Here is a 144,179-nt window from a genome sequence, read left to right as displayed (position 1 = left end):
CTTCACCAAGATGGCCGCTCGGACACTAGTGCGCATGTCAGGCCTATCTAGTGTGGCCGTAATGTTTGGTGCGGTTCCTGTCTCTGCTGCCATGGCCGTTCGGCGCGATTTGCACGGGTATGGACGCCGATGTCGGCATGGTGTTTGGAGGTACTTTGTCTGCTCCTGTTCTCATGACGCTGTCTCTGTGGAGACACATGGGGCCCCATGTGTTCTCTGATGAGCGGCGTACAGGTGTATCCGGAGCTGACTATTAAGGTCCTGTGCAGCCATTGGTTAACTTCACAAGTGTAGCCCCACCAGTTAGTTCCTTTTCCCTGTATATATTGTGCCCAGTATTACACTATAGTACCCCTTGAGAAAGGCATTAAGCCGAAACGCGCGTCGGGGGGGGACAGGAGTGAGGTGCTAAGTATACGCTGTGTTATCTTGCCACATTAACCGGTATGTATGTTAAGTTATCTGTACTGTGCGTGCATTGTTAGATTTTTTCTGGGTCAGTGTACCCAATATATTTAGGCATATTATATGCACTTTATATAAATTGTATAATGACTATGCAGGTTATCTTGTGGATTCTTGTATCTCATAAGCACCTATGTCCTGTCCATTTAGGTGCATGCTAAGGGTAGCATGGGGATTGTCTCCCCCTGTCGTTTTTAATCTGGCTTTACCACTAATAAAGTATTTTTTCTATTTTGTACTTGGACTGTATGCTGCTTCTTTTCTTCTGTTGGTTTTTGGTTTATACTTTGCAGTTTGTCCATTATGGTCCTCTTCTTGGTCCCATTTCCATCATATAAAAATGTACCCTACCCGGGTCAAACTATAATGTTGGTGACTTGGTATGTGTCCACTATAGTGTTTTGTTTTCCATTCATAAAGAGGCTGTCTCAGTGTACTCTTTGAAACATCTGTCGATACCTGGTCCTGCATTGCTGTCAACGTCCTGACAGTAACCCAGAAAACAGGAATTTCCTCATCCTCAAGTTCTTCCTCCCGATTGGGGCCAGGCTTTTCCTTTGTGACTCTGGACAAGGCATCTGCATGGGTGTTTTCGGCCCCTTGACAGTAAGCGATTCTATATCGATATTTTGCCATCCTTGCTACCCAGCATTGTTCTAAGGCCCCTAATTTTGCATTTTCCAATGAGCCAACAGGTTATTGTCAGTACATATCAGCGCTTCGGACCCTGCCAAGTATTCCACAAATTTCTCTGTCATAGCCCACATCAGTGCCAGTAGCTCTAACTTGAATGAGCTGTAATTGTCGGAGTTTCGTTTGGAGTCATGGAGGGAGCGACTCGCATAGGCAATCACCCGTTCTTTTCCATCTTGGACTTGTGACAATGCTGCTCCTAGCCTTGCAGGCTGCCATCCGTATGAAGAATGAAGGGCTGTGAAAAGTCGGCATAGGCCAACACAGGTGCTTCCTGTTCCTGCTGTTCTCCCCATTGTATCTCCTGATTCTTTGCTCCGGATGGGATGCCTCTCAACAGTTACAGCAGTGGATTCACAATATGTGTAAAATTCTTTACGAACCGTCGGTAGTAGCCAGTTAATCCCAAGAAGGTCCTTACGTCCTTTACTGTCTTCGGGGTAGGCCATTCTTGTACAGCTGCGATCTTCTCTGTGGATGGTTTTACCCCTTCAGCCGACACCATGTGCCCTAGGCACTCAATCTGGGTACGCAACAGGTGGCATTTGGAAGGCTTCACCTTTAGGCCGTGTCCTTGTATCCAGCTCAATATTTGCTCTAATCGTTGCAGATGCTCATCAAACGTGCCAGCATAGATGATAATGTAATCCAGATAGAACAGTGAGGTTTCAAAATTCAGGTTCCCCACACACTTCTCCATAAGCCATTGAAAAGTTCCCAGAGCATGTGCAAGCCCGAGCGGCATTCTATTCAATTTAAGCAGCCCCATTGGTAATATAAAGGTCGTCTTTGCTCGGTCGTGCCCCGACATTGGCACCTGCCAGTAGCCACTCATGAAATCCAGTGTAGAGAAATACTTTGCGCATCCTAGGGCGGAGAGAGACTTCTACTTTGGGGCAGTGGATATGAGTCTCGAACGGTACAGGCATTTAACTTGCAGTAGTCTACGCAGAATCGAAGGGTTCTGCCTTTTTTTGGACAAGGACAATCGGAGAGGTCCATGAGCTTTAGCTTTTCCAGATCACCTCATTCTATAACATCTGGGAGAGCATCCCCTTCACTTCTTGAGGAATCTGTCAATAGCGCTCTCTTATGGGTGCTGCTTGCCCTGTTGTGATCTCGGGAGTGATGGCGGTGGTACAGCCAAAGTCGTCTTCGACCAGCAGGACTTCTACTTGTTGTATCTGACTGGGTGTAAGCCCGGTAAGTTCAGCCCGCATTTGGTCAAGTATTTTCCGCCCCTCTTTTTGCTGTAATGACTCTGAAACAGAGAGAGTTTATATGGCTACAATCCAAGGATCTTCCTTTTTTGCGGTCAATTGGACGGTCTGGGGTAGCATCAATTTTTCTGGCATGCAGATAACTTGGGCTATCTCACTCCTGGAAGACAGGGTGAGTGGTTCTTCTCTGAGATTAATACAGCGTATAGGTCCCTTTCCTTTGTACACAGTAGCCACCGTTCATGCAACCAATAACCCTGGTGGTAAATTCTCCATATGACAGCTGGCTCCAGTTTAATCTCTACCCCTTCCAGGGGCATGCAGGTCTGGACAGGCAAGGATAGCACAGTCTGTCCAGGAGGTATTTCCAGTCTGCCTTTAGCTGGGGTGATTACTTTTCCCAGCATTTTCCCTTCGCCGGAGGCTTCTTGGGCCTCTGCCAACCATATCAATTGCTGGAACAATTTCTCTGGGATGTCTGCGGGCTCCACTGTCTCACGAATACATCTGGGGACAGCACACTTCTGAACTCCTTCAACACATTCATCCCCAGGGTGACCGTGTACCCCTGTTCTGTGTCCTCCGAGGTCAGCACTATCCCTTTGCTGCCCAGATCTTTTCCGCATACTTTAATATGCATCCATGCCACCCCTGTGACTGGGATGGGTAGTTGATTGGCGGCCATTAATTTTATCACCTGTCCCTATTCAGGCCTCATTGCTTCAGGAAAATGTCTTCGATAGTACGCCTTGGGCATCGTGGTCACTTGAGAGCCGGTATCCACCAGGCAGTACACAGCCCATCCATCAATTTCGTCCCAAACTAACGGACACACTGATTAGTGGGACTTCTAGTTCTTCTCATGGACTGTTCTGGCTCTGGGCGGCGGCCCCCAGCCTCAGAGCCTCCTAGTTTAATGGGCGTTGCTGTGGAGGCCGTCCCCATTGCGGACAAGCCCGAGCCATATGCCCAAGCTTACCATTTAGAAAGCAGGTAGGGAGTTCTTCCCGTCGAGCTGCTCTTCCTCCCCGTCTCGACTTCAAGTAAGTTCGGGTCCCTGAAGCACTCAAAGTAGACACTCTCCTCTTAGTTTCCATCAGATGCTCTCATGGCTAAGATTTCTCTACGTAGGTCTTCGGCCCAACCTGGTTCAGCCACAGCCAACTTTCCACTCCGAACCTTCGCCACCGACACGGTCACCCCCTGCTCCTGCTCTCGTGCCCTCCCACCTCTGCAAACGTCATGTTTGGGTTCACTCTTAAGCGCTCTCATAGAGCTTGTTTTAGCAGGGCGTCTCTCAGTCCGGTCACCAACTGATTCCAGAGTACCACGTCAATGCAGCCTATTCCCACCCCGCCTTTTCTGGTCACGGCTGTGTGAATCTTTTGTAACACATTCATGTACTGGTTCACTGTCTCCCCCTCCCTTTGCATCCGACTAAACAGGCATGATCTCAACTCTCCTACATCTGTGGGGACACCATGTGCCTCCTCTAGTGTATGTAGGACCTTGTCAAATGTGTCACGCTGTCTCATCATCACTGAATCTTTGGCACCATAGGGTGCATTTTCATCATCCCCCTAATGCAATCAGTCCAGCTACAAAACATGGTATTGTTCCCATTAAACTTTGGCAAGTTAGTTAGCATAGCCCCTAGAGAGATATTGGACCTGATGAGTTCTCCAGATGCTTGGTCTGCCCCCTCCGAACCTTAAGATTGCATCCTGCCGACTATGCCAAGTGAAAGCAGGTATCAGGATGCAGTAATGGTCGGAGGCAGAGCAAGGGTTAGCAGAGGGATTTAATATAACAACAATACTCCACACAGGGAGAAAATAAATGGAGGGAAGGATGGTAAAGCTAGGTTTGACAAACTTAGGGGCAACAGTTGTATGAAAGGGTAGTAGAGAGTTCAAAGGTAGCAAACTTATCAGTCTGGCATTGATGAGGAGCAGTCTCTGCGATGATGGCGGCGGCGTTCCAGTTTGAACGCATGAAGAATCTGGTGACGTCGTGGACTGGAAGGGGTCCTAGTTCCTGATGTCGATGGTGTTCCTGGGATGTCCAGTCGTGGGTCCTGGATCCAAGAGGAGACACGCTGGAGAGGGGACAGTCTTTTCTCTTAAGTGCTGACACAGCACTGGAGTATGCAGGAGCAAATGTGTCAGGCAGCTGTTCTCGGTCTGCGGCCTGGTTGTCCCGTCTTGGAGTGCCCCCCTCCGGTCTGGTTGTAAGGATGAATTACGCGGGCTCAGTGGTGTTACAGGCGTTGGAACTGTCAGGGGTGTCAGGAAGCGTCTCTGCTTATAGTCTCCTGTAAGCCTCCGTGGGCCCCTATGGCTTGGGCCTACTTTGTGTTGACTGTACGGCACGGGAGACCTCATGCTCAGCCTCCACGCACTACAGCTTCCCGCCACTACTCTCCTTGTTCCCGTGCCCTCTTATGCTCTCCACGCCCCTTGGTTTAAAGTTCAAAGGTCTGTCTGCAGAACAAAACTCTCCCCCCTGCAACTTAGGTGACAGTACCGATGGTTCAAGACTCGTCCCGGACAAGGCACGCCGAGACCGGCTCTCCTCCTTACACATGCAACAAGAGAGGAAGCAGCGAAGCAAGATCAGCGATGCTCATAGGACCAGATCACAAATTATGCGAGGGGAGTAAATACAATTTATTTTTGTACTATGCAGAGGGGTTTAGGGACTTAAAGGGACTCTGTCACCTGAATTTGGCGGGACTGGTTTTGGGTCATATGGGTGGAGTTTTTGGGTGTTTGATTCACCCTTTCCTTACCCGCTGGCTGCATGCTGGCTGCAATATTGGATTGAAGTTCATTCTCTGTCCTCCATAGTACACGCCTGCGCAAAGCAATCTTGCATTGCGCAGGTGTGTACTACGGAGGACAGAAAATCAACTTCAATCCAATATTGCAGCCAGCATGCAGCCAGCGGGTAAGGAAAGGGTGAATCAAACACCCGAAAACTCCGCCCATATGACCCAAAACCAGTCCCGCCAAATTCAGGTGACAGGTTCCCTTTAAATACAGCTTGCTAGAATGCTAAAAAAGAGGCCTTAAAGTGGTGGCCGTACTTTATATTGGAAGAACTTGGTGACAGGTTCTCTTCAATATAAATCCTATTCAGAGGAACATACAGCAGAGAAAATGCACTAGGAGATTCCTGGCTTTGGTCTTGTCTGTTCTATGTAGCTGTACCCACATCCAAATTGTGCAGTCAAAGGACTTCCCATCAATCTCACAAATCCATAACAGTGTTCTCCTGCTGAATGAAAACAGTAAATGGTGCAGATCATTCAGTTTATACAATATACAACTTTAATTCCATATGATCACAAAGAAATTAAAAGAAAAAGCACTTCAAACAAGTACAAAAAAGTAGCAACTTGTTCATCATCTAGTATACGATTACACCTGTACAATAGGGGTGAGCAAAATCAGCAAAAAAATAGTGATATTCTATGACTAAGGGCAGTTATGCCAGAAACGCGTAAGAATCACTCTGTATTTTTTTTAATTGTGGATATCCCTGTTTTAACAGATTAAATAACATTTTTTGTTTTTGCTTGTTGCACACTGCTAGTCGGGAGCATGGATAGATGTACGTAGGGTTGAGCGAAATGGGTCGGCCAGATTCAGAAGTCGCCGACTTTTGGCAAAGTCGGGTTTCATGAAACCCGACCCGACCCCTGTGTGGGGTCGGCCTTGAGGTCGGCGATCTTCTGATCTGGAATCGGAATTCCGATACCGAGTTCCGATATGTTTAAGATATCGGGAATCGGTATCGGAATTCATATTTAAGTGTAAAATAAAGAATAAAAAAAAAAATATATTGATATACTCACCCTCGGACGCGCCCTGGTTCTCAACGGCAGCCTTCCTTCCTAAGAATGAGCGCCTGAAGGGCCTTCGATGACGTCGCGGCTTGTGATTGGTCGCGTGAGCGGTCACATGGGCGTCACGCGACCAATCACAAGCCGCGACATCACCTAAGGTCCTTCAGGCGCTAATTCTTAGGAAGGAAGCGTCCGAGGGCGCGTCCGAGGGTGAGTATATTCCTAATAGGTATATACTCACCCTCGGACGTGCCCTGGTTCTAACCCGCAGCCTTCCTTCCTAAGAATCAGCGCCTGAAGGACCTTAGATGACGTCGCGGCTTGTGATTGGTCGCGTGACGTGAAGGCTGCCGATGAGAACCAGGGCGCATCCGAGGGTAAGTATATCAATATTTTTTATTTTGATTCTTTATTTTACACTTAAATATGGATCCCAGGGCCTGAAGGAGAGTTTCCTCTCCTTCAGACCCTGGGAATCATTAGAAACCCAATGCACTGCATTGGGTTTCGTGTTTCGGCCGACCCCGACTTTTCTATAGGATCGGCCGATTTCACTCGACCCGACTTTTGAAAAAGTCGATCCTATAAAAAGAAAAGTCGCTCAATCCTAGATGTACTTACTACTGAAGCAGCGACAAGGCACGGTGAGGCATTTCATGCTCGTGAACAGTTTTCCTATGGGCTTTACCATGTTGTATGGCCATTGAAAGTCGATCTATATTAGCTACATATTATAGCCATGTCAGATACTTTTATTTGTTTTTTTGTGCAATTCTCGCTTGTAGAGTACTCTTTTTGGATACAATGTTCCTCCATGAACAATCCAATTGAGCATTACACGTAAGTAACACCTAATAGTGCTAGTTTTCTGGAAGTTTCAGGGATGTTTTTGCAATATTTTTCACACATTTTCTGCGAGGTCTCAGTGAGCCTCCAAATGTTCCAGTAGAGTTGGCAAGTATGTTGGCAAGCCTACAACCTGCAGTGATCCCTAGTCTGCTGAACTGCCGCATGACCAGCTCTACCCTCTCCTAGTGTATCCTCACCCATCCCATGTAGACTGTGAGCCCTCGCATGCAGGATCCTCTCTCCTTCTGTACTTGTGTGTGCCTTGTAATGCTCCTGTTTATTGTGCTTGTCTATATTTGCCCCTTTCACATGTAAAGCGCCATGGAATAAATGGTGCTATATAAATGTATTATAATAATAATAATAATAATAATAATAATAATACTCTTGTTAGATTGCTCAATTTGTAACAATGAGGACATATAGGTTTGTATTAGAGCTGTAAAATATTTAGAATTGAGAGTCCTCAGTGGTTGATACAACACGGTACCAAGATATTTATCTTTCCTGTATGAGAGCTGTAGACATTTGTATATTGGGACACAGTCATGCTGGAGCAAAAAAGGGTCATCTCCAAACATACAACTCTCTAGAAGCAGAAAGAAGGTGAATCTGTATTTTAAACCTATAGTAAACTCTGGGCATCGCCATAGAAGGCATTTGCAAGGAGAGAAAAACTCTATTGAATATTGCTTTAGTTCTTTAAAAAAAAACACTCATTTCACATTAAATATTCCATGGATATCTAAAATTGCATTACACAAGTAATTACAAACATGATCCTAAGCCATGCATTATTTCTGGCAAATAGCTTGCAAAACATTTGCATAAAAAAGGCAGGAGATTTTGAGAGCAAGTCTGATATCACCATTTTTAAAGGACAAAAAAATTAAATTATGCTGCTGCAATACTCAACTAAATGAATACACAAAATAAATGCAATCAGGGTATCTCAAGTCAAATAGACCTTAAACAAGTTGTTCACTACTTGGACAACTTGTTTTCATACACCTCGCTTGGCCCCCATAAAATAATAAAGCTTATACTCAACTCCTGTCCCCACCTCCTGTCGAATTGAGCAGGAAGTCAGAGAGCAGCTGCAGCCTGGACTTCCTCTTCATATTCGATTTGTCCAAAGGCGCAGACAGTGATACCAGCGCTGATTGGACACCGGCATCATCACATGTCACAGCAACCTAACAGGAGCCCCAGGAGATGGAGTGCCAGCACTGCCGGAATGGTGCCGTCACAGAAGATGAGCAAAGGCTTTAATATTTTATTGGCACCAAACATTTTGATCAAGAAGGGGTTGTCCTAGTAATGGACAATCCCTTTAATACCACATGCACAAATATGGGAATCCCAAGTACCCCCTCACCAGTGGGGGGTGAAGGAGGGCTGTACATGTGCACTTCTGCTCCATTCACAGTGTATGAATGAATTGATTCAATTAACCCCTTAGTGACAGAGCCAATTTGGTACTTAATGACCGAGCCAATTTTTGCAATTCTGACCACTGTCACTTTATGAGGTTATAACTCTGGAACGGTTCAACGGATCCCGCTGATTCTGAGATTGTTTTTTCGTGACATATTGTACTTCATGTTAGTGGTAACATTTCTTCGATATTACTTGCGATTATTTATGAAAAAAACGGAAATATGGCGAAAATTTTTAAAATTTTGCAATTTTCAAACTTTGTATTTTTATGCCCTTAAATCAGAGAGATATCTCACGAAAAATAGTTAATAAATAACATTTCCCACATGTCTACTTTACATCAGCACAATTTTGGAAACAAAATTTTTTTTTGTTAGGGAGTTATAAGGGTTAAAAGTTGACCAGCAATTTCTCATTTTTACAACACCATTTTTTTTAGGGACCACATCACATTTGAAGTCATTTTGAGGGGTCTATATGATAGAAAATAATGAAGTGTGACACCATTCTAAAAACTACACCCCTCAAGGTTCTCAAAACCACATTCAAGAAGTTTATTAACCCTTTACGTGCTTCACAGGAACTGAAACAATGTGGAAGGAAAAAATGAACATTTAACTTTTTTTTGCAAACATCTTAATTCAGAACCATTTTTTTTATTTTCACAAGTGTAAAAACAGAAATGTAACCATAAATTTTGTTATGCAATTTCTCCTGAATACGCCAATACCCCATATGTGGGGGTAAACCACTGTTAGGGCGCACCGCAGAACTTAGAAGTGAAGGAGCGCCGTTTGACTTTTTCAATGCAGAATTGGCTGGAATTGAGATTGGACGCCATGTCGCGTTTGGAGAGCCCCTGATGTGCCTAAACAGTGGAAACCCCCCACAAGTGACACCATTTTGGAAACTAGACCCCTTAAGGAACTTATCTAGATGTGTGGCGAGCACTTTGAACCCCCATGTGCTTCACAGAAGTTTATAACGTAGAGCCGTGAAAAAAAAAAATCGCATTTTTTCTACAAAAATGATCTTTTTGCCCACAAATTTTTATTTTCACAAGGGTAACAGGAGAAATTAGACCACAAAAGTTGTTGTGCAATTTCTCCTGAGTACGCTGATACCCAATATGTGGGGGTAAACCACTGTTAGGGCGCACCGCAGAGCTTGGAAGAGAAGGAGTGCCGTTTTACTTTTTCAATGTAGAATTGGCTGGAATTGAGATCGGACGCCATGTCGCGTTTGGAGAGCCCCTGATGTGCCTAAACAGTAGAAATCCCCCACAATTGACCCCATTTTGGAAACTAGACCCCCCATGGAACTTATCTAGATGTGTGGTGAGAACCTTGAATGCCCAAGTGCTTCACAGAAGTTTATAATGCAGAGCCGTGAAAATAAAAAATATTTTTTTTTTCCACAAAAAAGATATTGTAGCCCCCAAGTTTTTATTTTTACAAGGGTAAGAAGAGAAATTGGACCCCAAAAGTTGTTGTCCAATTTGTCTTGAGTATGCTGGTACCCCATATGTGGGGGTAAACCACTGTTTGGGCGCACGGCAGAGCTCGGAAGGAAGGAGCGCCGTTTTGGAATGCAGACTTTGATAGAATGGTCTGCGGGTATTATGTTGCATTTGCAGAGCCCCTGATGTACCTAACCAGTAGAAACCCTCCACAAGTGACCCCATTTTGGAAACTAGACCCCCCAAGTAACTTATCTAGATGTGTGGTGAGAACTTTGAATGCCCAAGTGCTTCACAGAAGTTTAGAATGCAGAGTCGTGAAAATAAAAAATATTTTTTTTTTCACAAAAAAGATTTTGTAGCCCCCAAGTTTTTATTTTCACAAGGGTAACAAGAGAAATTGGACCCCAGAAGTTGTTGTCCAATTTATCCCGAGTACGCTGATGCCCCATATGTGGGGGTAACCCACTGTTTGGGCGCACGGCAGAGCTCAGAAGGGAGGGAGCACCATTTGACTTTTTGAGCGCAAAATTGGCTGTCGTGTTTGGAGACCCCCTGATGTACCTAAACAGTGGAAACCCCCCAATTCTAGCTCCAACCCCTAACCCTAATCCCAACCTGATCCATAATCCTAATCACTAACCCTAACCATAATCACAACCCTTACCCCAAAACAACCCTAATGTCAACCCTAACCATAACCCTAATCAAAACCCTAAATCCAACACACCCCTAATCCTAATCTCAACCCTAACCTCAAACCTAACCCTAATCCCAATACACCCCTAATCACAACCCTAACCTTAACCCTAATCCCAAACCTAACCCTAATCCCAAGCGTAACCCTAATGCCAACCCTAACCCTAATACCAACCCTAATCCAAACCCTAAACCTAATCCCAGCTCTAACCCTAACTTTAGCCCCAACCCTAGCCCTAACTTTAGCCCCAGCCCTAACCCTAGCCCTAAGGCTACTTTCACACTTGCGTTGTTTGGCATTCCGTCGCAATCCGTCGTTTTGGACAAGAAACGGATCCTGCAAATGTGCCCGCAGGATGCGTTTTTTGCCCATAGTATTGCCGACGGATCGTGACGGATGGCCACACGTCGCGTCCGTCGTGCACTGGATCAGTTCATTAATGATCTGGTAGAAGGTTTACACAGTAAAATATCGATATTTGCAGATGATACAAAACTATGTAAAGCAGTTAATACAAGAGAAGATAGTATTCTGCTACAGATGGATCTGGATAAGTTGGAAACTTGGGCTGAAAGGTGGCAGATGAGGTTTAACAATGATAAATGTAAGGTTATACACATGGGAAGAGGGAATCAATATCACCATTACACACTGAACGGGAAACCACTGGGTAAATCTGACAGGGAGAAGGACTTGGGGATCCTAGTTAATGATAAACTTACCTGGAGCAGCCAGTGCCAGGCAGCAGCTGCCAAGGCAAACAGGATCATGGGGTGCATTAAAAGAGGTCTGGATACACATGATGAGAGCATTATACTGCCTCTGTACAAATCCCTAGTTAGACCGCACATGGAGTACTGTGTCCAGTTTTGGGCACCGGTGCTCAGGAAGGATATAATGGAACTAGAGAGAGTACAAAGGAGGGCAACAAAATTAATAAAGGGGATGGGAGAACTACAATACCCAGATAGATTAGCGAAATTAGGATTATTTAGTCTAGAAAAAAGACGACTGAGGGGCGATCTAATAACCATGTATAAGTATATAAGGGGACAATACAAATATCTCGCTGAGGATCTGTTTATACCAAGGAAGGTGACGGGCACAAGGGGGCATTCTTTGCGTCTGGAGGAGAGAAGGTTTTTCCACCAACATAGAAGAGGATTCTTTACTGTTAGGGCAGTGAGAATCTGGAATTGCTTGCCTGAGGAGGTGGTGATGGCGAACTCAGTCGAGGGGTTCAAGAGAGGCCTGGATGTCTTCCTGGAGCAGAACAATATTGTATCATACAATTATTAGGTTCTGTAGAAGGACGTAGATCTGGGGATTTATTATGATGGAATATAGGCTGAACTGGATGGACAAATGTCTTTTTTCGGCCTTACTAACTATGTTACTATGTTACTATGTTAGTTGTGTTTTGGCGGAGCGTCGGCACAAAAAAACGTTCAATGAAACGTTTTTTTGTACGTCGCATCCGCCATTTCTGACCGCGCATGCGTGGCTGTAACTCCGCCCCCTCCTCCCCAGGACATAGATTGGGCAGCGGATGCGTTGAAAAACTACAGCTGCTGCCCACGTTGTGCACAATTTTCACAACGTGCGTCGGTATGTCGGGCCGACGCATTGCGACGGCCCCGTACCGACGTAAGTGTGAAAGAAGCCTAACCCTAAATTTAGCCCCAACCCTAACCCTAAATTTAGCCCCAACCCTAACCCTAAATTTAGCCCCAACCCTACCCCTAATCTAACCCTACCCCTAACCCTAACCTAACCCTACCCCTAACCTAACCCTAGCCGTAACCCTACCCCTAACCTAACCCTAGCCCTAACCCTACCCCTACCCTAACCCTAACCCTACCCCTAACCCTACCCCTAACCCTACCCCTAACCCTAACCCTACCCCTAACCCTACCCCTAACCCTACCCCTAACCCTACCCCTAACCCTAACCCTAATTTTAGCCCTAACCGCTGTTCTCCTGCCGGCCGGCAGATGGAGACAGATGGCGGGCGCACTGGGCATGCGTCCGCCATGTTCTTCTGCCGGCGGCCAGGAGGAGCAGCAAGAGGATCCAGGGACCTAGGTGAGTATGCTAGGGTCCCCGAATCCCCCTATTTCTCTGTCCTCTGATGTGCGATCACATCAGAGGACAGAGAATTACACTTTACTTTTTTTTTTTTTTTTTGCGGTCGCCGGTAAACAGTTAATTACCGGCGATCGCAAAACAGGGGTCGCTAAAACCGACACCCGATCATGCTCTTTGGGGTCTCGGCTACCCCAGGCAGCCGAGACCCCAAAGATTCTCCCGTGCCGGCCGGCGGGCGCACTGCGCATGCGCCCGCCATTTTGAAGATGGCGGCGCCCACCGGGAGACACGAGGAGCATCGGGGGAGCTAGGTGAGTATTGGGGGGCCATCTGGGACCCCTTTTCTCTGTCCTCCGATGTGCGATCACATCGGAGGACAGAGAAATTAAAAAGAGATCGCTTTTTTTTTTTTTTTTTTGCGATCGCCGGTAAACGGTTAATTACCGGCGATCGCAAATGCGGGGAGGGTTAAAAAACCCCCGAATCATGTTCTCTGGGGTCTCGGCTACCCTCGGCAGCCGAGACCCCGGAGAAAATCGGCCTGTGGGGGGCGCTATACACTTTTTCCACAGCGCCGTTAATTAACGGCGCTGTGGTTTAAGTACCCTTAGCGGCCGCCGTTAAAAGGCGTATCGGCGGTCGCTAAGGGGTTAAATGAGAGACTCATTTGTATATTTATAGTGGTTGGAAATGTTTCTGTTCATCACATGACAAGGGCAGATTTTTAGCTGTTTGATGAAACAATGACAGTTTTAGTTAAATGACAAAAAGCACAGACCTAGAAAATCAGTAATAACTTTCATTGAATCTTGTCATGCCATGGTCGCACAGGCTCTCAACTCATTACAATAGAGATAAAGAAGAAAGACAGGGGAGTGGGGCTATTTAGCTAACCAGTCTGGCAGTTCACGTACTAAAGGGTCTAGAGCAGTGATCCCCAACTCTGGTCCTCAAGAGCCACCAACAGGTCATGTTTTCAGGATCTCCTTAGTATTACACAGGTGATGGAATTATTGTCTGTGCATGTAATGCAATTATCACCTGAGCAATACTAAGGAAATCCTGAAAACATGACCTGTTGGTGGCTCTTGAGGACTGGAGTTGGGGACCCCTGGTCTAGAGCAATGATCTTAAAATCAAGTGAAGCTCCTGGATCTTGGAGCAGTGCTAATTAGCGATGATCGAGTGTACTCGTTGCTCGGGTGATCTCCAAGTATTTGTAACTGTTCGGAGATGTAGTTTTCTTTGCCACAACTGAATGATTTAACTACTAGCCAGGCTGAGTACATGTGGGGGTTGCCTGGTTGCTAGGGAATCCTCACATGTAATCAAGCTGGCTAGTAGCTGTAAATCATTCAGCTGCAGCGATGAAAACTAAATCTCTGAGCAGTTACAAATACTCGGAGACCACCCGAGCGTGCTGGGGAAAACCCGAGCAAAGAGTACACTCGCTCATCACTAGTGCTAATGATTCAAAAAAAAAATTATAAAATTTTAATTCCTTTATTGAATCCTAGTTAAATATGCATGTCATCATGTGCTGCGGTCATGAATAAAGTTTACGTGTTTCGGGTGTGTCCATCTTTAATCATAGATATAATATAGTAATTAAGGGAGAAATATGGCACGGTTTGCAAGAGCTAACATGATTTTAAAGTCTATAAAAAGAGTGAGAAAATCCTGTGATCAAAACATATTGTTACCCCTTTATAAATCATTTTTTGGCCCCATCTAGAATATGCGATCCAGTTTTGGACTCTACATTTTAAAGGATATTTGGAAGTTTGAGTCAGTTCAAAGACAGTAGCTAGATTATTACAAGCAATGGAAGGCATATCCTATAATGAGAGGTTGGAACAGTTGGGCTTGCTTAGCTTAGAAAAGGAGATCTTATTTATTTGCATAAATACATGTGTGGTCAGTACAAAGGACTGGCACATGACTTTTTCCTTCCAAAGACCTTCCAAAGGTCCAGGGGGCATTCACTACAGGTGGAAAAAACGGTGATTCCAGCAGCTAAATAGGAAAGGGTTCTTTACAGTTGGAGCAGTCAATGTGGAATGTTCTACCCCAAATGATAGTAATGGCAAACAATATAAGAGCTTTAAAAAAATGACTGGATGATTTCCTGATAACAAATGGAATTGTGGGTTATAAATGATTTAGTGCTAAAGCATAGATGTCAAACCAAGCCCCACGTGCCAAATCTGGCCTGCAGTATAATTATATTGCGCCCGTGAGAAAATACTAAATGTCTACTAGAACTGGCCCACCAGCAGAAAGTGCACGCTCCACTAACATTACAAATCCTGTGTTTCTGGTCCAGCATGCTCCCTTGTTACTACAAGGCTGTTTACAGCACACGCCGTAGTAATGCACTTCACAGCTATAATGCACTTCCTGACCATTATAAACTGGAGCTGGAAGTCCTCTCCTCTTCTACTTACTTCAGTGTGCACTACCCTGTGCTCTCCATACATCTCATCCTCTATCTCCTTGACAAGCTAGTCATGTCATGTCATGATTTATTTTATTTCTCTATTTGGTCATGTGTTTTCCATTTAGTTTTTTTGAACATTGTTATTATTTCCTTATGTATTGAGATTTTTCCCTTTTTATTAACTCCCTATCATTTTGAATATTATTGTTTCAGTGCATTTTATGTACTTCTAATGTTTTCTAGTTCCTCATATTTCCTTCTATTTAAAAGCCATCACATTCTTTGCATTCCCCTTGTGAGAAGGTCACTGGTAAAATACTGGTGGAGTGATATGTGTCACTGAAGATGTTAGCCTCAGTGATATGAACCCTGGAAGTGGGCTGCAGCATGTTATGTGCTGAGAGGGGTTGAATAGTCATAATAAGGCTGAGTTTTTGTGAACAGATAAAGAGTTGAGTGGGAGGCTATTAATCATGTCTTCACCCCAGGGTGTGGTCCAGAAGGTAAATGTGAAGCCTTTGGACTCATTCAGTGTTTGTTGTGTCTGGAGATGAGAACTCCAGAGCTGTGCTAATATTAAAGAGAACCTTGTTTTTTTTCCCCTGAGCAGGAAAACCCCATAGTCACATAGACTGTATTGTATGCTATTTTGTTTTTATTATTATGCCAGACGGGCCGTATATGTTTACCTAATTTTGGACTGGTTTATGCAGTACATTTTTAATAAACCAGTTAAAAACGTAAACAGAAAGAGTTCCTGTGACTGCCTCTTGGAGCAGATGAGTGAGTTGATCTACCATATAGTGCTATAGCAGTGCTGTCTACCATCCCCACAGCCATAACTTCTCCGGCAGTATTAGGGTTCCGTACTCTAGGCAGATTCCTCCAACCCATATTTCGTCACCTCCCAAACCCATTTTTTCTGCCACAATTAATGTTATTCTTTTACATGTCTTGATCACATTTACTGGAATTTCTTCATTGTTTGGATTTTTATTGAAGGAAATTATTAATATTATTGTTAGCCTGAAGAAAAAAAGGTTACAATTGAAATTTAACTCAGAAAGCTACAAATAAAGATTTAAAAAAAAAATGTATTTAAGAAACGAATTCCACAGATGTGTCTTTTAATTGACATTCAATTTCGCATGTGTTTGTAGCATTAAGCTTGGTTTGTTCCAGATTCAATGTTTAAGCAAAACGTAAGTTTGTCTCCATATGAAAAGGTTCGTTGTATTTGATGAGAAGGAAATACTTCCTCAACTGTAGACATTTTGTCAATAAATGTCAAGGTCGGCTCTTGACTTTGTCCACATTTTTAGTCTTGGCCCACTGTGTATTTGACTTTGACATCTCTGTATAGAGAATATATAACTGATGGAGAAAGATTGAACTTGATGGACCCATCTTTTTCAAGCTATGTAACTATGTAATATCAGTATGGATATCAAGCTGTCTTCTCTCATGTGTCAAGCACCCTTGTGTCCAGCCGAGGTTTTCATCTTCTGGAAGCAAACAATGGAGATTTAATTTAAATTAAATTAAATTACAGCAAGCAGAAAATTTTGATACACAAAATAAATGAGAAAGTTTTATATTATTACTATTATTATTATTACTATTAGCATTATTTGATTACATTGCGATATTAAGTTTTGCATATTTATTTTCTATTGTTTATTATACCTTTTGGTATATTCTTTGAGTGTCAACATTGCGTAAGTGAATCAAGTGTCATTCAGTGTTGTCTAATTTTTAGGCAGGTTTTTGTACGCCTGAAGAAATGTATATCCCTAAAAATGTGAACATGGCTAAATGCTTTTGATTTCAAGTTTCAAAAGAGATCCAGAGCTAACTATGGATAGTGTTACGGAATCATAACACAGTGATGTCGCCTTAACAATTAAGATATAAAAGAATTTAAAAAAAATGTTTATTCACATTTGTGTAATAAAAAGTTGACTGATTTCAAATAATGTAAACAAAAAATATAATTCAGAAATGTATCAAACGAAAATTCAGCAAAACATAACATTAAAGCTGGTGGCTGTTTGCCAATTCCTTTATTTAGCGCATTATCACCAGAGGCCTCTCTACATTGCAAACAGTCTGCGGTGAAACTTGGGAAACAAGCAGGTCACTTAGTGCCTGGCAGGCAACATGGGAATTATGGACTAGGGGAAAAATGACAGAAAAAACACAGAGTTACTGCAAGAGAGAAGAAATTGGCCAAGAGCCAGATGAAAGAGAAATGAAATGGATGTAATAAAACCTAGCCAGCAAACATCAAAAGATCCATGGGCATCTACTTAGGGCATATTCTATCAGCTTTGAAATAGCTGTAATACTGCAGGACGAAAACTTGGATTTTTTCTTTTTTTTTATATTTGTTGCTGGACAGAAAAAATATTTTTCAAATAAACAAAAAAAAAATACAGTGAGAAAATACATTACTGACAAAGTGCAAATAGTATTACAGCCGGATGGTAAAGAGAAAAATGTCAATAATGGCCCAAAATACACCAAAAATCACAAAACCTGCAAAAAGTAACTCCAGTTATAATACTGTAGATAATCATGGTTACATAGGTTGAAAAAAGACCTATGTCCATCAAGTTCAACCTTTCTCCACCAATTGTACTTTTCATCACTGATTTAACTATAACCCACAATGTTATGTGTATCAAGGAAATCGTCCAGCCCTTTTTAAAAAGCTGTTATAGTGTCTGCCATTACTACCTCTCTGTGACACGGTGAATAAGCCTCCTTACCTTGACAAGCCAGAGGTATGTCACTCTCCACAAGGAGAAACTTTACCCCTTAGACCCCAGTCCAGAGCCTCTCATCTAGCCAAATCAGATCTCATACTTTGTACTGACGAGGGCCAACAGCCCGAAACACCATGTCTGCGAATTGACATGCTGATTTGGCTTTTATCCTAAGTCATATTGCAAGACTTGTTAAAGGGTTGATTGTGACTTGTAGGATCGCTACTTCCAACAGGTGGCGCTATAGAGTAGTTCAAGTCCTCTTTTTCTCTGAAGAGGAAATTTGTATATACCTCTGTGGTCGGCATTCCACAGTCTGATTGCTCTAACTGTCAAGAGCCCTTTCCTATTTAGTTGTCAGAAATGACTTTCATCCACTCGTAATGAGTGCCCCCTAGTCCTCAATACGGTCCTTGGAAGGAATAAGTCATGCGCCAGTCTTTGTACTGGCCAAAAATATAATTATACATGTAAATGAGATCTCCTCTTAGGCATCTTTTTTTCTAAGCTCAACAAGCCCAACTTTTCCAACCTTTCATAATATGAGAGGCCTTCCATCCCTTGTAATAATTTATTGAAACCTACAAGAGATAAAAGTAAACAAAAACCCTGATGCAACTAAGTAAAAAAGCAAAAGTACATTTAAATAACACAGAGTCTTCAGCAATACTGTTCTTTGATCAAAAAATAGCACAAAAGCCATCCCACCTCGTCACGGTAACTCTGATCGGGACAGTCCTACACTGTCTAATATTAAAACCTTACATTGTGTCAATGTTGACCTAGGTGTGAATAAGGGCAGACAAAAGGACTGGGCCCAACCAGTGAAACACTAGACTGGGGAAGCCTCATATATAGTCTCTAGCTCAGAAACAGGGAGGCCACACCCCGGCTTGCACAGAATGCAACAATACAGAGAAAAAAAACACAAAATTGAGCTTAAATTGAGTTGGTACACATGCAGAGGTTAAACGCATGTTCACATTGGCCACAAAACATTGAAACCTACAAGAGAAAAAAGTAAACGAAAACCCTGATGTAACTAAGTAAAAAAGCAAAAGTGCATTTAAATAACACAGAGTCTTCAGCAATACTGTTCTTTGATCAAAAAATAGCACAAAAGCCATCCCACCTTGTCACGGTAACTCTGATCTCTGTAATAATTTAGTTGCTGCCTTTGAACTGACTAATTTCTGAATGTCCTTTTTGAAATGTGGAGCCCAAAACTGGATTCCATATTTTAGATGTGGCCTCACAAGCAATTTATAAATGGGTAACAATATGTTGGAATCGTGGGATTTTATCTCTCTTTATTATACACCCTAAAATCTTGTTTGCGTTTTAGGCTGCTGCTTGACATTGAGCACTGCTGCTCAGCTTATTTTTAACCAGAATACCCAAGTCCTTCTCCTATTCTGTAGTCCCGAGTAAACTCCTATTTAATGGATATACAGCAATAGGATTACTCCATCCTAGGTGCACTACTTTACATTTATCTACATTAAATCTCATTTGCCAAGTGTTTACCATTCAGTCATCTTATTCAGATCGTTTTGCAATATTGTAATGTCAAGATCAGATTTTAATATCCTACATAGTTTGGTGTCATCAGCAAAGACTGACCCTTTACTCTCAATCCCATGAAAAAGGTCATTAAAAAAAAGGTTAAATAGAATCAGGCCTAGCACAGATCCCTGCGGTCTCCACTGCTGACTATATCCCATTTAGAGAACATAACATTTATGACAACTCTTTGTTCCCTGTCATTAATTCCTTACCCATCTGCATATAGTTTCAATGCTTCTGGAGCTTCAGTATAAGGCTGTTATGTGGTACAGTATCAAATGACTTTGCAAAGTCCAGATACATCACATCAGCTGCATTACCAACATCCAGACTTGCACTTGCACTTTCTCATTGAAACCTAACACAGTATGTTAATTAGACACATATCTTTCATGAATCTGTGCTGTTGTCATTTATTATATTATACTCTGCTATATACAGTGCCTACAAGTAGTATTCAACCCCCTGCAGATTTAGCAGGTTTACACATTTGGAATTAACTTGGCATTGTGACATTTGGACTGTAGATCAGCCTGGAAGTGTAAAATGCACTGCAGCAAAAAAGAATGTTATTTCTTTGTTTATTTTTTTTTTAAATTGTGAAAAGTCTTTTCATAGGGTCATATATTATTCAACCCCTCAACCCACCAGAATTCTGTTTGGTTCCCCTAAAGTATTATGAATTAGTTCAGGCACAAAGAACAATGAGCTTCACATGTTTGGATTAATTATCTCTTTTTCCAGCCTTTTCTGACTATTTAAGACCCTCCCCAAACTTGTGAACAGCACTCATACATGGTCAACATGGGAAAGACAAAGGAGCATTCCAAGGCCATCAGAGACAAGATCGTGGAGGGTCACAAGGCTGGCAAGGGGTACAAAACCCTTTCCAAGGAGTTGGGCCTACCTGTCTCCACTGTTGGGAGCATCATCCGGAAGTGGAAGGCTTATGGAACTACTGTTAGCCTTCTACGGCCTGGACAGCCTTTGAAAGTTTCCTCCCGTGCCGAGGCCAGGCTTGTCCGAAGAGTCAAGGCTAACCCAAGGACAACAAGGAAGGAGCTCCGGGAATATCTCATGGCAGCGGGGACATTGGTTTCAGTCAATACCATAAGTAACGTACTCCACCGCAATGGTCTCCGTTCCAGACGAGCCCGTAAGGTACCTTTACTTTCAAAGCGTCATGTCAAGGCTCGTCTACAGTTTGCTCATGATCACTTGGAGGACTCTGAGACTTACTGGTTCAAGGTTCTCTGGTCTGATGAGACCAAGATCGAGATCTTTGGTGCCAACCACACACGTGACGTTTGGAGACTGGATGGCACTGCATACGACCCCAAGAATACCATCCCTACAGTCAAGCATGGTGGTGGCAGCATCATGCTGTGGGGCTGTTTCTCAGCCAAGGGGCCTGGCCATCTGGTCCGCATCCATGGGAAGATGGATAGCACGGCCTACCTGGAGATTTTGGCCAAGAACCTCCGCTCCTCCATCAAGGATCTTAAGATGGGTCGTCATTTCATCTTCCAACAAGACAATGACCCAAAGCACACAGCCAAGAAAACCAAGGCCTGGTTCAAGAGGCAAAAAATCAAGGTGTTGCAGTGGCCTAGTCAGTCTCCTGACCTTAACCCAATTGAAAACTTGTGGAAGGAGCTCCAGATTAAAGTCCATATGAGACATCCAAAGAACCTAGATAACTTGGAGAAGATCTGCATGGAGGAGTGGGCCAAGATAACTCCAGAGACCTGTGCCGGCCTCATGTCTCATAAAAGACGATTATTAGCTGTAATTGCAAACAAAGGTTTTTCCACAAAATATTAAACCTAGGGGTTGAATAATAATTGACCCACACTTTTATGTTTAAAATTTATAAAAAAAACTTTTTGGTTTGTAAGATTTATGCATCTGTTAATAAATCCTGCTCTTGTTTGAAGTTTGAAGGCTCTTACTTATTTGCATCTTATTAAACCTGCTAAATCTGCAGGGGGTTGAATACTACTTGTAGGCATTGTATTTCTGAAGGTCATTGCTTATAATGCCCCCAAACATTTTGCACACTACTGATGTCAGGCTTACCGGACGGTAGTTGCCTGGATCCACCATCTTACCTTTCTTAAATATTGGTACCACATCAGCCTCCATCCAATCCTGTGGCACCACCCCTGTTACAAGAGAGTCTAAAGGTACCTTCACACTAAACGATATCGCTAGCGATCCGTGACGTTGCAGCGTCCTGGCTAGCGATATCGTTCAGTTTGACACGCAGCAGCGATCAGAATCCTGCTGTGATGTCGTTGGTCGGGGCTAGAGGGCCAGCACTTTCTTTGGTCGCTGGCTCTCCCGCTGACATCGCTGAATCAGTGTGTGTGACACCGATTCAGCGATGTCTTCGCTGGTAACCAGGGTAAACATCGGGTTACTAAGCGCAGGGCCGCTCTTAGAAACCCGATGTATACCCTTGATACCATCCTAAAAGTAAAAAAAAACAAACGCTTCATACTTACCTTCGGCTGTCTGTCCCCGGCGCTGTGCTTTCCTGCACTCACTGTGAGCACAGCGGCCGGAAAGCAGAGCGGTGACGTCACCGCTCTGCTTTCCGGCCGCTGTGCTCACAGCCAGTACAGAGAAGCACAGCGCCGGGGACAGACAGCCGAAGGTAAGTATGAAGCGTTACTTTTAGGATGGTAACCAGGGTAAACATTGGGTTACTAAGCGTGCGGCATCGTTGGTCGCTGGAGAGCGGTCTGTGTGACAGCTCTCCAGCGACCAAACAGCAACGCTGCAGCGATCCGGATCGTTGTCTGGATCGCTGCAGCGTCGTTTAGTGTGAAGGTACCTTAAGTATATGAGATTCAGTGGGTGGTCTGTCAATTACTGAGCTCAAATCCCTTGCATGATGGTAAAGGTACCGTCACATTAAGACATTAAGCGACGCTGCAGCGATATAGGCAACGATGCCGATCGCTGCAGCGTCGCTGTTTCGTCGTTGTGTGGTCGCTGGAGAGCTGTCACACAGACAGCTCTCCAGTGACCAACGATGCCGAAGTCCCCTGGTAACCAGGGTAAACATCGGGTTACTAAGCCCAGGGCCGCGCTTAGTAACCCGATGTTTATCCTGGTTACCATTGTAAATGTAAAAAAAAACAAACACTACATACTTACATTCCGGTGTCTGTCGCATCCCTCGCCGTCACTTTCCCTGCACTGTGTAAGCGCCGGCCGTGAAGCAGAGCGGTGACGTCACCGCTGTGCTCTGCTTTACGGCCAGCCGGCGCTGACAGTGCAGGGAAGCAGAACGCCGGGGGACGTGACAGACACCGGAATGTAAGTATGTAGTTTTTTTTTTTTACATTTACACTGGTAACCAGGGTAAACATCGGGTTACTAAGCGCAGCCCTGCGCTTAGTAACCCAATGTTTACCCTGGTTACCAATGAAGACATCGCTGGATCGGCATCACACACGCTGATTCAGCGATGTCAGCGGGTGATCCAGCGATGAAATAAAGTTCTGGCCATCTATCTCCAACCAACGATGTCACAGCAGGATCCTGATCGCTGCTGCGTGTCAAACACAACAATATCGCTATCCAGGATGCTGCAACGTCACGGATCGCTATCGATATCGTTCTAAAGTCGCTCAGTGTGAAGGTACCTTTAGAGCAAAAATTGAGATAAGTATCTTACAGGCACAATTGCACCCATAATACGATCATCTGTTGATAATGCATCAGTGTTCTTGTTCATTTATCTCCTAATTGCCCCCTGTAGCTTCCAGTTATCATTTGTGAGCTCACCAAACAGAATACAAATGAAAGGTATAGACTGGAGCGTACTATTCCATATTTAGCTGCTACAATACCATTTGGATAGCCATCGCTAAAAAATCCCTGATAGAGCAAAGATTCTGTCTTTTTTTACGTCCTACCAAGCAATTGTGTTTCAGGATTTGCCACCTACTGCAACCTAAGAACAGACGGCCAAGTCCAAGGGAGCACATGTTTCCATCCTGTCAAAGTCTTTTTAAAATGCTGATTTTGATCTTTCATGGCTCCAGTGGCTTGCTGTGCCTTCTTCAGGATATCCAGTCAGGGATCTCTCCTCTTCAGGTCACATGAGACTGGATGTTGTATTGTATTCTTTTGTACACAAAAAAGCTTTTAGTGTATTATATGGCAGCGAAGGCTAAAAATAAACAAGTCAATATACAGCTCAGGGATTAATTGTTGGGAATGCTTGAGAAATACATTCTTTGCGATGAGTTCCTTACGTTAGAACTTGTGCTTAGAGTGTACAGTATTGAGTTGACGGCATGTAAGAAATAGTCCTTGCTTTTCTTACACAGACCTTTAGCATTCTATGCTCTTTTAATAGTTTACTTTTGCTGTTGACTATTATTTTGTAGAATTATTACCTTTTGTTTGCACTTTTTGCTAAGTTTTAATCTTGATTTTTTTTTACTGACGCAACAAAGAATAGATCCTACTGTTCAAGGAAGTTTCCAACAAGATGCTGCTGGACATCAAGACTGACTAGATTCGAGTCACATATAATAAATTCAGTGGAGATTGAATCTGTCAAGAAGGTAAAAATTAATAAAAAATAAAATAAAAAAATAATAAAGTGTAATATTTACATCTCTTCGTTCCCCCAATATCTGTTCTGTCACTGCTTCCTGCCTCATCTTCCATTCACCTCCTGTTCCCACTTCATCTTTTGTCTTAAAGCAGCACATTCTCTCATGTGGGGTGTGACGTGCATTATTGATGTTTATAATGTGCACGACATTAATCTGCATTGCACCCAACATGAGCAGGCTGACTACCAGAAGAACGAAGGAGAAGACTGAAGAAGAGCTGATCAGAGGGCAGGGAGAGGTAAGTATAAGGGTGGGCTCACACAACAGTATTTTCTCTCATCCGGTAGAATTGGGCCAATGTCATCGAGGGCAGTCCGATGTTTTAGACAGGCTGCCTCACAACATGAGAACGAATGCTTTCTGTCAAAAGCGACTGATAACACTCACCTGCATGAGCCCTAAAATTGAATCGCTTTTTTAACCCCCTCCCAGTTCTCAGATTCGACTGAAATCGAATCCCCCAAAATATGGATTAATTAGAGCTGAATTTTTTGGGAAATTGTTAGTGAATTTGTTAAGTTTTAAAATGATTCCCTCATCTTTATTTATGACCAATTGTATTTGTAATGTTTTTAAAATATATCAAGAATTTTTATTGATCGTCATGACATCATGTTTATCCATTAATTATACAAGTTGTAACATTTTAGTTAACATTCTGAGTGTGAATAAAGTTTTTTACTTTTTTAATAATTATTCATTATATTGAAAAAAAAATGCTGTAAAATGTCCTGTTGTGAGATTGTGACATCTGTGCCCACCGTGTACTGAAAGAATGGAGGGATATGTCAAAACAGGTACAAAGAAAACGTTTAATAGTTGCCATAGCAACCAATAAGAATGAACCTCTCATTTGTTAGGTGTGCTTAATAAAAGGAAAGCAACCATGGACAACTTCAGTAAACCTCTTTTTCTTTGTAGCACTTTTGAAACGTGTCCCCAAAAATGTATAAATTAGCAAAAAGTACAAATCAGGATTACAAAATGCGTTATCTGCTTGCTCACTATTGGCAAATGCTCAACTATTTGTCACTACATTTATTTATTCATCTACAGTAGAAACCTGTCAGGTTCCCCAGGACCCCGAAACTGCCACCATGCATTTATTTCTATCTTTATACCCTTCCTAACAAGACATTTTATTGTCCTATTGATTGCTTCATATGGCAAAAATCAATTTTAGAGCTGTGGTGATGATATGCTAAATAGTGGGTGACTAAAATTGGGGATTTCCCTCATGAATCTTCTCACCCCGAAGGGCGTGATTACATCATCTGCAAAAGTGACATCAAGATCGCCTTTTTGCAAACCTCTGCCACCCTGGAGATGCACAATAACTTGGGTGTAAGGTCTCTCTCTTCATCAGTGCACTGCACATGCCCAGGGAGGCAGTGGTGATGTAGGACCCAAGCAGACACTAGATTTGCACTGGCGGCAGTAACAACTAGCTGAGTCCTGTATGACACTCCCCTTCTTGGGCACATGCAGTAATGACTGGCTGAGTCCTGTATCACAACTCCCTTCTTGGGCACATGCAGTAACGACTTGATGAGTCCTGTATCACAACACCCTTCTTGGGCATGTACTGTAACGACTGGCTGAGTCCTGTATCCCAGCTCCCATCTTGGGCATGTACAGTAACGACTGGCTGAGTCCTGTATCACAGCTCCCTTCTTGGGCATGTACTGTAACGACTGGCTGAGTCCTGTATCACAGCTCTCTTCTTGGGCATGTACAGTAACGACTGGCTGAGTCCTGTATCAGAGCTCCCTTCTTGGGCATGCACAGTAATGACTGGCTGAGTCCTGTATCACAGCTTTCTTCTTGGGCATGTACAGTAACAACTGGCTGAGTCCTGTATCAGAACTCCCTTCTTGGGCATGCACAGTAATGACTGGCTGAGTCCTGTATCGCAGCTCCCTTCTTGGGCATGTACAGTAATGACTGGCTGAGTCCTGTATCAGAGCTCCCTTCTTGGGCATGCACAGTAATGACTGGCTGAGTCCTGTATCACAGCTCCCTTCTTGGGCATGTACAGTAATGACTGGCTGAGTCCTGTATCACAGCTCTCTTCTTGGGAATGTACAGTAACGACTGGCTGAGTCCTGTATCACAGCTCCCTTCTTGGGCATGTACTGTAACGACTGGCTGAGTCCTGTATCACAGCTCCCTTCTTGGGCATGCACAGTAATAACTGGCTGAGTCCTGTATCACAACTCCATTCTTGGGCATGCACAGTAATGACTGGCTGAGTCCTGTATCACAGCTCTCTTCTTGGGCATGCACAGTAATGACTGGCTGAGTCCTGTATCCCAGCTCCCTTCTTGGGCATGTACTGTAACGAATGGCTGAGTCCTGTATCACAGCTCCCTTCTTGGGCATGTACTGTAACGACTGGCTGAGTCCTGTATCACAGCTCTCTTCTTGGGCATGCACAGTAATAACTGGCTGAGTCCTGTATCACAACTCACTTCTTGGGCATGTACTGTAACAACTGGCTGAGTCCTGTATCACAGCTCCCTTCTTGGGCATGTACTGTAACAACTGGCTGAGTCCTGTATCACAGCTCCCTTCTTGGGCATGCACAGTAATGACTGGCTGAGTCCTGTATCACAGCTCTCTTCTTGGGCATGCACAGTAATGACTGGCTGAGTCCTGTATCCCAGCTCCCTTCTTGGGCATGTACAGTAACGACTGGCTGAGTCCTGTATCCCAGCTCCCTTCTTGGACATGTACTGTAAGGACTGGCTGAGTCCTGTATCACAGCTCCCTTCTTGGGCATGTACTGTAACGACTGGCTGAGTCCTGTATCACAGCTCCCTTCTTGGGCATGTACTGTAATGACTGGCTGAGTCCTGTATCACAACTCCCTTCTTGGGCATGCACAGTAATGACTGGCTGAGTCCTGTATCACAGCTCTCTTCTTGGGCATGCACAGTAATGACTGGCTGAGTCCTGTATCCCAGCTCCCTTCTTGGGCATGTACAGTAACGACTGGCTGAGTCCTGTTTCACAGCTCCCTTCTTGGGCATGTACTGTAACGACTGGCTGAGTCCTGTATCACAGCTCCCTTCTTGGGCATGCACAGTAATAACTGGCTGAGTCCTGTATCACAACTCCATTCTTGGGCATGTACTGTAACGACTGGCTGAGTCCTGTATCACAACTACCTTCTTGGGCATGTACTGTAACGACTGGCTGAGTCCTGTATCACAGCTCCCTTCTTGGGCATGCACAGTAATAACTGGCTGAGTCCTGTATCACAACTCCATTCTTGGGCATGCACAGTAATGACTGGCTGAGTCCTGTATCACAGCTCTCTTCTTGGGCATGCACAGTAATGACTGGCTGAGTCCTGTATCCCAGCTCCCTTCTTGGGCATGTACTGTAACGACTGGCTGAGTCCTGTATCACTACTCCCTTCTTGGGCATGTACTGTAACAACTGGCTGAGTCCTGTATCACAGCTCTCTTCTTGGGCATGCACAGTAATAACTGGCTGAGTCCTGTATCACAACTCACTTCTTGGGCATGTACTGTAACAACTGGCTGAGTCCTGTATCACAGCTCCCTTCTTGGGCATGTACTGTAACAACTGGCTGAGTCCTGTATCACAGCTCCCTTCTTGGGCATGCACAGTAATGACTGGCTGAGTCCTGTATCACAGCTCTCTTCTTGGGCATGCACAGTAATGACTGGCTGAGTCCTGTATCCCAGCTCCCTTCTTGGGCATGTACAGTAACGACTGGCTGAGTCCTGTATCCCAGCTCCCTTCTTGGACATGTACTGTAAGGACTGGCTGAGTCCTGTATCACAGCTCCCTTCTTGGGCATGTACTGTAACGCCTGGCTGAGTCCTGTATCACAGCTCCCTTCTTGGGCATGTACTGTAATGACTGGCTGAGTCCTGTATCACAACTCCCTTCTTGGGCATGCACAGTAATGACTGGCTGAGTCCTGTATCACAGCTCTCTTCTTGGGCATGCACAGTAATGACTGGCTGAGTCCTGTATCCCAGCTCCCTTCTTGGGCATGTACAGTAACGACTGGCTGAGTCCTGTATCACAGCTCCCTTCTTGGGCATGTACTGTAACGACTGGCTGAGTCCTGTTTCACAGCTCCCTTCTTGGGCATGTACTGTAACGACTGGCTGAGTCCTGTATCACAGCTCCCTTCTTGGGCATGCACAGTAATAACTGGCTGAGTCCTGTATCACAACTCCCTTCTTGGGCATGCACAGTAATAACTGGCTGAGTCCTGTATCACAACTCCCTTCTTGGGCATGTACTGTAACGACTGGCTGAGTCCTGTATCACAGCTCCCTTCTTGGGCATGCACTGTAACGACTGGCTGAGTCCTGTATCACAGCTCCCTTCTTGGGCATGCACAGTAATAACTGGCTGAGTCCTGTATCACAACTCCCTTCTTGGGCATGTACTGTAACAACTAGCTGAGTCCTGTATCACAGCTCCTTCCTTGGGCATGTACAGTAATGACTGGCTGAGTCCTGTATCACAGCTCCCTTCTTGGGCATGCACAGTAATGACTGGCTGAGTCCTGTATCACAGCTCCCTTCTTGGGCATGTACTGTAACAACTGGCTGAGTCCTGTATCACAGCCCTCTTCTTGGGCATGTACAGTTACAATTGGCTGAGTCCTGTATCACAACTCCCTTCTTGGGCATGTACTGTAACGACTGGCTGAGTCCTGTATCACAGCTCCCTTCTTGTGCATGTACTGTAACGACTGGCTGAGTCCTGTATCACAGCTCCCTTCTTGGGCATGCACAGTAATAACTGGCTTAGTCCTGTATCACAACTCCCTTCTTGGGCATGTACTGTAACGACTGGCTGAGTCCTGTATCACAGCTCCATTCTTGGGCATGCACAGTAATGACTGGCTGAGTCCTGTATCACAGCTCCCTTCTTTGGCATGTACAGTTACAACTGGCTGACTCCTGTATCACAACTCCCTTCTTGGGCATGCACAGTAATGACTGGCTGAGTCCTGTATCACAGCTCCCTTCTTTGGCATGCACAGTAATGACTGGCTGAGTTCTGTATCACAGCTCCCTTCTTGGGCATGCACAGTGATGACTGGCTGAGTCCTGTATCACAGCTCCCTTCTTGGGCATGTACAGTAACGACTTGATGAGTCCTGTACACAACTCCCTTCTTGGGCATGTACTGTAATGACTGGCTGAGTCCTGTATCACAGCTCCCTTCTTTGGCATGCACAGTAATGACTGGCTGAGTCCTGTATCACAGCTCCCTTCTTGGGCATGCACAGTAATGACTGGCTGAGTCCTGTATCACAGCTCCCTTCTTGGGCATGTACAGTAACGACTGGCTGAGTCCTGTATCACAGCTGCCCTCTTGGGCATGCGCAATGTGCCAATGAAGCTAAGGTGCGGATACGTGGCTTTCTGCAGATTTGCAGAGAGTTAGAGGTTTGGAGCTGCTCTTACAAATAATGGTACTCATGCCCAGAGGGGAGTGATAACATGATCAGTGGAACAATTAGTCTGGGGGAGAACAATGCCCCCCATAACTAGTCACCCACTAATTAGCCTGTTGCTTCTGCAATTATAAAATTTATTTATGTCATAAGATGGTGTTACTAACAAATCCATAGTGGTGATGTGTGGTGCTAGGGAAGCTGAAAAATTCTCTTTTATATGATTAGATTGGATACAATTACAATGAGTTCTAAACTAATGAATTCAAGGAAGCAGCAACATAAATATAGGAGGGGTTCAAATACTAAAAAGCCGGATTGTGGGCCTCTATGGTATGTATGATTTTACAAATGCGCATTTCTGTTGAGCATTTCACAGATAAGTTTCAAGTTAAGGCTGAACAGACTTTAAGTAGCTGATAAAATCATGACTATAGAACATGTACTGTTAAATACAGTGGGTACGAAAAATATTCAGACCCCTTTAAATTTTCCACTCTTTGTTTCATTGCAGCCATTTGATAAATTCAAAAAAGTTCATTTTTTTCCCATTAATGTACATTCTCCACCCCATCTTGATTGAAAAAAACAGAAATGTAGAAATTTTTGCAAGTTCATTAAAAAAGAAAAACTGAAATATCACATGGTCATAAGTATTCAGACCCTTTGCCCAGCATTGAGTCCCCCTTTTGAGTTAGTACAGCCATGAGTCTTCTTTGGAATGATGCAACAAGTTTTTCACATGTGAATTTGGGGATCCTCTGCCATTCTTGACTGCAGATTCTCTCTAGTTCCATCAGGTTGGATGGTGAACATTGTTGGACAGCCATTTTCAGGTCTCTCCAGAGATGCTCAATTGGGTTTAGGTCAGGGATCTGGCTGGGCCAGTCAAGAATGATCACAGAGTTGTTCTGAAGGCACTCCTTTGTTATTTTTGCTATGTGCTTGGGGTCATTGTCATGTTGAAAGGTGAACCTTTGGCCAAGTCTGAGGTCCAGAGCACTCTGGAAGAGGTTTTCATCCAGAATATCTCTGTACTTGGCCACATTCATGTTTCCTTCAATGGCAACCTGTAGTTCTGTCCCTGCAGCTGAAAAACACCCCCATAGCATGTTGCTGCCACCACCATGTTTCACTGTTGGGATTGTATTGGGCAGGTGAAGAGCAGTGTCTGGTTTTCTCCACACATACTGCTTAGAATTATCACCAAAAAGGTCTATCTTTGTCTCATCAGACCAGAGAATCTTATTTCTCATAGTCTGGGAGTCCTTCATGTGTGTTTTTAGCAAACTCTATGCAGGCTTTCACATGTCTTGTACTGAGAGGCTTCCGTTAGGCCACTCTGCATAAATGCCCGACTGGTGGAGGGCTGCGGTGATAGTTAACTCTGTGGAACTTTCTCCCATCTTCCCACTGCATCTCTGGAGCTCAGCCACAGTGATCTTGGGGTTCTTCTTTACCTCTCTCACCAAGACTCTGCTCCCACGATTGCTCAGTTTTGCTGGACTGCCAGGTCTAGGAAGACTTCTGGTGGTCCCAAACTTCTTTCATTTAAGGATTATGGAGGCCACTGTGCTCTCAAGAACTTTGAGTACTGCAGAAATTATTTTGTAACCTTGGCCAGATCTGTGCCTTACCACAATTCTGTCTCTGAGCTCCTTGGCCAGTTCCTTTGACCTCATGATTCTCATTTGGTCTGACATGCATTGTGAGCTGTGAGGTCTTATATAGACAGGTTTTGCCTTTCCAAATCAAGTCCTATCAATTTAATTAAACATAGCTGGACTCCAATGAAGGAGTAGAACCATCTCAAGGAGGATCACAAGGAAATGGACAGCATGTGACTTAAATATGAGTGCCTGAGCAAAGGGTCTGAATACTTTTGACTATGTGATATTTCTGTTTTTTTTAATAAATATGCAAACATTTCTACATTTCTTTTTTTCAGTCAAGATGGGGTGCAGAGTGTACATTAATGAGAAAAAAATGAACTTTTTTGAATTTACCAAATGCTGCAATGAACCAAAGAGTTAAAAATATAAAGGGGTCTGAATACTTTCCATAACCACTGTAATCTGTACATAGGAACCATATAATTTACCGATTACAATTAGTGCTGCTGTGGTCTGTAAAATGCCGTACAGTATGCTGTAGTGTGATCTAGAAGGTTTAAATGTTATTTGTGTATTATCTGATAAAAGTCAATGAAAGAGTTAATAAAATAATACTAGGCTAGCTGTGATAAGTGGTTAGTGGAGAATGTTGGTTTCCGGTCGGTATTAACGGATAACTCATGACCTGCATTGATTGCACTGATCTCTTGTCACTCTTGAACAGACAATACAATCCTGGTAGATATCTCTCAGATTTCATACTATTTGGAGACAGGAATTGACATAAATATCATATAACACTTTTCCATTGATGACACAGACATGGCAGCAGTCTCATCGTGATCATGATGTACTTTCCATCCTGTACGGAACCCAGAAACAGACTATAACAGACATAGTGCAATGGAGATCTAGAAGACATCAGGATAATATACCATATGCTGAAGCACCACTTATAGAGTTTTCCCACAAAGCTAATTTTAATCAATAGATCTTGAAATAATAATAATTTTTACAATTGGATGTGTTAAAAAATGTTCCTGTGTTGATATAATGTTAGAAATGTGCCCCTGCTGTGTACTGTGTAGTGGCTGTGTCTGACCGTGCAGGATGATGGGTTACTTGTTAACGAACCACCCGGTACAAAGAGCCTGCTGTGAATGTAGGGAGTCGGCATCCCGGTGAGAACCACTAAAGTCTCTGAATGACTCTCACTGGGGGCAAAAAGAGCATTTTTCGGAAGATGAAACTCCACCCATTCTAACAAAACCCCACCCACTCCAGCGAAATGGTTTCCGCAGAATCAGGTTGATCTTAAATGTGAGCTTACCGGAGGTGAACACATATTTAAAATAGGGATCCATTTAGGATCCCAAAAGAGCTATCACTTTTTGGTAAGCGGAGGAAGGAGAGCCCGATCACCAAAAGAACCGGACTGCCCATCACTAGTGCAGGAACATAGTCAGATACACCACAGCTCCTGGTCATTGGAGGAAGCCAAACAGTATACAAACAAGACATTGTTCATGCCGATCTTGATGAAGATACGTGCTGGAGTCAAATGTTTCTGATTCATGAAGAGGTGTAAGCCTATTCATGAATGAGAAGCGCTGAATGAGTGGCGTGCATCCCTGGGTATGCCTCACCACAAATCCTACTCCAGTGCTTGCTGTAGTAAGATTTGTGGCACAGCATATGCCGGCGCTTGCTATGAATTTGACGAGCAGTGGTTGCCACATGCCGCCTTGCCTACTTTATTGGAGCTAGGCAAAAATAGGTGGGAACACCAAAAGTCATATAATTTTAGCACATCCTCCAGATACACCAATATTATGCGACTTCTCAAAGTTTTTTTTATGGCAGAATACTGGTGTAAAGGCTTTTATGAATCTGGCCCATAGTGTTTTCATTCATACAACTTTAGTTTCCCTTTGGAGTCAGTGGATTTATTTTTAAATGCAGCCTGCTGGTATGGAATTTGTTTTAGATATTTTTCTCCATGAGCTTTTCAATGAAACATATATGTATATTCAGAGAATATATATACTGTATATATATATAATTTTTTTTAAATACCTTTCTGAACTTGGTATAATGCTTTATATTAATTAGTACTTAAATTGGGTTGTCCACTATTGGAAAACCCCAGCTTCATCAATTCAGGAGCCCATATAAAATAAAAACCATACATACTTACGTCTCGCATCAGCACCATTCCAGCGACATTGATACTACTCTTTCCAGTGTTGACATGTTGTGTCATATCCTATTTTTTCAGAGTTGACATCTGCCGTGACGGAATAATGATGCGCCGTAGCTGAGACGCAGCCGCTCATGGGTTGCAGCTAACAGGTGATACCACAATGTCACATCACTCCTGGGAACAGTAGCTAAAATGGCACCACAGCAGGAGGTGAGTATACACTATTTTACTCCAATTTGAGTCTTAAGGTACCTTCACACTGACCAACTTAACAACGATATCGCTAGCGATCCGTGACGTTGCAGCGTCCTGGATAGCGATATCGTTGTGTTTGACACGCAGCAGCGATCTGGATCCTGCTGTGACATCGCTGGTCGGAGCTAGAAGGCCAGAACTTTGTTTTGTCGCTGGATCATCCGCAGACATCGCTGAATCGGCGTGTGTGACGCCGATGCAGCGATGTCTTCACTGGTAACCAGGGTAAACATCGGGTTACTAAGCGCAGGGCCGTGCTTAGTAACCCGATGTTTACCGTGGTTACCATTGTAAATGTAAAAAAAAAAAAAACAGTACATACTTACATTCCGGTGTCTGTCCCCTCGCCGTCAGCTTCCCGCACTGACTGTGAGCGCCGGCCGGCCGTAAAGCACAGCGGTGACATCACCGCTTTGCTTTACGGCCGGCCGGCGCTGACACAGTGTGGGAAGCTGACGGCGAGGGGACAGACACCGGAATGTAAGTATGTACTGTTTTTTTTTTTTTTTACATTTACAATGGTAACCAGGGTAAACATCGGGTTACTAAGCGCGGCCATGCGCTTAGTAACCCAATGTTTACCCTGGTTACCAGGCATCATTGGTCGCTGGAGAGCTGTCTGTGTGACAGCTCTCCAGCAACCACACAGCGACAAAACAGCGACGCTGCAGCGATCGGCATCGTTGCCTATATCGCTGCAGTGTCGCTTAATGTGACGGTACCTTTAAATTGATTAGTAAGACTCCGGCAGAACAGAATGGCTATTCAAACCAAATACAGAAGCTCGGTGCTTCACAGAGGGGCCAATCATTTATTTACATCTTGCCACCTGCTTGGTGGCCATCTATCTCTACTGTCCTCTGGCTCTATGAAGCCAGACCTGTCAGTCAAAGAAGAGGGGGGGGAAGCAGAGATAGAGGGAAAACAAGCAGGTGGGAAAGTGTAGTTAAAGGATTGTCTACATCACAATGGTGGCAGTACTTACTTTGAACAGTCATTGTGTGCTGACAGAGTCCCTTTAAACTGGGGTTGCCCAGTAATGAACAAAAATGTATTTCCAGCTAAGCATAATTATTGCAAAAACATCACTTGGTATACAAGTCATACATCCATGTGCACTAAAGGAGTTAAGACTAGTAACTGAAAGTAGACAGTGTGGATAATGATGACTTAATTGAAACTGAGTGTATCCCAAAACATTGACAAACTATATTCAAGGACACATAAACAATGGGAGATCATATGTTTATGGAGGAAAAGATCTTCCACTTGGGGTAGCAATGGCAAAGGAACTTGTCCTATATGAAATTAGGTGATAAATATTATGAAAAGGAACATTAACCTTGTGTCCATTTCTTCTATCCTCTACATAACCTGATCCAAGAAGATACCGAACACTATTACTTTTTTTATTTACATTACACTTCCAAGACACAAATTTACTTTTGGATGGAGGCCATTTTTTCCACCAGAGGGCAGTAAGAAATATCAGTCATAAATAAAATGTGTTGCAAATACTTTCTAATATGTGGTGTAATGTCAAGGACTTAAGGATTAGAGCTGGAGCCTTAGGAGGGTAAACAGTCCCAGCAATAGAATGTATCAAGATCAGCGTTCTTGCACTGTATTTTTTTTTTTTTTTTTCAATTTTCCTGCACAAGAAAACCAGCCGACTGTGACTTGGCATAAACAGGTTTAACAACCTGCATCACAAATAAGAAGAACCTGGAGCAAGGACACTCAATTATTTTCCAAGAGGCCAACTTTCTGCCAACCTCAATTTATAATGTCCAGACAAGAAGACATAAGCCTGATTTCCTCACTTTGCTGTGCACTGACCGGCGGACTGAACACATGAAGCTTCACCTGGAACCTCCTCTGTGAGTCTATGAAAAGGAATGGCAAGAAGTTCTACTTAATATCTGGATACATAATACGGTTCCGTAATCCAAGGCAAGTTTAAAGGCCATTAGTTATAGTAACACAATGTAAAATAATGGACCCTGGAAAATTGAAGCAAAGTGAAATGGTTATGCTACATAACTTTCTGTAAGTAGGGTCAAAAAGATGACTTGCTGGAAAAAAAAACCTCTAAAAAGATGTTGCCTGCATGCTGCCACTCGGGTTATGTTTTCTCACAATTATCAAACCATTTCAGATACATAAATTTACTTGGGTGCAAGAATAGAAACTGGACTTGTCAGCTCTACAAACATTTTTACTTTGAGACCGCTCTTGTTCCTCTGTTATTCCTCCTGGGAAATGCATGAAACTGATGTTACCTTTTATTAAGGGCTCGTACCCATATGTGTGAAAAAAAGTTTCGATATCAGGACCGAAAAAAAACAGACGAGTGTCATGCAAGTACAATGCGATTTTTCACACCTAACATCCGATCTACATCCGAGTGCAGTGTGATTGCTATCCGATTGCAATGCGATTTTAACATGAGCTTTTACATACAGTGATTCTCTGTCATTCACACATTGGTTTCAAAGGGAATATTCATTAAAGCACACACACACATATACTGTATATATATATATATATATATATATATATATATATATATGTAAATATATATATAAATGATAGATAGATAGATGAAAAGCCATGTTCTGTAAAATCACTGCAGGAGCCGACAGGATAGAAGAGATGGATTGCAGTGGGGCAGTTCGTTTCCTCCCATGGCCCGGGTTTTCCATATGGCCTACAGACACAGATTCTTTGGTAAAAAAAAAAAAACCTGCAGCAAAGCGGTTTGGTGTGTCAGTCTTGTTTTGCAAACCTGCAGAGCAGAAGGCTCAGCCATAGCTTCAGCCTGTGTGAAGCAACACAGAGCCAAGTGTAGCCAAAAGGCCTGACACCCCTCAGTGTACACGGTGGTGCAGTTGCCCACGGTAACTATCCCGATTACGTACTATCTTGTTTACTTATTTGCTGCAATCCAGAGGATCCTATTTACTTTTTGTTTTGAGAGTAAGCTGACTATTAAAAGAGGCTTTGCTTTGAACTCTCCTGGGTCACTGCCTGTCTATTAAACTGCACCAAACCCACTGCACTACAATAGATGTCTGTGACAAATACAATTAGTGCAGTGTCTGTGCATATTACTGGACATGCATTAAATTAACAAAAGGTTATTTTTCTGAAAAAAATGGTGTGGGCTTCTGCGCAAGTTTTGTAACCAGCAGAGGGAAAGCTGATGGCTGGGGGTAGATGTTTATAGCCTGGGAAGGGGGTAATACCCATGGAGCTTCCCAGGCTATTAATATCAGCTCACAGCTGTATAATTAGCCTTTACTGGCTATTAAAATGAGGGACCCTAAAATAAAATGATGTAGGGTCCCCCTATAATTAATAACCAGCAAAGGCTATGCAAACAGCTGAGGGCTGATATTAATAGCCTAGGAACGGGCCATGGATACTGACCCCCAGGCTAAAAACATCAGTTCTCAGCCACTCCAGAAAAGGCACATCTCTAAGATGGGCCAATTCTGTAACTTAGCCTCGCTCTTCCCACTTGCCCTGTAGCAGTGGCAAGTGGGGTGATTTGTAGTGTCAGGTGACATAAAGGCCAGAGGTTAGTAATAGAGATTCATCAATAAGACTCCCCCATTATTAACCCCATAGTCACATTGTAAGAAAACACACTGTACCTGACACGCAGAGCGCAGTGAACCCACTACAATGGGTATGGGTCAGATTCTTCTTGTCGTCACATGGCTGTGGATGTGCGGGGGTTAATATAGGTAGTGCTGTCTCCTCACATCTATGGTGATGAGTGGTGTGCCCCATGATGTTGGTGTGGTGGAGGGAGACGGGAGAGTCAGCAGGCACGATCTAGTGGTGCAGTGCTGAAACAGTTATAAAACTTTACTAAAACAGCAGGAGGTGATAACAGTAAATGATGGCATGTCTTCTAGTTTCTATGATTCAGGCTATTAGCAGCAGTAGATGGTGGCACATGCTCGGTGACTGGAGTATAAGGCCGGCGTCACACTGGCGCTTAAAATGGCCGAGTGCAATGCGATAAAAAATCGCATTGCACTCGGACCAATGTTAACATATGGGGCCACTCCCAGCAGCCGACTTTTTGTCGGCCGTTTTCCTCGGTCCGAGACAATCGCAGCATGCTGCGATTGTCTTGGACCGAGGAAAACTCTCGGCTCACTCGCACCCATATAAGCCTATGGGTGCGAGTGAGACAGCGCACACCACTCGGATAACATCCGAGTGATGTGCGCTATAAGCGGACCCCAGCAATGGAGGAGATGGAGGAATTCATTTCTCCGCCTCCTCCGCAGCTGTGCTCCGATCCTCCCTGTGTGAGAGAATCGGAGCACAGACGCATGACACTCGGCTCCTGCTCTGCTGCGAGCAGGAGCCGAGGGTCATTAGCATATCGCATCCGATGCTCTCGCATTGGATGCAATACGCTAGTGTGACGCCGGCCTAAGACATGATGTAGGTGCTGAATTGTGACTGAAGCTCTAGATGTAACTGGAGTATAAGACATGATGTAACAGCAGAATAGTGACTGCAGCTTTGGATGTGACTGGAGTATACAACATGATGTAACAGCAGAATAGTAACTGCAGCTCTAGATTTGACTGGAGTCAATACAAGTCATAATGTAACCGTGGAATAGTGACTGGAGTATAAAACTTGATATACCAGCAGAATAGTGACTGCAGCTCTGGATGTGACTGGAGCATAGGTTATGATGTAGCTGCAGAATAGTGATTGCAGCTCTGGGTGTGACTGAAGTATAGGTCATGATGTAACAGCAGAATAGTGACTGCAGCTCTGGTTGTAACTGGAGCATAAGTCATGATGTACCTACAGAATAGATTGCAGCTCTGGATGTGTTAAGGTACCGTCACACTCAGCGATGCTGCAGCGATATAGACAACGATCCGACCTAAACTAGATCGCTGGAGCGTCGCTGTTTAGGTCGCTGTAGAGACGTCAAACACAGCAGCTCCAGAACGATGCAGGAGCGATCCAGTGACGTAACGGCGACTCACTTCTCGTTCTCGCTGGTTGTTAGCTCCATGTCAAACAGCCGGAGTGTACCGATCCGACACACATCTAGGGGCATTGCAGCGTAGCCAGATAGGCGTGTTTCTCCACAGGGAGACACCCAGGATGTGACATCCCGGAATATAAACCGCGACTCTACAGCGATTCAGTCTTTCCATATTTTTTGAGAGCTGCGTCTTCACGTTCTGCCTTTCCAGCATCCTGTCCGGAACGACCCTCCGCCAGCTACGATCCTCTTCTCCCGGGAGCGTCCTGTCCGGAACGCCATACTCAGTATACTGCAGGCATCTTCATCGGTTCTTTTCTTGCTCATCAACGGTATGAAATATCTTTGAGTTGTTGTTTGTTTCTTCTGTTTATAGTTATGGCTATGCAGCAATGGTTATCTATGTACTTGGTAAAATGATGTATAAAACATCTCTGGCAGCCATCTTGTGCATCTGGCAAGTGGACGCACAAGATGGAGGCACTTTAGGATGCGGTTAGCAAACTCTTTTGCGCAGGATGCCATTTTGTGCGCACACTATATGGAAAGGTAAACCAACTCTTTTGTGTCTGCCTTGGCTTGGCTGGCCCTGGCCTGCTCCGCTAGTTAATTAAATCAGCACACAACATAACGGTAATATAACACATTTATTTTTAACAACTATAAAATAAAATGGACAAAAAATTCAAAACCTCCCACGGCAGTGGGCCAACAGATGTCTCAGCGTGCGTCCCTGTTGCTTTATCTGCTGTGACAGCTCTGTCGCGGCCTCCAGCAGGCACGCTGAAGTCTTCTCCAGGCGCTTCTGCCTGGACAGCAGCTCTTTCACGGTGGGCGTTTCTGTGGATAGAAGAGGTCGGAGAACGGACGGTGATTACGCTGCAAATACGGCATGTGTGAACATACCCTGAGATTTACTACACACTCAATTTGGTCATGTCACAGAGGGCAAGAACGTTTTTTTTTCTCGCTGTCAAATGTGACATCCCACCGATAACCCCTACCACTGTCTGTATACTTACGGAGAAGGGACGCCGGTTGCTCATCCCCAGAAGAGCTGCTGATCTCCCAAACCCTTGCTTGTGCCGCACCAACTAAGGAAGCAAATACATATCTGGTTAACAATTGAACACGCTGTGGGGAACCGCTCGCAGTTTTGGTCACTTACCAATTGATCCACTGTTCGCCTCTGGGGAGAACACCGCTGACCCGGGGGAAGAAGGCGAGTGGCGGAAGGGAGGTGTTGAGGATGGTGGAGGGGTGCTACGGCGCCTGGTCCTAACTGCATCTGTAATGTATACAATATTTCAGCTCCCCTCTAATGTCCCGTATGCAGTAATAAAATCGCAATGAATGATGGTTAACATACGTGATGGCCCGGGCTGTGGGCTGCCGCTGGTGGCAGATGAAGGGCCCTCTGTGCCAGTGCTGGCAGGTGACGACCCCTCTTGCCGGTGCCGTCTCTCTACACAAAAATTAAAGAACCGCAATGTTTAGACACCAAAAGTACAGGGCTCCAGACTAGGGTTGAGCGAAACGGGTCGGCCAGATTCAGAAGTCGCCGACTTTTGGCAAAGTCGGGTTTCATGAAACCCGACCCGACCCCTGTGTGGGATCGGCCATGAGGTGGGCAATCTTCTGATCTGGAATCGGAATTCCGATACCGAGTTCCGATATGTTTAAAATATCGGAAATCGGTATCGGAATTCATATTTAAGTGTAAAATAAAGAATAAAAATAAAAAAATATTGATATACTCACCCTCCGATGCGCCCTGGTTCTCACCGGCAGCCTTCCTTCCTAAGAATGAGTGCCTGAAGGGCCTTCGATGACGTCGTGGCTTGTGATTGGTCGCATGAGCGGTCACATGGGCGGTCACGCGACCAATCACAAGCCGCAACGTCATCTAAGGTCCTTCAGGCGCTAATTCTTAGGAAGGAAGCATCCGAGGGCGCGTCCGAGGGTGAGTATATTCCAAATAGGTATGTACTCACCCTCGGACGCACCCTGGTTCTAACCCGCAGCCTTCCTTCCTAAGAATCAGCGCCTGAAGGACCTTAGATGATGTCGCGGCTTGTGATTGGTCACGTGACACCCATGTGACCGCTCATGCGACCAATCACAAGCTGCGACGTCATCGAAGGTCCTTCAGGCGCTCATTCTTAGGAAGGAAGGCTGCCGGTGAGAACCAGGGCGCGTCCGAGGGTAAGTATATCAATATTTTTGTTTTGATTCTTTATTTTACACTTAAATATGGATCCCAGGGCCTGAAGGAGAGTTTCCTCTCCTTCAGACCCTGGGAACCATTAGAAACCCAATGCACTGCATTGGGTTTCGTGTTTCGGCCGACCCCGACCCCGACCCCGACTTTTCTATAGGATCGGCCGATTTCACTCGACCCGACTATTTCAAAAGTGAAACCTGACCCGATCCTATAAAAAGAAAAGTCGCTCAACCCTACTCCAGACTAAAAAAAATACCTAGGTGCCATTGGCAGCAAAAGTTAGGAGCCAAATGAAATTTTGAGTCGCCAAATGTACGTACATATATAGAAAATAGAGATCACTCTTCCCAGTGATGCTATACTCTGCATTGTCTGGGGGGGTCTGGTGTTCAATGCTCTGCGTGGCCTGGGACTCGTATTATTGCATCACTAGGAAGCGCCTCCCAGCAGCGCGCGTCTCCTGATTCCCCCCTCCCGGCAGCGCGCGCAGGGTTACCAACCTCCTCCTAAATGATTTCTGGACAATCTAGCTAAAAATTATGGACATTCCAAAATTTTATGTTTGTGGAGATTCTGGAACCCCTGACCTGACCATTTTTCACGGACACCACATTTTCCTCTCAGACAATACTGACATGAGGAAAAAGTGGCATGTTTTTCCGGGAATTCCAGGACAAGTTGGCAACCACGAGCGCGCGCGAGTCTCCCGATTCCTCCTTCCCAGCAGCGTACGTCTCCCGATTCCCCCATACTGGTACTTGCCACGCCTTGTCTCCACCCGCAACTCTGCCAGATGCTGTGGGGTCTTGTACCGCAAGTCAGCCCACTTTTTGCACAGCTGCAGCGCACTGCGGCGGATGCCGAATCGCCTCTCCATGATGCGAACAATGCGGCGCAGCACCTCCTGCTTGTGAAGGTTCCTGTGGGCTGGTGCAGTCTCCAGGCCCTCGTAATCCCAGGCATACATTTTGCTAACGAAAAATTTTAGCTCTGTCTGCCGCAGAGGAGCAGAACGCTGTCTCGCCGCCATTTTACATGGAAAGATGCTGAACGTCACAGCCTAACCACGCCCAGAGGAGGTCCTTGACTGAGGCGTGAAGCCGCGCGATCTGCATCACTATAGCGTCTTCGTTTATGCACAGCGTCATGGTTGTGGCGCCGGTATACACAGCGTCGTGGTTGTGGCGCCGGCTCCAGAAATCACTCTTTGGCGTTCCCGGTTTCAAGCCACAGCGCTCATCGTCCTGGTTTCAGCGTTTCAGCGGCTTGTACAGTGATTTTAGGGTACGTTCACACATTGCAACTCAGCTGCATACTGTACGTCTGTATCTGTGCAGCGTATGTGCTGCATAAATTGACATGCTGCTTATGAAAAATACACACCTGCGTAAAGATACACAGCGTATTTTCGTATGCAGTGTGTGAACTACTGTTATTAGCAAACAAAGGGTGTCTATGGGGAACGGCAGTTGCGTCAACGCTGCTTATTAGCCCTGCGTATTTAACGGATGTAAAATATGCGGCAAATATGCGATGTGTGAAAGCTACCTTACAGTATTGGATGTCTTGTGTCAGTTTAGCAAAGCATAAGTACTAATTCTTTTTTTTGCTTTTTCAGGTTGCCATGTCTATTACAGATGTACCTGTGATTGTAGCGGCTGCGTTGTTGGTTGAAGCTCACCGCCAGCAGGAGGCTCATGCGCGGAACACTCGTACTAAGTGACAGCGCCGCATGTGGACCAGACAGTGGCTGCAGAAGAGGAATCAATTGTCCCATATGGGCCTAATAAGGGAACTGCAGGAGAAGAACCCGCATGATTTCAGGAACTACCTGCGAATGTCGGAGGATTCCTTTAATGTGCTACTTACTGCTGTGAAACCTTTTATCTTTATCAGGCGGCAAAATACCAGGATGCGAGCTGCTGTCCCTGTGGATGAGAGACTGGCTGTCATGCTGCGGTTCCTGGCGACTGGCAGGTCTATGCAAGACTTGCATTACTGCGGAGCTATTTCCCGATCCCTGCTCAGCGTCATCATCCCAGAGACATGTAATGCAATCGTCTCAGCTTTACACCGCACTTACATGCCTTTCCCGGAGACCCAGGATGATTGGAAACAGATTTACCATGGATTTCAGCAGCAATGGCAGTTCCCTAATTGCGGTGGGGCCTTGGATGGGAAACATGTCCGCATCACCCAACCACCACACTCCGGCTCATTTTTCTACAATTACAAGGCTTATTTCAGTGTTATTCTGATGGCCCTCGTTAATGCAAACTATGAATTTATAAGTGTGGATGTAGGGATCAACGGGAGAGTATCTGATGGCAGAGTTTTGGAGCACACCGATTTTGGGGACTGCTTGAAAGAACACAAACTGGCCTTGCCGCCCAACAGCGACAGTACTGAAAACATGAACTTTGTGTTTGTCGGAGATGAGGCGTTCCCACTGCATCCCAACCTTCTGAAGCCCTTCTCCCAGAAAACTCTGACACCGGAGCGACGCATTTTTAATTACAGACTTTCCAGAGCTCGACGAGTTGTGGAGAATGCTTTTGGTATTATGGCAAACTGATTTCGGGTTTTCCACACTGCACTCAACATGAAACTCTCGTCTATTGACTCTGTGGTGCTTGCCTGTTGCGTTTTGCACAACTTTCTATGCCGCCGTGATGCCAGTGCATACAGCCCTCCACAATATGTTGACTCTGTTGACCCTGCAAACGGAGATGTAACCCAGGGCGAATGGCGTCTCGACGAGCACAGGGTTTCAGGCTTGGAAAGTCTTGGATCCGGAAGGAACTCTGATGATGCGACGATTTGCAGGGAGAGTACTGTGACTTTTTCAATGGGCCAGGGGCTGTCCCATGGCAGCATCTCCAGCAGTAGCGCAACTGTTGCCATTTCCTTGTACCATGTATTATGGAATACATTTTTTTTGGTTGATGTGCTCTCGTGTACCATTTTGTTAATCACCCATGCAATTCCTTTTCCTGTCTCAATGTCTACATAAATATATCTATCTATGCACATACTCTAGTTCTGTAGCAAACATATGAATCCTGAGAGTTCGCAGCATCCTCTGCCCTAGCACTTTCCTGGATTTTATATATATATATATATATATATATATATATATATATATATATATATATATATATATATACAGTGGGGCAAAAAAGTATTTAGTCAGTCAGCAATAGTGCAAGTTCCACCACTTAAAAAGATGAGAGGCGTCTGTAATTTACATCATAGGTAGACCTCAACTATGGGAGACAAACTGAGAAAAAAGAATCCAGAAAATCACATTGTCTGTTTTTTTAACATTTTATTTGCATATTATGGTGGAAAATAAGTATTGGGTCAGAAACAACATTTCATCTCAATACTTTGTAATATATCCTTTGTTGGCAATGACAGAGGTCAAACGTTTTCTGTAAGTCTTCACAAGGTTGCCACACACTGTTGTTGGTATGTTGGCCCATTCCTCCATGCAGATCTCCTCTAGAGCAGTGATGTTTTTGGCTTTTCGCTTGGCAACACGGACTTTCAACTCCCTCCAAAGGTTTTCTATAGGGTTGAGATCTGGAGACTGGCTAGGCCACTCCAGGACCTTGAAATGCTTCTTACGAAGCCACTCCTTCGTTGCCCTGGCGGTGTGCTTTGGATCATTGTCATGTTGAAAGACCCAGCCACGTTTCATCTTCAATGCCCTTGCTGATGGAAGGAGGTTTGCACTCAAAATCTCACGATACATGGCCCCATTCATTCTTTCATGTACACGGATCAGTCGTCCTGGCCACTTTGCAGAGAAACAGCCCCAAAGCATGATGTTTCCACTACCATGCTTTACAGTAGGTATGGTGTTTGATGGATGCAACTCAGTATTCTTTTTCCTCCAAACACGACAAGTTGTGTTTCTACCAAACAGTTCCAGTTTGGTTTCATCAGACCATAGGACATTCTCCCAAAACTCCTCTGGATCATCCAAATGCTCTCTAGCAAACTTCAGACGGGCCCGGACATGTACTGGCTTAAGCAGTGGGACATGTCTGGCACTGCAGTATCTGAGTCCATGGTGGCGTAGTGTGTTACTTATGGTAGGCCTTGTTACATTGGTCCCAGCTCTCTGCAGTTCATTCACTAGGTCCCCCCGCGTGGTTCTGGGATTTTTGCTCACCGTTCTTGTGATCATTCTGACCCCACGGGGTGGGATTTTGCGTGGAGCCCCAGATCGAGGGAGATTATCAGTGGTTTTGTATGTCTTCCATTTTCTAATTATTGCTCCCAGTGTTGATTTCTTCACTCCAAGCTGGTTGGCTATTGCAGATTCAGTCTTCCCAGCCTGGTGCAGGGCTACAATTTTGTTTCTGGTGTCCTTTGACAGCTCTTTGGTCTTCACCATAGTGGAGTTTGGAGTCAGACTGTTTGAGGGTGTGCACAGGTGTCTTTTTATACTAATAACAAGTTTAAACAGGTGCCATTACTACAGGTAATGAGTGGAGGAAAGAGGAGACTCTTAAAGAAGAAGTTACAGGTCTGTGAGAGCCAGAAATCTTGATTGTTTGTTTCTGACCAAATACTTATTTTCCACCATAATATGCAAAAAAAATGATAAAAAAACAGACAATGTGATTTTCTGGATTTTTTTTCTCAGTTTGTCTCCCATAGTTGAGGTCTACCTATGATGTAAATTACAGACGCCTCTCATCTTTTTAAGTGGTGGAACTTGCACTATTGCTGACTGACTAAATACTTTTTTGCCCCACTGTATATATATATTAACTTATACATTATGTGACTATGTAAACAATAAATCTAAAGAAAAGAGACCATGTGAAGCTTATAAAGTTTATTGACATATTACACCAGTAACAAGTGAAAATTGTGGCCCACAAAACTGCCGGTAAATGAAGGCCAAGCAAAAACGGCAGTGTGAACGCATGAAGTGCTTAGGAAACAGAAGTCTCTATCGTTTTCAGTCCAAGAACACTACAGATGTTGATAGTAGGTGTCCATCTCGCTGTACTGGTGTGTGGCCGTAGAAGGACCTTGCGAAAAGTCGAAAAGTCACCAAAAGAAGGGGGTGGAGGTGGTGTCCGGAACTGGAAATGATGTGGGGCCGGTCTGCGGACAGGAGTGCTGTGCATGGGCTCTTGCTGGTGTCCCCAATAAAACTGGTCACTGGGCTGACGGTCGCTGCTGGTCAACATTGTTGTCTCAGCCAGTTTGCCTGCGGCTGCCGCGTTCATAATCTCGAACATGACTCTCTCCGCGTGCGTTCGCTGGGTAATGTCCAATCTATTTAAGCGTTCCGCAACGAAGGATGGGAATCCAGTGAGCTGGGTTGTGGCATGCTGGGTTATTATGTTGCTGGCCAGTGCCAGGAGATCCACAGGTGTGCCCGCAGTCGCCTTTCTTTTGTGAGATGGGCGCTGTGGACGTGTCTGCTCCTCGACACATGGGCTTATGGAGGACTGAGGGGTCTCGTCATCGTTGCCTTCCGGTGTTTGGAGCTGTTCAGGAGGCACTTGCGAGTACAGGAAAAAAAAAAGTCAATAACATACAAACACATCAGCCCTAGAGAGCCCCCACCTCCCCAACACCTCTATGCCCGTCCGTGGGAAGCTATGAGGAACAGTTATCTAGGTAGCAAACCACAGGGGTTACAGAGCTGGGCTGAACTACTTTTGCCGGCTATACTGTACGAATGTGCGGAAGACACAAAATTTAAATTTATTTTTGACTTTTGAAATAAGACAGCATTTAAAGGTAGGGAAGGACTGTTTGGACATACTTATCTGAACAGGAAGTGGCAACTGTTATTATCTAGTGGATTAAACATGAAAAACGTGAATCATTATTATTGGAAACCGTGCAGTATCATAAACATACAATACACAGTGCATGCTACAAGCAGGGAAGCTAGGGGATACTTACATGCTCGTCAGGAGACTCGGGCAGGATCTCTTCAGCAGATGGCACACAAAGGCTTGTCACGGTCTGGGACGGGCGAGGGATTTCCTGGTCCCGAGTGAACGCCAGCAGGTCATAGTACCACAACTTGGGCACATACACGTCGTCGGTTCCGGCCCCAGACTTCACGGACTTTTCCACCTTGTTCACTTCTTTTTTGTAGACTGTGCGGAGAGCCTGCATCTTCTTCCGCACAATGTTTTCATCCACCATCTCAGTGGGATGATGCTGCTTGTAGAGGGCCACCAGTTTCTCGTACGCAGCTTTCTTCTTGTAGCGGTTGCTGTAATCCGCAGACTTGATCTTCCACAAGCAGGGCAGGGAGCGGTACATGTCGATGAGTGCCCGAACAAACTCCTGGTCACTGGCAGACATCTGAAAGAAAGAAATAGTTAAGTTACAGCAAGCAAGAAAGCGAACGCTCAAAATGGCTGCCAGCCAGCACAAAAGCGTATTTGTTTACCTTTCCATAAAGCGAACGCTCAAAATGGCTCGTGAAGGGAAGAGTCATGTTAAACAATGTAAAAGGCTTATGAAGTTGTGTGGAATGCTAGAAGGGGGGAGGTTACAGCCCCTGGAGTGGAAGATTGTCTTGGAAAAAAAATGGTATCCTAGAAGATAATGGATTGTTGTCTACTGCTAGGGCATGAGAAAAAGTCTCTGAAAGTCTATATAGAGAAAATTGGGTAGAAGAGAAAAGGAATAAAAAGAAGAGTTTTGAGTTGTGTATTACAAAAATATATCCTGTGAGGGGCCACCACCGTATAATGGTGGCCCAGAGCCATGTGCTTACTCTGATGGCAGCCATTTTGTGGATGGGCCGTGTGCTTATTCTGATGGTAGCAGCCACTTTGTGGATGGTAAATGTAATTCTTACGGTGGCCATTTTGTGGATGGAAAAAGTGTTAATTCTAATGGTGGCTATTTTGTGGATGGCAAATGTAATTTTGACATTGGCTATTTTTTTGGTGAACATCTTAAGGCTACACATCACATCACCAAATCCTTGTTACCCAGTAATGACCACTAACGGCCAATACTACAGCGCAAAAGTGTATTTGTTTACAAACTTGCAAGCTCAAACAGATCTCTGCAGAGATGTAGTATACATTTATCTACAATACACTTTCCATAAAGCGAAAGCTCAAAATGGCTGCCAGCCAGCACAAAAGCGTATTTGTTTACCTTTCCATAAAGCGAACGCTCAAAATGGCTGCCAGCCAGCGCAAAAGCGTATTTGTTTACCTTTCCATAAAGCGAAAGCTCAAAATGGCTGCCAACCAGCACAAAAGCATATTTGTGTACCTTTCTATAAAGCGAACGCTCAAAATGGCTGCCAGCCAGCGCAAAAGCGTATTTGTTTACAAATTTGCAAGCTCAAACAGATCTCTGCAGAGATGTAGTATACATCACTCTACAATACACATAAATTAGCATTGCTGCATGGCAGGTGAAACAAACAGCACAAAGATATTACTAGCTGTTGATAAGCTGAAAGAGATAGAGGACAAAGACGTCGGGAGTATGCAGAGTTCTGGAGTTCCAAACAGGACGCTCACGTGATGCTCGTAGGTGGCGGAGGACGCACAAGTGATTGCAAAGGAGTAGAGTCGCGGTTTATATTTCGGAACGCAGCTACAGATGATCCCGCTGTGGCCTATCAGCGTTTACAGGGAGACGGCGTCACAGCCACTCATTTCCGCCCAGCTAACAACCATTGTTCCTGCTGCAAGTTCCCTCCCCGGCCGTCGCGGCTGAGGGCGTCTCCTTTTGTAATGTAACACGCCTACCTGGCTAGAAGGAGACGCTGCGACTCCCCTTATGCTCGTTGCTGGCGTCGTTGCTTTTGATGTCAAACATGACGATACACGCCGACCTGGCGATGAAATAAAGTTCTGGACTTCTAGCTCCGACCAGCGATGGCACAGTGGGATCCAGATCGCTGCTGCGTGTCAAACACAACGAGATCGCTATCCAGGACGCTGCAACGTCACGGATTGTTGTCGTTGTCTTTGCAAAGTCGCTGAGTATGATGGTACCTTTACAGTATAAAACTGATGTAACAGCAGGAAAGTGACAGAAGCCCCACTACCTCCTGATTGTGGACTGCCTGGGTCCTGGCTCGTCAGCGGGTTTTTACTGCACGTTAGCACTTGCGCACCCCAAACTTTGGAAAAGAAAAAGATGGCAGTGCTTTTGTTCTGCCGTACACTATGGTGACCTGATTTTTGTGGGCCGAGTTTGAGTTTATGGAAAGTTGGCAACCCAGGTACAGAGCCAGAGGGAAATGCATTCTGGGATGTTTTTATTTTACCATTCTTTTTGTGTCTGAACAACTCCCGGTAAGCTGGTGATATACATAAGTTATTAGCTAACCTGAACATGACATGTCTATTCAAGGCACAGGATGCTGACAGACATTTGTGGTAGCAGCAATCCCCTTGTATGACAATGGATCAGGCATTTTGAAGTTCAAAATTTACAACCCTTCTTTCCCCTAACATATGATAAAGAGAACAGTCAGTGCACCAGTTTTGGCTTCTCTATATGTCTTATATATCTATACCCCTGAATTAGTCAAATGTATAGTATGTCAAAAGAGCCAATTAATGTCTGGGGGAGTCTTGAAGCTCTTCATGGGTGGGCACATAAGAACCTTTTCTTGTTGATTGGCTAGCTCTGTATTTTTACTAATAATCTGCATAAACCAATATTAGGTTTTCTTTATTCAGTTCTTAAAAGAAAATTCACAATTGTGGGCTGGAGGTCAGGTCTAATTGCCTGATAGTGGCAGTCCTGAGATCTCATAGCCAGCATTTACAGCTGGATACTAATTAATGTCTCTGTAATGGAGAGTAATTAACATCTATTGGCACTCATTTCAAGTTACTTTTTATAAATTAGCTGCATTTCCAGTGAATCCAAATGGTCTGTAGCACATTCTCACGATTTGACCCTGAGACTACGGATTTTTAGGCAATTAAGTTCTCTCAGCTCAGAATCCAGAATGTTATAGATGGAATGTTTTACTTATTCTACTCTTTACTAATTGTCAATTATTCAACATTTAATGTAATCTTCACTTTGATGTTATCATATGGAATAATATTTTATTAGATTGATATTAATTGTGCATTGTTTTCAGATCTCAGTCTCAGGAAATATTGAGCAATGTACATTAATTAGTATTTGTTTCAATGTGTTTTCATGTCTATGACCATTATCCAAAAAGTATCGTTTCTCCTTGCGGAGATCAACATGCTAAGCATGCCGAGATGAGGAGACTTAAAGCCGCAATGCTCCTTTGGGTAATATGCTAATTATGCAAATTGTCTCTTCAGAGAGGAAGAGAGCTAGAACTCTAGTGCCACCTATTGGAAGGTAGCAATCCTACAAGTCAATGTTGAACCTTTAACCCCTTCCTGACCTGTGACACCACGTAGGCGTCATGAAAGTCGGTGCCAATCGGGTTAACTCCAATTTCACCCGATCTGCAGGGACAGGGGGAGTGGTACTTTAGCCCGGGGGGTGGCTTTGCCCCCACGTGGCTACAATCGCTCTGATTGGCTGTTGAAAGTGCAACAGCCAATCAGAGCAATTTAATATTTCACCTATGAAAAGTGGTGAAATATTACAATCCAGCCATGGCCGATGCTGCAATATCATCGGCCATGTCTGGAAACCCTGATCTGCCCCCCTGCCACCGATCACCTCCCCAGTTCTCCATTCTGTGGTCCGCTCCCCTCCATCCTCCTGTCCGCTCCCCCCATGCTCCGATCCACCCCCCCATGCTCCGATCCACCCCCCGTGCTTCCCCCCACCCCCTCATACTTACCGAGACTCTCGGTGTCCATCCGTCTTCTCCTTGGGCGCTGCCATCTTCCAAAATGGCGGGCGCATGCGCAGTGCACCCGCCGAATCTGCCGGCCAGCAGATTCGTTCCATGTATATTTTGATCACTGTGATAAAACCTATCACAGTGATCAAAATAAAAAAAATAGTAAATGAACCCCCCCTTTATCACCCCCGTAGGTAGGGACAATAATAAAATAAAGAAAATATATTTACTTTTATTTTTCCACCAGGATTAGAGTTAGAACTAGGGTTAGGGTTAGGGCTAGGGTACGGCTATGTGCACACGTATTCTGGTCCTCTGTGGATTTTTCCGCAGCGGATTTCATAAATTCACTGTGCAATACTGCTGCGGAATTACCGCAGTTTTTCTGTGGTTTTTCTGCGGATTTCACTGCGGTTTTACAACTGCGGTTTTCTATTGGAGCAGTTGTAAAACCGCAGCGGAATCCGCAGAAAGAAGTGATATACTGCGGAATGTAAATCGCTGCGTTTCCGCGCAGTTTTTTCCGCAGCATGTGCACAGCGTTTTTTGTTTCCCATAGGTTTACATTGAACTGTAAACTCATGGAAACTGCTGCGGACCCGCAGCTGCGGAAACGCTGCGGATCCGCAGCATTTTCCGCAGGGTGTGCACATACCCTTAGAATCAGGCTATGTGCACACGGTGCGGATTTGGCTGCGGATCTGCAGTGGATTGGCCGCTGCGGATTCGTAGCAGTTTTCCATCAGGTTTACAGTACCATGTAAACCTATGTAAAACCAAATCCGCTGTGCCCATGGTGCGGAAAATACCACGCGGAAACGCTGCGTTGTATTTTCCGCAGCATGTCAATTCTTTGTGCGGATTCCGCAGCGTTTTACACCTGTTCCTCAATAGGAATCCGCAGGTGAAATCCGCACAAAAAACACTGGAAATACGCTGTAAATCCGCAGGTAAAAGGCAGTGCCTTTTACCTGCAGATTTTTCAAAAAAGGTGCGGACAAATCTCACACGAATCCGCAACGTGGGCACATAGCCTTAGGGTTAGGGTTGGAATTAGAGTTGGGTTGGAATTAGGGCTAGGGTTGGAAATAGGGTTAAAATTAGGCTTGTGGTTAGGGTTATGGTTAGGGTTAGGGATGTGTTGGGGTTAGGGTTGTGGTTAGGGTTGGGATTAGGGTTAGGATTAGGGTTAGGGTTGGGATTAGGGGTGTGTTGGGGTTAGGGTTGTGGTTAGGGGTGTGTTGGGGTTAGTGTTGTGATTAGGGTTATGGCTAGAGTTGGGATTAGGGTTAGGGGTGTGTTGGGGTTAGTGTTGGAGTTAGAATTGAAGGGTTTCCACTGTTTAGGCACATCAGGGGTCTCCAAACGCAACATGGCGCCACCATTGGTTCCAGCCAATCTTGTGTTCAAAAAGTCAAATGGTGCTCCCTCCCTTCTGAGCCCCGACGTGCGTTGTAAACTCCTGTGAAGCACTTGGGGGTTCAAAGTGCTCACCACATATCTAGATAAGTTCCTTGGGGGGGTCTAGTTTCCAAAATGGGGTCACTTGTGGGGGGTTTCTACTGTTTAGGCACATCAGGGGCTCTGCAAATGCAACGTGACACCCGCAGACCATCCCATCAAAGTCTGCATTTCAAAACATCACTACTTCCCTTCCGAGCCCCGACGTGTGCCCAAACAGTGGTTTACCCCCACATATGGGGCACTAGCATACTCAGGACAAACTGGGCAACAACTATCGGGGTCCAATTTCTCATGTTACCCTTGTGAAAATAAAAAAATTGCTTGCTAAAAATCATTTTTGAGGAAAGAAAAATGATTTTTTATTTTCACGGCTCTGCGTTGTAAACATATGTGAAGCACTTGGGGGGTCAAAGTGCTCACCACATATCTAGATAAGTTCCTTGGGGGGTCTTGTTTCCAAAATGGGGTCACTTGCCGGGGTTTTCTACTGTTTAGGCACATCAGGGGCTCTGCAAACGTGACATGATGCCCACAGACCATTCCATCAAAGTCTGCATTCCAAAATGTCACTACTTCCCTTCCGAGCCCCGACGTGTGCCCAAACAGTGGTTCCCCCCCACATATGGGGCATCAGCGTACTCAGGACAAACTGGACAACAACTTTTGGGGTCCAATTTCTCCTGTTACTCTTGTGAAAATAAAAAATTGCGGGCCAAAAAATAATTTTTGAGGAAAGAAAAATGATTTTTTTATTTTCATGGCTCTGCGTTATAAAATTCTGTGAAGCAATTGGGGGTTTAAAGTGGTCACCGCACACCTAGATCAAAGAGCTAAACGCCCACATATCACCAGCATCCGACAGAAATAGTAGTGTTAGTGCCACACCACCTATCGACCAGAGAAGGGGTTACAGAAGTATGTCCAAACACAGGTGTGACAGAATGGGCAATAGCACCACTCCAGTTATGCACACTACAGAGATATACTGTACATGTTCCAATAGACAATATATAACAAAAGAGGTTTTTATTAGCACACCACACACATTTAAAACATATTTAAAAACAGAGAACCAAAACAGAAACCTATATGGTAATATACACATTGACAACTCAATAATGGTATAATGCCTGAACAACAATTTGTATACCTACTGGCTCACGGGGCTAATGGTAACGTCTCTAATATCCAGCCAAAAAAGGAAACTTGAGTGAATGCCCAGGCTGTTATTTCCGAGGATCTATGGGTCATGGCAAGAAATCAATCATATGATAATGAAAGATAGCCCCTAGAGTCCCACGAGCCCTAAAGGTTAAATTACCCAAAGTTCATCATATGCAGGGAGTGAAGTCTCCAGGCAAATAGGTGAGTGGACAAGGAAACGCGGCCCCACGCGTATCGCCCTCACTGATAGGGCTTCATCAGGGGAAGTACTGGCATGCATGTCGACCTCTGTTTAAATACCAATGAAGTATAATCAAACTTGATAGCACACATGTGTGACGAAAGCAACCAAACAGGAAGCGGTGGAGCGCCCACTGCGCATGCGCAGCTTGAACCGCAAGATGCGCACCAAGTCGCAACCACGCATGCGCCAGCTTGAAACGCAAGAGACATGAGAACCCGTGATCGTGCATGCACTGGCTCAGAAAAGCCCACGGCGGGTGCATTGCAGGCTAAAGCAACTAATTAGGCTGAATATAGTGACAACCCAGAAAGTGCGGGCGTAATAAGATGAACAAACAAACCAAGGGATGGGCCGGATTGAGCAACTATATGACAGATGAACAGCACAAGAGGACACCATGATTAGGGACAGGGGGGAGAGGTCGGAAAACAACCCCAGTTGATACATAAATCCACATATATTTGTTGGCCAGGGAGAGAAATAGCCCCCTAATTAGGTGCATTTGAGACGCCGAGACCCATTATCGCTGTGTGAAGCCCCAGCTTGTCACAAGGATTCACAAGTCACAGTTAACACACTATGACCGATGTAAATAGCGATGGCAATAATGGAACATCCACACTCATGCACCTATCACTCAACCCCCGGAGGCAGACAACTCAACAGGGCAGACAAAGTACGCCTGCGCCAGAGCTGCGGCGTGAAGACAAGAAGAGGACGTGATCGTAAGATGATGGGAGGCCCCGGCCTGGACAATGATGCCTTTCGGACCGGACTGCAACGGGACCGCCCCTGGGTGAGTATAATATAACCTCTTTCTCTCATTTTTCAGGTTACATCGGGGGCTTATCTACAGCATTCCAGAATGCTGTAAATAAGCCCCTGATGCCGGTGGGCTTACCTCACCTTCCATTTTGGGGGTGACAGGTCCCCTTTAAAAGGTTAATTAGGGAGAGCTCCAGAATTTTGAGCTCATGTCAGTATGACAGGCATATGTACAACTAGAGAACAGTGAATCTCCTCAGCAAATGATTTTACAGAACCAGATGATGGCTTCATGAAAGGCTTAGATGATTTGTTAGAACATATTCCAGGAAAATGTTATGTAAATGCATAGAATTCTAGTTTGATTATTGCTGCAGTCCGATTGTTACTTGGGATGCGGTAGAAATTGTTTTCCTGTAGAGAAGATCAGGCCTCATTTTTGGGGGGTCTTCCTCTATATTAAAAATAAGAAAAAAAGTTATTTCCTTACTCCTTTATTTATCCACATCATCCAATTAAATTTAATGGTATTTTCTTTTTCAACAATACTAGCTCTGTGAAAAGGCCCTATCCAGAATATGCTTGTTAAAGTGAAGCTGTGGCCAGGTGTCTGCTACGCTATCTGAGAAGAGGGGCAGATACCCCGATTCCAGCAATGTATCACTTAGGCCCCTTTCACACATCAGTTTTTTTGCCGTCAGTCACAATCCGTTGGTTCGACGGATCGAGGGATCCATTGTAGATTGTGAAAAACTGATGCGACGGATGCGTTTTTTTGATGGATCCGACTAGCGGATCTGGCTAATTGGATCCTAAATAAATCGGAGCATGCTCAGTTAAAAAAACGGAATCCATTGCCTGATTCCATCATTTGACAGATCCGGCGCCCATAGGATTCCATTCGAGCAAATGACGAACGGCGACGGATTCGTCGCTGTCCGATTTTTCGACGGACACAAAATTCGCTACTTTGTCTGTCGTCTCCAGCCACCGGACAAACAATTTTCGACGGATCCGGTGAACGACGGATGAAACATGAGGCAATCCGTCGCTAATACAAGTCTATGAGAAAAAAACAGATCCGGCAGCATTAGTCGCCGTATTCATTTTTTTCAAAATTCGACGGATTGAGACTGATAGCAAAAAACTGATGTATGAAAGGGCCTTACTGGGCTGCATGCAGTCATTTTGATTAAATCACAGTTTTATCTGCTGCAGATCTAGCAGTTCTCTGAATGCTGAGCACTGTATAACCCTGCCTACACCACTGATTGACAGCTTTCTAAGGACACTGTACACTGTGGTTACACAATACAGGAGGACTACCTGATATGAGAACACTAGTCCCCTAGTGATCATCCTCTGCTGATAAATACTGATTTTATTGTCACAACACACAGACCAGTAAAGGTACCGTCACACTAAGCGACGCTGCAGCGTCGCTGTGTGGTCGCTGGAGAGCTGTCACACAGACAGCTCTCCAGCGACCAACGATCCCGAAGTCCCCTGGTAACCAGGGTAAACATCGGGTTACTAAGCGCAGGACCGCGCTCAGTAACCCGATGTTTACCCTGGTTACCAGCGTAAACGTGAAAAAAACAAACACTACGTACTTACCTTCCGTGTCTGTCCTCCGGTGCTCTGCTTCCTCTGCACTGTCAGCGCCGGTCAGCCGGAAAGCAGAGCGGTGACGTCAGCGCTGTGCTTTCCGGCTGGCCGGCGCTCACAGCCAGTGCAGAGAAGCACAGCGCCGGGGACAGGCAGTGGAAGGTAAGTATGTAGTGTTTGTTTTTTTTACGTTAACGCTGATAACCAGGGTAAACATTGGGTTACTAAGCGCGGCCCTGCGCTTAGTAACCCGATGTTTACCCTGGTTACCAGTGAAGACATCGCTGGATCGGCGTCACACACGCCGATTCAGCGATGTCTGCAGGGAGTCCAGCGACGAAATAAAGTTCTGGACTTTCTGCAGCGACCAACGATCTCCCAGCAGGGGCCTGATCGTTGGTCGCTGTCACACATAACGATTTCCTTAACGATATCGTTGCTACGTCACAAAAAGCAACGATATCGTTATGTGTGACGGTACCTTAAGTGATACATCACTGCAATTATGCACTCTGCCCATACATCATGCTACTGTCAAATGTAATAGCAAAAAAATATTCTTCTTCCAAATTCCCTTTAATGCATTTTTAATTTCAATTTTTTTTTAAATTTTACAGTTAGCCACACCCAAAATACTATTTTCACAGCTAACAACTAAACTGTTTTGTAAATGTTTGTAATTTATTGACCTCACAATAATAACTTTCTTGTCAACATTTTAGGACAGCTGCCAGACATCTAAAAGCATAAAATGACCTTGCAAACAGCACAAAGCAATTTCAAAATGCCTGAATTTAAAATGTCTTCATCCTTGTATAGGAGTGCCCCCTAATATACAAATCAACTGATCTAGAGAAATGTGACAATCAAGCACAGCATTCATTTTATCTATCACCTCCATCTAATAGATTTTCTATTTCAGGCAGTTCCAGATTCCAGTTTAAGTGGCTGAGCTTTTCATAGCTTAAAGAACACTGGGGTCAGAATGTAACAGGCATCAATGGATAAAAGTATACAAAAGTTTGGTTAAGATTATTCATTGAAATATAAAATAAAAAAATAAGGGTTGTAACCCCGACTGGAGTAATCGTCCTAAAAGCACTAAATACAAAACCAAGGAAAAAGAAATGTGCAAAGACTAAAGGAGGTATGGAGAAAAAATGATCAACAATCTTTAATCATTTTTAAAACAGAATAAATATCCAACATAACGAATATAGACAAGAAAGGTGAGTGAGGCAATAAGTGAAAATTACTCTACAAATGGAGGCAACGAAAGTTACATATGAGCAAAAAAATGCATACACCTAAATGCTTGTCACAGAATATGTAGGCAATGGATAATGAATTGTTCCAAAGGTATAAGTGTCATATATACAACAAGGTGCAAACAAACAAAAAAATAATAAAAATAATTGATTTTAAATATAAAAAAAGCATATAAGAAAGTTATAGGGGTATAGATTAAAGTGCCAACAATATTGAAGTCCCATACAAGGAATAACACAAGGTGCAAATAGTACATACGGTATGTTCAGGTTGACCTACCAAACACCCAACGCACGTTTCACCAATGCTTCATCAGGGATCCCCAGTACATGTTCTCTTTGCCATATGTACTATTTGCTATTCATTGTATGGGGCTTTAATATTATAGGCACCTTAATCTATACTCCTACACCTTTCTTATATTTAGATCAATGACATGTGGATCATTGATTGCACCCATACATATATGTCACTTATACCTTTGGAACAAATCATTCATTACTTGTTACCTCCTTATTCTGTATCCTCCTTATTCTTGTATCCATTTGCCTGAACTTTCTCAAGTACTCTAATGTGTACCCTATAGATACACCAAAGAAAATTACCAAAACATTATCAATGTCTATAAACTCTGGCTTGAACCTTAATGGGTTATTGTCATCATTGAATATTAAATTATCATCTATCCTATGCTATGGATAGGTGATAACTTGCTGATTATGGAGGTCTGACGCACTAGGACCCTCACTAAGCATGCCTGCAGTGATTTAACTCTTGCTTAGAGATTACCAGTCTTTGATCTTGATGGCAAATAAGGAAGGAAACTGGATTACAAAATATTTATCTCTGAGAACAACTAATGAAATGACTTGCATCATAAATTTGGAATATACTGTAGTAATCCAGCCAGCCTCTTCCCAATTCGCAAATCCCATTGCGCTGGAGCGTTCTCTCAAAAAGGGGTTCTTCCATAGTGTGGTAAACATACTTGATTTCAATACCAGTACATTTTTATATTTACATACAATTTTAAAGATTTGAATTGATTTATTTGTGCTGCCATAACTTACCTTAAGGAATTCTCAACCACATTCCCCAGTCTTCTTATTTCCCACAAATAAATTGCCCCATAAACATTAGGCTAATGATGACCGAACAAGCCGATATTGAAGGGTTAGTATATGGGGGCCATGGACAATTGATTGATGGGGTAGTTAAGGATCCAGTATGCCCTGTTATGATCCGGTGACCTAGGAGCTGCATGAGAACTTTCACTGGAGAAGTCCACTATACTGACCGCAATCCTGAACTTAACACCGCAACTAGAAGGAGCCGTGGAGTGTACCTAACACACCTAGACACCTCGTCACAGCCGGAGGACTAAATACCCCTAAAGATGGAAATTGGAATACTATCTTGCCTCAGAGAAAATCCCCAAAGGATAGACAGCCCCCCACAAATATTGGCGGTGAGTCGGAGAGGAAAAAACATACACAGGCAGAAAAACAGGATTTAGCACAGGAGGCCACTCTAGCTAGATAGGACCGGATAGGACAGAGTTCTGTGCGGTCAGTATTAAAACCCTTCAAAACATACACAGCAGAATATACAAAAAACTTTCTACATCTACTAAAAGAAGTAGGAGCGTAAATCTGCAACTCCAGTGAATCCTACAATCAGAGCAGGAATAAAACTGAAACAAGCACACAGCAGTGTGCCACAGATACAAAAACCAAACACTTATCTTTGCTGAATTTGGCAGCAACAGGAGAAGCCAGAAAGTGATCCAACACTTCACATGTAACATTGACAACTGGCAAGGGCTAAAGGATCCTGCACCTAAATATCCCAGTCAGAATTGTAATCATCCGATACACCTGGCCAGGACTGCGAGTCAGAGACAACTGCATTCCCACCAACAACCACTGGAGGGAACCCAAGAGCAGAATTCACAACAGTACCCCCCCTTGAGGAGGGGTCACCGAACCCTCACCAGGGCCCCCAGGACGATCAGGACGAGCCAGATGAAAGGTACGGACCAAATCACCAGCATGGACATCAGAGGCAAAAACCCAAGAATTATCCTCCTGGAGTCCTGGCCATAACCCTTCCATTTGACCAGGTACTGAAGCTTCCGCCTCGAAAAACGGGAATCCAAAATCGTCTCAACAACATATTCCAACTCCCCATCAACCAACACAGGGGCCGGAGGATCAACAGAGGGAACAACGGGCTCCACATATTTACGCAACAAAGATCTATGGAAGACATTATGGATAGCAAAAGAGGCCGGAAGCGCCAGTCGAAAAGACACCGGATTAATAATCTCAGAAATCCTATAAGGACCAATAAACCGAGGCTTAAACTTAGGAGAAGAAACCTTCATAGGAACATGACGGGAAGACAACCAGACCAGATCCCCAACCCGAAGCCGGGAACCAACACACCGACGACGATTAGCAAAACGTTGAACCTCCTCTTGAGACAACACCAACTTGTCCACCATATGAGCCCAAATCTGCTGCAACCTGTCCACCACAGAATCCACACCAGGACAGTCAGAAGGCTCAACCTGCCCAGAAGAAAAACGAGGATGAAAACCAAAATTACAAAAGAAAGGCGAAACCAAGGTAGCAGAACTAGCCTGATTATTTAGGCCAAACTCGGCCAATGGCAAGAAGGCCACCCAATCATCCTGATCAGCAGACACAAAGCATCTCAAATAAGTCTCCAAGGTCTGATTAGTTCGCTCGGTCTGGCCATTTGTCTGAGGATGAAATGCAGAAGACAAAGACAAATAAATGCCCAGCCTAGCACAAAAGGCCCGCCAAAACCTAGAAACAAACTGGGAACCTCTGTCGGACACAATATTCTCCGGAATACCATGCAAACAAACCACATGTTGAAAGAACAACAGAACCAAATCAGAAGAGGAAGGCAATTTAGGTAAGGGCACCAAATGAACCATCTTAGAGAACCGGTCACAAACAACCCAGATAACAGACATCTTCTGGGAGACCGGAAGATCAGAAATAAAATCCATCGAAATATGCGTCCAGGGCCTCTCAGGGACTGGCAATGGCAAAAGCAACCCACTAGCACGGGAACAACATGGCTTGGCCCGCGCACAAGTCCCACAGGACTGCACAAAAGAACACACATCACGTGACAATGAAGGCCACCAAAAGGACCTACCAACCAAGTCTCTGGGGATGACCGGCCAACACGGAACAGTGAACCTCAGAAATCACTCTACTAGTCCATCTGTCAGGAACAAACAATTTCCCCACAGGACAGCGGCCAGGTTTGTCTGCCTGAAATTCCTGAAGAACCCATCGTAAATCAGGGGAAATGGCAGAAAGGACCACCCCCTCTTTCAGAATACCGACCGGCTCTAAGACCTCAGGAGAATCAGGCAAAAAACTCCTAGAGAGGGCATCAGCCTTAATATTCTTAGAACCCGGAAGGTACGAGACCACGAAATCAAAACGGGAAACAAACAAGGACCATCGAGCCTGTCTAGGATTCAGCCGTTTAGCAGACTCGAGGTAAATCAAATTCTTATGATCGGTCAAGACCACAATACGGTGCTTAGCTCCCTCAAGCCAATGTCGCCACTCCTCAAACGCCCACTTCATAGCCAACAACTCCCGATTGCCGACATCATAATTGCGTTCAGCAAGCGAAAACTTACGGGAAAAGAAGGCACACTGTTATGATCAGGTGGCCTTGGAGCAGCATTAAAAGACCTTCGCTGGAGCAGTGGTAACTTTACTGACCGCAAACCCTGATCCTATCACCACAACTAGAAGTAGCCGTGACCTAGACACCTCGACACAGCCTAAGGACTAAATATCCCTAAAGATGGAAATAGGAAAACTCTCTTGCCTCAGAGTAGATCCCCAAAGGGAAACAGGAACACATGGGCTACTTGCACAGTGAACAAGTCTGTAGGAACATCTTCACACACCACCAAGAAACCTGAAGACACAAAAGAGAATAGTAAAACCAAAAACACTCAGTTTGAAAAAAATCGCAGTATTCCGCAAGTGCTAATAAAAGATGTAAATAACAGGGTATTTGGTTGATACATTTTTTGCAAAAAATGTATACTAAGCTGCTCTACCAAACTTCACGGTATACCCATATCAGAGCAGTCCTAACTAATGTATGCAATCCCTATCTGATGTATTTAAAAACCTGATCATCTGTATATTACCTGTGTGAACAGGGTTCAGAGAGGAAAAATCCATGTGTGCATACAGAGTAGAACAGCTTTTGTGCAGATAGCCCAAGAGGAGTGGTGGCTACCTCCCCAGTCTTGTAGACACAAGAGAACAATTATGGAAACAGGAACACATGGGCTACTTGCACAGTGAACAAGTCTTTAGGAACATGTTCACACACCACCAAGAAACCTGAAGACACAAAAGAGAATAGTAAAACCAAAAACACTCAGTTTGAAAAAAATCGCCGTAATCCGCAAGTGCTAATAAAAGATGTAAATCACAGGGTATTTGGTTGATACGTTTTTTGCAAAAAATGTATACTAAGCTGCTCTACCAAACTTCACGGTATACCCATATCAGAGGATTTAGCACAGGAGGCCACTCTAGCTAGATAGGACCGGATAGGACAGAGTTCTGTGCGGTCAGTATTAAAACCCTTCAAAACATACACAGCAGAATATACAAAAAACTTCCTATATCTACTAAAAGAAGTAGGAGCGTAAATCTGCAACTCCAGTGAATCCTACAATCAGAATAAAACTGAAACAAGCACACAGCAGTGTGCCACAGATACAAAAACCAAACACATATCTTTGCTGAATTTGGCAGCAACAGGAGAAGCCAGAAAGTGATCCAACACTTCACAAGTAACATTGACAACTGGCAAGGGTTAAATGATCCTGCACACCTAAATATCCCAGTAAGAATTGTAATCATCCGATACACCTGGCCAGGACTGCGAGTCAGAGACAACTGCATTCCCACCAACAACCACTGGAGGAAACCAAGAGCAGAATTCACAACAATGCCCGATTTCGCTTATTTAGATAAGCCACTAACCAGACTTGTCTGACAGAATAAGCACTCCTGTGTATAGGAGAGCCAAACAATGTGACTGCCAGCTTAACCTATGGCCAAATCATCATTCGGTTGACAGCCATATCATATGTTTGGTGGGTTTTAGTCTAAACAGGCCTTCCATAGACTTGAAACTCATTTATAATTCATAAGTGGAGAAATTAGTAAATAAATAAACCAAATGTGGTAGTCAAATCATAACGAATAAAGCCAAATGCCTAATGTAAATTTCTCCATAAATTTTCTAAGGGAACCAAATATAAAGACTTCAATCCTCAATTTTAAAAACCTGCATCTCCAAATACTTAAAACTTTCCTTGGGAGTTAAAACATTTGTGGAGGATGAAGGCAAATAATACTGATTATTCTTTTTTTGATCATGACTCCAGATAATATTCCAAATACACTCCAAATTACTGTTGGCTTTAAAAAAAAAAAATTAAAACTTTTAATAAAGCTTCCATGTTCCACACACCCGCCCTAAAAAAAATAAAGTAAAAGTCATTTAATCAATATTGATCAGAGCTTTTTCACAATGATCTCAATAACAGAAACCACTAATTTCATTTAAACCAATTCTAGCAGTGGCTCAAAACTTTGGAGGAAAGATAAACGCCCATCTCCTCCCCTTTTTCAAAAGAAATTACTAACCCTTGCACAAGCTGTGGGATTTTTATATAAGATATCAATTAAATTAGTACAGTTACTGCCAAAAGTAAAAACTGTTTGGACCTCTGTGAAAAGGAACCAGTCCCCCCACCAGTGACAAAAACTCAGGTTTCATGCCCGCTGTGTGAATGGAGCATTGTGTGCATGCACAACCACAGCTCCATTTACTGTTCGTGTAAGCAGTGGTCATACACACTCATTGTTGCTCCCATAGAAATGAATAGAGCTGTAATCAAGTATGCGAACTGCATAACTCCATTTTTGGGTTCAGTGGGGCGCTCAGAGGTTGAATCCCCATCAATAATAAATTTACCACCTTTCTGAGCCTAATCTTTTTACTCTTTTCGCTTTAAGTTTTGGAAAATGCTTGTAATTTATAGCTTGTCATTACCAAATATTTCATTCTACCATTACATAAGTGATTGCAATAGGCTCCAATATGATGGTTTTACCAATGTATGATTATTGAGACCCCCAAAGGCCATAAACAGCAATATCATAAACTCTCATTTAGTTTACATCACAATGTGGACATTATTAATTACTTGTTCGGCTGGCATGGATACAAGTTATTCCTCACACTATCCCTTATGCAGTCTCTGCCTATTCACCAGAGGGTTTATTTTTAGTAAAAAAAAAAGTAGATTTCTTTTTTTTCCTCCAATTTCCAGTTTTCATAGCAACTAAATTGGATACTGTAATGTAGAATCCTGCACGCAAAACCTCTTGAAAACAATCAATACTCATAAAAGTAAATGAATATGTGGGATGTGCCTGAAACTCTATGGGGGAGAAAAATAGTTTAATGTCACTGCTGAGTTGGAGGCCATTAAATGTCTGTGAAAACCCATTTATTGCATAAAATCCTATTTTTCACATAAAGAATCACAAGGATAAAAGGTACAATGATAATTTACTGAGTCATTGACTTTCGTGCTTAATTTTAACAGTATATAAAATAATGTAATTTGATGTTGCCTGTGTTTTTTGTTTGCATATGAACGGTTAAATCACTTAGAATATACAGTAGCTGCAAAGTCTGTCTAAGTCATGCCAGCGGTGTGTACACATTTAGTCACTGAATGAGTTTTCACACAAATTATTTATGTATCACTTTCACAGGATTGATAACATGGGATGAAAGTGTCTATACACCTTAGATAAACGTTGCCCGAATACTCACTTGTCCAGCAGCTGTCGCTCCTGACTCCAACATTTAAATACATACTAGTCTTGACGTAGGGGGGTACACGTAACTCATGACCGCCTTCACCAACCTAAATGCCCCTTATTGTTTAATTGATAATTCTCCCGACCTGAAAAGCCCTACCCTAATGAAAGATAAGACCTCAAATAAAGACATTAAACCAAATTTGGATTAAATGGCCACAGCAGCCTTTTATTAAACATAAAATACAACAATTTAACAATATCCCCCCAGTGAGTGGTGGTCCTCGAAGCCTCAAAGTAAACACTGCTGATATGCAAATTATTTGTACCTTGGCCTCCAGGCTTAGTCTTACCCCCAGCCACTACGCGCCAGCTCGGAGGCAAATAGTGACCAACCCGGCCAAACCAACCGATTACCACGCCCCTTAATCAACCCTTCCACGGGCTGATCTACCCCATCCACTCGCAATCCACTCAGGGGGGAGTCCAGGACTACTAGAGATCTCTCCCTACAATCCGCCATAACCCCTTTCACCAACTTTCAAGTACTTCCCTCCCCCGCCACCAACACAAATGTTCTGACCTCTCAAACATTTGTGTCCCTCCACACTTTTAATCCCGTTTCGATACCTTCCTGAATTGCCAAACACCACATGTCGACACTGATTGCATTCAAGTGAACACCATCCGATCTCCAGAATTCACCCTTTCCCGATTCCAAATTTATGTGGCGCACTACCAACGCTCCATTTCTTGTCATGAACCGCGATACCGCCCCATTGACTTTTATCCGAGCCTTATTTATTCCTTCAATGGAACGCGTCCCACGCCACACCTTCCTAGGGAAAATATCAGACCAAACAACTAACACTCTTGGGAATAGCACCCAAAGTCTTAACATGTCAAACTTAATGTCCTTTATTAACTCCCTACAGGGCCTCTTGCCCAAATCATTCCCTCCCAAGTGAACTATTACTATATCCGGTGCTTGATCTAAACGCACGAACTGGTGAAACTCCAGTAAAACATTGACTTCAGACCATGCCGCGCTTTCCGATCCAACGCAGAATCGCTGTCTCTCTTGAAAAAGCCAGCTGCCGCCCATCAGGCCGAACTTCAGCCCTCAGTGCTGCCCCAAAAATGAAAGAATGGCCCATAATCCACACCAGCCGTTGCCCGCAGCCTGAAATAAATAACAAATCATTAAGGTACAACCCTCCTAACTAATCAATCATCAGACTAGATTCGGGTGGATGTAAGATCTAAATCTCATCGACTCCCACCACCCAATTTTCTTGACCACATCTTCCCCCAAACCCCTCCTGGCTGCCTCTGTCACCGATCCTAAAGGAGTGCCCGCTGTAATCCACAGGCAAAATTCCCCCAGAAACCAAACAATGCTTAAATACCGCAATAAACTGAAAACGTGATAAAAAAGGAGCCATCTTCGTGGACCAAAGGAGGGTTGACAAAATTCCGCCCCGCACCATAAAATTATTGACGCATAAAACTGGACAAAAAGGTGAACCCTCGACCTTGAACAACACCACTTTACTACCCTTTCCTTGAACATCTGTTTTGGAAAAACGAAGACGAACTACCACCCTATCACTATATACATCCACATCCTCCCTCAACATTCCACCTTTTGTTGATTTAGAAGGACTGACCAATTCCACTAAACGAAAATCCCCAAAGAAGGCTAACGCAAAGTCCGCCTTAAAAAGATCAACCTCCCACTGTGACAAGCACACCAATGATAGCTGATTACCCAAAATTAGTAATATCTCATAGGAAACCGGGCGTCTCTTATGCTTTACCGCCCAACCCTTTCTCCACCCTTTTAACGTGTGGGTCACCAAAAAGGATTTTGTTACGTCGCTGAGTCCCCGAGCTTTAAAACCAAATGCAAGACCTGCTAATAACTTATTCAATTTAGACACGGACCAACCTGCTTCCTTGCAATGCCCAATCAACAGCAGTAATCTGCTCTCGTTGTGCAATTCCTCACCTAACGACACAATCCAATCCTCCCAAATACCCCACGCTTGTTGGTACTGCCTCCAGGACGTAACCGATTTTTAAACAAACGATCTACTGCCCGCCAGGAAGACTCCACAATTCCGCTGGGCATCCCAAGCCTGCTGACTCCGCTTGAGGTACCAACTCTCGAAAACGATCCCCCTGCAGATGAGAAAGAGCAATGACGACAGCGTTAGAAGCCATCGAGCTGACTTCCGCCACGATCCACAAATTGAATGATAACCCCAAAAATACCAGCCGCTGTAATATTTTTACCACTGCCGGGGAAGCCGCTGATAACGAGTTTAACGCAACTACCACAGCATCCGACGTACATGGAAAACGAGTCTTCTTATTTTGTACTCTTTCGCCCCACAAAGATAGCGCAACAACAATAGGAAACAAATGGAGCAAAACTCGGTTCGCTAACCATCCCTGCTCCTTCCAAAAACCTGGCCATTCTGCCAGCAGCCAACTGCCCTCGAAAAACAAGCCAAAGCCGCATTCGTCCACTACAGCAATGAGGAAACCCAAAGCATCCGCATTTACTACCAGATTAATCCAGATAGATTTACCGTTGTAATTCACCCAAAAATTTGCCCATACCGCCAAATCATCCCGCAATTCTTTTTTCAGTCTGATGAAATGAACCGACCGGGGGTCTCACGCCCGTGGTTACCAATGACAACCTTCGGCAAAATGTCCGTCCCATCGGCATGATCCTGCAAGTGAAATTCAACTTGCCAAGCAAAGATTGTACCTCGCGCAACCTCAATTTCTTTGCGCTATGCGCCCTTGACACCTCTTCGCGCAAAGCGATAACCTTTTCATCAGGCAATCTGCAAACCATCTCCAAGGTATCAATTTCGATCCCCAGAAAACTCAGAACAGACACTGGTCCCACTGTCTTGTCCGCTGCCAATGGAACCCAGAGACTCTTTGCCACTCTTTCCATTGTGTGTAATAACACCGAGCAATCAGAACCCTGGGCTGGGCCTATAAACAGGAAATCATACAGATAGTGGATACATGATGTCAGGCCTGACACATCCTTGACCACCCATTCCAGAAATGTACTAAAAGTTTCGAAATACGCACAGGAAAGGGAACAACCCTTGGGGAGACAACGATCGACAAAGAATCCTCTGTCCCAATAACAACCCAGTAGATGCAAGCTATCCGGGTGAACAGGCAGTAGCCAAAACGCCGCCTCTATTTCTGTTTTTGCCAACCTTGCACCTCTACCACAAAAACGGACCCAATCCATGGCTGCATCGAATGAGGTATAAATCACCGAACACAACAGAGGATCAATACCATCATTCACAGACGAGTCTCGACCCTTTCGGAAAAGACAGGTGATGTATCAATCTGAATTTATTGGGTTCCTTTTTTGGGACTACGCCTAATGGGGAAACCCTCAGGTTGTTTAAGGGAGCTACTGGGAACTGGCCAGCCATCCTACCAAGTTTGACTTCATTTTCCAACTTTTGAGCAACCACCTCAGCGAATTGCAATGCCAATTTCAAATTTTTTGTGGAAAACTTACATGCTGTATCAATGAATGGGATTCGAAAACCTTCTCCAAAACCCCCTTCCAGCAAAGCAGCCGCTGCCATATCAGGGTACCTACTTAGAAAAGGTGCCATCGCGGCCAGCCGAATTGATGTCATTCATTTTTTCAACCCCATCTCCCCCTTTTGTCTGCTACCCTTGAAACACTTGGATGATCCATGTGCACCCCCGCAAGACGCACACTCGTGTTTGAATTTGCATTTCCCTCCAAATTTGCATGCCCCCTCATTGAATGCAAAACACAGTCTTCTCTGCATCGCCGCTGAGTGTCCCGACTGCCCTGAACCCCCAGCGCTTCCTTGAAAAGACTGGTTACCAGACCCAAAACGTGATGGGACCATCACCCTCATCCAAAGGGCAGTATCTTTGTGGTCCCACCGAATGTTAGGCCTAATTGTCTTCCATTGACAAAATTGCTCATCATATCTGAGCCAACCTTGTCCCCCATAAACCCGATAAGCTTCTCCTATGGCATCCATATAACAAAAAAGGCCCGAACAATTCTAGGGAGACCTCTCACCGATCACGCTGGCCAAAATAGCAAATGCCGGCAGCCAATTAGAAAAAGTCCTGGGAATCAACCTATACCTCCTCTTTACCTCATCTTCCTTTTTTGAATCATCTTTCCGCAATCTATCTAAATGAAAACTCTCTAAAGGTAGTAAGGAAAATATTTCGATGTATTCCCCTTTCCATATTTTTTCCCTCGTCTCGCTTTTAAGGTGTGCCCCCAGCGGGCCCTCGAAACACACATAAACCTCGCCCTGAGCAGCATCATCCAGGCGCATTGAGTCCTCTTTTTCTCCCTCACCTGCTTGACTAGCGACCGATATGGTAGCTGAGGGTGTGAGAGCACCCGACACTGCGACATCATTTCTCGTGCTTTCTGGCAACCCGCCCCTGGAACTTACACCACTAATCCCTTTCAGTGGGCCCCCAAAGACGGGAATCTCCCCAGGGTTCCCAACCCATGCGGTGGATGGTGAAGCCTCTATGTGTCCCCCCCAGACCCCATAACGAAGCCAAATCTCTAAGCCCGTGCATGATTAGACTTAAACCCCCACCAACTCCCCCCGTAAACATATCCCGACTACTATTCACAGAGGAAGTTAACATAGGGGTATAAGAGAAAAACAGATCGTTTTCACCTAGCTGCCCGAGCGCTGTGGACCCGGCAGCAGAAGATCCTGAAGCCTAACGCGTTTGGTCCTCTCCCAGACTCCCTCCTTGCAGGTCTCCGGATAGCACCGACAGCCAGCTGCTGTCCTGTGTTGTTCGCTTTGTAGGTGCAGGGGCCCCTGCAGACGACTCCACCGATGTCCTGTTGCCAGGGCCAACATAACGTCGCCCGTGTTGAAAATCGCCGCTTGTATTAACGGTATTCATGCCAGGCAGACGTGCCAGACCCTGTCCTGGCCTGCGCAGCTGCGACGAGCTTGACCCTGCTGATCCCTGCTCTGCCCCAGGCAGAACGCTGCTGACTGGGCCGGCGCAACGCCGCCCGCTGTGTGCCCCACGCCAAGAGGCCTGGGGATAAGGCCTCTGTCTACTGGATCCACCTGATCCTCTGCACCGAAAAAGGCTCGCCTGTGCTGGTGCTGCCGGCCGCTCCCGCTTCGGACACCCTGTGTGAAACATCAGAAGGGGAGGCCGACACCTCCCCTTGTCGTAGGCCCCGCCATGTTCCTGCTGACCGCGCCGTCGGCTGGAGGGGGGTGATATGTGTTGTGAATTCTGTTTTCGAACTCCCTCCTGTGGTCATGAATGGTACTTCGGCGAGTTCTGTCCATGGACTCCCTCTGGTGGCTGTGAGTGGAGCTGCTGCTTCTGAGGTTCCTTCCACAGGTGACATAGTTTATTCTTTGGCTGGCTGTTCTATTTAACTCCACTCAGATCGTTACTCCATGCCAGCTGTCAATGTTCTTGTACTGGTTCAGTTCGCTCTTGGATCTTTCTGGTGACCTGTCTACTCCAGCAGAAGCTAAGTCCCTGCTAGTTATTATTTGTTCATTGTTTTCTTGTCCAGTTGGCTATCATGATTTTGCCTTGCTAGCTGGAAGCTCTGGGATGCAGAGTGGCACCTCCGCACCGTGAGTCGGTGCGGAGGTCTTTTTGCACACTCTGCGTGGTCTTTTGTAGTTTTTTGTGCTGACCGCAAAGATACCTTTCCTATCCTCAGTCTGTTTAGTAAGTCTGGCCTCCCTTTGCTGAATCCTGTTTCATTTCTGTGTTTGTGACTTTCATCTTAACTCACAGTCAATATATGTGGGGGGCTGCCTTTTCCTTTGGGGAATTTCTCTGAGGCAAGGTAGGCTTTATTTTCTATCTTTAGGGCTAGTTAGCTCTTAGGCTGTGAAGAGGCATCTAGGTTGTGTTAGGTACACTCCACGGCTATTTCTAGTTGTGTGATAGGATTAGGGGTTGCGGTCAGCAGAGCTCCCACTTCCCAGAGCTTGTCCTGTGTGAGTTTAACCATCAGGTCGTTCCGGGTGCTCCTAACCACCAGGTCCATAACAGATATGGCGCCGAGCCTGGGGGGTGACTTCGGGGCTCAGGCGCGCCAGAGGCCTGGACCTCCGTGGCCAGCGTCCCACAGCAGGATCCAGGGCCGATCCCGTCACTGCCCCGCTGAGAAGGCTGCTCACCGACTGCTGAAGCCATTCGGTGCCCTGTGTGTCCGCTGCATCCCGTAGACTCTGGAGCAAGGCCTCGACCTCCATAGCCAAAACTCTGCAGAGCTTCAGTCACTCTCAAGAAGGGGAGGTGAGTGCGGCAGTTAGTGCCATAAAATGGCGGTTTCGCTGATTCCCTTTTCTATGCTCAACCACGCGCTTCTCCCAGCCTCCTCCGGATCCTGCCTTCACCCCCACATTCAAAAACATCGCTGCATCAAATTTTTTAACCCCCAAAATGCCCCAAATCTCCCTTAGGCTTTTTCACTCCCCTGTGACCCCGTCATGTTGGCCTCCCTTGAGAGCCAGGGGCCCAGTATGGCCTTTCTTGACTGAGCGTGCATGTGTTTTTTATGGGAAGAGGAGAAAAAGCTGCTGCTGGACAGCTCTGGCAGAGGTTTATCTCCCTTAAGAACAAACAAATGAGATGGTTATCTTTAGGCTATTTACTTGATCCTTGTCTGCTGTGACATCTTTCCAGGGGGAGTCACTATAGGGCAAAAAATGGAGACACAAAGCGCAAAATAGGGTCTTATCCAATAAATAACCAAGAGAGCTTTCTTAGAATTGCTCACCTAATTTTCTTGAATGAAGAGCATGTAGCGATTTCGGCTGCTGCAGATCCACAAGCCGATCAACGGCCGTACGACAATATAAAGTGCGCAGGAGGTGTGGGTTAAATCCGCGCTGCCTTAATAATGAATTTCCAAGGATAATAAATTTAGATGGTGGTTTATTCAACGCATTTCAAGGTCAGTGCGACCTCTTCTTCAGGAAATTCCACATACAACATCAATGTTGGAACTTCATTATTAAGGCAGCGCAGATTTAACCCACACCTCCTGCACAGTTTATATTTCCAGGGGGAGTCAGACATGTTACATGGTCATCCATCCCACTGAAATTAGCAATTTTGGCCTCCTCTAATATACCGTATAGGAGAGCCTTAAATATTGAATGTCCAACCAACGAGGCCCATCATATTAATAACTGGAGTGAGTGCCCGATCTTCTGTTCCTCCACTTTTGCAGTTTAGTTGTATACTGCTTGCTTCATACAAGTCTCCTGGGCATATGGAAAGACTAACGAAAGCTCACTTGGCCATTTATACATTTTACATAGACTTGCACAGAATTGCATATTTTTTTTTATCCATTTCTCTATGGAAGTTTTTCCCGGTAGCGTCCGTGGATACAGAGAGAAAAAAAGGATACCTTTTTGGCCCCAGCAGCACCTCGTAGCTCCTGTGACGTCACATGTGGAGTGCTTTTGTCGGCCATTTTTTTTCTCTCTGTATCCAGGGATGCCACCGGCCAGGGCGTTCTCTGGCTCTACACCGATTCACCGTCTCGCCATCTTGCTGTGTCTGCGGTCAGCCCCTTCCCATCACCCTATTCCCGCCTGAGGGACCTCCACCAGGAAATCTGATAGCTGCCAACACATCCGGAACCCTGCGTATCTACTACACCCCGGGAACCTGGTGAGTCAGACCGGCACTGGTGCAGGATTGTTGTGAATTCTGTGGCTGAATTCGCTCCTGTGGTCATGAGTGGTACTGCAGCTTCTGAGCTTCCTCCCTCGGGTGTTCTGGTGAGCTCGTTGGCTGCTTTGTTATTTAACTCCGCCTGATTCTGTCTTCCTTGCTCCTTGTCAATGTTCCAGTGTTGGATCTGAGCTTCTGGATCTTTCCTGTGGCCTGCTGCTCTGCTTAGATAAGTGCTTTTTTGCTTTTGTTGCTACTTTTTCTGTCCAGCTTGTCAATTCGTTTTGCTGGAAGCTCTGAGACGCAAAGGGTGTACCGCCGTGCCGTTAGTTCGGCACGGTGGGTCTTTTTGCCCCCTTTGCGTGGTTTTTTGCTTTAGGGTTTTTTGTAGACTGCAAAGTTCTCTTTGCTATCCTCGCTCTATCTAGAATATCGGGCCTCACTTTGCTGAATCTATTTCATCCCTACGTTTGTCTTTTCTTCTTGCTAACAGTCATTATATGTGGGGGGCTGCCTTTTCCTTTGGGGTATTTCTCTGAGGCAAGTCAGGCTTGTTTTTCTATCTTCAGGCTAGTCAGCTCCTCAGGCTGTGCCGAGTTGCATAGGTAGTGTCAGGCGCAATCCACAGCTGCTTTTAGTTGTGCTTAGGATAGGTTCAGGTATTGCGGTCTACAGAGATTCCACGTCTCAGAGCTCGTTCTATTGTTTTTGGGTTATTGTCAGATCACTGTATGTGCTCTGATTGCTGGCACACTGTGTCACTGGATTGCCTACATAACAGTACAAGGAGCCAACCTAATGATTCTCAATAGAGGGAAAAAAGAAGTTCTGACATCATTTTTTTTTCTCAGCTCTGTGTTCAGTCTTTTTTTTCCCCTAGACATTTGGGTGTTTCAGGACACAGGTGTGGACATGGATATTCAGGGTCTGTGCTCTTCAATGGATAATCTCGTTACAAATGTACAAAGGATTCAAGATACTATTGATCAGAAATCTATGTTAGAACCAAGAATTCCTATTCCTGATTTGTTTTTTGGTGATAGAACTAAGTTTCTTAATTTCAAAAATAATTGTAAGCTATTTCTGGCCTTGAAACCTCATTCTTCTGGTAATCCTATTCAACAGGTTTTGATTATTATTTCTTTTTTGCGCGGCGACCCTCAGGACTGGGCATTTTCTCTTGCGCCAGGAGACCCTGCATTGAGTAATGTCAATGCGTTTTTCCTGGCGCTCGGATTACTTTACGATGAGCCTAATTCAGTGGATCAGGCTGAGAAAAATTTGCTGGCTTTGTGCCAGGGTCAGGATGATATAGAAGTATATTGTCAGAAATTTAGGAAGTGGTCAGTACTCACTCTGTGGAATGAATCTGCGCTGGCAGCTTTGTTCAGGAAGGGTCTCTCTGAGGCTCTTAAGGATGTCATGGTGGGTTTTCCTATGCCTGCTGGTTTGAATGAGTCTATGTCTTTGGCCATTCAGATCGGTCGACGCTTGCGCGAGCGTAAATCTGTGCACCATTTGGCGGTATTGTCTAAGATTAAACCTGAGCCTATGCAGTGCGATAGGACTATGACCAGAGTTGAATGGCAAGAACACAAACGTCTGAATGGTCTGTGTTTCTACTGTGGTGATTCCACTCAGGCTATTTCTGATTGTCCTAAGCGCACTAAGCGGTTCGATAGGTCTGCCGTCATTGGTACTGTACAATCCAAATTCCTTCTGTCCATTACCTTGATATGCTCTTTGTCATCGTATTCTGTCATGGCGTTTGTGGATTCAGGCGCTGCCCTGAATCTGATGGATTTGGATTATGCTAAACGTTGTGGGTTTTTCTTGGAGCCTTTGCGGTGTCCTATTCCGTTGAGAGGAATTGATGCTACACCTTTGGCCAAGAATAAACCTCAGTACTGGACCCAGCTGACCATGTGCATGGCTCCTGCACATCAGGAAGTTATTCGCTTTCTGGTGCTACATAATCTGCATGATGTGGTCGTGTTGGGGTTGCCATGGCTGCAAACCCATAATCCAGTATTGGATTGGAACTCTATGTCGGTATCCAGCTGGGGTTGTCAGGGGGTACATGGTGATGTTCCATTTTTGTCTATTTCGTCATCCACTCCTTCTGAGGTCCCAGAGTTCTTGTCTGATTATCAGGATGTATTTGAAGAGCCCAAGTCCGATGCCCTACCTCCGCATAGGGATTGTGATTGTGCTATCAATTTGATTCCTGATAGTAAATTCCCTAAAGGTCGATTATTTAATTTATCCGTGCCTGAACACGCCGCTATGCGCAGTTATGTGAAGGAATCCCTGGAGAAGGGACATATTCGCCCATCGTCATCACCACTGGGAGCAGGGTTCTTTTTTGTAGCCAAGAAGGATGGTTCGCTGAGACCGTGTATTGATTACCGCCTTCTTAATAAGATCACTGTTAAATTTCAGTATCCCTTGCCATTGTTATCTGACTTGTTTGCTCGGATTAAGGGGGCTAGTTGGTTCACTAAGATAGATCTTTGTGGTGCGTATAATCTGGTGAGAATCAGGCAAGGAGATGAATGGAAAACTGCATTTAATACGCCCGAGGGTCATTTTGAGTATCTAGTGATGCCGATCGGACTTGCCAATGCTCCATCTGTGTTTCAGTCTTTTATGCATGACATCTTCCGTGAGTATCTGGATAAATTCCTGATTGTTTACTTGGATGACATTTTGATCTTCTCAGATGATTGGGACTCTCATGTGAAGCAGGTCAGAATGGTTTTCCAGGTCCTGCGTGCTAATTCTTTGTTTGTGAAGGGATCAAAGTGTCTCTTCGGTGTGCAGAAAGTTTCATTTTTGGGGTTCATCTTTTCCCCTTCTACTATCGAGATGGATCCGGTTAAGGTCCAAGCCATCCAGGATTGGACTCAGCCGACATCTCTGAAAAGTCTGCAAAAATTCCTGGGCTTTGCTAATTTTTATCGTCGCTTCATCTGTAATTTTTCTAGCATTGCCAAACCATTGACCGATTTGACCAAGAAGGGTGCTGATTTGGTTAATTGGTCTTCTGCTGCTGTGGAAGCTTTTCAGGAGTTGAAGCATCGTTTTTGTTCTGCCCCTGTGTTGTGTCAACCAGATGTTTCTCTTCCGTTCCAGGTCGAGGTTGATGCTTCTGAGATTGGAGCAGGGGCGGTTTTGTCACAGAGAGGTTCTGGTTGCTCAGTGTTGAAACCATGTGCTTTCTTTTCCAGGAAGTTTTCGGCTGCTGAGCGTAATTATGATGTGGGCAACCGAGAGTTGCTGGCCATGAAGTGGGCATTCGAGGAATGGCGTCATTGGCTTGAAGGAGCTAAGCATCGCGTGGTGGTATTGACTGATCATAAGAACCTTACTTATCTCGAGTCTGCCAAGCGCTTGAATCCTAGACAGGCCCGTTGGTCGTTATTTTTTGCCCGCTTCGATTTTGTGATTTCGTACCTTCCGGGCTCTAAAAATGTGAAGGCGGATGCTCTGTCTAGGAGTTTTGTGCCCGACTCTCCGGGTTCATCTGAGCCGGCGAGTATCCTCAAGGAAGGAGTCATTGTGTCTGCCATCTCCCCTGATTTGCGGCGAGTGTTGCAAAAATTTCAGGCGAATAAACCTGATCGTTGTCCGGCGGAGAAACTGTTCGTCCCTGATAGGTGGACTAGTAAAGTTATCTCTGAACTTCATTGTTCGGTGTTGGCTGGTCATCCTGGAATCTTTGGTACCAGAGAGTTAGTGGCTAGATCCTTCTGGTGGCCATCTCTGTCACGGGATGTACGTACTTTTGTGCAGTCCTGTGGGATTTGTGCTAGGGCTAAGCCCTGCTGTTCACGTGCCAGTGGGTTGCTTTTGCCCTTGCCAGTCCCAAAGAGGCCTTGGACACATATTTCGATGGATTTCATTTCTGACCTTCCCGTTTCTCAAAAGATGTCAGTCATTTGGGTGGTCTGTGATCGCTTTTCTAAAATGGTCCATCTGGTGCCCTTGGTTAAATTGCCTTCATCCTCTGATTTGGTGCCTTTGTTCTTCCAGCATGTGGTTCGTTTGCATGGCATTCCTGAGAATATTGTTTCTGACAGAGGTTCCCAGTTTGTTTCAAGGTTTTGGCGAGCCTTTTGTGGTAGGATGGGCATTGACCTATCTTTTTCCTCGGCTTTCCATCCTCAGACTAATGGCCAGACCGAACGAACCAATCAGACCTTGGAAACATATCTGAGATGTTTTGTTTCTGCAGACCAGGATGATTGGGTGTCCTTTTTGCCGTTGGCTGAGTTCGCCCTTAATAATCGGGCCAGCTCGGCTACCTTGGTCTGTCCATTTTTCTGCAATTCTGGGTTCCATCCTCGTTTCTCTTCAGGACAGGTTGAGTCTTCGGACTGTCCTGGTGTGGATTCTGTGGTGGACAGGTTGCAGCAGATCTGGACTCAGGTAGTGGACAATTTGACCTTGTCCCAGGAGAAGGCTCAACTTTTCGCTAATCGCAGACGCCGTGTGGGTCCCCGACTTCGTGTTGGGGATCTGGTTTGGTTATCTTCTCGTCATATTCCTATGAAGGTTTCCTCTCCTAAATTTAAACCTCGTTTTATTGGTCCGTATAGGATTTCTGAGATTCTCAATCCTGTGTCTTTTCGTCTGACCCTCCCAGACTCCTTTTCCATACATAATGTATTCCATAGGTCGTTGTTGCGGAGATACGTGGCACCTATGGTTCCATCTGTTGAGCCTCCTGCCCCGGTTTTGGTGGAGGGGGAATTGGAGTATATTGTGGAGAAAATTTTGGATTCTTGTGTTTCTAGACGGAAACTCCAGTATCTGGTTAAATGGAAGGGTTATGCTCAGGAAGATAATTCCTGGGTTTTTGCCTCTGATGTCCATGCTCCAGATCTTGTTCGTGCCTTTCATGTCGCTCATCCTGGTCGGCCTGGGGGCTCTGGTGAGGGTTCGGTGACCCCTCCTCAAGGAGGGGGTACTGTTGTGAATTCTGTGGCTGAATTCGCTCCTGTGGTCACGAGTGGTACTGCAGCTTCTGAGCTTCCTCCCTCAGGTGTTCTGGTGAGCTCGTTGGCTGCTTTGTTATTTAACTCCGCCTGATTCTGTCTTCCTTGCTCCTTGTCAATGTTCCAGTGTTGGATCTGAGCTTCTGGATCTTTCCTGTGGCCTGCTGCTCTGCTTAGATAAGTGCTTTTTTGCTTTTGTTGCTACTTTTTCTGTCCAGCTTGTCAATTCGTTTTGCTGGAAGCTCTGAGACGCAAAGGGTGTACCGCCGTGCCGTTAGTTCGGCACGGTGGGTCTTTTTGCCCCCTTTGCGTGGTTTTTTGCTTTAGGGTTTTTTGTAGACTGCAAAGTTCTCTTTGCTATTCTCGCTCTATCTAGAATATCGGGCCTCACTTTGCTGAATCTATTTCATCCCTACGTTTGTCTTTTCTTCTTGCTAACAGTCATTATATGTGGGGGGCTGCCTTTTCCTTTGGGGTATTTCTCTGAGGCAAGTCAGGCTTGTTTTTCTATCTTCAGGCTAGTCAGCTCCTCAGGCTGTGCCGAGTTGCATAGGTAGTGTCAGGCGCAATCCACAGCTGCCTTTAGTTGTGCTTAGGATAGGTTCAGGTATTGCGGTCTACAGAGATTCCACGTCTCAGAGCTCGTTCTATTGTTTTTGGGTTATTGTCAGATCACTGTATGTGCTCTGATTGCTGGCACACTGTGTCACTGGATTGCCTACATAACACAGGATACAATTAGTGCAGTGCCGGTGTGTATTATATGTCTGCATTGCACGCGCATCACATTTAATGGGTATTATATACCACTAGATTGTGGCCCGATTCAAACGCATCGGGTATTCTAGAATATGCATGTCCCCGTAGTATATGGACAATGATGATTCCAGAATTCGTGGCAGACTGTGCCCGTCGCTGATTGGTCGAGGCAACCTTTATGACATCATCGTCGCCATGGCAACCATTATGACATCTACGTCGATACTGTGCCCATCGCTGATTGGTCGAGGCGAATTCGCGGCAGACTGTGCCCGTCGCTGATTGGTCGAGGCAACCTTTATGACATCATCGTCGCCATGCTGTGCCGGTCTCTGATTGGTCGAGGCCTGGCGGCCTCGACCAATCAGAGAGGCGGGATTTCCAGGACAGACAGACAGACAGACAGACGGAAAAACCCTTAGACAATTATATATATAGATTGGCAGCAGGCAGTCTTCTTGCATTTCATCTATGCGTTTGTTGTTTAGTGATCCATCCTGAAGCGCAGAATCAATCTTTTTATATTAGGGAGCGCTGGTGTCTTTATATTCAAAAATAAAAAATAGTTATATACCCACCTTCCGTCGGCCCCAGAATCCAGCCCAGACTTTTAGCTATGCTCCTCACGATGCTCCATTCCCAGTGATGCTTTGCGGCAATAACACATGATGATGTAGTGGTCTCGCGAGACCGCTATGTCATCTCCGGTCATTGCGCAATGCATTCTTGGGACCGGAGCGTCGCAAGGAGCGGGACAGGCTGCCGCGGACACCGGAAGGTGAGAATATAATGATTTTTTAATTATTTTTAACATTATATGTTTTTACTATTGATGCTGAATAGGCAGAATCAATAGTAAAAAGTTGGTCACACAGGGTTAATGGCAGCGTTAACGGACTGCGTTACACAGCATTATGCCACGGTGTAACGCGGTCCATTTAAGGGACTGTTAAAACCCTTTGTGGGCGCTGATTGGAGGGGAGTAGGGAGGGGCCAATTCGCAGCCGGACTGTGCCTCTCGCTGATTGGTCGCGCCCAGCCGGCCGCGACCAATCAGCGATGAGGGATTTCCGCGACAGACAGACAGACAGAAAAACAGACGGAAGTGGACCTTAGACAATTATATAGTAGGATTCATTATGTAAACTAGGGGGTAGGGCACTGAGGGATCAGTGACCTGCCAGCAGCCTTCATTATGAATAGCTAATCAGAGCAGCACATGAAGACCCCCACAGGCTGCCCCGAAGCACGAGCATAACATTAACTCAAAACTGAAAATACAGATTAAACAACAACCACAATACGGATTTCATCAACCAAAGTATCATTTTTATCAGTATAATGGCGCCAACCTGACGCTGTCTGTAGGTTACTGTGCACAATCCGGCTGACAGGTTCCCTTTAAGCATCTGAACTCCGAACAGTAAAACAGACTACTCACTGGGAGAAGACTGTGTTTGGAGTTCAGCACTGGGTATGAACTCCGTTCGGGTTTACTCATCCCTACTTAGTAGGCTTGATCCTACTGGCAGATTCCCTTTAAGGTATTGTATAGAATGTCTAGATGACAGGGGGCCTACCTGCAACATAAATCAATTGAAAATTACCTTTGCCTTTATTTTACCAGGGTTAGTGGTAGGATGATTTCACACATCTGTTTCTCTCATCTTTGTGCGATCTGTTTTAAAGATGGACAGTGCACTGACCATAGAGTTTAATTGAACCATTCACAGATCCATTTTTGTTCAAAGATTTATCTATTTGTTCCAATCAAACCCAGTACCTTATTGCAAATAAGATTGGTTAATCCAAATATAAAGAAACTGCTTAAAACATGAAAAACAAAAGCCATCCTTTCTCCATTTGTATTCCATCCATTTTCATTTATTTTATTTTTTTAAAGGGGTTGTCCAGTCTTAGGCTTCAAGCCTGCAGTCACTCTGTAAAAGTGGTCACTTGACTGCTTGGTCTCGCCTCCAGAGAATCCACACAGCATGCACTGCACTTGATGTGGGATTCATAACTCAGCAGTGACATAGAGTGATTGCAGACTTGTACCCTAAGGTCAGACAACCCTTATAAGTGAACCATTGCTAAGTGTTAGGCTGGAGTCACACTCAGCGTAAGACAATACGGTCCGTATATTACGGCCGTAATACGCTGAAAAGTCCCCAAAATAGTGGTCCGTAGCTCCTCCGTAGGCAGGGTGTGTCAGCGTATTTTGCGCATGGCATCCTCCGTATGTAATCCGTATGGCATCCGTACTGCGTGTTTTTCTCGCAGGCTTGCAAAACCGACATACGGCTATACAAGGGATTAGGGTTGAGCGAAACGGGTCGAAATTGTTCAAAAGTCGCTGACTTTTGGCAAGGTCGGGTTTCATGAAACCCGACCCGACCCTAGTGGGGGGTCGGCCATGAAGTCGGCGATCTTTTGAATCTGGAATCGGAATTCCGATCCCGATTCCCGATATGTTTAAGATATCGGGAATTGGTATCGGAATTCAGATTAAAGTGTAAAATATAGAATTAAAATAAAAAATATTGCAATACTTACCCTCTGACGCGCCCTGGTACTAACCGGCAGCCTTCCTCCTTCGAATCCGCGCTTCTAGGACCTTGCCGTGACGTCGCGGTGACGTCGCGGCTTGTGATTGGCCGCGCGGCCGCCCATGTGACCGCTCGCGCGGCCAATCACAAGCCGCGACGTCACCCGCGACGTCACCGAAGGTCCTGGAAGGGCTGATTCTTAGGAAGGAAGGCTGTCGGAAGGAAGCAGGGCGCTTCCGAGGGTGAGTATATACCTAATAGGAATATACTCACCCTCGGAAGCGCCCTGCTTCCTTCCGACAGCCTTCCTTCCTAAGAATCAGCCCTTCCAGGACCTTCGGTGACGTCGCGGGTGACGTCGCGGCTTGTGATTGGCCGCGCGAGCGGTCACATGGGCGGCCGCGCGGCCAATCACAAGCCGCGACGTCACCCGCGACGTCACCGAAGGTCCTGGAAGGCTGATTCTAAGGAAGGAAGGTTCCCGGTTAGTACCAGGGCGCGTCAGAGGGTAAGTATAAGGATATTTTTTATTTTAATTCTATATTTTACACTTAAATATGGATCCCAGGGCCTGGAGGAGAGTTTCCGCTCCTTCAGACCCTGGGAACCATGGAAACCCAATGCACTGCATTGGGTTTCGAGTTTCGGCCGACCCCGACCCCGACTTTTTTATAGGATCGGCCGATTTCACTCGACCCGACTTTTCCAAAAGTCGGGTTTCGTGAAACCCGACCCGATCCTATAAAAGTGAAGGTCGCTCAACCCTACAAGGGATCCATGTGTAAAAAAAACCAAAACATATATACTGTCTATATATATATATATATATATATATATATATATATATATAGACAGTATATATGTTTTTTTATTTTTTATATATAGTAGACACATATAGCTTTAGAGCCGGTAATTCAATTGCCGGCTTTTGCTATCTCCTTCCTAAACTGGACATGATATGTGACATGGTTTACATACAGTAAACCATCTCATATCACCTTTTTTTTTGCATATTCCACACTACTAACATTAGTAGTGTGGAATATGCAAAAAAATTGAATTACCGGCTTTAAAGCTATCTAGCGCTGTATGAAATAATAATATACAGTGGGGCAAAAAAGTATTTAGTCAGTCAGCAATAGTGCAAGTTCCACCACTTAAAAAGATGAGAGGCGTCTGTAATTTACATCATGGGTAGACCTCAACTATGGGAGACAAACTGAGAAAAAAAAAATCCAGAAAATCACATTGTCTGTTTTTTTTATCATTTTTTTGCATATTATGGTGGAAAATAAGTATTTGGTCAGAAACAAACAATCAAGATTTCTGGCTCTCACAGACCTGTAACTTCTTCTTTAAGAGTCTCCTCTTTCCTCCACTCATTACCTGTAGTAATGGCACCTGTTTAAACTTGTTATCAGTATAAAAAGACACCTGTGCACACCCTCAAACAGTCTGACTCCAAACTCCACTATGGTGAAGACCAAAGAGCTGTCAAAGGACACCAGAAACAAAATTGTAGCCCTGCACCAGGCTGGGAAGACTGAATCTGCAATAGCCAACCAGCTTGGAGTGAAGAAATCAACAGTGGGAGCAATAATTAGAAAATCGAAGACATACAAGACCACTGATAATCTCCCTCGATCTGGGGCTCCACGCAAAATCCCACCTCGTGGGGTCAGAATGATCACAAGAACGGTGAGCAAAAATCCCAGAACCACGCGGGGGGACCTAGTGAATGAACTGCAGAGAGCTGGGACCAATGTAACAAGGCCTACCATAAGTAACACACTACGCCACCATGGACTCAGATCCTGCAGTGCCAGACGTGTCCCACTGCTTAAGCCAGTACATGTCCGGGCCCATCTGAAGTTTGCTAGAGAGCATTTGGATGATCCAGAGGAGTTTTGGGAGAATGTCCTATGGTCTGATGAAACCAAACTGGAACTGTTTGGTAGAAATACAACTTGTCGTGTTTGGAGGAAAAAGAATACTGAGTTGCATCCATCAAACACCATACTTACTGTAAAGCATGGTGGTGGAAACATCATGCTTTGGGGCTGTTTCTCTGCAAAGGGGCCAGGACGACTGATCCGGGTACATGAAAGAATGAATGGGGCCATGTATCGTGAGATTTTGAGTGCAAACCTCCTTCCATCAGCAAGGGCATTGAAGATGAAACGTGGCTGGGTCTTTCAACATGACAATGATCCAAAGCACACCGCCAGGGCAACGAAGGAGTGGCTTCGTAAGAAGCATTTCAAGGTCCTGGAGTGGCCTAGCCAGTCTCCAGATCTCAACCCTATAGAAAACCTTTGGAGGGAGTTGAAAGTCCGTGTTGCCAAGCGAAAAGCCAAAAACATCACTGCTCTAGAGGAGATGTGCATGGAGGAATGGGCCAACATACCAACAACAGTGTGTGGCAACCTTGTGAAGACTTACAGAAAACGTTTGACCTCTGTCATTGCCAACAAAGGATATATTACAAAGTATTGAGATGAAATTTTGTTTCTAACCAAATACTTATTTTCCACCATAATATGCAAATAAAATGTTAAAAAAACTGACAATGTGATTTTCTGGATTTTTTTTTCTCAGTTTGTCTCCCATAGATGAGGTCTAACTATGATGTAAATTACAGACGCCTCTCATCTTTTTAAGTGGTGGAACTTGCACTATTGCTGACTGACTAAATATTTTTTTGCCCCACTGTATATACCTATTCTATGTGTAGACATTTATTCTACCTATTCTATTGTAAGCTGTCAGTGTGATTTTACTGTACACCGCACTGAATTGCTGGCTTTTCTCTCTAACACCGCTGCGTATTTCTCGCAAGTCACACTGCTGGTCCGTGTGCAATCCGTATTTTTGGGGCTTCCATAGACTTTCATTGGCATTTTTTTTGCGCAATACGGTGACAAACGCAGCATGCTGCGATTTTCTATGGCCATAGAAAGCCGTATAATACTGATCAGTAAAATACGGCAGATAGGAGCAGGGGCATAGAGAATAATTGGGACGTTTGTTAGGCGAGTTTTACGGACGTATTATATGCGCTCATACGTCCGTAAAACTCGCTAGTGTGACGCCGGCCTTAGTGGGAAAAAAAAATCAGTTTAAAAAGTTTTTTTTTTAGCTATGGATGAGAAAAAAACAGATGTAAAAAGGAGGCAAAACGGATGTCAAATAAGAAAAAAATGATCTGTTTTTGATGAATGTGTGACTGTAGCCTTAGCAGGATTAGGAAATGTGTACAGATTATGGTCAGGAGGAATAATAAATGGGGATAAGTTTAGAAAATGTGTGTAAATTAATGAATCTTATACATTGCCTTTAAGCTTTATACATTCTATAGAATAGACAGCCTATACAATGCCTACATTTCACATAATGCTTGTAACTAGTGTTGAGCGATACCGTCCGATACTTGAAAGTATCGGTATCGGATAGTATCGGCCGATACCCGAAAAATATCGGATATCGCCGATACCGATATCCGATACCAATACAAGTCAATGGGACATCAAGTATCGGAATGTATCCTCATGGATCCCAGGGTCTGAAGGAGAGGAAACTCTCCTTCAGGCCCTGGGATCCATATTAAAGTGTAAAATAAAGAATTAAAATAAAAAATATTGTTATATTCACCTCTCCGGCGGCCCCTGGACATCAGCGGGAGGATCCGGCGTCCGGCACGGCTTCTTTCTTCAAAATGCGCGCCTTCAGGACCTGTGGAATGACGTCCCGGCTTCTGATTGGTCGCGTGCCGCCCATGTGACCGCCACGCGACCAATCAGAAGCCGCGACGTCATTCCTCAGGTCCTAGAAGGCGCTCATTCTAGGACTTTAGCTGAGGAATGACGTCGCGGCTTCTGATTGGTCGCGTGGCGGTCACATGGGCGGCACGCGACCAATCAGAAGCCGGGACGTCATTCCACAGGTCCTGAAGGCGCGCATTTTGAAGAAAGAAGCCGTGCCGGACGCCGGATCCTCCCGTTGATGTCCAGGGGCCGCCGGAGAGGTGAATATAACAATATTTTTTATTTTAATTCTTTATTTTACACTTCCGATACCGATACCCGATATCACAAAAATATCGGATCTCGGTATCGGAATTCCGATACCGCAAGTATCGGCCGATACCCGATACTTGCGGTATCGGAATGCTCAACACTACTTGTAACATATTCCTTGTCTAGGATCATGAAATGCTGAATGACATTTCAGGTAGGATTATCATTGAGTGACCCACATGCTATTACAGATCATGGCTCTGAACTGTCAATCAGTGATACAAGTAACACGGCTGAGGATATGAAAACCTCTTCATTTATTACAAGGCTGCCATGTTCTTCCTAAAAATCGACTTTTTAAATTGTATTGCAATGCCAGTAAGTTAGAGCGGAGAGACAAGTATAGTAGAGCTGATGTCACCCATAACTAATATATGATGGTCACATTATAATTGCAGGGGGTCTGTTTGGACATACCTGGATTCAACACCTACCTTTCCAATGGCTTAAAGTGAACATTCACCTTTTTTTTAATCTAAATGAGTTTTGAATTTTGTGCTTATATTATTATAGCAATTTAAAATTCCTCTGATTTTCTGTTGTGCAGCTCCAAATCCACTGCAAGACATAGATTAAAAAAGGTGTCAGCTGTCTGCGGCCGCCACTGCATTCGCTAATGCATGGAATCAATAATACCTTAGGAGTAAAGAGACAAGAGAATGAATTTGTAAAAAATCAAACTATTTTACAAATCCACTAGAATCCAAATTTTCAGAATTCCATTGATGGATTTTGAGAACTGAGAATAAAATCTTATACTCACCTCTCGTCAACCCTTTCCTTGGTTCTCTATGCCACAAAATCTATGATCGGCTTTTTTGTCTTCTCGTCTTCCATATTCTGTCTCTACCTCTCTGTCGCTCTGGACTAGGCTTCACGCAATCATTTAGGGACGATGCACGTTAATCACTTGTGTTGCGCTGCACTCAGTCATGTGGAGCGCAACGCACATCATTGATCTCAATGGACCTGGACAGCAATGCTGGAGGCCTGTAAAAGAAGATCGCAGACAGAAATGAGAAGACAAAGGAGAAAGAGTCTATCAGAGGTCATCAGTGGCAAGAGTGGTATGAGGAGGTCCAAAAAGAGTATCTGAATTTCTTTAACCCCTTCTCAAAAGACTCAATTGACATTATTCAATCTAATAATTTAATTTTCCAGCTAAATTTGAGTGAATATGACGAATTTGAATTTCAGCAAATTCACTCATGTACTCAGGAGGTAGGAAATTTTACAGGCTAGACAATGCTCCTTGAGAGAAATATTCAAATTATTTCTCCTGCAGAAAGAAGAATACTGTCTTCCTAGTTCTAAATTGGATATAGCTACATCCTAAGGGGCTGCTCACATGTCCATGTCTTTGCGGACTGAGCGGTCAACAAAAAATCACGGAAACATGAAGGTTTTTGATCCGAGTCATGGATCGAAATTACCCATATACAGTGGGGGAAAAAATGTATTTAGTCAGCCACCAATTGTGCAAGTTCTTCCACTTAAAAAGATGAGAGAGGCCTGTAATTGACATCATAGGTAGACCACAACTATGAGAGTCAAAATTGAGAAAACAAATACAGAAAATCACCTTGTCTCATTTGACAACATTTATTTTGCAAATTATGATAGAAAATAACTATCTGGTCACCTAAAAACATGCAAGATTTCTGGCTCTCACCAACCTGTAACTTCTTCTTTTAGAGGTTATTAGTATAAATGGCATCTGTCCACAACCTCAAACAGTCACACTCCAAACTCCACTATGGTGAAGACCAAAGAGCTGTCAAAGGACACCAGAAACAAAATTGTAGCCCTACACCTGGCTGGGCTGACTGGATCTGCAATAGGCAAGCAGCTTGGTGTGATTAAATCAACTGTGGGAGCAATAATAAGAAAATGGAAGACATATAAGACCACTGATAATCTCCCTCAATCTGGGGCTCAACCTAAAATATCACCCCATGGAGTCAAAGTGATCACAAGAACGGTGAGCAAAAATCCCAGAATCACACAGGGGGACCTAATGAATAACCTGCATAGAGCTGGGACCACCGTAACAAAGGTTACTATCAGTAACACACTACACTGCCAGGGACTCAGATCCTGCAGTGCCAGACGTGTCCCCCTGCTTAAGCCAATACATTTTCGGGTCTGTCTGAAGTTTGCTAGAGAGCATTTGGATTATCCAGAATAGCATTGGGAGGATGTCATATGCTCTGATGAAACCAAAGTTGAACTGTTTGGTAGAAACAAAACTCATTGTGTTTGTAGGAGACAGAATGCTGAGTTGCATCCAAAGAACACCATTCCTACTGTGAAGCATTGGGGTGGCAACATCATGCTTTGGGCTGTTTCTCTGCAAAGGGACCAGGACAACTGATCCGTGTACATGAAAGAAAGAATGGGGCCATGTATCCTGAGATTTTGAGAGCAAACCTCCTTCCATCAGCAAGGGCATTGAAGATGAAACGTGGATGGGTCTTTCAGTATGATAATGATCCCAAGCACATCACCAGGGCAATGAAGGAGAGGGTTTGTAAGAAGCATATGAACATCCTGGAGTGGCCTAGCCAGTTTCCAGATCTCAAACCCATAGAAAACCTTTGGAGGGAGTTGAAAGTCCGCATTGCCCACCGACAGGCCCAAAACATCACTGCTCTAAAGGAGATCTGCATGGAGGAATGGGCCAACATACCAACAACAGTGTGTACCAACCTTGTGAAGACTTACAGAAAACGTTTGACCTCTGTCATTGCCAACAAAGGATATATAACAAAATATTTAGATGAACTTGTGTTAATGACCAAATACTTATTTTCCACCATAATTTGAAAAATAAATCTTGCCAAATCAGACAAGGTGATTTTCTGGATTTGTTTTCTCAATTTTGACTTTCATAGTTGTGGTCTACCTATGATATCAATTACAGGCCTCTCATCTTTTTAAGTGGGAGAACTTGCATAATTGGTGGCTGACTAAATACTTTTTCCCCACTGTAAGTCTATGAGTCCGTTAAAATCACTGAGAGCACATGGATGGCATCAGGGTGTAATTACTGTGCTGTCTGTGATTAACATTTTTGCACTAATTTTTTTCCATCTGTGAATATCGTTGATGAAACATTATAGGGGAGGTCTAGAGCTAAAATTCTACTCCTAAATGCCTATCTATTTAATGTTATAATCTAATCTATTGACTAATATACTTCGATTAAAAGTGTCTATCATTCCCTCTCTATTCTATCTAACTGCTTTAATTTTTTTTACTACTTCCTTGTTTATGGCGCTTGATTTTAGAATCCAAGTGTATGCTGGGATAGTCAAATAAGTCATCATACAGGGGCTGGAGCTATGGTCACTGCCGCAGTTTCTGTCCCCTCCCTGATAGGAAGCATCATCAGTGATGCCCATTTCTGGAGCAAGGCTAGTCCTTGCTCTACTAAGCATGGTTGTCAATTCCAACGTAAACTGTCAGTATGGGTTGTAAGAAGAATACCCGGCGTGTAGGAAAAGTAGGGATTAGCACCTCCGTGAGAGTGACGTCGTACAATTTTATGACACTCTGTGTGTGCTTCATCACAAATCCTACTCTGGCAGGAGCTGCAGTAAGATTGGTGGTATTGCAAACATTGCCAGTCAAAATTTGATGAACGGCGAACGCCATGCCCCCTTCTGCCGGAGCTCTGCCAACTTTGTCAGAGCTGGGCGAAAATGGTATGAGAACACCAAAAGTCCCATAATTTTATTTCCACTACCAGTTACGACAAAATTATGTGACTTTGCCAAGCTTTTTAATCCAGAATACTGACGTAAAAGCTCTGATGAATTGGGCACATAGTTTTCTTTCTTCTAGAGGTAGCTAATGTACAGTATCAAAAATAAAAAGGCTGTAAGCTCGAGTCAGCTCATGCAGGTAGCCAGCCTGTCATCTTTAAATCTATACCCCCTGGGGCTATTTGGAGGTCTGTATCAGTAAAATGATGCACTAAACGCTATGAAGATATATTTAGAAATTAATCGATATAGGAGGATGGATCTGAAATCAACATGCTGATAGTAGATGGAGATTTAATTTAGGTTGTGGTACTTCCTCTTTAAATTTGATACTTCCTATGTTATGATTTAGCCACCAGCAAAACCTATTATGATCGATTCCCTAAAAGGTTAAACGAATGCACATTGGATGCATCTATGAAAACTTTGATGTATATCCCTCCAGCAGACACCTTTTCATCTTCAAAACCAGCATATGGTAATCACTTTCTATAAATACTGATATTTTATGTGTATGTTATTGGCTTTCATCTGCTTCGCTGCTATTCTGCAGAGTATTCACATGCATACTAAGTGATGAATGGTGATAGTAAAGGAAGGTGCCAGTGGGTGACACAGAAAATTGAGCAAGATTTGGGAGGCAAGGTGCATAATGGGATGAAGTTTGAAGGCTTTTTGATAGAGTGGGAAGTTCTATGTTCCTAAGCAATTATCTTTGATTTATTGAGCTTTTTTATTTAAAACACCAGATCTAATTTCAGATAGCAGATAGACAAGATTGTCATGTGTTACATGCTTATCATCGTGCAGGGGAACGAAAGCGACTGAGGCAGACAGGGAGAATGGGCCGTGATAAAGGCATGGAGAGAGCATCAAAGATTACCAGGGAAAATTAGGAAGATAACTGTGCTGGATGGATGAGAGAGAACTCTAAGACCGAAACAAGAAAATATAGGTCTAGGTAACTGGGTTAGACAGAATGTGTCATTCAAAGTATGTTCAGCGGCTTGTTGAATAACTTTTCTTTCTTAGGGTAAGTTCACACTACGCAAAGCCTGATCTCTTGGCATGAATGAAGCTGCAGAAAAAAATCATATTTTCCTTGCTTTTTCTTGTGTTTTTCACTGCGTTTTTGATGCGGGTTTGACATGCTAGATTTGTCTCTCGTGCTTGCTGATAAACTTAAGTGTTGAAAAAAAAGTCCTATTCCATAGAATCAGGTTTTGGCACAAAAAAAGCAGCAAAACATGATAGGCTACTTTCACACTAGCGTCGGATTCGGCCCGTCGCAGTGCGTCGGGCCGAGATTCCAACGCTAGCGTTTGATGCGCCGCACAACGGGTGCAGCAGATGCATTTCTCCGGCGCATCCGCTGCCCCATTGTGAGGTGAGGGGAGGTGGGGGCGGAGTTCCGGCCACGCATGCGCAGTCGGAAAAAGCGGTCCAACGGCAGCAAAAATGTTACATTTAATGTTTTTTGCTACCGGCGGTCCGCCACAACACGGCACAACCGTCGCACGACGGTTGCGACGTGTGTCAATACATCGCAATGCGTCGGTAATGTTACTCTATGGGGCAAAAACGCTTCCTGCAAACAACTTTGCAGGATGCGTTTTTTCCCCTAAGCGACGCATTGCAACGTATTCAAAACAACGCCAGTGTGAAAGTAGCCATACCTGCATGTTTGGTGCATTTTTTTTTTTTTTTTTTGCTGAAAGAAGTGACATGCTCTACATCTCTGGCAAAAATTAAGAGACCACTGAAAAATGTTCAGTTTGTCTGATTTTTCTCTTTATAGGTATATTTTTGGGTAAAATGTATATTGATCTTTTATTCTATAACCTTCTGACAACAAGTCTCCGGATTTCCAAGCAATATTTTTTGTATTTTTTTTCTGACAAAGAAAAATGGTCAAAATAAAAAAAACAGTGATTTCAGACCTCAAATAATGCAAAGAAAATAAGTTCATAATCATTTAGAAACAACAATACTAATGTTTTAACTCAGGAAGAGTTCAGAAATCAATATTTTGTGGAATAACCATGATTTTTAATCACAGCTTTCAAGCGTCTTGGCATGCTTTCCACCAGTCTTTCACATTGCTTCTGGTGCAAAAATGTAAGCAGTTCTTCTTTGTTTGATGGCTTGTGACTATCCATCATCCTCTTGATTACATTCCAGAGGTTTTCAATGGTTTTCTGGTCTGGAGATTGGGCTGCCCATGACAGAGTTTTGGTCTTTTAATTTTTGCCAGAGCTGTATGTCCCAAAAAACAAGCAAAGCACAAAATAGGCTTTGTTGGTACTGTAAAACGCAGCTGAATATTAACAAGAAAGACTGCAGCAGAAACGCCTAGTGTGAACTTAGCCTGCGCTCCCATTAAGTTGTTTTGGTGAGTTTTTGATGTTGCAGGTTTTTTGCACTATTTGTGCACCTATTAGATAAATTAGGCTACGTTCCCACGATGACCTTTCGGTGCATTTTTGACGCTGAGTATTTTTGCTGACTCGCAGCATCTTACAATTCCAGCACAGTGGTTGGTATTTATAGAAATCTCATGCCCCCATGCTTCTTTTTAATGCTGCATAAACTCACTGGTAATGGGAGTTTTAAAACCACTGAATGTCAATTTCTCTTGTCAATATGCTGAGCTTTCTGTGTGGATTTTCCACACAGACTTGCATTAGATGCAGAAAATCGGCAGGTGAAAAACGAACGTTTTTAGTGCATTGCCACAGCAGGAACGCATAAAAAATGCATGTAATCCACACCTAAGTACGTATGTCAATAATATTTTGTCAAAGCCGAATACCACAAAGTATCAAAAACAAAGCAGGCTAACACATTACGACTGCCGATATGCCTTTTAACTGTGGCAGTTAAGGGGCCTTATTCCTCAGCGCTGCATTTTAACGGCACTGAGAAATAAGTGTATAGCGCCCCAACGTCAGAAAATGTCTGGTGTCTTGGCTACCAGGGGTAGCCGAGACTCTGAAGAACATGATTCGGGTTGGGTTCTATCATCGCCTGTCTCGTGATCGCCGTTATTCACAGAATAACGACGATCACAAAAAAATCCAGTTTTCCATTCATTTCTCTCTCCTCTGCTCTGATATGATCTAGCATACCAGAGGAGAGAGAAATGAGGCCCTCCGGTACCTCCGCCATCCCCAGATCCTCCTGCTCTCTCACCCGGCCATTCACGTCATCTTCCTGCAAGAAAATGGCGAGCGCATGAACAGTGCACCCGCCGAGATTTGCTGGCCGGTACCCTGCAACAATAGATTTTTTTTCCGATTGGTTCATTTTGATCACTGTGATAGATCCTTACCTGTGATAGAGGCTTACCTGTGACTCATTGGTGCTGCAGCGTACGATGCACTTCCGTGTCTGCAAGGTGCCGGTTCGTTGTTGGAAACAAGCGGGCAAGGGCTATGGCAACATGTGCACCGAATGGTGAGGCGCGATATGCAGCTAGGGAAGCTCCGGCCAGTAGCATTCCTAGGTATCGCGTGGGGCAAAAAAATGGCTGATTGGCTCCACCTACTTGTGACATCACATTCAGAATAGAGCGCAAAGGTGCTCAAAACAACAGGGGGACAGAGCTAACCAACGCGTTTCGAAGAGCCACACTTTTCTTCCTCAGGTGCCAGAGCTTCCCTAGCTGCATATCGCGCCACACCATTCGGTGCACATGTTTCCATAGCCCTTGCGCGCTTGTTTCCAACAACGAACCGGCACCTTGCAGACACAGAAGTGCATCGTACGCTGCAGCACCAATGAGTCACAGGTAAGCCTGCAGCTACACGCGATCCTACTGCTGGCAGCAGTGGAACAAGATTTCATATGGAGATGTCAGGGTTCTGGCCATCAGAGGTATTGGGTGATATTCACACAGGCACCTACCATAGTACAAGTGGAGGCTTTGGTGTATTGTGCAGCCGGACATATGTGAAGCATTTTTTTTTCCTGTCTGGTTTAGCCTTAAGCGCGGAATCAATATTGTATTACGTGGTTTAGGACTCTTGACACAGTTGGCACAACTCTGTCCACATCCCAGCAGCTAAGGAGTGTTGCAGTTTCCTAGGGTGAGCGCCAGAGTAATCTGTTTAATATATTTTTTTCTATTCTTTGCAGTTAGGGTTAGGGTTGGGGTTAGGGTTGGTGTTAGAGCAGGGTTTGATCTGGGGCTTGAGCTGGGGTTTGAGCTGGGGATAGAACTGGGGTTAGAACTGGGGTTAGAGCTAGGGATAGAGCTGGGGTTAGGGTTTTGTTGGGGTTAGGGTTGGGTTAAGGGCTGTGTTAGGGTTGGAGTTAGAACTGGAGGGTTTCCACTGTTTAGGCACATCAGGGGGTCTCCAAATGCGACATTGTGCCCACCATCGATTCCAGACAATTTTATGTTCAAAAAGAAAAACAGTGTTCCCTCCCTTCCAAGCCATGCGCCCAAACAGTGGATTTCCTACATATATGAGGTATTGTTGTACTCAGGAGAAATTGCAGAACAAATTTTTATGGTCCATTTTCTTGTTTCCCTTGTAAAAATAAAAAAGTTCGGGTCTAAAGTAAATTTTTTGTGAAAAAAATGTGTTAAATGTTATTTTCTTTCCTTGCTCAATGCTTTAGTCCTTGCGAAGCACTAGAAGGGTTAATAAACTTCTTGGCTGTGGTTTTGAGTACCTTGAGGAGTACGGTTTTCAGAATGGTGTCACTTTGGGGTATTTTCTGTCATTTTGATCCCTCAAAGTCACTTCAAATGTGAGGTGGTTCTTAAAATAAATGGTTTTGTAAATTTTGTTGGAAAAATGAGAAATCGCTGGTCAATTTTAACCCTTATAACTTCCTAACAGAAAAATATTTTTCCGAAATTATACTGATGTGAAGTAGACATGTGGGAAATGTTATTTATTATCTATTTTGTGTGACATGACTCTCTGATTTAAGGTCACAAAAATTAAAAGTTTGAAAATTGCTAAATTTTCAAAATTTTTGCGAAATTTCTATTTTTTCATAAATAAACGCAAATCATATCAAAGAAATGTTACCACTAACATGAAGTACAATATGTCACGAAAAAACAATCTCAGAATCAGTGGGATATGTTAAAGCGTTCCAGAGCTATAACCTCATAAAGTGACAGTGGTCAGAATTGTAAAAATTGGCTTGGTCATTAAGGTCAAAATTGGCTTGGTCACTAAGGGGTTAAAGGCGATATAAACTCATGTAAAAAAACGAACACAAAAATGCAATTTAAAAGTGCAAGTAACATACGGTAATTTAAATAATCGGTGCAGAAATTTTGGCGCATCAAAAACTCACCAAAAGCTCATGGTTGGGAATGCAGCCATTGGTTACTTTGTTTTTGAGTGTGTTTCTATCGTGTTTTTGATGCTGCATTTTTTGTCTCCTGTTGGTACGTCATGTTTTATATGAAGCTGCTTTGTTTGTGATATTTCCTGATGTTTGGCATTACAAGTTTATTGATACAGTCATAAGCAGATCCCATGCGCTTTTATGTGTTTCCTTAGTGGAAACGTACTAAAAACGCATTTTTAACCTGCGGATTTTCTACATCCAATACCAGTCTATGGCTAAAATCTGCACATAGAACTCAACGTACCGGCAAGAGAAATTGACATGGTGCGAAGTTGAAGCACGCATCGCAGGTCAGGTTATGCTGAGTTAAAAAAAAGTACAGAGGGAAGGAGGTTTCTATAAATCCCATCCACTTTGCTGGAACTGTAAGAAGCTGCATTTTTGATGCAGAGAAAATATGCAGCATAGCAAACTAACAAAAAGTTCATTGTGGTCACACTGCATGTGCAGCTGGTGCGGCTGCATCAGGGCCTGGAGGTGCAGGGGGCCCCTGCAGGTGGCTAACAGTGAGGGCAGTCTGACCTGAGAGGCTCCTGGCCAGATTACCCTCATGGGCAGTGGGCAGGGAATGATCCCTGCAACTCCACTGCCTACAGGAGAAAATGACAGCGGAGCAGAGCTGCAGGGATCCATACTGCTTCCTGTCCACGCTTCCTGTCTGATACAGCAGCGTGGCTGGATGACGTCAGCATTTAGCGCGTGGCTGTGTTAGAGAGAAAGCTGCCAGCCACAAATATGCTGTGGCTGCCAGGGGACATGCAGAGAGGTGAATGTGTGTGTGTGGCTGTGGGGAACGTGCAGAGAGGTGAGTGGTGTATGTGTGTGTGGAGAGGGCAGGGAACTTGCGGAGAGGTGAATGGTGCTGTGTCTCTGTGTGTGTATCTGTGTGTGGAGAGGGCAATGATGGGGGTGATGGAGAGGGCAATGATGGGGTGGCAATGATGTGGTGGTGAAAAGGACTGTGATATGGTGATAGAAAGGGCAATGATGGGGTGGTGGGTGAAAAGAGAATGATGGAGGTGGTAGGAAGGGCAATGATGGGGGTGGTGGGGAGGAAGCAATAATGGAGGTGGTGGAAAGGACGATGGTGGTGGTGGGGGGAGAAAGAAATGATGGGGTTGTGGAAAGGGCAATGATGGGGGTGGTAGGGGAGAAGGCAGTGATGGAGGTGGTCGAAAGAGCAATGATGGGAGTGTTGGGGGAAGCAATGATAGAGGTGGTTGAAGGGGCAATGATGGGGTGATGGGAGAGAAGGCAACGATGGGGGTGGTGGAGGAGAAGGCAATGATGGAGGTGGTCAAAAGGGCAATGATGGGGGTGGAGAGGGAGGGCAATGATTGGGGTGGTGGAGAGGGCAATGATGGAGGTGGTGGAGAGGGTAATGATGGAGAGGCAATGATGGGGGTGGTGGAGATGGCAATGATGGAGGTAATGGAGAGGGCATTTCATTGTGATGCTATCAGGGACTTAACAATTATTGGGGAGTGGGAGAGAAGGCAATGCATAGGACACTTTATAATGAACGGAAAGGTGGGAGAAGACGCTGTCAGGGACTTGTAATGAGTTGGGAGGTGGCGAAAGATGTTCAGTACCTGATGGTGTCTTCTCTCACCCCCAAATTCATTATGATGCTATCAAGGACTTATAATGAATGATGGGGACATAGGACAGGGACTAAGGCTATGTGCACATGTTCAGGATTTGAAGGACAAAATTCTGCTGCATAGCCTAATGTGATGGCAGGAAGAAAGTTGTGTGTTGTTACATATTTTCCCCCATTAATATGGGTGAAATACGCTGCAAGAATTGAAAATATGCAGATTTTAATCTGCTGCAAATCTGCAAGTAAAAAATAAACAGCGTGTGCATGAGACTTCAGGGATCTTATTCACTTTTCCTGTGGAGGACAGTGGAGCCTCTTAAAGTTAGAGGTCTGTGAGAGCCAGAAATCTTGCATGTTTTTAGGTGACCAAATACTTATTTTCCACCATAATTTGTAAAATAAAGCGTGCCAAATCAGACAAGGTGATTTTCTGGATTTGTTTTCTCATTTTTAGGGCTCATACTCACTTGTGAGCAACTCGGATGAGTCTCGCATGTTAAAACCCGGCGCTGCTGCCGGCACTCAGATCGAAGTGTGCGGCCACATAGGAATACATGCAGCCACACCCTCCGCTCCTGAGTGCAGGGTGCAGTGCCGGGTATTGCCGTGTGAGACTCATCCGAGTTGCTCGCAAGTGAGTATGAGCCCTGAGTCTCATAGTTGTGGTCTACTTATGATGTTAATTACAGGCCTCTCTCATCTTTTTAAGTGGGAGAACTTGCACAATTGGTGGCTGACTAAATACTGGTTTTCCCCACTTTACGTAAACATTAAAAAACCCATCAAGATCTACAAATATGTTTATAACAAAGCACTGATGGAAATAAAATATCAGTTGTTGATGATTCATTCTCTTTACTATACAAAGAAGATGTCAATAGTGATGAAAAATTCTAAGTGATTTCCAGAATAAAACTAGAGCCTTTATAAAATACCAATAATTTCTACCTGAAATTTGTATTTGGCTCTAGAGAAAAAATTCAATCTTTACTGCTGAGTTTAGTATGCAAAGAAACTCCCCTAGCCACTCATCCATAATAGTACCCCATAAACCTACACATCTAGTAGCCAGGTGCATTTGCTCAAATTGAGAAATTACATGAAAAAAAAAATAGTTATTAGTAAGCAAACCCTGCTGCCATTGCTTGGGTTGTCCGGTCTCTAATGCCCCGAGGCAGCACAGCTTGCCAAAATCAGAGCACATGCTGGCAATAGTCATTCTGTATACTTCCAATAACATTTCTTGTCTACAAGCCAAACGTCCATCTGCAACGGAGACCAAAGTCATTCCCAGCATAAAACAATGAGAAACTTTAGGGTCAAACAGCAGCCAGACTCCGAGAGCTAAACCGCTGTGAATGAAGGCGTATGCTCTGCTATCAATTCTTGGCAAATCTGGTAGGAAAACATCAATTATTGCAACACTAAAAATAAATAATAAACACATAGAAGGAAATAATGATACATTTGAACGAAAGTGAGTCACAAATGTACACATGTATGAAGACTAATATACCTAGACTACAGTTGTGGGCTGAGCCATAGGACTAGAGAGAGAAGAGGAACATGGAGTCAATGAGGAATACAAGGACCAGAAGTCACAGGGGAGAGAGGAGTGAATCAGGACAGACTCCTCTCCCAGCACAGAAAAAGACAACATTTTGTGAGGATAAAGAGAAGCTGATGCATTATTCATGGCGCTGCGATGGGTGTCTGACAGTGCTCAGCGCTCGGGGAGCTGTGAGCTCTGCTGTCTCACTCTCTCTCTTTATCTCCCTTCACAGCTTGTAATTCAGACCAAATATCAGAGGAGTCTCGAAGATTAATTTGTGAAGATTTGCATGGCGGAGGGAAAGGGAGGAGAGGCGGGAGTATGTGTATGAGTGTATACATTGCTATGATTGTGTTTGTCTACTTTATACGCTATACCACTTAATGCAGAGTCCCAGTGCATCTCATCATAGACAGTAATGTAATTATATACCTATCTGCCACATAGGAATGTGTTATGGATTATTAATGCTTTTTGTTTATCCTACCAGTTTCTCCCCGACTAAACAGAAATGAAACACTTTAATCATAGTGGATGCTTTCCTGAAACGGAAAGTACTTGCAAGCAGCATAATACAAAGAATAGCTGGTTTACCCAGAATCCTTTGCAGTAGGCGGAGCTATGCAAATCATCTCTTTCCACCCCAGTCTAATCCACAGCGCTTGGAACCGCCAAGCGTGCAATGCTGCGGATTAGTTTCTAAATTTACACAGCCAACCAATTCCTACCTGTGGACACGTGTTTCGGGCTTTAGGCCCTCATCAGCACAGGGCTGGAATTGGTTGGCTGTATGGAGTGGGGCTCGGTGAGCAAGCGATACACACATGCTAGCCACCTTAGGGAGAGACCCAAGTTGGGCTAAATGTAGCGGGACGAAAGAGACCGAAAAGCCCTCTACTTAAAGGAAATACATAGTGGATGCTTTCCTGAAACGGAAAGTACTTGCAAGCAGCATAATACAAAGAATAGCTGCTTTACCCAGAATCCTTTGCAGTAGGCGGAGCTATGCAAATCATCTCTTTCCACCCCAGTCTAATCCACAGCGCTTGGAACCGCCAAGCGTGCAATGCTGCGGATTAGTTTCTAAATTTACACAGCCAACCAATTCCTACCTGTGGACACGTGTTTCGGGCTTTAGGCCCTCATCAGCACAGGGCTGGAATTGGTTGGCTGTATGGAGTGGGGCTCGGTGAGCAAGTGATACACACATGCTAGCCACCTTAGGGAGAGACCCAAGTTGGGCTAAATGTAGCGGGACGAAAGAGACCGAAAAGCCCTCTACTTAAAGGAAATACATAGTGGATGCTTTCCTGAAACGGAAAGTACTTGCAAGCAGCATAATACAAAGAATAGCTGGTTTACCCAGAATCCTTTGCAGTAGGCGGAGCTATGCAAATCATCTCTTTCCACCCCAGTCTAATCCACAGCGCTTGGAACCGCCAAGCGTGCAATGCTGCGGATTAGTTTCTAAATTTACACAGCCAACCAATTCCTACCTGTGGACACGTGTTTCGGGCTTTAGGCCCTCATCAGCACAGGGCTGGAATTGGTTGGCTGTATGGAGTGGGGCTCGGTGAGCAAGCGATACACACATGCTAGCCACCTTAGGGAGAGACCCAAGTTGGGCTAAATGTAGCGGGACGAAAGAGACCGAAAAGCCCTCTACTTAAAGGAAATACATAGTGGATGCTTTCCTGAAACGGAAAGTACTTGCAAGCAGCATAATACAAAGAATAGCTGGTTTACCCAGAATCCTTTGCAGTAGGCGGAGCTATGCAAATCATCTCTTTCCACCCCAGTCTAATCCACAGCGCTTGGAACCGCCAAGCGTGCAATGCTGCGGATTAGTTTCTAAATTTACACAGCCAACCAATTCCTACCTGTGGACACGTGTTTCGGGCTTTAGGCCCTCATCAGCACAGGGCTGGAATTGGTTGGCTGTATGGAGTGGGGCTCGGTGAGCAAGCGATACACACATGCTAGCCACCTTAGGGAGAGACCCAAGTTGGGCTAAATGTAGCGGGACGAAAGAGACCGAAAAGCCCTCTACTTAAAGGAAATACATAGTGGATGCTTTCCTGAAACGGAAAGTACTTGCAAGCAGCATAATACAAAGAATAGCTGGTTTACCCAGAATCCTTTGCAGTAGGCGGAGCTATGCAAATCATCTCTTTCCACCCCAGTCTAATCCACAGCGCTTGGAACCGCCAAGCGTGCAATGCTGCGGATTAGTTTCTAAATTTACACAGCCAACCAATTCCTACCTGTGGACACGTGTTTCGGGCTTTAGGCCCTCATCAGCACAGGGCTGGAATTGGTTGGCTGTATGGAGTGGGGCTCGGTGAGCAAGCGATACACACATGCTAGCCACCTTAGGGAGAGACCCAAGTTGGGCTAAATGTAGCGGGACGAAAGAGACCGAAAAGCCCTCTACTTAAAGGAAATACATAGTGGATGCTTTCCTGAAACGGAAAGTACTTGCAAGCAGCATAATACAAAGAATAGCTGGTTTACCCAGAATCCTTTGCAGTAGGCGGAGCTATGCAAATCATCTCTTTCCACCCCAGTCTAATCCACAGCGCTTGGAACCGCCAAGCGTGCAATGCTGCGGATTAGTTTCTAAATTTACACAGCCAACCAATTCCTACCTGTGGACACGTGTTTCGGGCTTTAGGCCCTCATCAGCACAGGTCTGGAATTGGTTGGCTGTATGGAGTGGGGCTCGGTGAGCAAGCGATACACACATGCTAGCCACCTTAGGGAGAGACCCAAGTTGGGCTAAATGTAGCGGGACGAAAGAGACCGAAAATCCCTCTACTTAAAGGAAATACATAGTGGATGCTTTCCTGAAACGGAAAGTACTTGCAAGCAGCATAATACAAAGAATAGCTGGTTTACCCAGAATCCTTTGCAGTAGGCGGAGCTATGCAAATCATCTCTTTCCACCCCAGTCTAATCCACAGCGCTTGGAACCGCCAAGCGTGCAATGCTGCGGATTAGTTTCTAAATTTACACAGCCAACCAATTCCTACCTGTGGACACGTGTTTCGGGCTTTAGGCCCTCATCAGCACAAGGCTGGAATTGGTTGGCTGTTACACGTGGTCCACATTGGTTGACACGTGTCCACAGGTAGGAATTGGTTGGCTGTGTAAATTTAGAAACTAATCCGCAGCATTGCACGCTTGGCGGTTCCAAGCGCTGTGGATTAGACTGGGGTGGAAAGAGATGATTTGCATAGCTCCGCCTACTGCAAAGGATTCTGGGTAAACCAGCTATTCTTTGTATTATGCTGCTTGCAAGTACTTTCCGTTTCAGGAAAGCATCCACTATGTATTTCCTTTAAGTAGAGGGCTTTTCGGTCTCTTTCGTCCCGCTACATTTAGCCCAACTTGGGTCTCTCCCTAAGGTGGCTAGCATGTGTGTAACACTTTAATCAGTAATTTATATATTTAATGCTAATATAATAATGTAGGATTTTGTTTCTCGGTGTGTAGTTCTGACTTCTTGGCGGTCACCCAGTTTTTTTAAAAGGTCTGTCTTTTTTTTCAGAAACAGCACCTATCAAACAGTTTTTTTCTCATCCCGACAATCCCTTTAACTGGAACCTGTCATGTAAAATAACGCTATACACTGCATATGCTGGCAAGGCTTTGTGGGCAGAAGAGGCCAGTTGCCGCAGCTTTGGCAGTGATGCAGCAGAAAATGCAAGTGCCAGCTCACCGACTGGTGTGCGACGTCATTACGTGCTGGAACTCCACACTGCACATGCTGGCGAGGCTTTGTGAGCAGGAGAGGCCAGTGGTTGAGTACCAACTCCAACACATCCATCATTATTTTGGTCAGCTTCCGCAGATAACATCTGAAGAGTGGGCATGGATGTCTGACATTTGTGTGGTTCTACAAGACTTTGAGGACTCCACAAAGATTGTGAGTGGCAATGATGCCATAATCGGTCCAACTGTGATGGTGTGATTTGCTATGTGGGTATCATTTTTGTACCATCACAGCAAGTATGCCACTTTTGTGCCTATTTAAATAGATGCTGCTGAAACTTACAATGCAGACTAGGTGGAGATGGAGGAAGATATGAGACAGGGAGATAAAGCCCAGCCTCATCTAATCTACTCAGTGTGGATTGGGTAACAGTGATGAGGTGGAAGCTGGGAAGGAAGAGGAACAGGAGTTGGTTGTTAGCACAACAGAGGCTAGCACCCACACAAGCTTCATCCCAACTCTCTTACAAGGATGGGCTGAGGAAAGGAATGAGGAAGAAAAGAGAAAGGAGGAGATGGTGGAGACAAGGAAGTGTTTGCTGTAGGGAGCTTGGCACATATGGCAAAATTAATGTACCGCTGTCTTTACCATGCCCCTTGCGTTATATTAATCTTGGGCAAAAAAAGAGTACTGGTTGGTCACCTTGCTAGACCTATGATACAAGGAGAAACTTCCAACTCTCCTTCCTGAGGTTCAGAGGTCTACTAAAATGGTGCTATACTAGAAGGCCATTGTGAAAAATGTGTTGAAAAAAAATTCCATCAGCAGTAGGGGTTAAGCTTCTTTGCCCAACCAAGGAGGAGAGGCGTGGGAGACACACACCAGGTAGAACAGTGGCAGGGGTACACTGTCAAAGGCCTGGGCCAATTTCATGTCACCCTCCCCGCATTCCATCTCCGATGATAGGGTATTTTTAACAAGGAGAGAAAGTTTTTAAAGATGGTCAAGCAATACTGGGCTGACAAAACCAGCATACTCCCTAAACCCTCTGCGACTTTCAATTATTGGGTCTCAAAGCTTGGCATCTGGCATCAGCTGACCCTCTATGCTTTGGAGATGTTGTGCTGCCCTACTGCTAGCGTCTTATCTAAGCGGGTTTTTAGAGCTGTCGGGGGGTCATAACTGACAATTGCTTTCACCTGTCAACAGAAAATGCTTAACAGGCTTACTCTGAGAAGAATTAACAAAACCTGGATTAACCTTGACTTTTCCATACCACTAGGTGACAGCAGCACATAAAGTGGTTTTAATCTTCAATATTTGAGTGAGGCCCACCAGTTGTTGCCTTAAAGGGCGTATGGGTGATACTCCCTATAATTTTTTTCCTGGCTTTGCACCGTGTTTACAGTCTTTATAAGTGTGGAAGCACCAAAACTACATTTTCTTAATTTTTCTATGAGGCCCGCCAGTTTGTGCCTTAAATAGTGTATGGATGACCCTCCTTAGCCCCCTAACAACCAGGAGTATTTTTGGCTTTGCATTTTCATTTTTTGCTCCCCTTTCTTCCCAGAGCCATAACTTTTTTATTTTTTGGTCAAAATGGCTGTGTGAGGGCTTGTTTTTTGAGGGACAAGTTGTACTTGTGAACAACACCATTGGTTTTATAATAGAAAACGGAAAAAAAATTCCAAGTGCGGTGAAATTGCATAAAAGTGCCATCCCACACTTGTTTTTAATTTGGCTTTTTTACTCTGTTCACTAAATGCTAAAAATGACCTGCCATTATGATTCTCCAGGTCATTACAAGTTCATAGACACCAAAAATGTTTGGGGCTATTTTTTATGTAAGTGGTGAAAAAAAATTCAAAATTTTGTAAAAAAAAAAAAAAAGTTGCCTTTTTCCGAGACCCGTAGAGTCTCCACTTTTCAGGATTTGGGGCTGGGTGAGGGCTTACTTTTTACATGCCGATTGACACTTTTATTGATGCCATTTTAGTGCAGATATATTCTTTTGATCGCATGTTATTGCATTTTATTGCAATGTTGCAGTGACCAAAAAAATGTAATTCTGGCATTTCGATTTTTTTATTACTATGTCATTTACTAATTGGATTCATTATTTTTATATATTGATTGATTGGGTGATTGTTAAGGTGGCAATACCAAATATGTGTATATTTGATTTTTTTATTTTAAACGGGGCGAACGGGGGTGATTTGAACTTTTATATTTTTTATTTTTTTATATTTTTAAAAACTTTTCTTTTACTTTTTACTTTCTACAATAGTCTCCATGGGAGACTTGAAGCTACACTTGTCCGATCGGCTCTGCTACATAGAGCAGGGCTGCAGCCTTGCTGTATGTAGCAAATATGCTCACTTGCAATGACCCCAGGTTGTCTTGCCAACCCATTCTTCAACCCACGGTCATGTGACACGGGCGCCGATGGGAGGAGGTTAAGACATGCTTCCTGTGCGTCCATGTTAAATGCCGGTCAGCATTTGATAGCGGCATTTAACATGTTAACATACGCGGGTGAATCGCGATTCCACCCGCGGCTGTTAAGGGCACATGACAGCTGATCAGACCAAACAGTCTGTCTGTCATTGGACGTTAAGGGGTTAGAACTTTTTTTCTGGCTTTGCAATGTGTGCACAGCCTTTATGTATGTAGAAGTACCACAACTACACTTTCTTATTCTTTGAATGAGGCACTCCAGTTGTTGCCTTCAAGGATGTATGGATGACCCTGCTTGTAATTTTCAGCAGGCTTTACATTTAAGCATAGCCTTTATGAGTCTAGGAGTACCACTATATGACAATTTGGACACAATGTGTATGAGGCCCTCCTTTATGTCTAATGCAGGGTGTGTCAAAGTCCCTATTCCATCAAATATTTTCTTCCTTCCTTCATAAATTACACTGACGTTTCCCATTTTTTTGTGTAAATCAAGTTTATTAAAGGAAGTTGCATATAACAATACTTTGCAAGTTAGAATAGTACAAACAGAAACATCAGGTACCTTTTAACAGTGTCAAGCATTATAATTCAGAAAAGGCATAGTAAAGTTTTCAAAATCAACCCATGAAATAATTTCTTTATCTCCTTAAATATAAAGAGTGCTATTCTAAGAACTTTTCAAAGGAGAATCTGTGAACAATAAACACTTTCTAGAAATCGGGACTAGGAACGTCTTCCCGTTTATTATATAGTAATCTATTACTTTTGGCAATGGGGTTCCTGGCCACTATAGGTCCAATTCTCCAAGACCTATTCTGTTGATTAAGACATTTCCCATTTTTTAATAACAATTTCAATTTGGTTTACTTAATTTATTTTTTTTTAAATCCTTTAAAAAATTTTTTGCCTTAAATGCAAGTCATTATACAGGAAAGAATGTTTCTTAACATTTTTTTTCCTGTAAACTCCAATTTATCTTCGATTTTGAAAGTTTTATTGGCCATCCTCAATGTGGAGTAAAAGTGTGACACCATTGTTCTCAGCAAAGATCTTGGATTTACAAATGCTTCCAGGGGTATTCCCCTTGCTGTTCTCCTTCCGTTCAGCACTATTTCTATCCATTTCAACATTTTCACTGCCCCCCCCCCCCCCCCAGACCTACTTGTAGGGTCTGCCAGACAAATGCTCAGAATTCCCATTGACTCCAATTGTACTAGTTACTCAAAAAGAGCATCCGAGCATTAGGAATAGCTTGGTTTGAGTAACGAGCATCTGAACATTTTAGTGCTCGCTCATCCCTAGTACACATGCAATGAGAGAAAGAGATCATCAGCATTCCTATGTACAGTACGTGTGTCATTTACAACAACATGTTCTTTTGAGAAATGTCTGCACAGGGGAAAATCATATGACTGATGCTTTAAATAATTAAAAAAAATATAGCCTCCTTTATAGAAACACAATATATTGCAGTCATCATATTACATAGCACTGTGTACTAACAATTGCTCATTTTGCCTTTCTACCTAACTAGTTCTTCTCTTTTCCATTAGGTCTATAACATCATGTGATCAAAAACAGACTACCTGAATCCTCTGAACCCTGAAGCTCTATGTAGAAAAAGGAAGTCTTTTTTTACTGCATGAGTCAGCATTAAAATTACAATTCGACTTCCCTGCACTGGAAAGTACCAGGCAGGTTGGATGAGCAGAGAAACTGGGTTGGGAGTTGAATAGGGGTTATCACTCAAGAAGGGAAAAGAGACTCCCTGTTTATTCATAGCTTTTAGAAGGATTCAGATAGTCTGGTACAGAGGGGAGAGGACCCTATCCTTGCGGACTTACATTCTATGGGATAGTGGGGAAGAGACAGAAGGTAGGGGTGAGGCGGTGGCTCTGGCGGCGGTGAGGCGGCAGCTCTGGCGATGGCAAGGCGGTGGCTCTGGCGATAGCGAGGCGACAGAATGGTTATTGCAGGCTGTAGGCTTTCTTGAAGAGATGGGTTTTCAGGTTCCGTCTGAAGGATCCGAGGGTGGTGGATAGTCGGACGTGTTGGGGCGTGGAATTCCAGAGGATGGGGGATATTCGGGAGAAATCTTGGAGGCTATGTGCACACGTATTCTGGTCCACTGCGGATTTTTCCGCAGCGGATTTGATAAATCTGCAGGGCAAAAACGCTGCGTTTTTGCTGCAGATTTATTGCGGATTTACCACGGTTTTTCTGCGGATTTCACTGCAGTTTTACAATTGCGGTTTTCTATAGGAGCAGCTGTAAGACCGCTGCGGAATCCGCAGAAAGAAGTGACATGCTGCGGAATGTAAACAGCTGCGTTTCCGCGTGGTTTTTTCCACAGCATGTGCACAGCGATTTTTGTTTCCCTTAGGTTTACATTGTAATGTAAACTCATGGGAAACTGCTGCGGATCCGCAGCTGCGGAAATGCTGCGGATCCGCAGCGTTTTCCGCATCGTGTGCACATACCCTTATATTTCATACAGCGCTAGATAGCATAAAAGCCGGTAATTCAATTGCCGGCTTTTGCTATCTCTTTATCAAACCCGACAGGATATGAGACATAGTTTACATACAGTACACCATTACATATCCCTTTTTTTTTGCATATTCCTCACTAATAATGTTAGTAGTGTGTGTGTGTAAAATTTGGGGGCTCTAGCTGTTAAAGTCAAGGGTTAAATCATGGAAATAACTGCCGTGGGCTCCCGCACAATTTTCTCCACCAGAGTGGGAAAGCCAGTGACTGAGGGCAGATATTAATAGCCTGGAGAGGGTCCATGGTTATTTCACCCCCCCCGGCTAAAAACATCTGCCTATATATATATATATATATATATATGTGTGTGTGTCTCAATGATTATATATATATATATATATATATATCATTGAGACACACATATATATATATATATATATATATATATAGTATATACCTATACTATGTGTACACATTTATTTGCTCTAGTATATTCTAACCTGTACTGTACACGGCGCTGAATTACCAGCTTTTCTATAGAACACCGCTGCGTATTTCTCGCAAGTCACGCGCATGGTCTGTGTGTAATCCGTATTTTTCTCGCCCCCATAGACTTTCATTGGCGGATTTTTTGCGCAATATGCTGACAAACGCAGCATGCTGCGATTTTCTACACACGTAAAATACAGCAGCGAAATATACGTCAGATAGGAGCTGCCCCATAGAGAATCATTGGTCCGTGTGCAATGCGTAGTTTTTGCGCCTCTCATACGTCCGTAAAACTCCCTAGTGTGACGCCGGCCTCACAGCACCACTCTTGCCTATGTTAAATGTCCAGTATTGCATTTTAGCATTTTAAACCGATTCAAATGAACAAGGCTTAGAAGTAATCTTAGATGCTGATTCTATGGGAAAAAAGCAGGCACCTTCTTTTTCTATAGTTATAGGTTTAATCATTTGTGGGAAAAAAAGAAAACTTTAAAATGCAATGGGTTGAATAACAAACTTCAAGAGAACTGGTTATAAAACAATCTGCACATAACAAGCCGCTGCATTTAGAATTCCCCTTTAAGTATTTGGTGAATTGGGAGCTAGTGAACTACTTTTCTTTAGGGAGAATAAATAAAGAATGAGATACATTTATTTTCTCACAAAGGTCACAAAAGTCATAGCAATATGTCATATATTCTTCAGAACCAAGCTATTATTCAACATACGGTAAATATATCCTTTAAATTGTGCCTGGCTAATGAACTGATTCATATTTATACACTAGAAGCGAGAGATCACGTCTACAGCATTTATGTTAGAACCTTGTGTATCCAGTGTAGATTGGTGCCAACAGGTCACCCACTAGAGATAAGACATTATATTCTGCTAGTTTAGCCTTGTGCAAGTGCTTGCAGCTATAATTTGTGTGTGAAATAACACGGGAAAAGTGAGAGTTTGTAGGTGGCTGCGCAAATAGGTCACCAGTGGTCACTGAAGCACAGGTGGGAGCATAGATTACAAGCGGATTAATAAAGCGCACTGATGCTGAGGAGGAATAGGCTCAAAATGCCATTCTCCAGCATCGGTGACAATTCATTTCTGCACTTTCACTTGAGAAGTAATTCGTCTTCTGTGCGTAAAAGGTTAACGCTGATCTCCCGTAAATTTAAATTATAAATACTACATACAAGTGCCGTACTGGATTTACATCTCAGAAGACACAGATTTACTAGAGTTTTAGACCTAGTGATGTGAGACTTTTATTTCTTTGATCCTACAACATAAAACTTGTAGTGCCCTCTAGACCGTATCCTTCTCCAGTGTCCTCTTCTCCATCATATATGGCTATTCTGACAAAGTCACTGGCAAAGTACTGGAGGGGAGATATGTTTCACTGAGGCTGTTAGCTTCAGTGATTTGAAACCTAAAAGTTTTGCTCCAGCACACTAAGTGCTGAGGGGGTAATCAGCCATATTAAAGGGCTGGGTTTTTTTTTGTGGACAGCTAAGGTGTGGGTGGGAGCAGGTATGGACTGGGGCTGAAATACATCACTGGCATTTGAAATCACACAGGCCCATGCTGTCCCCATCTCCAAGCACCAGATGGGATATCTTATTAATATTACCATGGATAGAGGAAGCAAGATTTACTGCAAGACCAATATTTCTAATGATACCCGTGGCCTGCTGGGGTAAGTAGCAGAGTCAGCGACTTTGTATTCCGTCACAACTCTTAACAGTATGAGTGTCTTGAGATCACCGATTCTGTTAACAACGTAACAGACAAGGTGTCCCACGACCAGACAGGCCCTTCAGGCATTTGCCAGAATTGCCAGATGTCCAGTCCGGCCCTGGGTGGGAGGTCTGTCCACCATAACTCCGCAACAGGGTGTGGTTTAGGATATATATACTCAGCTTTCTGATGCATTCAGTGTTCAGTAGTCCTGGAGAGTGGAACTCCAGTGCTATGTATCCTGATAAGTAAAGCTGAACCATTGTATGCGGATTTTTTCCCTCAGCGGGTAGATCCCCACAACAACATGCACTGTACTGTTTGTTATGTTTGTTTTTTTCCTTAGGCCAGAAAGGCCTTGTTTATTTTTGCTAACTCTGCACTGGCATATGCAGCACCCTTAACCCCTTCCCGACCTTTGACGCACCGTATGTGTCATGAAAACCCGTGCCAATCCGACCTGTCACGCAGCATATGCGTCATGGCCGGATTGGGCTCCTGCAGGCCGGGTGAAAGGGTTAACTCCAATTTCACCCAGCCTGCAGGGACAGGAGGAGTTGTACTTTAGCCCAGGGGGGGTGGCTTCACCCCCCGTAGCTACAATCGCTCTGATTGGCTGTTGAAAGTGAAACTGCCAATCAGAGCGATTTGTAATATTTCACCTAAAAAACTGGTGAAATATTACAATCCAGCCATGGCCGATGTTGCAATATCATCGGCCATGGCTGGAAACACTGATGATAAAACCTGTCACAGTGATCAAAATAAAAAATCAGTAAATGACCCCCCCCCCCTTTGTCACCCCCATAGGTAGGGACAATAATAAAATAAAGAATTTTTTTTTTCCATTAAGGTTGGAGTTGGAGTTAGAACTAGGGTTCTGGTCCTCTGCGGATTTTTCCGCAGCGGATTTGATAAATCCGCAGTGCTAAACCGCTGTGTATTTATCGTGGATTTACCGCAGTTTTTCTGCGCATTTCACTGCGGTTTTACAACTGCAATTTTCTATTGGAGCAGTTGTAAAACCGCTGCGGAATCCGCGGAAAGAAGCGACATGCTGCGGAATATAAACCGCTGCATTTCCTTGCAGTTTTTCTGCAGCATGTGTACAGCGATTTTTGTTTCCCATAGGTTTACATTGAACTGTAAACTCATGGGAAACTGCTGCGGATCCGCAGCGTTTTCCGCAGCGTGTGCACATACCTTTAGAATTAGGCTATGTGCACACGGTGCGGATTTGGCTGCGGATCCGCAGCAGTGTTCCATCAGGTTTACAGTACCATGTAAACATATGGAAAACCAAATCCACTGTGCCCATGGTGCGGAAAATACCATGCGGAAACGCTGCGTTGTATTTTCTGCAGCATGTCAATTCTTTGTGCGGATTCCGCAGCGTTTTACACCTGTTCCTCAATAGGAATCCACAGGTGAAATCCGCACAAAAAACACTGGCAATCCGCGGTAAATCCGCAGGTAAAACGCAGTGCCTTTTACCCGCAGATTTTTCAAAAATGGTGCTGAAAAATCTCACACGAATCCGCAACGTGGGCACATAGCCTTAGGGTTAGGGTTGGGTTGGAATTAGGGTTGTGGTTAAGGTTAGGGGTGTTGGGGTTAGGGTTGTGGTTAGGGGTGTGTTGGGGTTAGGGTTGTGATTAGGGTTACGGCTACAGTTGGGATAAGGGTTAGGGGTGTGTTGGAGTTAGAATTGAGGGGTTTCCACTGTTTAGGCACATCAGGGGTTCTCCAAACGCAACATGGAACCACCATTGATTCCAGCCAATCTTGTATTCAAAAAGTCAAATGGTGCTCCCTCACTTCTGAGCCCCGACGTGTGCCGAAACAGTGGTTTACCCCCACATATGGGGTACCAGCATACTCAGGACAAACTGCGCAACAATTATTGGGGTCCAATTACTCCTGTTACCCTTGAGAAAATAAAAAATTGCTTGCTAAAACATCATTTTTGAGGAAAGAAAAATTATTTTTTATTTTCACGGCTCTGCGTTGTAAACGTCTGTGAAGCACTTGTGGGTTCAAAGTGCTCACCACATATCTAGATAAGTTCCTTGGGGGGTCTAGTTTACAAAATGGGGTCACTTGTGTGGGGTTTCTACTGTTTAGGCACACCATGGGCTCTGCAAACGCAACGTGACGTCCGCAGACCATTCCATCAAAGTCTGCATTTCAAAAGTCACTACTTCCCTTCTGAGCCCCGATGTGTGCCCAATCAGTGGTTTACCCCCACACATGGGGTATCAGCGTACTCAGGAGAAATTGGACAACAACTTTTTGTGTCCAATTTCTCCTGAAACCCTTGGGAAAATAAAAAATTCTGGGCTAAAAAATTATTTTTGAGGAAAGAAAACGTATTTATTATTTTCACGGCTCTGCGTTATAAACTTCTGTGAAGCACTTGGGGGTTGAAAGTGCTCACCACATATCTAGATAAGTTCATTTCGGGGTCTAGTTTCAAAAATGGGGTCACTTGTGGGGGGTTTCTACTGTTTAGCCACATCAGGGGCTCTGCAAACGCAACGTGATGCCCGTAGAGCATTCCATCAAAGTCTGCATTTCAAAATGTCACTACTTCACTTCCGAGCCCCGGCATGTGCCCAAACAGTAGTTTACCCCCACATATGGGGTATCACTGTACTCAGGAGAAACTGGACAACAACTTTTGGGGTCAAATTTCTCCTGTTACCCTTGGGAAAATAAAAAATTGCGGGCTAAAAAATCATTTTTGAGAAAAGAATTTTTTTTTTTTTCATGGCTCTGCGTTATAAACTTCTGTGAAGCACTTGAGGGTTCAAAGTGCTCACCACACATCTAGATTAGTTCCTTTGGGGGTATAGTTTCCAAAATGGGGTCATTTGTGTGGGATCTCCAATGTTTAGGCACACAGGGGCTCTCCAAACGCGACATGGTGTCCGCTAATGATTGGAGCTAATTTTAAATTTAAAAAGCCAAATGGCGTGTCTTCCCTTCTGAGCCCTGCCGTGCGCCCAAACAGTGGTTTACCCCACATATGGGGTATCTGCATACTCAGGACAAACTGTACAACAACATTTGTGGTCCAATTTCTCCTTTTACCATTGGCAAAATAGGAAATTCCAGGCTAAAAAATCATTTTTGAGGAAAGAAAAATTATTTTTTATTTTCATGGCTCTGCGTTATAAACTTCTGTGAAGCACCTGGGGGTTTAAAGTGCTCACTATGCATCTAGATAAGTTCCTTGGGGCGTCTAGTTTCCAAAATGGGGTTACTTGTGGGGGAGCTCCAATTTTTAGGCACACAGGGGCTCTCCAAATGTGACATGGTGTCCGCTAAAGAGTGCAGCCAATTTTTCATTCAAAAAGTCAAATGGCGCCCCTTCCCTTCCAAGCCCTGCCGTGCGCCCAAACAGTGGTTTACCCCCACATATGAGGTATCAGCGTACTCAGGACAAATTGGACAACAACTTTCGTGGTTCAGTTTCTCCTTTTACCATTGGGAAAATAAAAAAATTGTTGCTGAAAGATCATTTTTGTGACTAAAAAGTTAAATGTTCATTTTTTCCTTCCATGTTGCTTCTGCTGCTGTGAAGCACCTGAAGGGTTAATAAACTTCTGGAATGTGGTTTTGTGCACCTTGAGGGGTGCAGTTTTTAGAATGGTGTCACTTTTGGGTATTTTCAGCCATATACACCCCTCAAACTGACTTCAAATGTGAGGTGGTCCCTAACAAAAATGGTTTTGTAAATTTCGTTGTAAAAATGAGAAATCGCTGGTCAAATTTTAACCCTTATAACTTCCTAGCAAAAAAAAAATTTGTTTCCAAAATTGTGCTGATGTAAAGTAGACGTGTGTGAAATGTTATTTATTAACTATTTTGTGTCACATAACTCTCTGGTTTAACAGAATAAAAATTCAAAATGTAAAAATTGCGAAATTTTAAAAATTTTCGCCAAATTTCCGTTTTTATCACAAATAAACACAGAATTTATTGACCTAAATTTACCACTAACATGAAGCCCAATATGTCACGAAAAAACAATCTCAGAACCGCTAGGATCCATTGAAGCGTTCCTGAGTTATTAACTCATAAAGGGACACTGGTCAGAATTGCAAAAAACGGCAAGGTCTTTAAGGTCAAAATAGGCTGGGTCATGAAGGGGTTAATAAACTAGTGAGAGATTTAAAGAGACAGCGTTTTTTGTGCCTACCTCCGTGGGCAGCCGAGTGAGCCAATCTACCACACTATAAACTCATTAAATTATTATTTATATACTTATACACAGTGTGCTATATGTGCATACCTGAATATTGTATTTAGCAAGTGGCCTTTCACTGGCTGGGCTGGGCTATATAAAAGTCTATTCCACGGGGAAATTGACATTTTTTGTAGGTGAGACCAATAGGAATTGTGTAGATAAACAATACACAAGTATACATTGGGGCATCTTAGACCTGATGCAGATGACCATGTATTTTTTCATGCAAGAGAATTGGGCTGATTATGCAAATCACACTCTGATCAAAATCTGAATGGAGTTTGACCAGAATGTGAGCATATTGTGCTCCGATTCTCTTAGATTAATAGAAATCTGTCCAAGGCAAAAATTTGACGTGTGCTGCTCATGTTTCAACATGTTTTGTTGAATTGCACTCAGACTGAAAATACGGTCATCTGCATAAGCCCTTAAAATCTGAAAAATGTTTGTATTTGATAAATCTGTGTAACTGTAAATTTGTCTAGTCTATTGGCCCAAGTCATCAGAGCTTTCACACAAGAATTCTGATGTAGAAACTTTGAAAAGTTGCAAAATGTAAGCACAACTTGGAGCTGCACCTAAATTTTGTGACTTCTGGGGTCTTCGTGTCATGTTCTCCCAGCTCCGCTAAAATGGGTGGAGCTAGGGCAGTGCCACGTGGCGTCTGCTGATTGTCAAAATTATGATTTATTCGCTACACCAGAAACCTTTCTCCAGCAGGTGCTTGAGCAGGATTTGTGGCAAGGTGCACACTGAGGTGTATGTTCAAGAAAGAGAGGAGGGGGGAGAGGGAAAGGTTGGAGCCTGACACGCCGAGACATGCATCTGTAAGCCGTTGCAAATAAATGTGGCTGGTTGGTGCCGTACCTGCTGGTGATTTCAGCTGAAGTAGAAGAAAAGAAAGGGAATTTCCAGCACGTCCATCCAGTGTAAGTAAAATATCCAAAATTTATTAGAACATTTTAAAAAACAGTTTTTAAAAAAAGAGAGAGAGAGACCCTCTCTGCCTGACGCGTTTCTGGCGCACCACGGCGCCCTTAGTCATAGCCTATGAGTAAGGGCACCGTGGTGCGCCAGAAACGCGTCAGGCAGAGAGGGTCTCTCTCTCTCTTTCTTAAAACTGTTTTTTAAAATGTTCTAATAAATTTTGGATATTTTACTTACACTGGATGGACGTGCTGGAAATTCCCTTTCTTTTCTTCTACTGAGGTGTATGCCGCTTGTCTGGCGCTCCTGATTCATAGCGCGTAGAAGATTCATCTTCTACTTTACAAAACTAAACACGAAAGCAACGGGTACCTGTAGTAGTCACCTACAATCTGGAGGTGCTAAGGTGAGCTGTATTGAAACTACAACCTTTATTATAAAAAGATGCCCAATTACAATCTATATTTCCAGATCCCCCTCTTCTGTGTTTTAGGCAGCCCCCAAATCTAAGAAGTTTAATAGTCAGGATATGACAGCATGACAAACACTGGATGTTTGGACCCCCCATTCAAGTGAATGGGGTCCAGGTACTGTTCTGGAACCCAAACCTGAACTTTTGTAACTGTTTGGTCGAACCTGCTGGACCCGAATATCCAGGGGTCCACCCACCACTAATCTCAAGATTATATTATATGGGGTAGGTTATGAGTGGTTGTCTCATCAGTATTTTGCACCTGTGTTGCCGCCATTCTTACTACATGGGTTTGCTGCATCCTGATAGTGCATTAGTTCTGAGATCTGGGCAGGCAAGCACTGCTGCTCCTTTTTTGCTGTATTAATTATATTATATGGTCTGACAATGTACATGTTAAGCACATTGGGAAGGAATCTAGTACTCGAATAAAGCGTCAATAAAAAAAAATCTTCATTAGAAATGTTGGAAAACTCCATTCCATCAATTATATACGCAAAAAGTGTTTAAAGGGCCACTGTCACCCCCCTCCAGCCGTTATAAACTAAAAGAGCCACCTTGTACAGCAGTAATGCTGCATTCTAACAAGGTGGCTCTTTTAGTTTTTGTTTCTGTTATTCCCACAATAAATGTATTTATAATTCTGCTGAAATACCTATCTTTGTCCATGGAGGCGGGTCTGAAGCCTCCTTTTAGAAGCGCCCAACTTCCGTCAGTCATCTCTTGTGTAGATTTTCGCCGCCCCCCTCAGCGCTGTTATTGTGTGAATTCCGGCGCCTGCGCTCTGCTCTTCTGCCTTGCGCAGGCGAATAGAGCATTTGCCGTCCTAGCGCTGGTGCCGGGTTCCGTTCTGTGCCTGTGCAGGCAGTGCAGCCACCCTGTTACTGAATCCCCGCCCCGCACTGTGTTATGCATTATGCACAGTGCGGGGCTGGGATTCCTGGGCATGCGCACTGCGCTTCTCAGACGCTCCACAGGTCCCCCGCCTTTCAGCGTTGCCGGAATATACAGGTATCCTTGCCGGCGTTTGGAATAGCCGCACAGAACAACGCTGGAAGGCGGGGGACCTGTGGAGCGTCTGACAAGCGCAGTGCGCATGCCCAGGAATCCCAGCCCCGCACTGTGCATACTGCATAACACAGTGCGGGGTGGGGATTCAGTAACAGGCTGGCCGCAATGACGGCACAGGCGCAGAAAGGAACCCGGCACCAGCGCTCGGACGGATAATGCTCTATGCGCCTGCGCAAGGCAGAAGAGCAGAGCGCAGGCGCCGGAATTCACACAATAACAGCGCTGAGGGGGCGGCGAAAATCTACACAAGAGATGAGTGACGGCAGTTGGGCGCTTCTAAGAGGAGGCTTCAGACCCGCCTCCATGGACAAAGACAGGTATTTCAGCAGAATTATAAATACATTTATTGGGGCAATAACAGAAACAAAAACTAAAAGAGCCACCTTGTTAGAATGCAGCATTACTGCTGCACAAGGTGGCTCTTTTAGTTTATAACGGCTGGAGGGGGGTGACAGTGGCCCTTTAAGAACAAGATCCTTAAACGTTGCATATGATGCTATGTTAGGCCAGTCTCACAGGTCCAGATAATTCTGGTACCGGAAAAATCGGTACCGGAATTATCCGTGTCCGTGTCTCCGTGAGCTCCCGTGGTACATCAGTGTGGCACACGTGCGGCAAATGTGTGCCGCCCGTGTGCCGACTGGGTACCACATGGAGCGTGCAGGAGACAGCACTAGAGATAAGCGCTGTCCCCTGCATCTGGTGCTGAAGCGGCCATTCATATCTTCTTTCCAGCAGCGTTCGCTGGAAAGAAGATATGAAAAATCCTTTTTCTTTTTGTCCTCGTGTTTAAAATAAAGATCACTGTCGATAGCCCCCTCCCACCCCCTGTGCGCCCCCCCCTCGCTGTTACTAAAATACTCATCCGCTCCCTTGCAGCATCCTGTCCTCGCCGCACCTTCTCCTGTATGAGCGGTCACGAGGTGCCGCTTTTTATAGTAATGAATATGCGTCTCCACCCCTATGGGAGGTGGAGCCGCATATTCATGACTGTAATCGGCAGCCCCACGTGACCGCTCATACAGGAGAAGGTGCGGTGAGGACAGAACGCTGCGAAGGAGCGGGTGAGTATTTTAGTAACAGCGGGGGGCGCACAGGGGGTGGGAGGGGGGTGGCGGCAGGGATCTTTATTTTAAACACGAGGACAAAAAAAAAAGATTTTTCATATCTTCTTTCCAGCGAACGCTGCTGGAAAGAAGATATGAATGGCCGCTTCAGGACCACGTGGGGGGACAGCGCTTACAGTAGCGCTGTCTCCTGCACGGCACACGGACTGCACACAGACAGCGTCCATGTGCGGTACGTGTTTTACACAGACCCATTGACTTTAATGGGTCCGTGTAATCCGTGCGCTCCCACGAACACTGACATGTCTCCGTGTTTTGCACATGGACACACGGTCCGTGAAAACACGCTGACATGTGCAGTGACACATTGCTTTCAATGTGTCTACGTGAGGCAGTGTCTCCGGTACGTGAGGAAACTGTCACCTCACGTACCGGAGCCACTGACGTGTGAAACCGGCCTTACTATGTAGGGTACCAAGGCGGCATTGTGGTACTTCAACAAATGAAGAAGTGGGGAAAAATGTGTCGGAGCGTGCTCTAGAAGTAATCAAACATAAATGTCTGTGTATTTCATTCTGAAAAGGCGATTCCTGGCTGAAAGGGATCAGAGCAGTCTCTGCCTGTTGAAGATTAAATTAATTACTGCAATTTGTGATGTCACCTCACCAGTTGGTCACTGGAATTACCTGCACAGTTGTACTGTATTCACTTATATACATTATATAACTTAGAAAATGATCTTATTGCAGGTTTAACTGAGATTTATATATTTTATCTGCATTTTATTTATTGGGGGCCAACACATACTGTATGTCTTTATAATCACTAGCCAAAACACTGGGGTTTGTGCATCTGTTCAGCATGCTGGTGAAGGGGGTGGCCAGTCTCAAATTTGCTCTAGGGCCCAGTTACACAGCTGGCCTGAAGTGGAAACCATACCAGTTTGTTCAGGACAACAACCGATTGGCCATAAAAATCCCATCCCAAGGGTTGTTTGGGTGGTAAGTGATCACTTTCAGATCAGTCGAGGTCCAACCACTTGGACCCCAACTGATTGTCAGATCAGGCCATTTGTATCCACTTTAGAATGGAGTGCACAAACAACTGCCAATCCATTTGTTTTCTGTTTGAACTGCCAGAAAAAGCCATGTACAACAATCCAGCAGTCCCATACTGAATGAATGGAGCGAAGATCTGCACCTCCATTCTAAAGAAGATAAAAGTGTTCTGTTTTGGCGATTGCTGGGGGTCTCACCAGTCGGACCCCCACCAGCCTAAAGTTATCACGTATTCTTGTTCCAACCAGACAATCCCTTTAATGCAGTCCATGAGAAATCTAAAACAAGTTCAGATGAATGCGCTACTATGAAATATAAGGACAGCTTAGTCCACTGGATTGCTTTAAGGGTTTTCCAACAAAAAATTTTTTTAGGACTTATTGATAGGAGAGGTTATAAAAGCTTCCCACCAATTTCCAGAATGAGTTGATATTAGATATTAGCCCTTACAACTCTGCATGCCAAGAATGACCACAGTAAAATGAATAAGAGTTACAGGAAATGCTCTATGATTTTAATTTAATTCCTCTGTTGAAGGGGCCTGAAACTGACCTTTTCTTGGAATAGATGAGGTTTAAGAGGATAAAGCACCACTGATCAATCTGGCTTATCAATAAAATCATGAAACATTTTGGTGCGAAAAGCCCTTGAAAGATGGAATGAAACTCGGAGATAGTAATGTTCAGAACGGCACCAGAAACACACAAAATTTGTAAGGGAACTCAATATTTGTACATAAACTTTTTTTGTAATGAACTATGTATACCCCTCCTCACATGTAAAGCGCTATGGAATAAATGGTGTTATAATAATAATAAACAATAATAATAATAATGATATGTATTTTTCATTTTATTTGAATCCACTTCTGTCTTAGGCTCCAAAACTGTATTTAAATTGAACTTGACTGTCTAAGAGAAAACTGACTTTGATGTCAACAGCATCCAATCAGAGTTTAATTTTCTGTTCAAAAAGTGCTCTTGTAGTGCTGTTGTAACAAGATGGCACGGGGTGGTAGACATAGCAAAGTTTACTAAGACAATGTCAGTGAGCACCCCGGCCCCTTGCACTCAGACAATTGAGGTCCTAGTCCTGTGGTACAGTCAGTTAGTAACCATTTTACGTTTTGGGCATCTCCACGGGCTCCCCCACTCCCAGGCCTTTCATATGTACCATTCGCTGTTCTAGGTTTGTATTAGCCACTCTGTTATCTTGCACAGCATGGCTCTTTTGCTGGTGCGAGTGCTATCAGTGATATACGCACTTTGCAGATTGCTAATTCAGTGGCTATCTGCCTATTATAGGTTAGAATTGGTGTATGGCAGCTATGGTACATTTTGGCTTGTTGCTATTTTGAAGGTGTGTATTTATGTACATCATCTATTTGTATTGTCTGGATTTATATTGAATTACTGTTGGTATCTGCACATATTGCTCTAACCTTCATTAGCAATTGTCATACTTATTTATTGCACTAATTTTGTTACTTTGACTTCCTATTGGCCTTGGGAAGGGCAGTCCTAAGCTTCATTATAAGCTGTTTGGGTTTTCTTATGTCAAGTCTTTTTGACTTTTAATTGTTTTTAACAAGTTTGTTGGCTTTGTATTCAATAAAATTATTATTTTTGTATCTGTTTTGTGTTCCCCAATTTTTGGTCTGCAGCTTTTCTTTGTACGAATTGTAACAATTTTACGTGTACTCCAGCCTCTGGGGATGTGCTCGTAGGAAAACACCACAGTCCACAGTTCTGCTCCAACAGGAAAACTTTACTATAACAATGCAATGGTTCCTGCTCTGTCCCTGCAGCTTTGTGAGATGGCATGGTTTCCACAGTTCCCATCCAGGCCAGGAACCATAAAAGTCCTTCTGGGGTGTGTCCTCAACACCAGGACCCATCCACACTGCCCGACAGTCCGTGTTAGCTAGTGGCCCCCTCGACCAGGGTGCACTCTGCTCCTGGCAGTGGAGCATGTCCTGCCTCAGGCAAGCCTGCCCGGGCTCTGCTCCAGGAACAGGAAATTCCTTCCCTGTCAGCCTGTTGTCAGCCTTTTTAACTCCTATCCTTGAACTAATTATGTACAAATACAGTTACATAACAAATACAGCACATTACACAGTAATACACGGCATAACAATATAAAACATGAGGGAAACATTGAGGTGCCGCATGGGTTCAGTGTGAAGGAGAGATGAAGTAACAGAGGTTCCCTGCCACCGCCTTACACTGTGATTGGTTGCTATGGACAAGAAGACTAGTTCTTTTAGACAGTTTTAATAAATCTGCTCCTATTTGTGAAACCACCCAACTTATTTTGTAAAATCATGTTGATATGTAGTTTGTGCTTGCTACTCACCTGTCCCGGAACCAGGCTTTCCTTCCCTCATCCCAGTCCGCTAGACTTTGTTGTCCTCAATGTTGGGTTTTGTAGATGGCCCGGTGTGATCCCATGTGTGTACCTGCCGGGCCTATATAAGGCTAAAAGACTATATAATATAATGTATTAAGAATTCAGTGCTTCTAAGTACCTACACCTGCTCTGCTGCCTGTCTGCAGTCTCCTTAACGTCTTCTGCCCACCTGGTTTTCCAGGTTCCCAAATACCCGCCTGCAGTCTCCTGGAGGTCTTCTGCCTGCAGTTTACAGCATCCCAGCTGCTTGCCTGCAGTCTACTGGACATCTCCCATATACCTGCGTTTTTCAGCTGCCTGCCTGCAGTCTTCTGGATGTCTCCTGCCTGTGGTTTCCAGAATCTCATCTGCCTGTCCATGGTCTCCTGGACGTTTTCCAACTGTGGTTTCCAGCATCTCCGTTGCCTGTTAATTGTCTCTTGGACATCTCCCACCTGCCTGTGGTTTACAGTATCCCAGCTATCCATGCTTGTGTGCCTCACCCATTTGCTATACTGACGCATGTGGCACATGTGCCCACCCGGACCTTGAGCTTGGAGGATCCACTTCCCCTGGTGAGTTTAAGAGTGCTATTGTGTGGATTGAATAAAGCAATAAAAATTACTAGCCTTTTCCTGTATATTGGATTTATTGAGCAATGTCAATGTCTTTGAAGAAAAATTCTGCTGTCTGAATGTATCCTAATTCTATTTTTATTCATGATCCTCAAGGTCATGAGTTTTGTTCAGCTCCTCAAGTCACGAACCTTTAATGTCTACAAGAAGAATCTCATGTAACTTCAAGCAGCGCCAGTCCAATATAGAGTTCAGAAAATCTCTCAACGTGTGCTATCTGAAGGAAAGGGTGAGGATACGCTTCAAACAAATTCAGTGCGACTGGAATCCGCCAATGCGCCACTCATCTCTCCTCGACCCTCTTTTTTCTTCTTGCCAACACCTGATAGATCGGCCCCTGTTTGTCCTTCCTCCCCTTCCAGTTGTATTAGCATCTTCTTTCTTTACCACAGGGGTACATGGAGCTCAACAAAGTCATTGACATTATCAACATAAAGCGGTCAGATGAGATGTAATGAGCATAATTGACGTCCATTATTTTCATCGCCCCCCACATGACCATGTGAACCCTAATCAATGGCACCCACAGGAGGGCCCAGAATGAGAATTGGGATAAGGAGGAACAGTCAGATGACCAGGAAAGCAGTGGTCGCAGAGGTATGTGAATGGATTCATTAATACAAATTTGGGGTGGAAATTCGTAGTGAAATCAATTGGTTTACAATTAGTTTGCTCATCTCTAATCCAAAGGTTTTTTGCCTTTTTTATAATACATTTAATTATGAAGTATGCAGAATCATTTTAAACTACGGTAGTTAAATGAAACTAAATAATAGTCACATATTTATAGTTTGAGAATTGGAATTACAGTATAGTTGACCCCAATGATCACATTGCATATCTGAACAGATTTTATGTAGGAAGATATGGACTTGGTTTGTTGCAACAAAGGTCAATCCTGTCATGTTTGGGGAATGCAGATAGATGGAAAAAAAGGCAGACAAATTCATGCCTATAGCAACACAATGAGAAACTGACCTCATAAAAAATCTCTATTCATCTCGTCAAGTGGTCTACCGAGCCCTGTTTCACAAACCGTAGTGAAGTTTAGTCGTTTACACACTATGAAGACAGAATAGAGACACATTGCGATACTCGATGAAAGGATTACAAGAATCCCTTATAGTTCAAAGACAAATGAGCAACACTAATTAGTCAAAAAATCAGAGTAATGAGACTAGTCTTGCAGAGAATATGACATTGAATTTTTTTTTCTTCTGGACATAATCACGCATTCAATTCTTTTTAACATATCAAATAAATACCTTTAAAATGTTTAACCAGTGATTCATTAATTATTTTACAATAAAATAAACAATGAAAATAATGAACTGGGAAGCCTAGAATTATAACTAACTAGTTAAGCAGTCCAAAAATTGGTTTATGGCCATTTTAATTAGGCTAAGTATTGCCCTGTGGGTGCCATAGAGAAGAAAATGTAATAGCAAAAATAGAAGAAAGTATGTTATTGGAAGGAAAGCTGGTGTCCTGTTATTCATAGATGTAAGCCGCTGGATAGCTTCATAGCTTGCAGTTATGGTGTGTGATCCCTGACCACTGTGTTATCAATTCATTGTACACTATTCCTATAACAAAACACACCCGATATGGTGGCAGATTTTTTCACTAAGGCCAGGGTCACACTAGCGTAGAATACGAACGAGTGCTATGCGAGAAAACATCGCATAGCACTCGGACCAGTGTTAATTTATGGGACAGATCACATCTGCGATTATTTTCTCATGCCGAATCGGCATGCGAGAACAATTGCAGCATGCTGCAATTGGCAAAGAGTCTCGGCTCACTTGCACCCATATAAGATTATGGGTGCGAGTGCCACAACGCACATCAGTCGGAAATCATCTGAGTGCGGTGCGATATACGCTGACGCCGGCAGTGGAGGAGATGGAGAAATTACTTTCTCCGCCTCCTCCAGAGATGTGCTCCGATTGTCTCTGGGCGAGAGGCTCGGAGCACAGACGCATGACACTCGGCTCCCGCTCGCAGCAAAGCAGGAGCCGAGGGTCATTAGAATATCGCATCCGATGCTCTCACATCGGATGCCATATGCTAGTGTGACCCCGGCCTAATTTTGAAAAATTAACCTGCAGGTGAAGCAAACCAAAGGTTGTTGCCCACAGGGTTCATGAACACAGACATATTATGGCTCTATACAATTTCACTTGTAAGGAACAGTAAAGAAATGTATATAGTATCATATAAGACATATCCTTGAACTCTGTTCTTGGCTTGGACCTTTGAAGTAACTTATGTTATTTAATACCCTGTTATGTTATGCATATGCTGTCTCAGCTGTTATGCTGCAAATATCCTCTTCAGAGATAGGAAGAGGACTAGATCTTGAGGGTAGCAATCCTAAAAGTCAGTATCAAACCTTTAGGGTAGAGACAGACTGCCATATTTCTTGTGCAAGAATCGCATCGTAAACCTGGTACTAGCTGTCAGCTCTCCTGACCTGAGCTTGACAGCTGCATAGTAATCAATCACGCTGTCTTGCTCAGGTCAGGAGAGGTGCCAGGCCAGTCGATGCAGTGCGATGCGCAGAGAAATATGGCAATCTGACTTTGCCCTTAACCTATGCACCCCGAAGCCTGTTTTCAACTTCCTGACCAGGCCATTTTTTTCAATTCTGACCACTGTCACTTTATGAGGTCATAACTCTGAAATGCTTCAACGGATCCTGGTGATTCTGAGAATGTTTTCTCATGACATATTATACTTTATGATAGTGGTAAAATTTCTTCAATTTGATTTGCATTTATTTGTGAAAAAAATGGAAATTTGGCGAAAATTTAGAAAATTTTGCAATTTTTAAAATTTTAGTTCTTATGCCCTTAAATTAGAGAGTCATATCATACAAAATAGTTAATAAAAACAGTACCACATGTCTGCTTTACATTAGCACAATTTTGGAAACATGGTTTTTTTTGTTAGGCAGTTATAAGGGTTAAAAGTTGACCAGCAATTTCTCATTTTTACAACAAAATTTGCAAAACCATTTTTTTAGGGACCACCTCACACTTGAAGTGAGTTTGAGGGGCCTATATGACAGAAAATGCTCAAAAGTGACACTATTCTAAAAATGCTCCCCTCAAGGTACTCAAAACCACATTCAAAAAGTATATTAACCCTTTAGGTGCTTCACAGGAATTTTTGGAATGTTTAAAAAAAATTGAACATTTAACTTTTTCACACAAAATTTTTACTTCAGATCCAATTTGTTTTATTTTACCTAGGGTAACAGGAGAAATTGGACCACAAAAGTTGTTGTACAATTTGTCCTGAGTACGCCGATACCCCATATGTGGGGGTAAACCACTGTTTGGGCACATGGCAGAGCTTGGATGGGAAGGAGCACCATTTAACTTTTCAATGCAAAATTTGTTGGAATTGAGATCGGACACCATGTCGCATTTGGCGAGCCTAGGATGTGCCTAAACAGTGGAAACCCTCCACAAATAACACCATTTTGGAAAGCAGACCTCCTAAGGAACTAATCTAGATGTGTGTTGAGCACTTTGAATCTCCAAGTGCTTCACAGAAGTTTATAATGTAGAGCCGTACAAAAAAAAAATCATATTTTTTTCACAAAAAATTATTTTTTCGCCCCAAATTTTTTATTTTCCCAAGGGTAACAGAACAAATTGGACCCCAAAAGTTGTTGTGCAATTTATCCTGAGTATGCTGATACACCGTGTGTGGGAGTAAACCACTGTTTGGGTGCATGGAAGAGCTTGGAAGGGAAGGAGCGCCGTTTGACTTTTCAATGCAAAATTGTCTGAATTGAGGTCGGACACCATGTCGCGTTTGGAGAGCCCCTGATGTGCCTAAACAGTGGAAACCCCCCAAAAGTGACCCCATTTTGGAAAGAAGACCCCCTAAGGAACTTATCTAGATGTGTGGTGAGCACTTTGAACCCCCAATTGTTTCACTAAAGTCTAGAGTGTAGAGCCGTGAAAATTAAAAAATCTTTTTTTTTTCCACAAAATGATTTTTAGCCACAATTTTTTATTTTCCCAAGGGTAATAGGAGAAATTGGACCCCAAAAGTTATTGTCCAATTTGTCCTGTGTTTGCTGATACCCCATATGTGGGAGGGAACTACCGTTTGGCTGCATGGCAGAGCTCGGAAGGGAAGGAGCGCTGTTTTGGAATGCACACTTTGATGGAATGGTCTGCGGGCGTCACGTTGCGTTTGCAGAGCCCCTAATGTACCTAAACAGTAGAAACTCCCACAAGTGATCCCATATTGGAAACTAGGAACTTATCAAGGAACTTATCTAGATGTGTTGTGAGAACTTTGAACCCCCAAGTGTTTCGCTAAAGTTTATAACGCAGAGCTGTTAAAATAAAAAAGAAAATTTTTTCCACGAAAATGATATTTTACTCCCAAATTTTTATTTTCCCAAGGGTATCAGGAGAAATTAGACCCAAAAAGTTGTTGTTCACTTTGTCCTGAGTACGCTGATACCCTATATGTTGGGGTAAACCCCTGTTTGGGTGCAAGGGAGAGCTCGGAAGGGAAGGAGCACTGTTTTACTTTTTCAATGCAGAATTGGCTGGAATTGAGATCGGACGTTATGTCACGTTTGGAGAGCCCCTGATGTGCCTAAACAGTGGAAACCCCCCAATTCTAACTCCAACCCTAACCCCAATGCACCCCTAAGCCTAATCCCATCCATAACCCTAATGACACCCCTAACCCAAACACACCCCTTACCCTAATTCCAACCCTAACCATAACCCTGATCACACCCCTAACCCCAACACACCCCTGACCCTTATACCAGCCCTAATCTCAACCCTAACCATAACCCTAACCACACCCCTAACCCTGACACACCCCTAACCCTAATCCCAACCCTATCCCCAACCGTAAACATAATCCACATCTTAACTTTAGCCCCAACCCTAACCCTAACTTAAGCCCCAGCTCTAACCCTAACTTTAGCCCCAACCCTAACCCTAACTTTAGCCCCAAACCTAACTTTAGCACCAACCCTAACCCTAACTTTAGCCTCAAACCTAACCCTAACTTTAGCCCAAACCCTAACCCTAACTTTAGCCCCAATCCTAACCCTAACATTAGCCCTAACCCTAACCTTAGCCCTAATGGGAAAATGGAAATAAATACATTTTTTTAATTTTATTATTTTTCCCTAACTAAGGGGGTGATAAAGGGGGGTTTGATTTACTATTTATAGCGGGTTTTTATAGCGCGTTTTTGTTTGGCAGCTGTCACACACTAAGAGACGCTTTTTATTGCATCACCACATAGTTTTTTGCATCACCACATTTTATAATTTATCCATATTTTGGCCCACAGAGTCATGTGAGGTCTTGTTTTTTGCAGGACGAGTTGACATTTTTAATGGTACCATTTTCGGGCACATGACATTTTTTGATCACTTTTTATTCCAATTTTTCGGAGGAAGAATGAACAAAAATCAGCAATTCCTGAATTTCTTTTAGGGGTGGTGTATATACCGTTCCACGTGTGGTAAAATTGATAAAGCAGCTTTATTCTTCGGCTTAGTATGATTACAGCGATACCTCATTTATATCTTTTTTTTATGTTTTGGTGCTTTTACACAATAAAAACTATTTTATATAAAAAATAATTGTTTTGCATCGTTTTCTGCTGATGATGCTGTATGGCGGCTTTTTTTTTGCGGGACAAGATGACGATTTCAGCGGTTATTTGTATCCGCCTCTTTGATCACATTTTATTGCACTTTTTGTTCGGCAGTATGATGACAAAGCATTGTTTTTTGCCTCATTTTTTATTTATTTTTTGCAGTGTTCACTGAAGGGGTTAACTAGTGGGATAGTTTTATAGAGCGGGTCGTTATGGATGCGGCGATACCAAATATGTGTACTTTTATTGTTTTTTTTTATTTACATAAATAAATGAATTTATTGGAAAATAATTTTTTTTTTCTTTATTTGGGGATTTTTTTTTCTTTTAATACATTCTTTTTTTTTTCACTTTCTAATATTGTCCCACGGTGGGACATCACTATATTTCATCATATCGCTGATCTGACACTTTGCATAGCACTGTGTCAGATCAGTGATCTGACAGGCTGTGCAGGAGGCTTTCCGGAAAGAGCCCCGCAGCCATTTTGAATCCGGGGACTCCTTCCAGAACACTGGAACAACGTGATTGCATCGCGTTGTTCCGGTGGGAGAGCACAGGGAGCCCCCGTCCCTGCGCGATGCCCCTCTGTCGCTGTCACTACTGATCGTGGGCGTTGCTGCGGGGTGTCAGCTGTCACATACAGTTGACACCGCACGCAGTTGCTACAGTTCTCACTGTGAGACTCTTCCAGCAGGCTTCGCAGCACCACACAGTTTTCCACATGGTCCAGTCTCATGAGCCTAAAGTCTAAAGTTTGGATCACTTAATCCTCACTCAGATCCTCTTTCCTCCCACCATGTTGAGTCCCAGGAGACTAGTGATCCCACGCTAGTACACTCCAAGGAGCTCTTTACCACTACATTTCTTGATTTCATGCTCCAAGATGAACAGGACAACATGCTATATAGTGATGCCCAAAACCTAGAGCAGCCTTGGCCACAAGAACATGATCGTGGAGAATGGAAAATTTGGGTAAGGCCGGCGTCACACTTGCGAGTTTTACGGACGTAAGAGCGCAGAAACTACGTCCGTAAAACTCGCAAAAAATACGGCACAATTATTCTCTATGCCCCTGCTCCTATCTGCCGTATTTTACTGATCAGTATTATACGGCTTTCTACGGCCGTAGAAAATCGCAGCATGCTGCGTTTGTCACCGTATTGCGCAAATAAAACGCCAATGAAAGTCTATGGAAGCCCCAAAAATACGGATTACACACGGACCAGCAGTGTGACTTGCGAGAAATACGCAGCGGTGTTACAGAGAAAAGCCGGTAATTCTGTGCGCTGTACAGTAAAATCACACTGACAGCTTACAATAGAATAGGTAGAATAAATGTCTACACAAAGAATAGGTATATATATATATATATATATATATATATATATGTCAGTAGACACATATATGTACAGTTAGGGCCAGAAATATTTGGACAGTGACACAATTTTCGCGATTTGGGCTCTGCATGCCACCACATTGGATTTGAAATGAAACCTCTACAACAGAATTCAAGTGCAGATTGTAACGTTTAATTTGAAGGGTTGAACAAAAATATCTGATAGAAAATGTAGGAATTGCACACATTTCTTTACAAACACTCCACATTTTAGGAGGTCAAAAGTAATTGGACAAATAAACATAACCCAAACAAAATATTTTTATTTTGTTGCAAATCCTTTGGAGGCAATCACTGCCTTAAGTCTGGAACCCATGGACATCACCAAACGCTGGGTTTCCTCCTTCTTAATGCTTTGCCAGGCCTTTACAGCCGCAGCCTTCAGGTCTTGCTTGTTTGTGGGTCTTTCCGTCTTAAGTCTGGATTTGAGCAAGTGAAATGCATGCTCAATTGGGTTTAGATCTGGAGATTGACTTGGCCATTGCAGAATGTTCCACTTTTTGGCACTCATGAACTCCTGGGTAGCTTTGGCTGTATGCTTGGGGTCATTGTCCATCTGTACTATGAAGCGCCGTCCAATCAACTTTGCAGCATTTGGCTGAATCTGGGCTGAAAGTATATCCCGGTACACTTCAGAATTCATCCGGCTACTCTTGTCTGCTCTTATGTAATCAATAAACACAAGTGACCCAGTGCCATTGAAAGCCATGCATGCCCATGCCATTACGTTGCCTCCACCATGTTTTACAGAGGATGTGGTGTGCCTTGGATCATGTGCCGTTCCCTTTCTTCTCCAAACTTTTTTCTTCCCATCATTCTGGTACAGGTTGATCTTTGTCTCATCTGTCCATAGAATACTTTTCCAGAACTGAGCTGGCTTCTTGAGGTGTTTTTCTGCAAATTTAACTCTGGCCTGTCTATTTTTGGTATTGATGAATGGTTTGCATCTAGATGTGAACCCTTTGTATTTACTGTCATGGAGTCTTCTCTTTACTGTTGACTTAGAGACAGATACACCTACTTCACTGAGAGTGTTCTGGACTTCAGTTGATGTTGTGAACGGGTTCTTCTTCACCAAATTAAGTATGCGGCGATCATCCACCACTGTTGTCATCCGTGGACGCCCAGGCCTTTTTGAGTTCCCAAGCTCAACAGTCAATTCCTTTTTTCTCAGAATGTACCCAACTGTTGATTTTGCTACTCCAAGCATGTCTGCTATCTCTCTGATGGATTTTTTCTTTTTTTTCAGCCTCAGGATGTTCTGCTTCACCTCAATTGAGAGTTCAGTATAAAAAGCAGGGTGTGATTCTAGATTAAAAATTAACTTTTAATAAACTCGTTAAAAAATGGTAGACCCAAATAATCAAAACACATAAAGGACTCACAGTACGTCACATTTCAAAAGAAGAAATGCCAATATCACAAATAAATCGAACTGCCTCAGACCTCAATATCCCAAGATCCCTATGAATAAATCTATCATGGGAACATAAAGGTCCGATATCAGCTGGCAGTGCGGAAAAATATCAAATTTCACATCACCTGGTCATTTGGCAGATCAGACCACATATGCTCTTTATATATGCATCTATTATTGGCAATGACCGCTCAAAATGGTGTGTGAAAGGAAAAAAAAGTGAACAGTTTCACCCTATAACGAATTAATGACCGTTTTTATCTGGTGTAAAGACTGGGGAGATGGCACATCATTATCCATACAAATACCCCATCATAGAATATCACCAGTTTTTATATAGTGACCCCCAATGCAAAGTAACGAAAAGGTATACTTCCCTACGCGTTTCTTTTTTCTCTACTCATCAGGGGAAGACGGGGTGCTGTGACGGTCTAACGCGCCTCTTACCGGCTGTTATTAAATAGGCTGCCCGCTCTCTTCATATCACGCTGATTAAGCATCGCTTCCTGTGCGTTGCTGTGGAACACACCGCTGGACCGCACACTTTACATCCGGCGCGCCGCTGAGCCACCAATGTGCTCTCCAGCGATGCGTACCTGGTGTTACCCTGACAACGCCTAGCTAAGCCGTAAATCTCTATCCCTGCTCTAAGCGTCCTTGTCAGCTCGTGACTACCGTAGTCCTCCTAATAGAGGCACAATACTGGGAGATCAAGTCCCGTATCCCAGAGCGTGCCTGTAGAACAGAAGGTATTAACCCCCTAGTGTCATATAGCTAGTCCTAGCTTGCCTAAGTTCCTTTAACACTGAGGGAATATTGTCAAAGATAAGATTCTGCTTATACTTCTTCATGGGAAGGAGAATCTTTTGTCTAGGATATGTGCTTGGTTTATCCAAAAAAAGGAAAAATAAATAAATAAATAAATAAATAAATAAATGGTGTAAAAGTATCCATTTGATTAAAGGTATCTATGGTGGCAGACTCTAAATCCCGGAACTTATAAGGTAAAGTGTGCCCCCCCAAAAAAACGGTATGGAAGGACTTTTTTTAAAGGATAAAGGAGAGATGTAGAGAAGGGGAAATTTTCTTTAAACAATACCCCCCTTAAGTGTCCAGAAGAAAGCAAATAGAGGGAAAGACTGATGTACGAACCCACGCCTTTTCCTATTAGCCTCCTAATTCTGATACCCTACCTAGCAATGGAGGTTGGCACCCTAGGATAGAAGTGACGAAAGAAATGGCGCCCCCATTCCACGATGGCTCACCCTATCAGTAGCCCTCTATATCCCTGATGTTCTAAAAGTTAGAAGGAAGTAAAGGGTTCGTGCCCATACTGAAAATGTGGTCTTGACGGTTACTTGGATTCAAATCTCTATAGGAAGCAACTGAATGTTAAAATCTCATTCAGGCCCCTAGGTGTTTGTGTCTTGAGGCGATAGATCCACCTGGTCTCGCACTGTAGGATTAATTGATCCCAATTTCCCCCTCTCTTTGGTGCATTAATCTTGTCAATCCCCATAAACTTTAAATTATGGCTTTCTCCATGGTGTTCCTTGTTGACATGTCTGGCCAGTGGGGTATCCCTTTTAAGGGCGATGTCTCTCAAGTGTTCCCCCACTCGTCTCCTGAATTCGCGTATCGTCTTGCCTACATATTCAAGGCCACAAGAGCACACCACCCTATATATAACTCCCCTTGACTTGCAGTTGATAAAGTGGTAGATCTGATATTCCCTCCCTGTGACTTCACTTGTGAATTTCGACCCCACTGAAATCACCGGGCATGCCACACAGCCACTACATTTATGGCAACCCCTCGGTGGATTGGGGAGCCATGTCTCCTTTACAGGTGCGGAATAATGGCTGTGTGTTAGCCTGTCGATAGATTTCCCTTTTTGGAAAATAATTCTAGGAAAATCACCTACCATCTCTCCAATGTCCTCATCCATGTGTATTATGGGCCAATGTTTTTGTAAAATTGCCCGAATTTTTTGTGCCCCATTATTGTATGTAGTGACATATCTACACACAGGTTTCTCTTGCTCTTTGGGAGTTGGTACCAACAGATTGTTTCTGTCTATCTTAGCGACCTCATTGTAAACCTTTCTTAGGATGCCATCAGGGTATCCCCTGGCCTGGAATCTCAAACGAAGATCATCTGCCTGTATTTTGTATTCCTCTACAGAGGAGCAGTTTCGTCTTATTCTTAAATATTGGCCTTTGGGGATGCCCTTCTTCAGGGGTACCGGATGATGGCTGTCCCACTTGAGAAGGGCATTCGTCGAGGTCGGTTTCCTATATGTCTTAGTGTGTAGATGTCCATCCGACCCCTTTTGCAGGTGTAAATCCAAAAAGGGAAGTTTCTCCTTGTGGTATTCAAAAGTGAAGAATAATCCCAATGGGTTCTCATTCAATTTAGACACAAAACTTGCTAGACTCACCACATCCCCATTCCAAATTAGCAGCACGTCGTCGATATAACGTGACCAAAAGCATATCTTTGATTGTTCTTCCACATATGCATCCCCAAAAATCATAGTTTCTTCCCACCAGCCCAGGAGCAAATTTGCGTAAGTTGGCGCACAGGAATTACCCATCGCGGTGCCCCTGAGCTGGTGGAAAATGGAACCATTAAAGAGGAATACATTCTTGGTTAAACAAAACTCAAGTAGGTCCAATATCAATTGGTTGTGCCTTGTGTATTGTTGGCCCCTACTCCTGATGAAATATTTCACTGCCCTCAGACCATCCTCGTGTCTTATGGAGGAATAAGGCTTTCTAGGAAAGTTCCCACGATCTATGAACAGCCAGCAGAGGGCGCCTCACTGCAAATGCAGGTAAATATAGGTCATTGACCTACTTTACCTTCATTCCCTGGGGTTTTGCAGCGAGGAGTAGCGCTGCAATAGCAGAACTCCTGGCTGCAAAATGTTTTAACCCCTTCAGAAGGATTTACATCGTTGGACTTTACAGATCTGCGGAAGGTATGTATATTGTTGGTTTATTATGTTTTATTATGTTTTTTTTTGTTACAGAACGAGGGTCTTCAGTGATTGGATTGGGCGTTAAATAAAATATTACAACAACCTTTGTTTTTATTTCATTAAAATAATTTTTAATAATGTGTGTGTTTTTTTAACCCTTTCATTCAATTGGATTAATAATGGATAGGTGTCATTATTGACGCCTCTCCATTATTAATTAGGCTTAATGTCACCTTACAATAGCAAGGTGGCATTAACCCTTCATTACCCCATATCCCACCGCTACACAGGAATGGGAAGAGAGTGGCCAAGTGCCAGAATAGGCGCATCTTCCAGATGTGCCTTTTCTGGGGTGGCTGGGGGCAGGTGTTTTTAGCCAGGGGGGGCCAATAACCATGGACCCTCTCCAGGCTATTAATATCTGCCCTCAGTCACTGGCTTTACTACTCTGGCGGAGAAAATTGTGCGGGAGCCCACGCCAATTTTTTCCGCCATTTAACCCTTTATTTTAAGAGCTAGAACGGCCAAATTTTGCATAGACACACTACTAACATTAGTAGTGTGGATTATGCAAAAAAAATGGTGATATGAGATGGTTTACTGTATGTAAACCAGGTCTCATATCATGTTGGGTTTAGGAAGGAGAAAGCAAAAGCCGGTAATTGAATTACCAGCTTTCTGCTATATTGCGGCTGTATGAAGTAAGAATATATATACACATATGTGTCTACTATATATAAAAAATAAAAAAACATATATACTGTCTATATATATATATATATATATATATATATATATATATATATAGACAGTATATATGTTTTTGTTTGTTTTTTACACATGGATCCCTTGTATAGCCATATGTTGGTTTTGCAAGCCTGCGATAAAAACACGCAGTACGGCTGCCGTACGGATTACATACGGAGGATGCCATGCGCAAAAAAATGGTGACACACCCTGCCTACGGAGGAGCTACGGACCACTATTTTGGGGACTTTTCAGCGTATTACGGCCGTAATGTACGGACAGTATTTTCATACGCTGTGTGTGACGCCGGCCTAAGGAGGAGGATGATTACGAGACACAGTTGCTGCTATGTCTTGTTGTTATTGAGTCATGAAATCAGGAGGACCAGGGTGTGTTGGTGGAAGACGAGGTGGTGGATGATAAAGTCACCGACCCAACCTGGGAAGTTGGCATGCAGAGCAAGGTCAGCAGTGTTGAAGAGGAAAGATCGGCAGAGATCGGCAGCACTGAAATAGACAGGAAGAGGCAGTGGGGTGACCAGAGGGAGAAGACGGGCAACTGTTGTGCAGAGTGCTGACAGTCCTGAATTTCTCCATCAAAGAGTTAGGTGTTCCCAGACTGGGCTTTTTTAAAGACAGTTCTGAGACAAAAAGGCCGCTTGCAACCTGTGCCATGTAAAGATCAGCAGGGGCGTGACTGCTAAGAACCTAACCACCACCAGAACGATCAGGCACATTTCATCTAAGCACCTGACTCGGTGTGCCAAATGCCTAGGTCAACGATTGGTGCCATCGGGTGACACCATTGCATCTTCCCCTGTTCTAGTTGCTTCCCAATCCCCTGTCCAAAACACTGGCACAGATGCCTCCTGCCCTGCACCTACCCTTACATATTTTGACTTACCATCATCAGGTACTTGAAAATCCTTGTCCCAAACAAGCATTGTCCCCACCCCAGGCCTTTGAACGAAAAAGAAAGTTTCCACACAGACCCAAATATTAAACAGGCATATTTCCTGGCTTCTTGCATTAGAAATGTTGCCATTTAGGCTAGTAAATTAAAAAAAAAAAAAAAAAAAACAATCAGGTTCCTCGCATCATGTTCTCATTCACTTTATGCAGTTAATAGCCCTCTGTGTCGGTACTGCTACATACTTAGGCAATTAACTGGTTCATGCAGCTTTACATGAACACCCAAGCCTTACACTATGGCCGGTCCAAACAGCGAAAGCAATTGTTACCATCCACCTCTCGTGTCTCCCCTTTTCCTCATAGTTTGTAAGCTTGCGAGCAGGGCCCTCATTCCTCCTGGTATCTGTTTTGAACTGTATTTCTGTTATGCTGTAATGTCTATTGCCTGTACAAGTCCCCTCTATAAATTGTAAAGCGCTGCGGAATATGTTGGCGCTATATAAATAAAAATTATTATTATTATTATTATTATTATAAACAGGATTTCCGCTGACTCATGGCGGAAGCTGTCTCTTAGTACTCGGTCCTCAGTCTTCACTTTTTCTCCCTTTGTGGCTTCCCTGAATTGTACCTGCATGTGTCCAGGAACATCACCTGTGCCCTTACCAACACACTTTCTGGCATTGTCCACTTAATGACCGACATGTAGACAAGTACTTTTGGCAGAGATGCTGCATTTACTTGATGGCACACTGGGTAAACATTGTGGAGGTTGGGCCCAAGTAACACTATGGCATGGCGCATGTGCCCCAAAGCCAAGGATTGCTGGCCCTACTAGAGTTTCCACAGCCAGAAGCTCTGCAGCACTGCCTGAATAAAGCGGCAACTGGCTCTGCTATAGCTAATTTGTCTAGGAGACAAACCACACACTGACACAGAGTTATTGAAAGGAATAGCAGACAAGACAAATCTGTGGCTCTTGCCGCTGAACCTACAACAAGGCATGCTCATGTATGATGAAGGCCATAATCTCGAGGCTGTGAAGCTTGGCAAGCTCACACATGTTCCATGCTTGGCCCACATGCTCAACTTGGTAGTTCAGCAGTTTCTGAAAACCTACCCAGATTTGCCAGACGTTCTAGTCACGGTATGCTGCATCATTGCCCATTTTCGCAAGTCAGCTCCAGTTGACGCCGCTCTGGGAGTGCTGCAGCAGCACATGCAAGTGCAACCACAGTGACTGGTATGCAACGTCATCACGTGCTGGAACTCCACATTGCACATGCTGGCAAGGCTTTGTGACTAGAAGAGGCCAGTGGTTGAATACCAGCTCCAACATGCCCATCGATATTTTTGGTCAGCCTCTGCACATAGCAACTGAAAAGTGAGCATGGATGTTTCACATTTGTTTGGTTCTCCAAGACTTTTAGGACTCCACAAAGATGGAGAGAGGCGATAATACCATAGTCAGTGCAACTATTCCACTTCTGTGCCTACTTAAACAGTCGCTGCTCAAAATTAAAGATGACATTTTGCATGAGGGCCAGATCAGGAGGGAGGAAGACATAACACAGACAAATTGTAGGCAGCTCAGCCTCATCTTCTCTGCTCAGTGCAGATTGGGTAACAATGTGGATGCTGAGGATAAGGAAGAGGAGGAACAGTATCTGGGGCTAGAGCACCAGAGGTTAATAGCCACACAACTTTTATCCCGTCTCTCCTACATGGATGGGCTGAGGATGGGAATGAGGAGGAAGGGAGGGAGGAAGAGGAGATGGAGAGTCATCATCATGGTGGAAACAGGGAAGTGTTGGTTGTATGGAGCATGGCACATATGACCAAGTTTATGTACTGCTGTCTTTACCGTGACCCTTGCGTTACATTAATCTTGACGAAAAAAGAGTACTGGTTGTTCACTCTGCCAGACCCACACTACAAGCAGAACTTTGCATCGCTTCTTCCTGAGGTGAAGTCTTCTAAAATGGTACTTTATCTGAAGGCCTTTGAGGAAAATATGTTTAAAGAATTCCCATCAGACAATGCTAGTTGCAGGGGGCAAGCTTCATTGTCCAACTGAGGAGGAGAGGCCAGGGAGACACACAGCTAAAGCAGGGGTACATTGTCGAAGGTCTGGGCCAATTTCATGACATGAGCCCAGCGCCCAGGGCCTGATGACCGAGTAGTTTTTACAAGGAGGGAAAAGTTTTTAAAGATGGTCAATCAATATCAAACCAGCATACTCCATAATTCCGCTACAACTTTAAACTATTGGGTCTCAAAGCTAGACACTTAGCATGAGCTGTCACTCTACGCCTTGGGTTTTCTGCTTTCTTCCACTAGCATTTTTTCTGAGTGGGTTTTTAGAACTGTTGGGGGTGTCTTAACACACAGGCGCTTTTGCCTGTCAACAGAAAAGGCAGACAGGCTCACTCTCATAAAAATTAACAAAGCCTGAATTAGCCCACACTTTTCCACACCACCAGATGACAGCAGCACACAAAGTGATTGTAATATTCAATAATTTAATAAGGCCTGCTAGTTATTGCCTTTCAGGGGTCTAGGGATGACACTAATCATGTATTCTGTCTGGCTTTGCACTTTCTGCCAAACCTTTATGACTGTATATCTACATAAACTATACTTTCAAAATATTTTTGTTCAAAATGTTGTTATGTATTCATGAACTCATCCATACAGTTTAACGTGGTTATTGTTGTGTTACAGTGGTATATAAACTGTGCAAAAAGAGTAAAGAAAATAGTTCAGTATTACATGCTAAATGTCACATGTTTGTGGTATATAACAGTAGAAAAAAGCTTTTGAAAGTTGCGCTTGTTTCTTCACATTTTTTACTCATACACTATTCCGTTTTCTGGAGTACATTTTTGTTATTTAAAACACTAAAAAAAAAGTTTTAAAATTTTGCTGAGTTTTATTTCTCAGCCATACAAAATTACATGTTCTTGGGTAAATTTCCTTGCTTTATAACCCTCAAAAACTTGTTCCAAATTAATTTGCATTATATTGATCCCCCATAGGGTATTAAATCTTCTTGGCTACATTTAATTGCTATATAAGCATCAAAAAACTTGTTCAAACTTTATCGGTATTATGTTGCTCACCTATAGACTATTCTTAACTTTTCTAAGGGCTAATAGGAAAATGTTTTACAACAAACTGAGCTCCATTTTTTCTTGAGTGCGCCAATACCCTACTTGTAATTGGGAAATACTTTTCAGGCATAGTGCAAAGCTCAAAAGGGAAGGAGCGCCATATTATAATGCAGATTTTACTGTTATGGTTTGCGGGTGCCATGACCCACTGTGTTTATCACAAAAATGTTGTTTTATCCCCAAATTTTACATTTTCACATAAGAAGTGGGTAAAATTTAGCACCAAAAAATGTCTCACAATTTCTACCTAACATGGCAATACCCTATATGTGGCTGTACAGTACTGCTTAGCAACACAGCGAGACTCGGGAGGGACAGAGTGCTATTTGCCTCCTGGAGCACAGATTTTCCTAGAATAGATTGAGGAATCCATATACAGAGCCCCTAAGTGCTAGAAGAGCAGAATCCCTCTCTTAAGTGACCCCATTTTTGAAAGGATACCCCTTTGGGAATTTATCTACAGGGGTATTGATGATTTTTACATAACGTTTGAGATCACATTTATTTTGCGCTCTACACTGAGCACTTACATTGCTGTTTCCATCTAAATCTCTGAGTGACGTGATTCAGATGAAACCCCAGAGGTATCCATTTACTATTATGATGCAGCAGAGTTATTCTGGACTCAGTCTGGCCTCTGCTCAGTGGTGTCATTCTTTTCAGAAGTGCACAAAACTGTGGCTGACTGCACTTTTATGCACGTCTAGAAAGACGCACACCGCTGGATCACAGGTCCTACAGCTTCCACACTGCCTCTATCTGCCTCATTATAGGGAATCTTCTGCTGAGGGTTCCGTCTGAATTATGAATTTCAGAGATTTACACGGAAACCCCAATGCAAGCGTTCAGTGCAGAGCGCAGGATAAAAGTGAGCCAAGTCTTACTGCGATGTTTGGGAGGCAGAATGAACAAATCAACAGCAGGTGAAGAATTGGTTTTATTTATTTTTTATGCCTTAGTGATTAGGCGACTTTATTCTTCGAGTCGGTGTGATTACAGCGATACCAGTTTTTTATAGGATTTTTATGTTTGGCTGCTGTCACACACTAAAAGATGCATTTTATTGCAAAAACTAGTTTTTGCATCACCATATTTAGTCAATTATAATTTTTCCATATTTCAGCTGACAGTCACGTGACAACTTTTTTGCAGGATGAGTTGACATTTTTATTGCTACCATTTTCAGGAACATGACATTTTTTGATCGCTTTCTATTCAGATTTTTAGGAATTAAAATGAACAAAAAGCAGAAATTCATAATTTTTTTTTTTAATACCACTCCACATGTAGTAAAATGGATAAAGCAGCTTTATTCTTTGGGTCAGTACGATACACCATTTATGTAATTTTTTTAATGTTTTGGAACATTTACACAATAAAAACTATTTTATAGAAAAAATAAGTATTTTAGCATTCAGAGAGCTATAACTTTTTTATTTTTCCACAGACAGAGCTTTGTGGTAGCTTGTTTTTTACTGGACAAGATGACGCTTTCCGCGGTACCATTTTTATTTATATTTGTCTTTTTTATCGTGTTTCATTCCACTTTTTGTTCGGTGGTATGCTGATAAAGCATTGTTTTTTGCCTTGCTTTTTATTTTTTTATGGTGTTCACTATTATGGTTAACTAATGGGACAGTTTTATAGGTCGGGTTGTTCCTGAAGCCTCAATACTAAATATGTGTACTTTTATTGTTTATGTATATTTTATTCATAAAAATATTTATTTATGGGTACAATATATATATATATATATATATATATATATATGTATATATAATATATATTTGTACAATTATTTTTTTTTTTATTTACTTTGTCCCACTATGGGACTTTCAATTTTTGCAGGCTGATTGCTTGTATGGCATACAGATGCAGGATCATCCCTACGCTATGCAAGCGTTGCACTGACAAACTTGTTTCATCATGTTCTGAGCATGATCAAGCAATTTTGCTAGCTCTGGTGACCTGGATATTGTCATGACGACATTGGATCACCATGGAAACGATCGGGACCCGAGATGATATCACGCGGTCTCCGATTCTAGGGCAGAGGCGCTTTCTTCCCTCTGCCTGCTCCTGAAATGCTGTGATTGAGTTCGATCACAGCAGTTAGGGGGTAGAAGTGCCAGGAGCCGTGCGGGACTGCTCCTGGAACTGAGTGCCGGGAAGACTCTATTGACTTTTCAGCAGCTAACAACCAGGCTATGATACTGGTTGTGTCACACACAACACTCACAGGTGAGTAGCTTTCAATTAAATCTCTACCCATATTACCCAAATAAGATCCTATTGCTCTTTTTATCCCTTTACAAAATCGCCTGGACGTATCCATATATCCCAGGTCACTAGGTACCAAGTCACAGGGAAGAATGGATACGTCTACAATGGTAAAGGATTCAAACTTTGCCTTACAAACAAATCATTTTACAGGAAAAAATGTTTAACATTTTTTTCAAGTAAAATCCAATTTCTCATCAGTTTGGAATGTTATATTGTCACTCCTTGAAGTACAGGTCCTTCTCAAAAAATTAGCATATAGTGTTAAATTTCATTATTTACCATAATGTTATGATTACAATTAAACTTTCATATATTATAGATTCATTATCCACCAACTGAAATTTGTCAGGTCTTTTATTGTTTTAATACTGATGATTTTGGCATACAACTCCTGATAACCCAAAAAACCTGTCTCAATAAATTAGCATATTTCACCCATCCAATCAAATAAAAGTGTTTTTTAATAACAAACAAAAAAACCATCAAATAATAATGTTCAGTTATGCACTCAATACTTGGTCGGGAATCCTTTGGCAGAAATGACTGCTTCAATGCGGCGTGGCATGGAGGCAATCAGCCTGTGACACTGCTGAGATGTTATGGAGGCCCAGGATGCTTCAATAGCGGCCTTAAGCTCATCCAGAGTGTTGGGTCTTGCGTCTCTCAACTTTCTCTTCACAATATCCCACAGATTCTCTATGGGGTTCAGGTCAGGAGAGTTGGCAGGCCAATTGAGCACAGTAATACCATGGTCAGTAAACCATTTACCAGTGGTTTTGGCACTGTGAGCAGGTGCCAGGTCGTGCTGAAAAATGAAATCTTCATCTCCATAAAGCATTTCAGCCGATGGAAGCATGAAGTGCTCCAAAATCTCCTGATAGCTAGCTGCATTGACCCTGCCCTTGATGAAACACAGTGGACCAACACCAGCAGCTGACATGGCACCCCACACCATCACTGACTGTGGGTACTTGACACTGGACTTCAGGCATTTTGGCATTTCCTTCTCCCCAGTCTTCCTCCAGACTCTGGCACCTTGATTTCCGAATGACATGCAAAATTTGCTTTCATCAGAAAAAAGTACTTGGGACCACTTAGCAACAGTCCAGTGCTGCTTCTCTGTAGCCCAGGTCAGGCGCCTCTGCTGCTGTTTATGGTTCAAAAGTGGCTTTACCTGGGGAATGCGGCACCTGTAGCCCATTTCCTGCACACGCCTGTGCATGGTGGCTCTGGATGTTTCCACACCAGACTCAGTCCACTGCTTCCTCAGGTTCCCCAAGGTCTGGAATCGGTCCTTCTCCACAATCTTCCTCAGGGTCCGGTCTCCTCTTCTCGTTGTACAGCGTTTTCTGCCACATTGTTTCCTTCCAACAGACTTACCATTGAGGTGCCTTGATACAGCACTCTGGGAACAGCCTATTTGTTGAGAAATTTCTTTCTGGGTCTTATCCTCTTGCTTGAGGGTGTCAATGATGGCCTTCTTGACATCTGTCAGGTCGCTAGTCTTACCCATGATGGGGGTTTTGAGTAATGAACCAGGCAGGGAGTTTATAAAAGCCTCAGGTATCTTTTGCATGTGTTTAGAGTTAATTAGTTGATTCAGAAGATTAGGGTAATAGGTCGTTTAGAGAACCTTTTCTTGATATGCTAATTTATTGAGACAGGTTTTTTGGGTTATCAGGAGTTGTATGCCAAAATCATCAGTATTAAAACAATAAAAGACCTGACAAATTTCAGTTGGTGGATAATGAATCTATAATATATGAAAGTTTAATTGTAATCATTACATTATGGTAAATAATGAAATTTAACACTATATGCTAATTTTTTGAGAAGGACCTGTAGAGTAAAAGAGTGACACCATTGTTCGCAGTAGCAATACTGGATTTATAGATGCTTCCAGGGGTCTTACCCATGCTTTGCTGATCTCCTTCCATTCAGCACTTTTCCCATCCATTTCAACATTTTCACTGTCCACCCTGACCTTTTTACAGTGTTTGCTGGAAAAAAACTTGGCTTTCCCATTGACTCCCATTATACTCATTGCTTGAAACGAGCTTGAGAGTATTAGGAATTGTTCGGTTCAAGCAACAAGGACCTGAGCATTTTAGTGCTTGCTTTTCCTTATTATATAGCATTGAAATGTATTCAAGAACACATAATACTATGTGGATGAGCAATGTAATACCAATACATTTATGAACAAATTTTTGAGGGTTATATGTCACCAAAATGTACTCAAGAACATGTAACACTGTGTGGATGGTCAATATAATACCGATACATTTTTTAACAATTTTTTGGAGGCTTATATACCACCGAAATCTACCCCATAACATGAAATACTCTATGGATGAGTAATTGAATCCAGATACTTTTTTGAATATTTTTTGGAGGGTTAGATATCACAGAAATGTACCCAAGACCATAGAATAATGTATGGGTGAGAAATTTAAACTAGCTAAATTCTTTTACCCCTTTTTTTGGAGTTTTACATACCACTGTAATTGACCAATAACCGCATTATACTGTATGGATGACTAACTTAATCCAGAAATAAACTTTTAGCAGCGTAAATATTTTTGAAAAGTAATTTATGTACTTCTACATTCATAAAGGCTTTGCAGAAAGTGAAAGCCAGGAAAAAATTATAAGGAGGGTCATCCATAGACCTCTAAAAGGCAACTGGTGGGCCTCATTCAAATATTTTTAAAGTGTAATTACTGTACTCCTACACTCATAACATTCATTAAAAAAATATATGAAGGGTAATACAGTAATCTTGTCAGGACTCTGGATTCCCTGTTTCATCTGTGGTACTTTTTGCCCTTTCCAAGATGGCGTCTGCTGCCTAGTTTCTGCTTGTGTGATCCGCCTTCCCTGCCTTTATAACCCTGGTTCCCCTCCCAGTCCTTGCTTGTGTAATCTGCTTGAATTCCTGGCTTGTGCTGCATGAGACTTTTCCCTCTTCAGTTACTCCGGCTCCGCCTTCTCAGCAAACCTTCCCAGCTCGCAGTGGTGCTCGTGCTACAAGCTGTTTTTCCTGTGTTACTCTGCATTCTTCTCCTGCCTACTAGGACACGTAAGCTCAGCCTGCTACATCTAATCTTGTTTGGTATCTGGTGCAAGTTTATTTGACTGTTTCTGGACTCATAACTGTGCACTGCATCCGGACTCTTTTCTAATGACTGCTAGACCTGGTATGAACTGTGTCTTATGATCTGCATTTCCCAGTGAGTGCTCACCCATAAGACTTTGCCCACAAATGAACTACTCCTTAGAAGTCATTCACTTGAACTGTTGTGCACGTGCTGCACTCACGTTTATGCATACAAATACTGACTCTGCCTGCAGCAGAGCTGCAAAGGAACTTCTCCTGATATCACCTTATTTGCTGTGATTGTGAACTTGCTCACGCGTTGCACCTGTGTTTGTTTTAAATAATAAAGACTTTACATTGCACTCTAGTTCAGCTACCTTATATGTCTCAAACCAAGAGATTACTGAGTGTACCACTTTAATTGTTACATTGTTTCTTCTCCTTTCTTGGAAGGCTGAGAGGATGGCATCCACCTGCTTCCTGCTTCCTAATTCCCAGGTGACTGGGCTGTAGTGACCCAGCTTCCAGTAGTGCCGGAGCCCCCGACATATAGAAATGGGCAACAGCACCCTATGTCACTGGCACCATTGTTTGCTCTTGCATAGGCGGTGGGGAACCCCAAGTAGAGTGCGCTCTTTCAGGGGTGGTATTAGCCCTGTCTCAAGCCACCTGAAGGAGCCTGTCCCATGTATGTTCATTCCTCAAAAAGGGTTCATCCTGCTCCCTTCCTTCTGTGATCACACCCACTGCATACCAGCGATGTTGTCCTTCCATTTTGAGGAATGTGATCCTGGTTCCAGCCATCAGGTCTAGCAGCCTTCGAGATAAGTGTTCCATCTCTATTGTTCGATGGTTGAACGAGATGTGAGGACGGGTCCCAGACTCTTCAATAGACCCCCTTCTCGGCTGACCATTGTAAGTAGCGATCACCCCTCAGGTTGACAACTCTCTGTACATTGCAGGTAGCGGACCTGATAACATCTCTCCAGACCTGGTCCTGGCACACCTTCTTGTCTCTTCTGACCAGCCTAAGCCCTGCAGTCTGCTCACCAGTTCCTGGATCCTGGCTCTCCCATCTGCAGTCTGCAAAAACCACAGCAGAAAATGATGCAACCTGGGTTGGAGACTTGGTGCTTTTGGGTAATTGGGCAGATCGGACCATAGGCTCCTGCCACCTCTACTGTTGCGTCAGCTTCCTTTGGCTATAATATTCCTCCGGTCACTCCCTCGGGAGTCTCGTATTGTTCTGCCATCTTCGTAACCAACTAAGTTACACTCTGTGGATGACTAATTGAAAACAGCAAATAATTTTAAACACTTTTTTTGAGTGCTACATACCACAGAAATGTATCCCAGACCACAGAATAGTGCACAGCTGAGAAATGTATCCCATATAAATATGTAAATGCTTTTTGGAAGTGATACATATCACAGAAATGTGCCATACAACATGAAATAATTTCTAGGCGAGTAATTGAACCCAGAAAAAAATGTAAATGCTTTTTTTGTAGAGTTAGATATCACATAAATGTACACCATAAGATGGAATACTGTATGGCTGAAATATGTAACCCATCAAATATTTGAACATTTTTTGTAGTGACAAATATCATGGTAATGTACCCCAGACAACAGAATACTGCATGACTGAGAAATTTAACATTTGAGAATCAGTGAGATTAAATTGAAAAATTTTCGACTTGGACTTGTTTATTTTAAAATATGAAATTTTTTTAAGAAGGGTGTTAGGGGTCGAGTTCCCGCCTCAGCACATGGGGAATCTCGGGCCATCTCCGCTGCGATCTCCCATTTTTCTCCTGCCACAGTGGAGCCTGCTCAGCGGAGACGTCGGTCCCAGTGTCTCGCTCAGTCTAACTCTGTGCAAAGAGTTAGGCTGGTTTAACATTTGCGTTTAAAAACGCAGCGTTTTAAACGCAAACGCATTTGGTGAAAAAACGCATGTTTTTTTTGACGCATGCGTTTTTGCATGTTTTAATACAAACGCATTTACATGCATTTTTTCATGCGTTTGCGTTTTTTAAACGCATGATGAGAAGTGTGTGACAGCTGCCAATCATCAAAATCAACAAGAAAACCACTATAAACAAAAATAGCTAGGGTTAGGGTTAGGATCCCTAGGGTTAGGGTTAGGGGTAGGGTTAGGGTTTGGATCCCTTAGGGTTAAGGGTAGGGGTAGGGTTAGGGGTAGGGTTAGGGGTAGGGTTAGGGGTAGGGTTAGGGTTAGGGGTAGGGTTAGGGGTAGGATCCCTTTATTATTTTTATGGTGTGGGGTGGCTTATCAGTGTGTTTTCTTGTTTTTTTTAATAAAAATGCATGCGCTTTAAACGCATGCAAACAAATGTGCTTAAAAAACGCATGCGTTTACATAGACAGCAATACGTTTTTTGCCGCAAAAAAATGTATGCTTTTTTTTGCGGCAAAAAAACGCTGCTAAAAATTACTACATGTTGCATTTCTGCAACACAACGCATGCATACAAAAGACGCATGCCGCGGCAAAACACGGCAAAATGCATGCAAAAAAACGCATGCGTTTTTAATGTTAAGTATAGGAAAAAAAAACACATGCTTTTTTTGCGCAAAAACGCAGCGTCAAAAAACGCAAATGTGAAATCAGCCTTACTGCTGCTTTTCCTGCTTCTGCCATTGAAGTCAGTGCTGGGCAGAGGCGAGCAGACGCTTCTGGGACTAAGTCCTGCTTTTCTCGTTCTGAGCATGCCCAGAGTAAGATCTCTCAGTGGAGATCAAAGGTCACATGTTCAGATACTGCAGCTAAAGCCATTGGTCCTTCAGGAAGGCCCTGTAGGTGCTCAGGCTCTGTGGCAGCCTCTCATTGGTCCTTCTAGGAAGGTCCTGTACGTGCTGCAACTATTTAAGGCTCGCATGGCAGCACGGCCATGCGCTAGTATCTTTCCATGTTATGTGCTTTGCCCCAGTGTGGTCATGTAAGTTTGTGTTCAGGGACCCGGCTGAAATAAGCCCCTAGAATGCTGGCACCTCCGGCGAGGAGTTTTGTGTGCATGCACGACTACTGACTGCTCTCAGTTGGGTAGTTAGCCTGTGCCTCTGTGAAGTCTAACAG

The 144,179-nt window shown here is 43.8% G+C and overlaps 1 protein-coding gene and 1 long non-coding RNA gene across 2 annotated transcripts in view; one reads left to right on the top strand and one right to left on the bottom strand.

Moving 5' to 3' along the window:
• Nucleotides 1-384, top strand: part of LOC138670996 (uncharacterized) — a 4,498-nt gene extending 4,114 nt beyond the window's left edge. The window contains exon 2 of the mRNA XM_069758823.1: nt 1-384. This exon is cut by the window's left edge and continues 755 nt beyond it. The gene's annotated coding sequence lies outside the window, so the exon portion shown is untranslated.
• A 52,864-nt stretch (nt 385-53,248) lies between these two features.
• Nucleotides 53,249-128,409, bottom strand: LOC138672319 (uncharacterized). Its single transcript, XR_011319706.1, has 4 exons — nt 128,328-128,409; nt 85,114-85,340; nt 84,785-84,908; nt 53,249-54,865 (listed from the first exon to the last, which is right to left on the bottom strand). It is a non-coding gene; the product is annotated as an uncharacterized lncRNA (long non-coding RNA).
• Between the last annotated feature and the right edge of the window lie 15,770 nt (nt 128,410-144,179).

The sequence above is a fragment of the Ranitomeya imitator genome, chromosome 3 (assembly GCF_032444005.1).
Source record: "Ranitomeya imitator isolate aRanImi1 chromosome 3, aRanImi1.pri, whole genome shotgun sequence".
Lineage (NCBI taxonomy): Eukaryota > Metazoa > Chordata > Amphibia > Anura > Dendrobatidae > Ranitomeya > Ranitomeya imitator.
The sequence above is the reverse complement of the archived record's forward strand: the minus strand, read 5'-3'. Positions and strand labels throughout refer to the sequence as shown.